This window comes from Anolis sagrei, chromosome 7, assembly GCF_037176765.1.
Source record: "Anolis sagrei isolate rAnoSag1 chromosome 7, rAnoSag1.mat, whole genome shotgun sequence".
NCBI classification, from domain to species: Eukaryota; Metazoa; Chordata; class Lepidosauria; order Squamata; family Dactyloidae; genus Anolis; species Anolis sagrei.
The window spans coordinates 1292918-1437096 of record NC_090027.1 but is presented as its reverse complement, the minus strand read 5'-3'; the positions used below and the strand labels follow the sequence as shown (position 1 = coordinate 1437096).

At 42.1% G+C, this 144179-nt stretch overlaps 3 protein-coding genes across 7 annotated transcripts in view; 2 read left to right on the top strand and 1 right to left on the bottom strand.

Moving 5' to 3' along the window:
- Positions 1-26403, top strand: part of POLR3D (RNA polymerase III subunit D) — a 48922-nt gene extending 22519 nt beyond the window's left edge. For 2 of the 3 annotated variants that reach the window (XM_067470625.1, XM_067470624.1), the window contains exons 6-9: positions 10988-11153; positions 19554-19822; positions 23259-23411; positions 25621-26403. In XM_067470625.1, the coding sequence (XP_067326726.1) occupies positions 10988-11153; positions 19554-19822; positions 23259-23411; positions 25621-25743 (711 nt within the window). In that variant the 3' untranslated portion in view covers positions 25744-26403. The remainder of the gene's footprint in view (positions 1-10987; positions 11154-19553; positions 19823-23258; positions 23412-25620) is intronic. The other variant, XM_067470623.1, reaches the window with a different exon arrangement.
- Positions 26404-34232: 7829 nt separating this feature from the next.
- Positions 34233-61492, bottom strand: LOC132782738 (outer mitochondrial transmembrane helix translocase-like). Of its 2 annotated transcripts, XM_060787638.2 has the most exons (10): positions 61197-61491; positions 58559-58768; positions 55772-55870; positions 55289-55409; positions 51495-51695; positions 46342-46448; positions 44823-44912; positions 41244-41294; positions 39249-39427; positions 34233-34380 (listed from the first exon to the last, which is right to left on the bottom strand). In XM_060787638.2, exons 1-10 carry the CDS (start codon positions 61455-61457, stop codon positions 34254-34256), a joined length of 1446 nt encoding a protein of 481 aa, XP_060643621.2. In that variant the 5' UTR covers positions 61458-61491; the 3' UTR covers positions 34233-34253. The 2 variants fall into 2 exon arrangements, with proteins under 2 accessions (XP_060643621.2, XP_067326723.1); XM_067470622.1 differs by lacking the exon at positions 58559-58768 and having other exon boundaries at positions 61197-61492.
- A 6436-nt stretch (positions 61493-67928) lies between these two features.
- On the top strand, positions 67929-128208 carry PIWIL2 (piwi like RNA-mediated gene silencing 2). 2 transcript variants are annotated; one of them, XM_067470621.1, is made up of 23 exons: positions 67929-68016; positions 69084-69255; positions 72529-72607; positions 72718-72853; positions 74801-74977; positions 76742-76852; positions 79115-79232; positions 82821-82945; positions 85034-85114; positions 87153-87266; positions 88710-88898; positions 91782-91866; positions 93214-93303; positions 98464-98604; positions 100724-100837; positions 103800-103988; positions 108129-108230; positions 110191-110310; positions 112300-112388; positions 113637-113742; positions 113893-114146; positions 118402-118509; positions 127806-128208. In XM_067470621.1, the coding sequence occupies exons 2-23, from the start codon at positions 69088-69090 to the stop codon at positions 127960-127962; spliced, it is 2853 nt and encodes a 950-aa protein (XP_067326722.1). In that variant the 5' UTR covers positions 67929-68016; positions 69084-69087; the 3' UTR covers positions 127963-128208. The 2 variants fall into 2 exon arrangements, with proteins under 2 accessions (XP_067326722.1, XP_060643492.2); XM_060787509.2 differs by having other exon boundaries at positions 69081-69255.
- The last annotated feature ends 15971 nt before the right edge of the window (positions 128209-144179 follow it).

The following is a 144179-nucleotide window of genomic DNA, read 5'->3' as shown; positions in this document are numbered from 1 at the left end:
AAGGTGGGAAATCCAGCCGCTCCTGGGGAATTCCAAAATAGAAATAGGGACCAATAAAATTATATTAATTGAGGCATCAGTAAATTAAATGTTTTTGATTATTTATGTAAAACTGTAATTGAAGATAAGACTGCCCAACTCTGATTAAAGCATTATTCTAACCTTCTTCAATGTAAATGTGCTTACGTGTCCTTCCAATAAGAATAAAGAGCGTAAAATAACAGATGTAATAATAATAATAATAGGGTAAAATAATGGAAATGTAATAATAAAAGTGATAATAGAGTAAAATAATAAATTTAATAATAATAATAATAGAGTAAAATAATTTAAATGTAATAATAATAGTAAATAGAGTAAAATAAGAATAAAATAACAAATGTAATAATTATAATAATAATAGAGTAAAATAATGGAAATGTAATAATAAAAGTAATAATAGAGTAAAATAATGGAAATGTAATAATAAAAGTGATAATAGAGTAAAATAATAAATGCAATAATAATAATAATAGAGTAAAATAATTTAAATGTAATAATAGTAAATAGAGTAAAATAAGAGTAAAATAACAAATGTAATAATAATAATAATAATAAAGTAAAATAATGGAAATGTAAGAATAAAAGTAATAATAGAGTAAAATAATAAATGTAATAATAATAATAAAGTAAAATAATGGAAATGTAAGAATAAAAGTGATAATAGAGTAAAATAATAAATGCAATAATAATAATAATAGAGTAAAATAATTTAAATGTAATAATAATAGTAAATAGAGTAAAATAAGAATAAAATAACAAATGTAATAATAATAATAATAATAAAGTAAAATAATGGAAATGTAATAATAAAAGTAATAATAGAGTAAAATAATAAATGTAATAATAATAATAAAGTAAAATAATGGAAATGTAAGAATAAAAGTGATAATAGAGTAAAATAATAAATGCAATAATAATAATAATAGAGTAAAATAATTTAAATGTAATAATAATAGTAAATAGAGTAAAATAAGAGTAAAATAACAAATGTAATAATTATAATAATAACAATAGAGTAAAATAATGGAATTGTAATAATAAAGGTAATAATAGAGTAAAATAATTAATGTAATAATAATAATAAAGTAAAATAATGGAAATGTAAGAATAAAAGTGATAATAGAGTAAAATAATAAATGTAATAATAATAATAGAGTAAAATAAATGTACTAATAATAAATAAAGGAAAAAATAATAAATGTAATATTAATATTAATAGAGTAAAACAATTTAAATGTAATAATAATAGTAAATAGAGTAAAATAAGAGTAAAATTACAAATGTAATAATAATAATAATAATAATAACAACAATAACAATAGAGTAAAATAATGGAAATGTAATAATAAAAGTGATAATAGAGTAAAATAATAAATGTAATAATAATAATAGAGTAAAATAAACCTAATAATAATAAATAAATAAAAATGATAAATGTAATAATAATTGCAATTAGAATAAAATAAGAGTAAAATAACAATGCGATAATAATAATAATAATAATAATAGAGTAAAATAATGGAAATGTAATAATAAAAGTAATAATAAACCGCATTGAGTCGCCTGTTAAGGGCTGAAAAATGCGGTATAGAAATAAAGCAAATAAATAATAGAGTAAAATAATAAATGTAATAATAATGAGTAAAATAATAAATGTAATAAAATAATAATAGTGTAAAATAATTTAAATGTAATAATAATAGTAAATAGAGTAAAATAACAAATGCAATGATGATGATGATGATGATGATAATAATTATTATTATTATAACAGAGTAAAATAATAAATAACTGACTCGAGTATAAACCGAGGGGCAGTTTTTCAGCCTTAAAAAAGGGATGAAAAACTCGGCTTATGTTCGCATATATACGGTATTCTCTTTTAATATGATAGTCTTTAGTGTGGGAATATCAACACTAGGTTACATTTTCAAAGATGATGTAAAACAGTACACTCCTGGAAAGATTGCGAAAGGCGGCATCGGATGAGAAGGGCCTTTCCCAATCCACCTGTCGGGTGACAGGCTTGTCATCTCCAATCCTCCTCCGTACATTATCGCATCTTCCATTTAGAAAACTGGTCTATCAAGGCGACAGCTATGCGCCAGCCATTCTAATGGAGGCATGCTCATTTTCTGTGGGGGGAAATATATCTTAATTTGCATGCGCTGCACTCCTGTCTGCGTCGGTAGAGCGGTGGCTTTCTGTCTGTGGGATTCCTTCTCCGTGGAATGCCACCAGACCTGTGCTGTCATAATGTCTTAGAAAGCTTGGGGAAACGGTGCTACTTTGGCAGGTATTTTGGCCTTCAGGTGTTGAAGCCGCAGGTGTGGCCAAGTCTAAAGCAATTTGTCTCCTCTGTGTCTCGAACACTCCTTGAGGGTTCCGTCTTTGGGCTTCTCAGATAGGATGCCTGCATTCTTTCAAAGCCGAGTGCTTCACTTCTCTGCAATCCGATCCCCTTCTGGCTCAGACCTTTTTTGAGTCCTGATCTTTGCTGAAACGGGAAGTTCTTGCATTCCCTCATCTCTCTTTGAAAACCCTGTACCAGTTACTGTATATACTCGAGTATAAGCCTAATTTTTCAGCCACCTTTTTAGACTGAAAAAGCTCCCCTCGGCTTATACTCGAGTCAAGGTTATTTATTCTTTTACTCTGTTATTAGTATTATTTTATTACATTTATTATTTGGCTCTATTATTATTCTATTTATTGTTTTATTTATTTATTGACTTTGCTTATATACCGCTGTATCTCAAGCCCGAAGGCGACTCACGGCGGTTCACAAACAGTAAAAACAGTAGAAACAGCAGTGGTTCCATACAACATATAACAATTGACTTAACACATTATCCATAAATTACCAATAAGCAATTACAATGCACAATTATTACCAAAAACAACCGTACCCAATCTTCTCCTCATCCAAGCGTAGTCCAGGTTCGTCGTCCATTGTTCCATTCCTATGTTCCATTACCAGATTGCACTAAATTACTCAAACGCCTGCACAAACATTACTCTATTATTATTATTATTATTATTATTACATATACAGTATTTTACCCTATTATTATATTACATTTATTATTTTAATCTATTTATTATTATTATTATTATTACATATACAGTATTTTACCCTATTATTATATTACATTTATTATTTTAATCTATTTTTTATTATTATTATTATTATTATTATTACATATACAGTATTTTACCCTATTATTATATTACATTTATTATTTTAATCTATTTATTATTATTATTATTATTATTACATATACAGTATTTTACCCTATTATTATATTACATTTATTATTTTAATCTATTTATTATTATTATTACTATTATTATTATTACATATACAGTATTTTACCCTATTATTATATTACATTTATTATTTTAATCTATTTATTATTATTATTATTATTATTACATATACAGTATTTTACCCTATTATTATATTACATTTATTATTTTAATCTATTTATTATTATTATTACTATTATTATTATTACATATACAGTATTTTACCCTATTATTATATTACATTTATTATTTTAATCTATTTATTATTATTATTATTATTATTATTATTACATATACAGTATTTTACCCTATTATTATATTACATTTATTATTTTAATCTATTTATTATTATTATTATTATTATTATTGTTATTATTATTACATATACAGTATTTTACCCTATTATTATATTACATTTATTATTTTAATCTATTTATTATTATTATTATTATTATTACATATACAGTATTTTACCCTATTATTATATTACATTTATTATTTTAATCTATTTATTATTATTATTACTATTATTATTATTACATATACAGTATTTTACCCTATTATTATATTACATTTATTATTTTAATCTATTTATTATTATTATTATTATTATTACATATACAGTATTTTACCCTATTATTATATTACATTTATTATTTTAATCTATTTATTATTATTATTACTATTATTATTATTACATATACAGTATTTTACCCTATTATTATATTACATTTATTATTTTAATCTATTTATTATTATTATTATTATTATTATTATTACATATACAGTATTTTACCCTATTATTATATTACATTTATTATTTTAATCTATTTATTATTATTATTATTATTATTATTACATATACAGTATTTTACCCTATTATTATATTACATTTATTATTTTAATCTATTTATTATTATTATTATTATTATTATTATTACATATACAGTATTTTACCCTATTATTATATTACATTTATTATTTTAATCTATTTATTATTATTATTACTATTATTATTATTACATATACAGTATTTTACCCTATTATTATATTACATTTATTATTTTAATCTATTTATTATTATTATTATTATTACATATACAGTATTTTACCCCATTATTATATTACATTTATTATTTTAATCTATTTATTATTATTATTATTATTATTATTATTATTACATTTACAGTATTTTACCCTATTATTATATTACATTTATTATTTTAATCTATTTATTATTATTATTATTACATTTACAGTATTTTACCCTATTATTATTACATTTATTATTTTAATCTTATTATTATTATTATTATTACATATACAGTATTTAACCCTATTATTACTACATTTATTATTTTACTCTATTATTACTGTTTTTATTGCATTTTCATTATTTTACTCTATTATTTTTATTATATTTTTTATTTTAATAATAAGTACATTTGCATTGAAGGAGGTTAGAATAATGCTTTAATAAGAGTTGGACAGTCTTATCTTAAATTACAGTTTTATGTAAATATTCAGAAACATTTAGCCTATTGATGCCTCAATTAATGTAATTTTATTGGTATCTGTTTTTTTTTTTTTAAATTGACCCATAGTGGCTGCATTTCCCACCCTCGGCTTCGACTCGAGTCAATACGTTTTCCCAGTTTTTTGTGATAAAATTAGGTGCCTCGGCTTATATTCGGGTCGGCTTATACTCGAGTATATACAGTATATCCTACCTTGTTCATGCCCAGCGTTTATTTTTTTAATTTTTAAACTTTTACATCTGGCCCAGCCATAGGTTTTAAAATCCTTGCATGTTAATGTTTATATGTGATTTATTTAATTGTATTGTTGTTATTTTGTGTTTATTGCTTTCTTGTTTATTGATGTGTTGTTGAGCTTGGCCTCATGTAAGCCGCTCCGAGTCCCTTGGGGAGATGGTGGCAGGGTATAAATAAAGTTATTATTATTATTATTATTATTATTATTATTATTAAGTTACTTAGGTGCACAGTAACTCACTGCCATCTGTTGATGTGATATATACAATCTGAGGCTTGAATGAACCTGTTTGTGTAGTATTTGTTGCACCCCAGGCCTGGAAACACCTATGAACACCGCACCAAATAAGAGTCCCAGAATATAAACAAACCGTTTGTTGTAAAAACCCTATAAAAATCAGGAATAAGAAATGAAGATATATAATTGAAAAAGGTTCAGCAACAGGTGATATACAAACAATAATCCAAATGTCTCATAGAGTTCCAGAGGTGGCAAAGTCCAGGAACAGTCAGGAATCACAGATACAGCATAAGTGTGGACTAAGCAAGAAGGTATAACTAGTAACATCCCAAATAGACTACTACTACACACTCATAGAATCATAGAATCAAAGAGTTGGAAGAGACCTCATGGGCCTTCATCCAGTCCAACCCCATTCTGCCAAGAAGCAGGAATATTGCATTCAAATCACCCCTGACAAATGGCCATCCAGCCTCTGCTTAAAAGCTTCCAAAGAAGGAGCCTCCACCACACTCCGGGGAAGGCAGAGAGTTCCACTGCTGAACGGCTCTCACAGTCAGGAAGTTCTTCCTCATGTTCCGATGGAATCTCCTCTCTTGTACATGGGGCTGCCTTTGAAGACTGCCCGGAAGCTTCAACTACTCCAACAATCGGCAGCCAGGTTGCTCACCGGAGCAACGTACAGGGAACATACAACTCCTTTGTTATGCCAACTCCACTGGCTACCGATCAGCTTCCGAGCACAATTCAAAGTGCTGGTTTTAACCTTTAAAGCCCTAAACGGTTCTGGCCCAGACTACCTGTCCGAACGTATCTCCTGCCACGAACCATCACGAAGTTTAAGATCAGGAGAGGCCCTGCTCTCGATCCCACCACTATCGCAAACGCGGTGGATGGGGACGAGAGACAGGGCCTTCTCAGCAGTGGCCCCCTGCCTATAGAACGCCCTCCCGAGAGACATCAGATTGGCCACCTCCCTCTTGTCTTTTAGAAGGAAAATCAAGACCTGGTGATGGGACCAAGCATTTGATCAGTGAGCATCAAGTGGAAGACGATCACACAACTTAGGGCAATGAATTGACCCAGACTGGTTTTTGGATTTTGATTTTAATGGATGTGTCTTAATTACTTGTTTTAATTTTTAATATTTGATTGTACTGTGGTTGTTTTTATGATGCTAGCATCGTATGGTGCTTTTGTTGGGCCGCCCTGAGTCCCTTTTGGGGGGAGAAGGGCGGGGTATAAATATAGCAAATAAATAAATAAATAACACTTGAAAATGAACAAGAACCCAAAAAACATCCAGGACGTATTAAATCCAAAACCAAAGCTTGACTTGAACCAGGAACAAGAGAATTCAGGCCTAACTTCTCACTCTCATGCAGTGTTGCCTGAACTGACCTAAGGTAAACAACTTGTTTAATAGACACCCATGAAATCATTTTCAGTTTCCTGTGAATTTCTTTCACAACTTCCCCATGTAATCTCTCTGAACAATGCAATCTATTTTTGGCTCTGATTTGTAAACAAAGACTTTTGTTGATTTCCGTAGCCCTCCGTAGCCCTTTTGTTGATTTCCAGAAACCCTCCTTATCACTCAGCTCTTCACTTGAATCCTTATCCGTTGTTGCTACTTCTGACTCCCCTGAATGCCCTTGAGGCCCTGCACTTTCCAAGCCGCTTTTCTCACAGAGAGAACCATCATTTCCCAGACTCGAGAGCCCATCACTTTATGCCACAGGGAAGCTCACAATGTTATCTAAATTATTAGTTAACCCATCAGCCTCTGGTGACTGATCTAGTGGCTCAGCAGGAGCTCAGCAGGAGCTGGAAGAGGATGATGGGTTTCAGATTCCTGAACATGTTCCTATTGTTGATACAGACGATGTTGAAGCTGATGCTGAAGACGACTTCCAGTTTCCCATGGGAAGGGATGTTGTTTTAGAAGATGTTTCTGATCTTAGTGAAACTTCACAGGTGCAAGTGGAGGAGGCGAGTCAGCCTGGCAGCAGCTCTTTGCCCGCCGATGCTGTTGATTCCCAGCTCCAGGATAATGAGTTATTTGACCTTGAAGCCTCTCCACAGTTAGATAGGGAGAATCGCTTGCAACTCAGGGTTTGTTGTAGTACTAGGCTTGCAAACAAGAGAGAGGTTAGAGGTCAGAGAATCATAGAATCATAGAAAGAGTTGGGAGAGACCTCCCGGGCCATCCAGTCCAACCCCATTCTGCCAAGAAGCAGGAATATTGCATTCAAATCACCCCTGACAGATGGCCATCCAGCCTCTGTTTCAAAGCTTCCAAAGAAGAAGCCTCCACCACACTCCGGGGCAGAGAGTTCCACTGCTGAACGGCTCTCACAATCAGGAAGTTCTTCCTCATGTTCAGATGGAATTTCCTCTCTTGTAGTTTGAAGCCATTGTTCCATTACGTTCTAGTCTCCAGGGAAGCAGAAAACAAGCTTGCTCCCTCCTCCTCCCTGTGGCTTCCTCTCACATATTTATACATGGCTCTCTCATGTCTCCTCTCAGCCTTCTCTTCTGCAGGCTAAACATGCCCAGCTCCTTAAGCCGCTCCTCATAGGGCTTGTTCTCCAGACCCTTGATCATTTTATTCGCCCTCCTCTGGACACATTCCAGCTTGTCAATATCTCTCTTGAATTGTGGTGCCCAGAATTGGACACAATATTCCAGATAACGTGGTCTAACCAAAGCGGAATAGAGCATGGGGAGCATGACTTCCCTAGATCTAGACACTAGGTTCCTATTGATGCAGGCCAAAATCCCATTGGCTTTTTTTGCCGCCACATCACATTCCTGGCTCATGTTTAACTTGTTGTCCACGAGGACTCCAAGATCTTTTTCACACGTCCTGCTCTCAAGGAATGCTTTCATGCTGGGAAAGGATATTTAGTGAGCTGATTGAAGGCAACCTTTTGTCAGTGCAACTTCAGCGAACAACCTGATAACTTCTTTGGGTTGCCTCGGCTTTTGGGCAATGCTTTTGGCTTCTTGGGACTTTGTTGTGGATCTTGGCTTCTTGGGACTCTGTCATGCTGCCATGGAATCTTGTCTGATCAATGCTTGTGGTTTATGCTTCATGTTATTTGCCTCTGGACTGATTCCAAACGCTGCCTTTGCATTTAAGACCCTGTTTGACTATTGAACTCTTGCAACTTTGCTTTTGTGTTTAAGACTTTGCCTTTTCTTTAAAAAAACTACAAAACCTACAGCCTTGGTGTGTGTGTGGTGCTCCAAGCAAGGTGAATCTACCCTGAGGTGCGACATCTACAACTGTATTCACATCAGTTTCTGTCCTTGCCTCTACACAGTTACATTACAGGCCTATCCATATTTCTTTTTTAATTGTAAACACACCCCTACATATAGAGATACTCTGAAATAAAGCGTAAAGGATAGCTTTTATTTATTTATTTTTACACATAGGGTGCATCTATTCCATAGAATTAATGAAGTTTTATTAAAAAATATTTTTATTAAGTATTTTATACAGTTACAGGGAAAAAGGGGGAATATTTGCGAGAAGATTTTATTTGTCGTGTCAGAACAACCAGTCAAATTATATTACATTTCTAAAAGAACAAAGCAAACAAGCAGATTACAAAATTTGTGAGTATGAGAGTTGATTAAATGTCCTTTGACCAGTCTCTGTCCCCTTGGAGTGCCTCCGGTGTTGCTGCAAGAAGGTCCTCCCTTGTGCATCATGTGGCAGGGCTCAGGTTGCATTGCAGCAGGTAGTCAGTGGTTTGCTCCTCTCCACACTCGCATGTCGAGGATTCCACCTTGTAGCCCCATTTCTGAAGGTTGGCTCTGCATCTCTTGGTGCCAGAGCGCAGTCTGTTCAGTGCCTTCCAGGTTGCCCAGTCCTCTGTGTACCCAGGAGGGAGTCTCTCATTTGGTATCAGCCATTGGTTGAGGTTCTGGGTTTGAGCCTGCCACTTTTGGACTCTCGCTTGCTGAGGTGTTCCAGTCAGTGTCTCTGTAGATCTTAGAAAACTATTTCTAGATTTAAGTCGTTGACGTGCTGGCTGATACCCAAACAGGGGGTGAGCTGGAGATGTCTCTGCCTTGGTCCTTTCACTATTGACTGTTACTTCCCGGCGGATGTCAGGTGGTGCAATACCGGCTAAGCAATGTCATTTCTCCAGTGATGTAGGGCGCAGGCACCCCGTGATAATGCGGCATGTCTCATTAAGAGCCACATCCACTGCTTTAGTGTGGTGAGATGTGTTCCACACTGGGCATGCATACTCAGCAGCAGAGTAGCATAGCGCAAGGGCAGATGTCTTCACTGTATCTGGTTGTGATCCCCAGGTTGTGCCAGTCAGCTTTTGTATGATGTTGTTTCTAGCACCCACTTTTTGCAAGAAGATAGGAAAGTAGGAAATAGTAAGGTGAAAACAAAGAGAGAGAAAAAAAGGTAAAAAAAGAAAAGTAATATATAAAGTTTTTATATATATATATTCAATATATATATATATATATATTGAATATATATATATATTCAAAAAAGTCTTTTAAAAAGTGAAGATCCTCTGGACTTCCTGGGTATCGTGATGGCGGTGTCTTCCTCTTCTCTTTCTTCTATTTTTCTTTCTTTGAACCTTTCTCTCCTTCTATCATATGAGGTTTTATTTCAGTTGTTTTAAATCAGTGTTTCTCAACCTGGGGGTCGGGACCCCTGGGGGGGTCGTGAGGGAGTGTCAGAGGGGTCACCAAAGACCATCAGAAAACACAGTATTTTCTGTTGGTCATGGGGGTTCTGTGTGGGAAGTTTGGCCCAATACTATTATTGGTGGGGTTCAGAACACTCCTTGATTGTAGGTGAACTATAAATCCCAGTATCTACAACTCCCAAATGTCAAAGTCTATTTTCCCCAAACCCCATCAGTCTTCACATTTGGGCATATTGAGTATCCGCGCCAAGTTTGGTCCAGGTCCATCATTGTTTGAGCCCACTGTGCTCTTTGGATGTAGGCGAACTACAACTCCCTAACTCAAGGTCAATGCCCACCAAACCCTTCCAGTATTTTCTGTTGATCATGGGAGTTCTCTGTGCCAACTTTGGTTCAATTCCATTCTTGGTGGGGTTCAGAATGCTCTTTGTTTACAGGTTAACTATAAATCCCAGCAACTACAACTCCCAAATGGCAAAATCAATCCCCCCGCCAACCCCACCAGTATTCAAATTTGGGCATACCGGGTATTTGTCCCAAATTTGCTCCAGTGAATGAAAGTACATCCTGCAGATCATTATTTACATGGTGATTCATAATGTTAGGGTTCTGGTTGGGGGTCACCACAACATGAGGAACTGTATTAAGGGGTCGCGGCATTAGGAAGGTTGAGAACCACTGTTTTAGATTATTAATTAATGAAGTTTTATGTCACTTTAATTGCAGTGGTTCGATGCTATGGAATTATGAGAGTCGTAGTTTTACAAGGTCTCTAGTCCTCTCTTCCAAAGAGTGCTGGTGCCTCACCAAATCAATTCCCGTGATTCCAAAGCATTGAGCCATGGCAGTTACAGTGGCGTCGAACTGTGTTAGTTCTACAGTGTAGATCCAGCCTTAGCCTTTCCTTTTTTGCTCCTTTCTTCCAGTTCCTGGATGACCCAGGCTTGAAAAATGACATCCGGAATAAGCCTGTCCAGCTGCCTCTGGCCCATTCGGGTTGGCTTTTCAAGGAGGACGACCAAGAAGATATCAAGCCTTTGCGCTCCGGCCCGAAGGAGGAGGAGATGGAGGTTGACGCCTCTTCAGTGAGAGGTAGGAGGGTGAATGGAAGATCCTTCTGGGATCCTTCCTCCTTGTATTAAAACTACAGCCTCCACAGATCTCCTAAGACAACTTCTTAGCAGCGTGGCCCAGCACCAGTAGCCCAAAGAGATAAAAAGAACAACGAATTATTTATTATTTATTTATTTACGACATTTATATGCCACCCTTCTCACCCCGAAGGGGACTCAGAGCGGCTTACAAGGTAATATATTATTTATTATTATTTATTTATTGACTTTGCTTCTATACGGCTGTATCTCAAGCCCGAAGGCGACTCACAGCGGTTCACAAACAGTAAAAACAGTAGAAACAGCAGTGGTTCCATACAACATAGAACAATTGACTTAACACATTATCCATAAATTACCAATAAGCAATTACAATGCACAATTATTACAAAAAACAACCGTACCCAATCTTCTCATCATCCAAGCGTAGTCCAGGTTCGTCGTCCATTGTTCCTATGTTCCATTACCAAATTGCACTAAATTACTCAAATGCCTGCACAAACATCCAGGTCTTCACCTTTTTGCGGAATACCATTAGAGATGGTGCTAGTCTAATGTCCGTAGGAAGGGCGTTCCACAGCCGAGGAGCCACCACCGAGAAGGCCCTATCTCTCGTCCCCGCCAGCCGAGCTTGAGAAGCAGGCGGGATCGAGAGCAGGGTCTCCCTGGAAGATCTCAAAGTCCTGGTGGGTTCATAGGCAGAGATGCGGTCAGATAGGTAGCTTGGGCCGGAACCGTTTAGGGCTTTAAAGGCCAACACCAGCACTTTGAATTCAGCCCGGTAGCAGATCGGTAGCCAGTGGAGTTGGCGCAACAGGGGGGTTGTATGCTTCCTGCGCTCCGCTCCTGTTAAAATCATGGCTGCCGAGCGTTGGACTAGTTGGAGCTTCCGAGCTGTCTTCAAAGGCAACCCCACGTAGAGAGCGTTGCAGTAGTCTAAACGGGATGTAACCAGAGCGTGGATTACCGTGGCCAAGTCAGACTTCCCAAGGTACGGGCGCAGTTGGCGCACAAGCTTTAGCTGTGCGAATGCTCCCCTGGTCACCGCCGATACCTGGGGTTCCAGGCTCAGCGATGAGTCCAGGGTCACACCCAAGCTGCGAACCTGCGTCTTCAGGGGGAGTGCAGCCCCATCCAACATAGGCTGTAACCCTATACCCTGTTCGGCCTTGCGACTGACCAGGAGTACCTCTGTCTTGTCTGGATTCAGTTTCAATTTGTTCGCCCCCATCCAGACCGTCACAGCGGCCAGGCACCGGTTCAGGACCTGGACAGCCTCCTTAGTAGCAGGTGGGAAGGAGTGACAGAGTTGGACATCATCTGCGTACAGATGACACCGTACCCCGAAACTCCGGATGATCTCCCCCAGCGGCTTCATGTAGATGTTAAACAACATGGGAGACAATATTGAGCCATACAAAATATAATATTATTAGCCGTCCCTTGCCACGCGGTGCTGTGGCCCACGTGGGGGTTCTGTGTGGGAGGTTTGGCCCAATTCCATCATTGGTGGGGTTCAGAATGCTCTGTGATTGTAGGTGAACTATAAATCCCAGCAACTATAACTCCCAAATGTCAAGTTTATATTTTCCCCAAACTCCACCAGTGTTCACATTTGGGCATATTGAGTATTTGTGTAGAGTTTGGTCCAGATCCCGTACCTTAGGCGATCCCTCGTTTTCCGAGGATGATTGTCTTCCAGTGTTCTTGTGGGTCCATGTGGAGCCCTATTCTTGCTCTGCATCTTCTTCTGCAGTGAGGGCATTGGTTTCCAGGTGGAAGGTGGTCTCAGTCGGGGTTGCCTTGATGAGGTCCAGATCCATCATTGTTTGAGTCCACAATGATCTCTGGATGTAGGTGAACTACAACTCCCAAAACCAAAGAACACTACCCACCAAACCCTTCCAGTATTTTCTGTTGGTCATGGGAGTTCTGTGTGCCTCGTTTGGTTCAATTCCATAATTGGTGGGGTTCAGAATGCTCTTTGAGTGTAGGTGAACTATAAATCCCAGAAACTACAACTCCCAAATGACAAAATCATTTTTTTTTTTTGAGTGAAGGACATACATTGGTGTCTTGTGTCCAAATTTGGTGCCAATTCGTCCAGTGGTTTTGGAGTTCTGTGAATACCACAAACAAACATTACATTTTTATTTATGTAGACTAGCTGTGCCCTGCCACGCGTTGCTGTGGCCTAAGTAAAACTTATCAAAGTTGAGGGAGATATCTGGACTATTATGAAAGAGAGGTCCCTACCTATTCCTTCCCCCTTTTCCTCCCCCTTTCTCTCCTTTCTTCCTTCTCTACCTCTTTCTTTCTTTCCTTCTTTCACTACTTGGTTTCATCCTTCTCTCTTTCCTTCATTCCCTCCCCCTTCCTTCCTTTGCCTTTCTTCCCTCCCTGTTTGCTTCCTTCTTTCTCTTTTTATTTCCTTTTATTTCACCACCATCATAACAATAACAATAACAATAATGCATAACAATAACCTTCACCCGCCACGCGTTGCTGTGGCCAACCTTCCCTCTTTCTCTCCTTCTTTCCCTCCTTCCTTCCTTCCTTCCCTCCCATCTTTCCTTCTCCTCTTCCTTCTCTATCTCTTTCCTTCCTTCCCCCTTTTTCTTTCTCTTCTAGTCTCTTTTCTTCCTTCTCTCTTTCCTTCTTTCCTTCCCTCCCTCTTCCTCTACATCTTCCCCCTTCCTTCACTCCCTCTTTCCTTCCTTCATTCCCTTTTTTCTTTCCTTCTCTCCTTCCTTCCTTCCCCCTTTTTTCTTTCCCTCCCTCTGTCTCTCATTTCTTCCTTCTCTACCTCTTTCCTTCCTTCCCCCTTTTTCTTTCTCTTCTGCGGCTGGGCGCCAATGCGCATGCTCAGTTGTTTTGCCATTTTGTGAGTGTGTTGTTGTGTTGTTTTTCATTTTGAGTAGATATGTTTGTACCTTGTGGGTTGTGTTATGGGCATGGGAATTTTGGTTAAGTTTCGTTGGGGTTTTTTAGAGTTTTGCTGTCCCGTTGAACCAACCTAACAGATTTATATATATAGATTAGCATAGTACAATATCAGCATTAAACATTGCTATATTGCACCATACCACTATATTGTAATATTATTAGTAATGTTACAAGTAATGTAAATATATAATTATAATATCATTATTATTATTATTATTATATTGCAGTATATATATATTATATATACAATATATTATATTATATTATTAGAATAGCACAGGAGACAAGGTGGAACTGTCCCCTGCCCCCCCCCCTTCACTCTGGCCCAGAGCGACAGTTGGTGCTGCGGGGAGGGGTCTCCAGCTGATGACATATCAGGAGACAAGACAAGACAAAAACATACAGACCAGTGTTATCTCCTCCATAGGAGGCTTTCTTTATAGCAAAATAATATGGTTGCACTATCTATATGTGGTATTTTTACAGTCTATGTTTTTATTTTAACTCCTGTATTGTTGTTATTATTTTATTTATTTATTTACTGCATTTGTTGACCGCCGTTCTCAGCCCTAGGGCGACTCACGGCGGTGTACAACATATAAAAACAGTTTACAATAAGGGAATATCACAACAATAATATCAACATAACTATCAGCAATACAATTACACTAAATCATCCGCGCCGTCTCATCGTAGAATCATAAACCAATCTCGTTATCCATATTCCGTTATTATGGCTTGTATTGTTGTGTTTGGGCTCGGCCTCATGTAAGCCGCACCGAGTCCCTTGGGGAGATGGTAGCGGGTACAAATAAAGTGTTTTTATTATTATTATTATTATTATTATTATTATGATCTATATAAATAAAAATGTAATGTTTGTTTGTGGGATCAACATAACTCAAAAACCACTGGACGAATTGATGCAAAATTTGGACACTATACCCCTAACAGACCAACAAGTGACCATCACTCATAAACTCCTCCAAAAAAAAAAAACCAGCAGAAAGGACTTTACAACCCAAAAAAATAAATGAAGATACAGCGCACGCGTGCAAATGGCAGCTCCCATCATCCCCTAGACCAGGGGTCCTCAAACCTTTTAAACAGAGGGCCAGGTCACAGTCCCTCAAACTGTTGGAGGGCCGGATTATAATTTGAAAAACAAAAAAAAATTCATTCAGAATTCCTATGCACAGTGCATATATCTTATTTGTAGTGCAAATAACACTTAAAAACAATACAATAATTGAAATGAAGAACAATTTTAGCCAATATAAACTTAATAGTATTTCAATGGGAAGTGTGGGCCTCCCTTTTGGCTGATGAGATAGGATTGTTGTTGTTGCTGTGTGCTTCCAGGTAATTCCAGACTTAGGTTCACCCTGAGCGAGGGCCGGATAAATGACCTTGGAGGGCCACATCCAGCCCTTGGGCCTTAGTTTGAGGACCCCTGCCCTAGACCATGCCCTTTAGGGGAGGAGGATGCTCCAAATGCACTGCCTTCCAAGCTGCAAGCTTTCTTCTCCTTGGATTTCTTTGAGAACATCCCAATCTGTACATATTTCCAATTTCCTATTCCTGGACTGCAACTCCTAGCAATCCTCCAGATAGATAAGATACGTACATTAGATAAAGATAGATAGTAGGTAGATAGATCAATCAGGAGGACTACGGACTGTTGCAGTCCAAGAATAGATAGAGAAGGAAGAAAGGAGAGAAAGAAAAAGGGAGGGGAAGGAAGGAAAGAGGTAGAGAAAGAAGGAAGGAAGGAGAGAAAGAGGAAGGGAAGACTGGCCACAGCAACACGTGGCGGGTACAACTAATTTACAATAACAAGGTTTCCACAACACAAAGTCCTTTATACTTCCTTCTTTGCTTCCACACTGGGCTTCTTCCTCATGCAGATAAACAGCTTTGCTCTCACAGAGCCTCCTCTCACAACAAACATACACTGGAGCTTCACCCAGTAGCTTTTTACACACAGCAGCCTTCACACTGGAGCTTCACACATGATGGCCTTCAACTTGGGGCTTCTCTCACCGGAGCTTCTCAAAGCAGGCCTTCTCACACTCAGTTTTCCCATAGACTAAGGCCTACCTCAAAGCCATGGTATTCCCTGTAGTAACCTACGGATGTGAGAGCTGGACCTTCGGGAAGGCTGAGCGAAGGAAGATCGATGCTTTTGAGCTGTGGTGTTGGAGGAAAGTTCTGAGAGTGCCTTGGACTGCGAGAAGATCCAACCAGTCCATCCTCCAGGAAAGAAAGCCCGACTAAAGCTCACTGGAGGGAAGGAGACTAGAGATCAAGCGGAAGTCCTTTGGCCACATCAGGAGGAGACAGCAAAGCCTAGAGAAGACAATTATGCTGGGGAAAGTGGAAGGGAAAAGGAAGAGGGGCCGACCAAGGGCAAGATGGATGGATGGCATCCTTGAAGTGACTGGACTGACCTTGAAGGAGCTGGGGGTGGTAACGGCCGACAGGGAGCTCTGGCGTGGGCTGGTCCATGAGGTCACGAAGAGTCGGAGACGACTGAACGAATGAACAACAACAAAGGCCTACCTCACAGAGAAGCCTCACACAGACTGAGGAATTCCCTCACTGAGGCAAACTAACACTAACAGGCCCACTCACTGTCCTCAGGATGAGATTAGCTTTGGCCCGCTGACACTTCGGTCTACTAACTAATTCACACTTTTGTAGTCAAAAATGCCCAGTTAATTTTTAATATTTCTGACATTCCCCTCACTTTCCGTCCCTTGAAAATTGGTTTTTGAATGGGAAGAGATATGGAAAGCAAGACAATTAAAAACATGTGTATTAGAATAAAATAAAATTATTATAAATTAATTCAGAAATGGTATTTAACACCAAGAAAGTTAAACCTTATAAATAAGAACAATATTTTTAATTATTATTACTATTATTATTAAAATAAAATAATAATAAATATATATATTTAAAATAAATAAGAACAATAAAAAAAATGTTGGTCGAGGGTGCCAAGAAATTGGAACCTACATGCATATGTGGTGGGATTGCACATATGTAAAAGATTTTTGGGAATTGGGTATAAGGGAAATAGAAAATATTATGGATATAAAAATTAGGAGGAATCCAGTAGAAATATTACTTTTAATTAAAAAAAAAGAGGATGGGAAAGATAAGAGGGAAAAAAATTAATAGACATGCTATTAACAGCCGCTAGATTATTAATTGCAAAATATCGGAAAGGGGAAATGAAAATACAGATTAATGAATGGTATAAAGAAGTCTGGAAAATGGCACTGAATGATAAGCTAACATCGAACTTAAAAGTAAAGCAGGGATTATGCAAAAAAAAAAAATGACTTTGAAAGTATTTGGAGAAAATTTCTAGAAAAAGTATGGGGAAAAGAAGATGGGAATTTACCTCCAAATGAAGAATTGAACTTTTGGTTTGACTTTAGAAGAAGCTGTGACTCAGGAGAAGGAAGGGGAGCACAGGGGTGAATGTAAATAAAAGAAGGAGAAATGTATAGTATAGGTCTATAGAACTGTAATTTTTTACTCAAATAAAAATTTCTTTTAAAAATTGTTTTTGAAAAATGTGGCTCGTTGTGGAAACAAGGATTGGTGAGAAAGCTTCAGTGGAGACACCACTTCCTTGGGATAATAACTCTTTCAGGAGTGAATTTCCCTTCTGAGGGGAAGATTTATCTCACTGCCTGTTGTCTCACCCTCCTGTTCTTAACCGTGTGTTGTTTGTAAGTCGAATGGCTGTAACTTGGGGACTACCTGTATAAGAAAGGAGATTCCATCTGAACATGAGGAAGAACTTCCTTACTGTGAGAGCCGTTCAGCAGTGGAACTCTCTGCCCCGGAGTGTGGTGGAGGCTCCTTCTTTGGAAGCTTTGAAACGGAGGCTGGATGGCCATCTGCCGTTTATTTTCCGAGCCCAATTTAAGGTGCAGGTGCTTACCTACAAAGCCCTGAACGGTTTGGGACCACCCTACCTGCGTGACCGTATCGTTGTCTACGAACCCACACGCTCACTCCGGTCATCTGGAGAGACCCTGCTCGTGATCCCGCCCGCGTCACAAGCGCGCTTGGTGGGGACACGAGACAGGGCCTTCTCTGTGGTGGCCCCCCGCCTCTGGAACGCCCTCCCGAAAGACCTCAGACAAGCCCCTACATTGGCAGTCTTCAGGAAGAATTTGAAAACCTGGCTATTCCAATGTGCCTTTTCAGACTAGGAACCCCAGCACCAAATCCCAGAAGCACTTTAGTTAGAACCAAGATTACCGCACACCGCACTTATACTTTAATCCCATATCCCTCCGACACACCAGCACTTTTAATCCTGTACCCCTACTCTGGCCGGCTCAGTTTTTTAATAATGTCTTGTTGTACTGCTTTTGTTATTTTTTGCTTAACTGTTTTTATTTGCTAGGTACTGTATTGTTGTATTGTTGTATTGTGTGGGCCTCAGCCCGTTGTAAGCCACATCGAATCCCTTGGGAGATGCTAGCGGGGTACAAATAAAGTTATAATAATTATAATATAATAATAATAATCTGTCAGGGGTGCTTTGAATGCAATATTCCTGGTTCTTGGCAGAATGGGGTTGGACTGGATGATGGCCCAGGAGGTCTCTTCCAACTCTAGGATTCTAGGATTCTATAAGTTCCTGACTGTGAGAGCCGTTCAGCAGTGGAACTCTCTGCCCCAGAGCGTAGTGGAGGCTCCTTCTTTGGAAGCTTTTAAACAGAGGCTGGGTGGCCCTCTGTCAGGGGTGATTTGAATGCAATATTCCTGCTTCTTGGCAGAATGGGGTTGGACTGGATGATGGCCCAGGAGGTCTCTTCCAACTCTAGGATTCTAGGATTCTATGACTGTGAGAGCCGTTCAGCAGTTGAACTCTCTGCCCCGGAGTGTGGTAGAGGCTCCTTCTTTGGAAGCTTTGAAACAGAGGCTGGATGGCCATCTGTCAGGGGTGCTTTGAATGCAATATTCCTGCTTTTTGGCAGAATGGGGTTGGACTGGATGATGGCCCAGGAGGTCTCTTCCAACTCTAGGATTCTAGGATTCTATAAGTTCCTGACTGTGAGAGCCGTTCAGCAGTGGAACTCTCTGCCCCAGGGGGAGTGTGGTGGAGGCTCCTTCTTTGGAAGCTTTTAAACAGAGGCTGGATGGTCCTTTGTCAGGGGTGCTTTGAATGCAATATTCCTGCTTCTTGGCAGAATGGGGTTGGACTGGATGATGGCCCAGGAGGTCTCTTCCAACTCCTTGATTCTAGGATTCTGTGATTCTATAAGACAATGGCTGCCGTCGGTTAGGAGTTGTGGGAGTTGAAGTCCAAAACAACTGGAGGGCCAAAGTTTGCCCACGCCTGTTACAGAGCATATAGTCCTTGCCAGCTGTATGATCCTGCCTCTCTTTGGTTTCCTTTTAGTGAAAGAGGAGCCCCAGGATGAAGAGGAGTCCCCGTCTGCGCTCAGGTCAACTCCTGCAAAGGCGCCTCCTCCTCCTCCGTTTCCGCAGGATGTGTCGGTGGCGGAGCTGCTGCACGGGCTGAGCCTCTGCAAGGAGGACGAGCTGCTCTTCCTGCAGCTGCCGGATACGCTCCCAGGGCAGCCGCCCACCCAGGACTCCAAGCCCATCAAGACAGAGGTGCCGAACGAGGACGGGCAGATGATGGTGATCAAGCAGGAAAAGAGCCAGGTACAGATGGGATGCTGGAGTAAGAAGTCATAGAGCCAGAGAGAGACCCCAAGGGCCAGCCAGTCCAGAGAAGGAGACTCTCCCAGACACCTGGGGAATGTCTCCCATTCTGATCAGCTCTTACCGCCAGGAAGGCATTCCTAACGTTCAAACAGGATGGATAGGATTTTAGTGGCATGCTTTCCCAATCTAAACACCACAAATAGAAAAACAGGAATGCAGCAGGAATGCAGAACTGCCTGCTGTAATTCTGCAAGACTTCCCTCTTGTATTTTACCTTTGAGTGTAAGCCGACCCAAATATAAGCCAAATATGAACCACTTTGAGTCCCCCAGGGGTGAGAAAAGTGGTATATAAATGCTGTAAATAAATAAATAAGCCGAGGCACCTAATTGGGAAAATGTCCTGACTCGAGTATATGCCAAGAGTGGGAAATGCAGCAGCTACTGATAAATTTCAAAATAAAAATAGATAGCAATAAAATTACATAAATTGAGGCATCGGTAGGTTAAATGTTTTCGAATCTATATAAATAAAAATGTAATGTTAGTTTGTGGGATTAACATAACTCAAAAACCACTGGACGAATTGACACCAATTTTCAACACAAGACACTTATCAGGCCAATGAGTGACCATTACTCAAGAAAACACGGAAAAACACAGCAAAAGGGATTTAAAAAGCAAAAAAAAAATACATTGTAATGCATGTGCAAAACTACATATAAATACCATATGCAAACATACATATATATATACACAAATATATATACACACATATACACACACAAAACACATATACACAGACTGGACCACAGCAACGCGTGGCAGGGGATAGCTAGTATTTATTATTTATTTATTTTTTATTTATTTACTTTGCTTCTATACCGCTGTATCTCAAGCCCGAAGGCGACTCACAGCGGTTCACAAACAGTAGAAACAGCAGTGGTTCCATACAACATATAACAATTGACTTAACACATTATCCATAAATTACCAATAAGCAATTACAATGCACAATTATTACAAAAAACAACCGTACCCAATCTTCTCATCATCCAAGCGTAGTCCAGGTTCGTCGTCCATTGTTCCATTCCTATGTTCCATTACCAGATTACACAAACATCCAGGTCTTCACCTTTTTGCGGAATACCATTAGAGATGGTGCTAGTCTAATGTCCGTAGGAAGGGCGTTCCACAGCCGAGGAGCCACCACCGAGAAGGCCCTATCTCTCGTCCCCGCCAGCCGAGCTTGAGAAGCAGGCGGGATCGAGAGCAGGGTCTCCCTGGAAGATCTCAAAGTCCTGGTGGGTTCATAGGCAGAGATGCGGTCAGATAGGTAGCTTGGGCCGGAACCGTTTAGGGCTTTAAAGGCCAACGCCAGCACTTTGAATTCAGCCCGGTAGCAGATCGGCAGCCAGTGGAGTTGGCGCAACAGGGGGGTTGTATGCTCCCTGCGCTCCGCTCCTGTTAAAATCATGGCTGCCGAGCGTTGGACTAGTTGGAGCTTCCGAGCTGTCTTCAAAGGCAACCCCACGTAGGGAGCGTTGCAGTAGTCTAAACGGGATGTAACCAGAGCGTGGACTACCGTGGCCAATTACATAAAACTGTAATTTAAGATAAGACTGTCCAATTCTGATTAAACCATTATCCTAACCGTCTTCAATGTAAATGTGTTTATGTTCCCTTCCAATAACAATAAAGAGAGTAAAATAATAGATGCAATAAAAATAATAATAGAGTAAAATAATGGAATGTAATAATAACAGTAATAATAGAGTAAAATAATAAATGTAATAATAATAATAATAATAATAAATAGAGTAAAATAATAAATGTTATAATAATACTGTAAGACTGTCCAAATCTGAGGCGCTACGATTAGGATAATGATTTTTTTTATCTGTATGTCTTGTATAATGTGTTTTAATTGCCTTTTGATATTGTTGTGATAACTTGTATTATGTAAACCGCTTTGAGTCGCCATTTCGGCTGAGAAAAGCGGTATAGAAGTAAAGCAAATAAATAAATAAATAAAACCATCATCCTAACCGTCTTCAATGTAAATATCATAGAATCCTAGAATCCTAGAGTTGGAAGAGACCTCCTGGGCCATCCTCCAGTCCATCCCCATTCTGCCAAGAAGCAGGAATATTGCATTCAAAGCACCCCTGACAGATGGCCATCCAGCCTCTGCTTAAAAGCCTCCAAAGAAGGAGCCTCCACCACACTCCCTCCGGGGCAGAGAGTTCCACTGCTGAACGGCTCTCACAGTCAGGAAGTTCGTCCTCATGTTCAGATGGAATCTCCTCTCTTGTAGTTTGAAGCCATTGTTCCCTTGCATCCTAGTCTCCAAGGAAGCAGAAAACAAGCTTGCTCCCTCCTCCTCCCTGTGGCTTCCTCTCACATATTTATACATGGCTATCATATCCCCTCTCAGCCTTCTGTTTATGTACCCTTCCAATAACAATAAAGAGAGTAAAATAATAGATGTAACAAAAATAATAATAGTGTAAAATAATGGAAATGTAATAATAACAGTAATAATAGAGTAAAATAATAAATTTAATAATAAGACTGTCCAAGATAAAACTGCCCAAGTCTGATTAAACCATTATCCTAACCGTCTTCAGTGTAAATGTGCTTACGTACCCTTCCAATAACAATAAAGAGAGTAAAATAATAGATGTAACAAAAATAATAATAGAGTAAAATAATGGAAATGTAATAGTGACAGTAATAATAGAATAAAATAATAAATATAATAATAATAGAGTCAAATAATAAATGAAATTATGGTAATAATAATAGAATAAAATAATTTAAATGTTTTCCTAATAGAGTAAAATAATTTAAATGTAATAATAAAAGAGTAAAATAATAAATATAATAATAATAATAATAATAATAACAGAGTAAAATAATAAATAACTTTGACTTGAGTATAAACCGAGGGAGGCTTTTTCAGCCTTAGAAAAGGGCTGAAAAACACGGCTTATACTCAAGTAAACACGGCAATTCTTAAAAGTCAGTAGTCCTTATTAGTGCAGAGCTACACTAGAGAGAATGCCGACCATGATTTGAGACCCAGAAGAAGCCAGGTTCAGTGCTGGCTTCTACTAGGTGATGCCTTATTCTGACGTATCAGAATAAAATATGCCGATGAATTCAAGGTTGCGGAATTTTTCTTACGCAGTAGCCTTTACGGGATCTTCTTGTCTGCTCCAGGGAAAATTTTGGTTTAACTCTACTTCTTGAAAGCAAATGAGCGCAAACGGCTTTGGCCATATGCTAGCAGAGACTCTAGGACAGGCAAATGCAAACTTTGGCCCTCCGGACATTTTGGACTTCCACTCCCACGCTTTCTAACAGCTAGTAAAATTGCAAAATTGGTTCCTGGAAATAGTCACCTTTCCCTGCTCTGGGTGTGCTTTCAGGAAGCCAAAGAAGCAGAGAACACCTGCACTTTGGGGGACCTGTCTGAAGGGCAAGTGGGGAAGCTGCTGATCCGCAAATCGGGGAAAGTGCAACTCGTTCTGGGCAGAGTCACTCTGGATGTGACCATGGGGACCCCCTGCTCCTTTCTCCAGGTATGGCTTGATTATATTTATTTATTTATTTGGAGTGCTTCTACCCTTCCCTTCTCAACCCCTGAGGGGGGACTCAGGGCAGCTTACAAGAGGCACAATTCGATGCCTAACAATTCACAAAATACGGGGGCACGGTTTTGTTGTGGCTCCGACCCTTCCTGGAGGGTCAATCCCAGATGGTGAAGCTGGGAGACGCCTGCTCGGACCCCTGGCCTTTGACCTGTCGGGTCCCGCAAGGCTCTATTCCGTCTCCCATGCTCTTTAACATCTACATGAAACCGCTGGGAGAGGTCATCCGGAGTTTTGGAGTTAGGTGCCACCTCTACACAGATGACACACAGCTCCACTACTCTTTTCCACCTAATTCCAAGGAGGCCTCTCGGGTGCTGGACGAGTGCCTGGCCGCTATGTCTATCTGGATGAGGACGAACAAGCTGAAGATCAATCCCGACAAGACAGAGGTCCTCCTGGTCAATCGCAAACCAGATTGGGGTATAGGGTGGCAACCTGTGCTGGAGGGGGTTACACTCCCCCTGAAGACACAGGTCCGCAGTCTGGGAGTCCTCTTGGATTCATCACTTACGCTTGAGGCTAAGGCGTCGGCGGTGGCCAGGAGGGCCTTTGCACAATTGAGACTCGTACGCCAACTGCGACCGTACCTCACAAAAGCTGATCTGGCCGGGGTGGTCCATGCCTTGGTCACCTCTAGGTTGGATTACTGTAATGCGCTCTATGTGGGGCTGCCCTTGAAAACAGCTCGGAAACTCCAACTGGTCCAACAGGCAGCAGCCAGGATGCTAACTGGGGCCCCTTACAGAGAGAGGTCAACCCTCCTGTTCAAGGAGCTCCACTGGCTGCCGTTTATTTTCCAAGCCCAATTTAAGGTGCAGGTGCTTACCTACAAACCCCTGAATGGTTTGGGACCAGCCTACCTGCATGACCACATCTCCGTCTACGAACCCACGCATTCACTACGTTCATCTGGAGAGGCCTTGCTCGTGATTCAGCCTGTATCGCAAGTGCGTCTGGTGGGGACACGAGACAGGGCCTTTTCTGTGGTGGCCCCCCGACTCTGGAACACCCTCCCCAAAGATCTTAGATAGGCCCTTACATTGGCAGGCTTTAGAAAGAACTTGAAGACCTGGCTGTTCCGATGTGCCTTTCCAGAATAGGAAACCCCCAATACCAAGTCCCAGAAGCACTTTATTAGAATTAAGACTGCCGCGCACTGCACTTGTCTATAATCCTTACATATCCTGATGGTGGCAGGGGTATAAATAAAGATTATTATTATTATTATTATATAGTAAATAATAATAATAATCACAAGCCTTATTTAAAGGAATTCTTTTCAGCTGCTCAGGACATTCTAGGATGGGAGATGGATAGCGTCCCCATTCTTTGTGGCCCTCAAAAACGCATTGCCTTAAGTGGCCTCTTCCCTTCTCCTGCTTTGGGACAATGGCTGCTGCAGGACAGTGTCTTTGGCCAGCCTGAAATGCTGCGTAGGCCCAGCTTTATTTATTTATTTATTTATTTACAGCTTTTATATTCCGCCCTTCTCACCCCGCAGGGGACTCAGGGCGGATTACAGTGTATACATATATGGCAAATACTCAATGCCAATTTTGACATACAACATATACAGACATACACAGAGGCTATTTAACTTTTTCTGGCCGTCAGGGAAGCTGTTGCTTTCATTGTCCATCTGCGACACTGAGGAAGTACTTCCAAATTCCCCACATGCTTCCCCGCTGGAGTCTTTTTTATGGCCTCATAAATTAGTTAATTTAGCCTCCCCACACTTTAAGGTGGTACCTAACTTTCCTACCTGACAGATGCAACTGTCTTTCAGGTTGCAAAGGTCGACAACAGGCTACACAATTGGTTGGAAACCCACTCCAACCCGGGCTGCCTTCGAACTCATGACCTTTTGGTCAGAGTGATCTTAATGCAGCTGACACTCAACCAAATGCGCCACAATCCCGGTGGGTTTCTCCCCAGTGTGAATTTGTTGGTGTTCATGTAGACTTCCACTATCAGTGAAGCTCTTTCCACACTCCAGGAATTCATAGGGTTTCTCACAAGTGTGAATCCTTTCATGTTGCTGCAGGTGATCCCTCCGTGTGAAACTCTTTCCACACGCCAGGCATTCATAGGGTTTCGGGGAATGGGTAGTAAATCTTTCTTTCCTTGTCTTTGGAAGGAACTGGTCTCCGTGGGCATCGGGGACAACAGGAGTGGCGAGATGATCATCCTGGGCCACGTCAAGCACAAGCTGGTCTGCGCGCCCGATTTTGAATCCCTGCTGGAACACAAACATCGGTAGAGGGCGAAGGCCTGTGCGGGATTTCCCGGTCCTCCTGGGGGTCCCTTACACACAACGGAAGTGCCTTGCTCCTTGGAAGAAAGAGCTCCAAGGAAGACTCTCCTAGACCGGATCGGCCACGTTGTAATGGAAGGAGTGTGCGTGACATTGCAGTGCTGGGCTTGCTCTGGTAGGATTTTGAGCGCTATCCTTCCCAGGTCCTGTCTAGGAGCAACTTTACTCATCAACACTGATTCTCCAGATGTTGTCCTGAGTACAACATAGAGGACCTGACCTGGATGTGGCTTGGAGTAGAGGTTTGTTATTCTGCATCCACTTCCTGCAGAAGAGCAGGACCATAGGTCTACTCCAAATCTCTCCGAAAACTGGAGATGAAGCCCTTTCTCCCTCTGTTTTTTCAGTCTTGAGTGTCTACAGCTATGTGTTGCAACAGCAGGAGCATAGGGAATGGAAATCTGGGTTGTAGTAGGATTTTCGGGCTGTATGGCCATGTTCTAGAAGCATTCTCTCCTGACGTTTCGCCTGCATCTGTGGCAGGCATTCCCAAAGGTTGTGACATATGTTGGAAACAAGGAAAATTGTGTTTATATATCTGTGGAAAGAACTCTTTTCAGGTGGAGGTAAGTGTGAATGTTGCAATTGGCCACCTTGATTAGCATTTGATGGCCTGACAGTTTTTAGGGGTGTCTTGTTACTTCATGGGGGAATCCATTGTTGACAGGTGATTTGGTGTTCCTGATTGTTTCTCGTCTGGAGTTCCCCTGAGTTTGAGTTTAGTTCTTGTCCTTCAGGAAAGAAGGAGACTGTAAATAAAGAATAACACTCAGAAAACAGAGGAATTCCAGACAAGAAACAATCATGAACACCTAATCACCTCTCAAAAAAAGATTCTCCCAGGCAGTAACAAGCCACACCTAAAAACCATCAGGCCATTAAATGCTAATCAAAGTGGCCAGTTGAAACATTCATACTTGCCTCCAAGAGACAAGAGTTCTTTCTCCCACTCTGGAGAGAAACCCCACTTGCCCAGTTTCCAACAGACTTCACAACTTCTGAGGATGCCTGCCACAGATGCAGGCAAAACGTCAGGAGGGAATGCTTCTAGAACATGGCCATATATAATGGACAGGGGATTATTTATTAGCAAATCCCACAAGATGTACACCAAATTATAATGGTTAGGGATTATTTTATGGACAAATCCCAACCACTTGTAATGGGAAGTCGCTTCTTTAATTAAAAATGAAAATCTGAATAACCTGGAATACCTTCTGGCCGAAAAACCTTTCAAAAGAACACTGGCTACCACCACACTTAAAAGAAATGTTAAGCCCTTGGCTTACTTGAGGTATCTTTAGGCTAGAATGTGCTGGATTCGCACTCAGGCTTGGTACTCTGAGGTAACACTAACGAGATTCCTGTTTAAAATACACGCAGTCACCATTAGACTTCGTCTATAAACGTCTTGGAAACTTCTCACACAGAGGCACACTTGAGGCAGTTGTTGTGAACAAATAGCTATGTTGTTTATTTGAGAGAACTTGAACAATATGCGCTTTAAGCTTAGCGGTTTCAATGTTGAATAAAGCGTATGCTTTCTTTAAACAGTTCAAAACTTGCAAATAACAGTCCTCTCTCCCTCCAGAAACTACTGACAGGATTCCTCTCTGCCTAGTATTTCTAAACTCCACACAGACAGTCCTTTATTACTTGGATCTGTCTCTCCACTCCACCAGCTATCCTTCCCAATAGCTACAAATCTTCTCACTAACTGCTGACTAACTGACCAACATCAGGCCTCACTAGCTCTTCTCTTCTTCACACATAACCCAAAACTCCTTCTTCTTTGACACACAGTCCTTAACTGAGCTGTCAGGTTTTAAAACGCCCCCTTAAAGTCAATTTTTCCCCTTTTCTCAAGATAAGCTCCGCCTACTCTCTCCCAGCCAATCACAAACTCTCCTCATTTCCCTCCAAGCTGCTCCTAAGCACGCCCCCTCGAGGAAATGAGATTCTAAGATGGATGCCCCCAGGCACCCTTCTGAAATGGCTGCTGAACTTCCTGGGCCTACTTTTCTGAGCTTTTCCTAGCCTAACAGGTAGGGAATTCATCACACCATACAGCCCGAAAAACCTACAACACCCCAGTGATTCCGGCCATGAAAGCCTTCAACGGTGGATGGGAGGGCATCTTCCCAGGGCTTGGCTCTCTCCATCAGTTGGCCTTCCCATTACGGAGGTCTCCTCCAGGAACCTTGAAACATCATCTGCATAGCTCCCCATTGTCTTTGAAGAGTGTGTGCATAGTTTTGGGATTTGACACACCTGTAGTATTGAACTCATGGCAAGATCACAGAAGCTGGTGTTCTTTTCACGCAACTTTGGAAGAAATTATAGTAAAAAATTATGCTGACAATGAGCTGGGTTTATTTCTCTCAGTGTCTAAATATCAGACTTCTCCACTGGCTGAGAAAATAATTACTAGCCATCCCCGGCCAGGCGTTGCCGTGGCCCAGTCTGGTGATCTGGAAAATAAAGTAATCAGAAAGTGTTGGTTCCTAATCTATGTCATTTCTTGATGCTTGTTGGGTCAACAGTATTTCTTGCAATTTCTTTGCCAGTGTTGATGTGGAGATTGTCTGGTTTGCCTACACTGGAACATGCAACATACAATTGTCCTTCAGTAGGGGTCCTTTTCAAATCTAGGATACTATATCTCTCTGGCTTGTTGTAGGTTTTTTCGGGCTATATGGCCACGGTCTAGAGGCATTCTATGGCCATATAGCCCAAAAAAATCTACAACAACCCAGTGATTCTGGTCATGAAAGCCTCCAACAATGCACTATATCTCTCTGTGTGAATGATATATATCTATCTATATCTATGGCTGGATGGCTCTCTGTCAGGAAGGCTTTGATTACATTTTCTTGCCCTGGTGAAGGAAGTTGGACTGGATGGCCTTGAATATTCTGTTGTTCATGGGGTTTCTGTGTGAGAAGTTTGCCCCAATTCTGTCGTCAATGGGGTTCAAAATGCTCTTTGATTGTAGGTGAACTATAAATCCCAGTAACTACAATTCCCAACTGTCAAGGTCTATTTCCCCCAAACTCCATCTGTGTTCACATTTGGGCATATTGAGTATTTGTGCCAAGTTAGGGCCAGATCCATCATTGTTTGAGTCCACAGTGCTCTCTGGATGTAGGTGAACTACAACTCCAAAACTCAAGGTCAATGCAAACCAAACCCTTCTGGTGTTTTCTATTGTTCATGGGAGTCCTGTGTGCCACGTTTGGTTCGATTCCATCGCTGGTGTGGTTCAGAATGCTCTTTGATTGTAGGTGTACTATAAATCCCAGCAACTACAACTCCCAAATGTCAAGGTCTATTTTCCCCAAACTCCACCAATGTTCATGTTTGGGCATATTGAGTCTTTGTGCCAAGTTTGGTCCAGATCCATCATTGCTGAGTCCATAGCGCTCTCTGGATATAGGTAAACTACAACTCCAAAAGTCAAGGTCAATGCCCATCAAACTCTTCCAGTATTTTCTGTTGGTCAAGAGAGTTTTTTGGGAAGTCTGGCCCAATTCTATTGTTGGTGGGATTGAGGCTGCTCTTTGATTGTAGGTGAACTATAAATCCCAGCAACTACAACTCCCAAATGTCAAGGTCAATTTTCCCCAAACTCCTATAGTGTTCACATTTGGGCATATTGCATATTCATGCCAAGTTTGGTCCAGATCCATCATTGTTTGAGTCCACAGTGCTCTCTGGATGTAGGTGAACTACAACTCCAAAAGTCAAGGTCAGTGCTCACCAAACCCTTCCAGTATTTTCTGTTGGTCATGGGAGTTCTGTGTGCTAAGACTGGTTCAATTCCATCGTTGGTGGAGTTCAGGATGCTCTTTTATTGTAGGTGAACTATAAATCCCAGCAACTACAACTCCCAAATGACAAAATCAATCCCCCCTCCCCATCCCACCAGTATCCAAATTTGGGTGTATCGGGTATTTATGTGAAACGTGGTCCAGTGAATGAAAATACAACAGGAGGAACTGTGTTAAGGGGTCGCGGCATTCGAAGGTGGAGAACCACTGCTCTAACTTAATTTCTGCGCAGTCAGCTGGTCCCGGTTGTGATTCCTGGAGAAAGCTGTGATCCCCATCTAGTGGCCAAAGGGCTGGCAATAAAAATGGAAAGAGGGGCTTCCTCGCTCCGACCTTTTGTACCCAAAAATTATTCAAGGGGCAGAGAAAACAGGTGGCTTTGGGTTAAACTGCTGAGCTGCTGAACTTGCTGACCGAAAGGTCGGCGGTTCGAATCCGGGGAGTGAGGTGAGCTCCCGCTGTTAGGCCCTGCTTCCGCCAACCTAGCAGTTCAAAAACATGGAAATGTGAGTAGAGCAATAGGTACTACTCCATCAGGGAAGGTAACGGCACTCCATGCAGTTGTGACCTTGGAGGTGTCTAAGGACAAGGCCGGCTCTTTGGCTTAGAAATTGAGATGAGCACCAACTCCCAGAGTCGGACACGACTGGACTGAATGCCAAGGGGAAAACCTTTACCTTTTACCAAATAATAACAGTAATAATAGAGTAAAATAATAAATGTAATAATAATAATAATAGAGTAAAATAATAAATGTAATATAAGTAGTAATAACAAAGTAGGAAATGTTACAAATGTAATAATAACAATAGATAATAAAATAAAATAATAAATGTAATAATATTATAAATAGAGTAAAATAATAAACAATCACAATAATAGTGTAAACTAAATGTAATAATAATAGAGTAAAATAATAAATGTAATATAAATAATAACAAAGTAGGAAATGTTACAAATGTAATAATAACAATAGATAATAAAATAAAATAATAAATTTAATAATATAAAAAGAGTAAAATAATAAACATAATAATAATAGTGTAAACTAAATAATAATAATAGAGTAAAATAATAAATGTAATATAAATAGTAATAACAAAGTAGGAAATGTTACAAATGTAATAATAACAATAGAGTAAAATAATAAATGTAATAATAAAATAATAAATTTAATAATATAAAAAAGAGTAAAATAATAAACATAATAATAATAATAGTGTAAACTAAATAATAATAATAATAATAGAGTAAAATAATAAATGTAATATAAACAGTAATAACAAAGTAGGAAATGTTACAAATGTAATAATAACAATAGAGTAAAGTAATAAATGTAATAATAACAATAATAATAAAATAATAAATTTAATAATATAAAAAGAGTAAAATAATAAACATAATAATAATAGTGTAAACTAAATAATAATAATAGAGTAAAATAATAAATGTAATATAAATAGTAATAACAAAGTAGGAAATGTTACAAATGTAATAATAACAATAGAGTAAAATAATAAATGTAATAATAATAAAATAATAAATTTAATAATATAAAAAAGAGTAAAATAATAAACATAATAATAATAATAGTGTAAACTAAATAATAATAATAATAATAGAGTAAAATAATAAATGTAATATAAACAGTAATAACAAAGTAGGAAATGTTACAAATGTAATAATAACAATAGAGTAAAGTAATAAATGTAATAATAACAATAATAATAAAATAATAAATTTAATAATATAAAAAAGAGTAAAATAATAAACATAATAATAATAGTGTAAACTAAATAATAATAATAATAATAGAGTAAAATAATAAATGTAATATAAATAGTGATAACAAAGTAGGAAATGTTACAAATGTAATAATAACAATAGAGTAAAATAATAAATGTAATAATAACAATAATAATAATAAATAATAAATGTAATAATATAAAAAGAGTAAAATAATAAACATAATAATAATAGTGTAAACTAAATAATAATAATAATAATAATAGAGTAAAATAATAAATGTAATATAAGTAGTTATAACAAAGTAGGAAATGTTACAAATGTAATAATAACAATAGATAATAAAATAAAATAATAAATGTAATAATATAATAAATAGAGGAAAATAATAAACAATCACAATAATAGTGTAAACTAAATGTAATAATAATAAAAAATAATAAATGTAATAATAACAATAATAATAAAATAATAAATGTAATAATATAAAAAAGAGTAAAATAATAATAAACATAATAATAATAATAGTGTAAACTAAATAATAATAATAATAATAGAGTAAAATAATAAATGTAATATAAATAATAACTAAGTAGAACAATGCAAATGTTACAAATGTAATAATAACAATAGAGTAAAATAATAAATGTAATAATAACAATAATAATAAAATAATAAATTTAATAATATAAAAAGAGTAAAATAATAAACATAATAATAATAGTGTAAACTAAATAATAATAATAATAATAATAATAATAGAGTAAAATAATAAATGTAATATAAGTAGTTTTAACAAAGTAGGAAATGTTACAAATGTAATAATAACAATAGATAATAAAATAAAATAATAAATGTAATAATATAATAAATAGAGTAAAATAATAAACAATCACAATAATAGTGTAAACTAAATGTAATAATAATAATAAAATAATAAATGTAATATAAATAATAACAAAGTAGAACAATGCAAATGTTACAAATGTAATAACAACAATAAAGTAAAATAATAAATGTAATAACAACAATAATAATAAAATAATAAATTTAATAATATAAAAAAGAGTAAAATAATAAACATAATAATAATAATAGTGTAAACTAAATAATAATAATAATAATAATAGAGTAAAATAATAAATGTAATATAAATAGTAATATAATATAATAATAATATAATAAACAGAGTAAAAGAATAAACATAACAATAATAGTGTAAACTAAACAATAATAAAATAGTAAAATAATAAATGTAATATAAATAATAATAACAAAATATAAAAAATGCAAATGTTACAAATGTAATAACAATAGAGTAGAATAATAAATGTAATAACAATAAAATAAAATAATACATTTAATAATCTAACAAATAGAGTGAAATAATAAACATAATAACAATAGTATAAACTAAATGTAATACTAATAATAGTAAAATAATAAATGTAATATAAAAAATAAAGTAGAAAAATGCAAATGTTACAAATGTAATAATAGAGTACAATAATAAAAGTAATAACAATAATAGTGTAAACTAAATGTAATAATAATAGAGTAAAATAATAAATGTAATATAAATAGTAATAACAAAGTAGAAAAATGCAAATGTTACAAATGTAATAACAATAGAGTAAAATAATAAATGTAATAATAACAATAATAATAAAATAAAATAATAAATTTAATAATATAATAAATGGAATAAAATAATAAACATAAGAATAGTAGTGTAAACTAAATGTAATAATAACAATAAAAGGTAAAGGTAAATGATAAAATAAAATAATAAATTTAATATAATTAATAGAGTAAAATAATAAACATAATAACAATAATACTGTAAACTAAATGTAATAATAATAATAATAATAGAGAAAAATAATAAATGTAATAATAGAGTAAAATAATAAATGTAGTAATAGAGTAAAATAATAAATATAATAATAGAGCAATATAATAAAAGTAATAATAAAAATAATAGTAATAGAGTAAAATAATAAATAACTCTCTGACTCAAGTATAAATCAAGAATTTGTGATTTACCTTGACGAATTGGCTTTATGTCATTCTTGATCTGTATTTTAATGTGTTTTAATGTATTAATGTACTATGGTGTTATTATGCTTTAGTTTATTTGTATATTGATTCTCTGTTGTTAGCTGGGCTGAGTCCCTCCTCGGTGGTCGAGAAGACCGGGTTAGAAAAACTCTAAATAATAATAATAATAATAATAATAATAATATAAACCGAGGGTGGGGGGTTCAATCTAAAAAGGGGGCTGAAAAGCTCGGCTTATACTCGAGTATATACGGTAGTAGGTTCTTGTGGGTTTTTTCGGGCTATAGAGCCATGTTCTAGAGGCATGGCTCTATAGCCCGAAAAAACCCACAAGAACCTAGTGATTCCAGCCATGAAAGCCTTCGACCATATATACGGTAGTCTTTGCTTAAATCTAATTTGCCTTAACAACCCCCAGTGTTATTATCTGGACCATGTTTGGAAGAGCCTGCTGTTTATTCGTGGAATAACCAATAACTCCAAAGTCTTGTCTTGCTGGTTTTATTGATGATTGTATTTGCTCACACGTAAGTACTACATCTTCTTCCGGAAGTCTTTGGGGAAACTGGGATGGTGGGGTTCCTCGCCTTCTCCACCCGACCATCCCAGTTGGGCCTCTTTTCCTGCTCAACCTCTTCCTTGGGCGTGAGTCTTCTCTGATATTTACAGGTGTCCTTCACCACCTCCCACGCCATGTGGATGTGCTCGGTCCAGGTTCCTCTCCCACTCCCACCGATGGATTATACGGATCCTCTCCCACCCTCTTAACAAACTTGGCAAGGAGTTGGTCATCTTCATAGGCTTACAGGGCAGGCCAACTCAATCCAACGCGGGTCCTTTCAAGGCTGGCATGGAGGCCGAAGCCATCTTGGACTCTTGCATCTTCTCCAAGGCAAGCAACAGGTCCACTTGAGTAATTGGCCGCAACTGCTCCTCTTCCAAATCACTAGGAGTGCAATAAAGGAGAATTTACTCTATTTATTATTCATAGAATCATAGAATCAAAGAGTTGGAAGAGACCTCATGGGCCATCCAATCCAACCCCCTGCCAAGAAGCAGGAATATTGCATTCAAATCACCACTGACAGATGGCCATCCAGCCTCTGCTTAAAAGCTTCCAAAGAAGGAGCCTCCACCACACTCCCTTCGGGGCAGAGAGTTCCACTGCTGAACAACTCTCACATAGAATCCTAGGGTTGGAAGAGACCTCCTGGGCAGAGAGTTCCACTGCTGAACGGCTCTCACAGTCAGGAAGTTCTTCCTAATGTTCAGATGGAATCTCCTCTCTTGTAGTTTGAAACCATTGCTCCCTTGTGTCCTAGTCTCCAAGGAAGCAGAAAGGAAGCTTGCTCCCTCCTCCTCCCTGTGGCTTCCTCTCACATATTGATACATGGCTCTCATCGTATCTCCTCTCAGCCTTCTCTTCTTCAGGCTAAACATGCCCAGTTCCCTAAGCCGCTCCTCATAGGGCTTGTTCTCCAGACCCTTGATCATTTGAGTCGCCCTCCTCTGGACACATTCCAGCTTGTCAATATCTCTCTTGAAATGTGGTGCCCAGAACTGGACACAATATTCCAGATGTGGTCTAACCAAAGCAGAATGATTTATAACTTTTATATCCCGATCTTCTCCACCTCCGTAGAGGGACTCCGACCGGCTCACAGCAAGGATTCAATGCTACAATACAGTCTAAAACAACATATATCAACAGAAAAATTAAAATACATCTATGTAAATAAAAATGTCATGTTCGTTTGTGGGATTAACAGAACTCAAAAACCACTGGACGAATAGACACCAAATTTGGACACAAGACACCTAACCAACCAATGTATGTCCTTCACTCAGAAAAATTGATTTTGTCATTTGGGAGTTGGAGTTGCTGGGATTTATAGTTCACCTACAATCAAAGAGGAGAGCAATGTCCAGTCTCGATAAAATAGTGAAGAGCAGAGACATCAGACTGACAACAAAGATCCGCCTAGTCAAAGCCATGGTCTTCCCTGTAGTCACCTACGGATGTGAGAGCTGGACCTTAGGGAAGGCTGAGCGAAGGAAGATAGATGCTTTTGAGCTGTGGTGTTGGAGGAAAGTGCTGAGAGTGCCTTGGACTGCGAGAAGATCCAACCAGTCCATCCTCCAGGAAAGAAAGCCCGACTGCTCACTGGAGGGAAAGATACTAGAGACAAAGTTGAAGTACTTTGGCCACATCATGAGGAGACAGGAAAGCCTAGAGAAGACAATTATGCTGGGGAAAGTGGAAGGCAAAAGGAAGAGGGGCCGACCAAGGGCAAGATGGATGGATGGCATCCTTGAAGTGACTGGACTGACCTTGAGGGAGCTGGGGGTGGTAACGGCCGACAGGGAGCTCTGGCGTGGGCTGGTCCATGAGGTCACGAAGAGTCGGAGACGACTGAACGAATGAACAACAACAACACAATCAAAGAGCATTCTGAACCCCACCAATGATGGAATTGAACCAAATATGGCACACAGAACTCCCGCGACGAACAGAAAATACTGGAAGGGTTTGGTGGGCATTGACCTTGAGTTTGGGAGTTGTAGCTCACCTACATCCAGAGAGCACTGTGGACTCAAACAATGATGGATCTGGACCAAACTTGGCATGGATACTCAATATGCCCAAATGTGAACACTGGTGGAGTTGGGGAAAAATAGAATCTTGATATTTGGGAGTTGTAGTTGCTGGGATTTATAGTTCACCTACAATCACAGAGCATTCTGAACCCCACCAACAATGGAATTGGGCCAAACCTCCCACCCAGAACCCCATGACCACAGAGTGGTCCACAGCAACACGTGGCAGGTGATGGCTAGTTGTCATATAAAATCCACATTATCTGCTTTGAACTGGGTTATATAGCAGTGTAGGTAAAGATAAAGGTCCTTCAGTTTTGGATTAGTAGTTTACCTACATCCAGAGAGCACTGTGGACTCAAACAATGATGGATCTGGACCAAACTCTACACAATTACTCAATATGCCCAAATGTGAACACTGGTAGAGTTTGGGGAAAATAGAATCTTGGCATTTGGGAGTTGTAGTTGCTGGGATTTATAGTTCACCTACAATCAAAGAGCATTCTGAACCCCACCAACAATGGAATTGAACCAAACTTGGCATACAGTTCTCCCAAGACCAACAGAAAATACTGGAAGGGTTTGGTGGGCATTGACCTTGAGTTTGGGAGTTGTAGTTCACCTACATCCAGAGAGCACTGTGGACTCAAGCAATGATGGATCTGGACCAAACTCTACACAATTACTCAATATGCCCAAATGTGAACACTGGTGGAGTTTTGGGGAAATAGAATCTTGGCATTTGGGAGTTGTAGTTGCTGGGATTTATAGTTGACCTACAATCACAGAGCATTCTGAACCCCACCAACGATAGAATTGGGCCAAACCTCCCACACAGAACCCCCATGTGGGCCATAGCAACACATGACAGGAGACGGCTAGTATAGAATAAAAGACATATAAGCCAATTCGCCAAGAGTAAAATCATGTCCAAACTCAGTCCACATGTGGTCAATAACTTTGTTCAATTGTTAGGCTTGGTCATTATTCTGTGAAGGCCTCGTTCCCTAACCAGGATTTCACTAGCTTCCTGAAGGTCAGGAGGGAGGAGGCGGATCTAATCTCATTTGGGGGAGAAGGGCCACCACAGAAAAGGCCCTGTCTCTCGTTCCCACCAGACGCAATTGCAAAAGTAGTGGGACTGAGAGCAGGGCCCCTCCAGAAGATCTTAACAGCCTTGATGGTTCATAGGGGAGAATACGTTCGGACAGGTAAACTGGGCCGGAACCGTATAGGGCAGTGCTTCCCAACCTGGGGGTCGAGACCCCTGGGGGGTCGTGAGAGGGTGTCAGAGGGGTCGCCAAAGATCATCAGAAAATACAGTATTATCTGTTGCTCATGCAAGTTCTGTGTGGGAAGTTTGCCCCAATTCTGTCATTTGTGGGGTTCTGAATGCTCTTTCATTGTAGGTAAACTATGAATCCCAGCAACGACAACTCCCAAATATCAAGGTCTATTTCCCCCAAACTCCACCAGTATTCACATTTGGGCATATTGAGTATTCGTGCCAAGTTTGGTTCAGCTCCATCATTGTTTAAGTCCACAGTGATCTCTGGATATAGGTGAACTACAACTCCCAAATTCAAGGTCAATGCCCACCAAACTCTTCCAGTATTTTCCATTGGTCAAGGGAGTTCTGTGTGCCAAGGTGGTTTAATTCCAGAGTGCTCCACCAGCAACTACAACTCCCAAAGTCAACCGCCCCGCCCCCAAACCCCACTAGTATTCAAATTTGGGTGTATTGAGTATTTGTGCCAAATTTGGTCCAGTGAATGAAAATACATCCTGCATATCAGATATTTATATTAAAATTCATAACAGACCTCACATCCTCTGAGGATGCTTGCCCTAGATGCAGGCAAAACGTCAGGAGAGAATGCTTCTAGAAAATGGACATATAGCCCGAAAAACCTACAACAACCCAGTTTATAACAGTAGCAAAATAACAGTAGCAAAAGCTCTAGGTGCTCTTACTGCCTACTACAGGGAAAACCAGCTGATCCCTAATCTATCTAAAAGACAGACATGTGCCTTTCATCTCAAGAACAGACAAGCATCCCGAGCTCTGAGGATTATTACCTGGGAAGGAAGGAATCCCACGGGAGCATTGCAGCGCACCCACATACCTGGGAGGAGTCACTCTGGACCGTGCCCTGACCTACAAGAAGCACCACCTGAACATCAAGCAAAAAGTGGGCGCTAGAAACTATATACAAAAGCTGACTGGCACAACCTGGGGATCACAACCAGACACAGTGAAGGCATCTGCCCTTGTGCTATCCTACTCTGCTGCTGAGTACGCATGCCCAGTGTGGAACACATCTCACCACGCTAAAACAGTGGATGTGGCTCTTAATGAGACATGCCGCATTATCACGGGGTGCCTGCGCCCTACACCACTGGAGAAATTACACTGCTTAGCCGGTATTGCACCACCTGACACACACCGGGAAGTAGCAGCCAATAGTGAAAGGACCAAGGCAGAGACATCTCCAGCTCATCCCCTGTTTGGGTATCAGCCAGCACATCAACGACTTAAATCCAGACATAGTTTTCTTAGATCTAGAGAGACACTCGCTGGAACACCTCAGCAAGCAAGAGTCCAAAAGTGGCAGGCTCAAACCCAGCACCTCAATCCGTGGGTGATACCAGATGAGAGACTCCCCCCTGGGCATACAGAGGACTGGGCGACTTGGAAGGCGCTGAACAGACTGCTGTGGCCCCACAAGATGCAGAGCCAACCTCAAGAAATGGGGCCACAAAGTGGAATCCTCGACATGCGAGTGCGGAGAAGAGCAAACCACTGACCACCTGCTGCAATGCACCCTGAGCCCTGCCACATGATGCACAAGGGAGGACCTTCTTGCAGCAACACCAGAGGCACTCCAAGGGGCCAGAGACTGGTCAAAGGACATTTAATCAACTACCAAACTCACAATTTTCGTATTTGTCTGTTTGTTTGCTTTGTTCTGTTAGAAATGTAATATAATGGACTGGTTGCTCTGACACGACAAATAAGTAGCAAAATGACAGTTGTGAAGTAGCAACGAGAATAATGTGATGGTTGGGGGTCACCACAGCATGAGGAACTGTATTAAGGGGGTTGCGGCATTAGGAACGTTGAGAAACACGGACTTAAGGGGACTCCATTGACCTTTTTTTGGTTTTATTACACAAGGAGCACATAGAGGTGATTTTGCCAGGAAATCCTCACCTTTCCGCCTCGCTGTCTCCGTCCTCGTGCAGCATGTGGGCTATCTGCCTCATTTGTCGCTTTCGGACATAATCGCACACCCGGTACATGGCGCCGTCCCGGCACAGTTCCCACAGGTCACTCCCAGAGTAGCCATGCGTTTTGGCAGCCAGTTCTTTCAAGCTCACGGCATTGCTCATCTGTTCCAACAACAAAATCGACCTCAGAGTTAAATATTTGGCTTTAGTAAAGCTCCTGACCTTGAAGGAGCTGGGGGTGGTGACGGCCGACAGGGAGCTCTGGCGTGGGCTGGTCCATGAGGTCACGAAGAGTCGGAGACGACTGAATGAATGAACAACAACAAAGCTCCTAGATGAGATCAATCTTGGAGAAGGGGGAGAACGCGACCATAGCTACCACATTACTAAAAGCAACCTTCCTTGCACCCAACTACCAGTCAATATCTGATATTCCTGTTCTGGGCATGATCCTTGGAGTATGTGCTCGCTTCTCAAGAAACAGCTTTGGTCACCTTGGTGGATGACCTATTCAGGGAAATAGATAGGGGGATCTGTCCCTGTTGGTTCTGCTGGACTTGGGTCCTGGTTTCCAGTACCATTTGCTCCTGGTTTCCAGTACCATTGCACATGGTATCTTCTGAGCTGCCTCCTGGACGTGAAACTGGGTTGGTTCCAGTTTTTCTTGGAAGGACAAACTCAGAAGGTGATGATTCAAGCTTGACCCCATAGCCATGGTCCCAAGACCTCAAATGGTCCATCTGGCCAAGTACTGTCAACGTTGACTAGTGATGGCTGTCTCTGTTTGTGGGCAGGATTCTTGGAAGGACAAACTCAGAAGGTGATGATTCAAGCTTGACCCCATAGCCATGGTAACAAGACCTCAAATGGTCCACCTGGACAAGTACTGTCAACGTTGACTAGTGATGGCTATCTCTGTTTGTGGGCAGGATTCTTAGAAGGACAAACTCAGAAGCTTGACCCCATAGCCATGGTCCCAAGACCTTAAATGGCACATCTGGCCACGTACTGTCAACATTGACTAATGATGACTATCTCTCATTGTGGGCAGGATTCCTGGAAGGACAAACTCAGAAGGTGATGATTCAAGCTTGACCCATAGCCATGGTCCCAAGACTTCAAATAGCCGATCTGGCCAAGTACTATCAACATTGACTAGTGATGGCTGTCAGGGTTTGTGGGCAGGATTCTTGGAAGGACAAACTCAGAAGGTGGTGATTCAAGTTTGACCCCCATAGCCATGGTCTCAAGACCTCAAATGGTCTATCTGGCCAAGTACTGTCAACGTTGACTAGTGATGGCTGTCTCTGTTTGTGGGCAGGATTCTTGGAAGGACAAACTCAGAAGGTGATAATTCAAGCTTGACCTCATAGCCATAGTCCCAAGATCTCAAAGGTCCACCTGGCCAAGTACTGTCAACATTGAATAATGATGGGTGTCTGGGTTTGTGGGCAGGATTCTTGGAAGGACAAACTCACAAGGTGATGATTCAAGCTTGACCCCATAGCCATGGTCCCAAGATCTCAAAGGTCCACCTGGCCAAGTACTGTCAACATTGACTAATGATGGCTGTCGGAGTTTGTGGGCAGATTCCTTCTCACCTCCATCCCATGTACAGGCAGCGTGCAACCAGTGGGCCACTTAACAATGCTGAAATTTGTTATTTTGGCCCAAAAGGCTCTGAATGCCACCTCTGCCAAAGTAAACAAGAGCAAATAATAGATTTCCCTGCTCTTTGAAGGCTCCAGAAGAAGCATTTTTCTCCTACAACCGAGTCATGCACCTCTGAAGGTGATGATATCCTCACATGGGGAGAAAACTAAACTATATGTGGACTTCCACCTGCGTTCCGAGGCCTACAGTGATTCCTCGGAGACAAGTTTTGCTCTTGGACTGTGTCTTTAGCCCTCATCTTTCCTAATCAGATGTCAGCTTGTGGGGCAAAGGACGGAGAAGGGAGTTGGAGAAAGAGACTCACCTTTTCACCAGCAAGAATGAGCTTCAGAATTTCCTGCCGCTGTCTTTGTGTCTATCAGAAGACAAGAGAGAATAGGATTCTGTGAATACTTACAACTGGAGGAAGCCAGAAGAACAGACCAAGGGTTGCGTTACGGGCACATGCAATAAAGCTAAATAGCTCTGATCAATCCCGATCTTTCACCAGAGAGAAGTTGGTATCCTAGATCCATGAGGATCTGGGAGAAATGGCATCCCACGGTGTTATTGTCTGGTTGCAATAATGCAGTCTGTGCGCATTCAGAAGACCTCCAAGCCACTCTAAACACCTTTTCAGAATCATACGAAAAGCTCGGCCTGTCATTAAACATTGAGAAAACCAAAGTGCTCTTCCAGCAGTCACCAGCCAATCCCAGAAATATAACTTAATGGTGTAACGTTAGAGAATGTTGACCCTTTCCGCTCCCTTGGCAGCCCCCTCTCCACAAAAGTCAACATTGACACTGAAATACATCACTGCCTGAGCTCTGCAAGTGCAGCATTTTTCCGAATGAAGCAGAGAGTATTTCAGGATCATACTGATGATGTATAGAAAGCCTACTTGGAAGGATCTAGCAATAATAACACTATGTTGACCCTTTCCGCTCCCTTGGCAGCCCTCTCTCCACAAAAGTCAACATTGACACCGAAATACAACACCGCCTGAGCTCTGTGAGTGCAGCATTTTTCCGAATGAAGCAGAGAGTATTTCAGGATCATACTGATGATGTATAGAAAGCCTACTTGGAAGGATCTAGCAATAATAACACTATGTTGACCCTTTCCGCTCCCTTGGCAGCCCTCTCTCCACAAAAGTCAACATTGACACCGAAATACAACACCGCCTGAGCTCTGTGAGTGCAGCATTTTTCCGAATGAAGCAGAGAGTATTTCAGGATCCTACTGATGATGTATAGAAAGCCTACTTGGAAGGATCTAGCAATAATAACACTATGTTGACCCTTTCCGCTCCCTTGGCAGCCCTCTCTCCACAAAAGTCAACATTGACACCGAAATACAACACTGCCTGAGCTCTGTGAGTGCAGCATTTTTCCGAATGAAGCAGAGAGTATTTCAGGATCCTACTGATGATGTATAGAAAGCCTACTTGGAAGGATCTAGCAATAATAACACTATGTTGACCCTTTCCGCTCCCTTGGCAGCCCCCTCTCCACAAAAGTCAACATTGACACCGAAATACAACACCGCCTGAGCTCTGCGAGTGCAGCATTTTCCCAAATGAAGCAGAGAGTGTTTGAGGATCATACTGATGATGTATAGAAAGACTACTTGGAAGGATCTAGCAATAATAACACTATGTTGACCCTTTCCGCTCCCTTGGCAGCCCCCTCTCCACAAAAGTCAACATTGACACCGAAATACAACACCGCCTGAGCTCTGCGAGTGCAGCATTTTCCCAAATGAAGCAGAGAGTGTTTGAGGATCATACTGATGATGTATAGAAAGACTACTTGGAAGGATCTAGCAATAATAACACTATGTTGACCCTTTCCGCTCCCTTGGCAGCCCCCTCTCCACAAAAGTCAACATTGACACCAAAATACAACATCGCCTGAGCTCTGCAAGTGCAGCATTTTCCAAATGAAGCAGAGAGTATTTGAGGATCATACTGATGATGTATAGAAAGACTACTTGGAAGAATCTAGCAATAATAACACTATGTTGACCCTTTCCTTTTCCTTAGCAGCCCCCTCTCCACAAAAGTCAACATTGACACTGAAATACATCACTGCCTGAGCTCTGTAAGTGCAGCATTTTCCAAATGAAGCAGAGAGTATTTGAGGATCATACTGATGATGTATAGAAAGACTACTTGGAAGGATCTAGCAATAATAACACTATGTTGACCCTTTCTGCTCCCTTAGCAGCCCTCTCTCCACAAAAGTCAACATTGACACTGAAATACAACACCGCCTGAGCTTTCTGAATGAAGCAGAGAGTGTTTGAGGAATGGGACATCCGTAGGGAGACCAAGGTGCTTGTTTATTAAGCCATTGTTCTCCCAACCCTGCTCTATGCCTGTGAGACGTGGACTGTCTATAGATGTCGCACTCAACTCTTGGAACGATTTTATCAGCATTGCCTCTGAAAAATCCTGCAAATCTCTTGGGAAGACAGGCGGACAAATGTCAGCGTGCTGGAAGAAGCAGCAAAGACCACCAGCACTGAAGCGATGCTCCTCCGCCATCAACTCCGCTGGACCAGCCACGTTGTCCGGAGCCTGACCACCATCTCCCAAAACAGTTGCTCTACTCCGAACTCACGAATGGAAAATGGAATGTTGGTGGATAGGAAAAGAGACTGAAAGATAGACTTAAAGCTAACCTTAAAAACTGTGGCATAGCCACCAAGAACTGGGAAGCCCTGGCCCTTGAGGGCTCTAGCTGGAGGTCAGCTACGACCAGCAGTGCTGTGGAATCTGAAGAGGCATGAATGGAGGGTGAAAGGGAGAAATGTGCCAAGAGGACGATGCGTCAAGTCAACCCTGACTAGGACAGCCTTCCCTCTGGAGACCAATGCCCCCACTGTGGAAGAACATGTGGGTCAAGAATAGGACTCTACGGTCACCTCCGTCCCCACCGCCAAGACACTCCACTTGGAAGGCCATCATCCTCAGACTACAAGGGATCGCCTAAGTGACTTACAGTGACAAAAGCCATTGCTACCACCTTCTTTCTCATGGTCACAAAGCTCCTAGGTCAGTGTTTCTCAACTGGGGGGTCGGGACCCCTGTGGGGGTCGCAAGGTGGTGTCAAAGGGGTCACCAAAGACCAACAGAGAAAACAGTGTTTTCTGTTGGTCTTGGGGGTTCTGTGTGTGAAGTTTGGCCCAATTCTATTGTTGGTAGGCTTCAGAATGCTCTTTGATTGTAGGTGAACTATAAATCCCAGTAACTACAACTCTCAAATGTCAAGGTCTAGTTTCCCCAAACTCCACCAGTGTTCGCATTTGGGTATGTTGAGTATTTGTGCCAAGTTTTGGGCCATTCCATCATTGTTAGAGTCCGCAGTGCTCTCTGGATGTAGGTGAACTACAACTCCAAAACTCAAGGTCAAAATTGCAGTTATGAATTAGCAATGAAAATAGTGTTATGGTTGGGGGTCACCAAAACATGAGGAAGTGTATTAAGGGGTCACAGCATTAGGAAGGTTGAGAAACACTGTCCGAGGTGGACGAACACAGATGCGTCTTTGAATGATCTATGTTTTATTAATTTTGCTATGTGTTTATGTTTACATTATATGTTTATGTTTTAAAATGTTTTAATGGTGTTGTGGGCATTGAATTGCCAACTCTGTAAACCGCCCTGAGTCGCCTGCGGGCTGAGAAGGACGGTATAGGAAATAAATATAGTAAATAAAGGACTTATCGTTTGTTATTCCGCCATATATTAGCATCAACTGGTGTTATGCTAATTTTTTATCTTTTTTTGGTGATGTACTTTGGCCACAATCGCTGGAGATTCTAATGAAAAAGGTGAGAGTTTGTGAGGAGCAGATGGGAGCAGGAATCGCAAAATAGGAAGGGAAGGGTTGCTTACGGGGAGACCAATCTGGAAGGTGGTTGGCATTCTCCTCCGGATGGCCGGATCCACGTCTTGGGGCCGATTGGTGGCTCCAAGCACCATGACCTGGAAAGCAACCAAAGGGGACAATTATCATTTTGAAGTATTTCCTTGAATGGTTTCAAACTATCGAACTATTAGATGAAGGGTTAGAAGGCATGATCATCAAGTTTGCAGACAACACCAAATTGGGAGGGAGAGCCAAGACTCCAGAGGACAGGAGCAGGACTCAAAGGGATCTCCACAGATTAGAGTGATGATGGGCCAAAACTAACAAAATGAAGTTCAACAAATGCAAGAGACTCCACTTAGGCAGGAAAAACGAAATGCAAAGAGACAGAATGGGGGACAACGAGGCCTGGCTTGAGAGCAGGACGTGTCATCCAGCCTCTGTTTCAAAGCTTCCAAAGAAGGAGCCTCCACCACACTCCCTCCAGTGCAGAGAGTTCCACTGCTGAACAACTCTCACATAGAATCCTAGGGTTGGAAGAGACTTCCTGGGCCATCATCCAGTCCAACCCCATTCTGCCAAAAAGCAGGAATATTGCATTCAAAGCACCCCTGGCAGATGGCCACCCAGCCTCTGTTTCAAAGCTTCCAAAGAAGGAGACTCCACCACACTCCCTCCGGGGCAGAGAGTTCCGCTGCTGAACAACTCTCACATAGAATCCTAGGGTTGGAAGAGACTTCCTGGGCCATCATCCAGTCCAACCCCATCCTGCCAAGAAGCAGGAATATTGCATTCAAAGCACCCCTGGCAGATGGCCATCCAGCCTCTGTTTAAAAGCCTCCAAAGAAGGAGCCTCCACCACACTCCGGGGCAGAGAGTTCCACTGCTGAACGGCTCTCACAGTCAGGAAGTTCTTCCTCATGTTCATCAATAGGAGCCTAGTGTCTAGATCTAGGGGAGTCCTGCTCCCCATGCTCTATTCCGCTTTGGTTAGACCACACCTGGAATATTGGGTCCAATTCTGGGCACCACAATTCAAGAGAGATATTGACTCCAAGCTGGAATGTGTCCAGAGGAGGGCGACTCAAAGGATCAAGGGTCTGGAGAACAAGCCCTATGAGGAGCGGCTTAAGGAGCTGGGCATGTATAGCCTGAAGAAGAGAAGGCTGAGAGGAGATATGATGAGTGCCATGTATAAATATGTGAGAGGAAGCCACAGGGAGGAGGGAGCAAGTTGAAACATTCCCACCTAGCTCCAGCAGACAAGAGTCCTTTGTCTCACCCTGGTCACTCCACAGATATATAAACCCTTTTCCCCAGTTCCAACACACCTCACAACCTCTGAGGATGCTTGCCATAGATGCAGGCGAAACGTCAGGAAAGAATGCCTCGAGACCATGGCCATATAGCCGGAAAAACCTACAACAACCCACTGTCATAATACAGCTCTCCCATGAACCATGTGGCAGAATCAAGCTCTTAACATGTGGCTGAAGGGGACAGTCTCTGTCTCTCCCTTTCCGGGGCTGCATTCACGGGTGATACCTGGCAGTCGGGCCCCGTCTCCAAACCATCCCAAAGACTCATGAACTCTGCTTTCATCATGGCGGTGGCTTCGTGGTCCATCTCGGAGCGGTTCCTCAAGAAGGCATCTGCCAGGAAGGATGACAAGAAGACTTCAGCCAGAGGCGTTCCTTATGGCGCCATTTGCAAAGTTTGCAATGGCTCCCTAAATGCACGTTTGCCTTTCCTTATGGGAAACATGCATTTAAGGAGCCATTGCAAACTTTGCAACACAGCCAAGCATTGTACCCATTCGAGTCCTTCTCTCGGACTTGTTTTTATTCCAATAATAATAATAATAATAATAATAATAATAATAATAATAAGTATAGGGTGGCAACCTGTGTTGGACGGGGTTACACTCCCCCTGAAGCCACAGGTCCGCAGTTTGGGTGTCCTCTTGGATTCTTCACTCACACTTGAGGCTCAGGTGTCGGCAGTATCCGGGAGGGCCTTTGCACAATTGAGACTTGTGCGCCAGCTGCGACCGTACCTCGTGAAGGCAGATCTGGCCGGGGTGGTCCACGCCTTGGTCACCTCTAGAGTGGATTACTGCAATGCGCTCTACGTGGGGCTGCCCTTGAAGACGGCTCGGAAGCTTCAATTGGTCCAGCGGGCAGCAGCCAGGATGCTAACCGGGGCTCATTATCAAGAGAGGTCTACCCCTCTGTTTAAGGAGCTCCACTGGCTGCCATTTATTTTCCGAGCCCAATTCAAGGTGCAGGTGCTCACCTACAAAGCCCTGAACGGTTTGGGACCACCCTACCTGCGTGACCGCATCACCATCTACGAACCCGCACGCTCACTCCGATCATCTGGGGAGGCCCTGCTCGTGATCCCACCCATGTCGCAAGCGCGCTTGGTGGGGACACGGGACAGGGCCTTCTCTGTGGCGGCCCCCCGACTTTGGAATGCCCTTCCAAAAGATCTCCGACAGGCCCCTACCTTAGCAGTTTTCAGAAGGAACCTAAAAACCTGGCTATTCCGACGTGCCTTCTCAGATTAGGAATTCCCCATCCCAAGTCCTAGAAGCACTTTAGTACAATCGTTGTTACTGCACACCATACCTCTAATCCTACGTTCCTCCTGCCATTTCAGCACTTTAACCCCTGTACCCCATTGCGCCGGCCGAACCAGTTTTAACAGTGTCTTGATGTAGTTATTGTTGTTATTTTGCTTAATTGTTTGATTTGCTTTGCTTATTACTGTATTATGTTTTATTGTATTGTGTTTTGAGGCTTCGGCCTGTGTAAGCCGCATCGAGTCCTGCGGGAGATGCTAGCGGGGTACAAATAAAGTTAATAATAATAATAATAATAATAATAATCTTTAATTTGGACCCCGCTACCATCTCGCCAAGGGACTCGGTGCGGCTTACATGAGGCCAAGCCCACAATACAACAATAGAAGCAATACAAGCAATAACAAATACAATACAAAGGAATTAAAATAAATCTCATACACAAAAAGCATAAACATTAAACAGAATACAGTGCACATTTAAAATCTGTGGCTGGGCCAAATGTAATTAAAGTTTTAAAAAATAATGCTTGGCATGAACAAGATAGAGGAGGCGGGGTGTTGATAGAGCAGTGTTTCTCAACCTGGGGGTCGGGACCCCTGGGGGGGTCGCGAAGGGGTGTCAGAGGGGTCGCCAAAGACAATTAGAAAACACAGTATTTTCTGTCGGTCATGGGGGTTCCGTGTGGGAAGTTTGGACCAATTCTATCCTTGGTAGTGTTCAGAATGCTCTTTGATTATAGGTGAACTATAAATCCTAGCAACTACAACTCCCAAATGTCATAGTCTATCTTCCCCAAACTCCACTAGTGTCCACATTTGGGCATATTGAGTATTCGTACCAAGTTTTGTCGGGATGCATCAGTGCTCTCTGGATGTAGGTGAACTACAACTCAAAAACCCAAGGTCAATGCCCACCAAACCCTTCTGGTATTTTCTGTTGGTCATGGGAGCTCTGTGTCCCAAGTTTGGTTCAATTCCATTATTAGTGGAATTCAGAATGCCCTTTGATACTGTAGGTGAACTATAAATCCCAGCAACTACAACTCCCAAATGACAAAATTAATCCTCCCCTCAACCCCATCAGTATTCAAATTCGGGCGTATCGGGTATTTGTGCCAAATGAATGAAAATACACCCTGCATATCGGGTATTTACAAGATGATTCATCACAGTAGCAAAATTACAGTTGTGAAGTAGCAATGAAAATAATGTTATGGTTGGGGGTCACCACAACATAAGGAACTGTATTAAGGGGTCACGGCATTAGGAAGGTTGGGAACCACTGTGATAGAGACATACAAGCAGTCCTAAATCAATATGAAGTGCTTTTGGGGGGGGGGGGGCATAGTGCTAAGGGTTCGTTATTCTGGAAAGGCACACTGGAACAATCACGTTTTCAAGCTCCTCCTGGAGACTGACAGAGATGGGGCATGCCTGGTGTCCTTGGGGAGCAAGTTCCAGAGTCGAGGGGCCACCACCGAGAAGGCCCTCTCCCTCATCCCCACCAAATGCGCTTGCGATGGTGGTGGGAGCATGAGCAGGGCCTCTCCAGATGATCGAAGAGATTGTGTGGGTTCGTATACAGAGATGCGGTCACGCAGGTAGGCAGGTCCCAAACTGTTCAAGGCTTTGTAGGTGAGCACCTGCACCTTGAATTGGGCCCGGAAGATGAACGGCAGCCAGTGGAGCTCCTTAAACAGGAGGGTTGACCTCTCCCTGTAAGGAGCTCCAGTTAACAACCTGGCCGCCGACCGTTGGACCAATTGGAATTTCCGGGCCATGTTCAAGGGCAGCCCCATGTAGAGTGCATTACAGTAGTCCAATCTGAAGGTGACTAAGGCATGGACCACCCTGGCCAGATCCGCCTTCACGAGGTACGGTCGCAGTTGGCGCACGAGTCTTAATTGTGCAAAGGCCCTCCCAGCCACTGCTGACGCCTGAGCTTCAAGCGTCAGTGATGAGTCCAGGAGGACGCCCAGACTGCGGACCTGTGATTTCAAGGGGAGTGCAACCCCATCCAAAACAGGTTGCCACCCTATACCCCGATCAGGTTTGCGATTGACCAGGAGGATCTCTGTCTTGTCAGGATTGATCTTCAGCTTGTTCCTCCTCATCCAGACAGACACAGCAGTCAGGCACTCGTCCAGCACTCAAGGGGCTTCCTTGGAGTTAGGTGGAAAGGAGTAGTAGAGTTGGGCGTCATCTGCGTAGAGATGGCACCCAACTCCAAAACTCTGGATGACCTCTCCCAGCGGTTTCATGTAGATGTTAAAGAGCATGGGAGACAGAATGGAGCCTTGCGGGACCCCACAAGTCAAAGCAGCCAATATACATCTTTCTAAATAGGTGTGAAAGTGATAAAGACTGGTGTGAACCAGATAAATTAATAGCAGTTTATTCGCTTGACTTGAAGGAAGGCACATAACAACAAACCTTCACCAATATCTGCTCCAGGTAGAAATCAAGACTGGTGAAATGGGTTTGTAAGTAGGCATTAATACAACTGCTTGCACTTTTGTTTGCTCCAGAGATAGACATGATAAGTCCTTGTCCTTCATATTTGCCATCTTCCTACTACAACAGTGTTTCTCAATCTGGGGGTTGGGACCCCCTGAGGGGGTTTCAGAGGGGTTGCCAAAGAGCATCAGAACACATATATTTCTGATGGTCTGAGGAACCCCTTGGGCAGAGAAGGCTGTAAATCCCAGCAACTACAGCTCAAAATGTCAAGGTCTATTTCCCCCAAACTCCACCAGTGTTCACATTTGGGCATATTAAGGATTTGTGCCAAGTTTGGTCCAGATCCTTCATTGTTTGAGTCCACAGTGCTCTCTGGATATAGGTGAACTACAACTCCCAAACTCAAGGTCAATGCCCACCAAACCCTTCCAATATTTTTTGTTGGCCATGGGGGTTCTGTGTGGGAAATTTGGCCCAATTTTATCATTGGTGAGGTTCATAATTTGTAGGTGAACTATAAATCCCAGCAACTACAACTCCCAAATGTCAAGGTGTATTTCCACCATTTGGGAATATTGAGTATCCGTGCCAAGTTTGGTCCAGATCTATCATTGTTTGAGTCCACAGTGCTCTCTGGAGGTAGGTGAACTACAACTCCCAAACTCAAGGTCAATGCCCACCAAACCCTTCCAGTATTTTCTGTTGGTCATGGGAGTTCTGTATTCCAAGTTTGGTTGAATTCTATCATTGGTGGAGTTCAGAATGCTCTTTGATTGTAGGTGAACTATAAATCCCAGCAACTACAACTCCTAAATATTAAGGTCTATTTTCCTCCTATTTTCCTACATCCAGAGAGCACTGTGGACTCAAACAATAATAGATCTGGACCAGACTTGGCACGAATACTCAATATGCCCAAATGTAAACACTATTGGAGTTAAATAGTGTTTACATTTGGGCATATTGAGTATTCATGCCAAGTCTGGTCCAGATCCATCATTGTTTGAGTCCACAGTGCTCTCTGGATGTAGGTGAACTACAACTCCAAAACTCAAGGGAAATGCCCACCAAACCCTCCCAGTACTTTCCTTTCATCATGGGAGTTCTGTGTGCCAAGTTTGGTTCAATTCCAATGTGGAGTTCAGAATGCTCTTTGATTGTAGGTCAACTATAAATCCCAGGAACTACAACTCACAAATGACAAAATCAACCCCCCACCCCAACCCCACCAGTATTCAAATGTGGGCGTATCAGGTATTTGTGCCAAATTTGCATTACGATTCATAACAGTAGCAAAATTAAAGTGATGAAGTCGCAATGAAAATAATGTTCTAGTTGGGGGTCACCACAACAGGAGGAACCGTATTAAGGGGTCGCGGCATTAGGAAGGTTGAGAAACAATGTACTAGAACAGGGGTCAGGAACCTTCGGCCCTCCAGGTGTGGTGGACTTCAACTCCCACAATTCCTTGAGGCTAGGCATTCGCCCCAAAGGCTTACCTTGGCCTCAAGGAATTGTGGGAGTTGAAGTCCACCACACCTGGAGGGCCGAAGGTTCCCCATGCCTGTACTAGAACATTACAAGTCAGAGCAAATGTTCAAACACCATAGAGGCTGACCATAGGATACAGACGAGAGAGCTACAGAAGTCACCTATTTCGTCGATGAAGATGATGCAGGGTTGGATCTTGGTTGCCAGAGAGAAAACGGCGGCCGCGAGCTTCTGCGACTCCCCGTACCATTTGTCCGTCAAGGTAGACGCCTGTAGGTTGATGAACCTGCATCCCGATGCCTGGGCAATGGCTTTGGCAAGGAGGGTTTTGCCGCAGCCCGGAGGACCATAAAGTAAGACACCTGGTGAGAAGGTAAAAGCATAATCTCAGCTTCACGGTGGCTTCCTCCCTCAATCTCCATTTCCTTTGCGCCATCAAATATGTGGTTTTAGCAACGCAAAAGTAGAGTTGCTGAAGACTTGCATTGCTTATCCGCACGCAGGTAGGAGTACATTTGACCTCTCCACCACTGTACTAAGGCTAAAGAAGAAAAGAGGTTGTTTATCAGGTTGTGAGTTTTCCGGGCTGTCTGGCCATATTCCAGAAGCATTCTCTCCTGATGTTTCACTGCATCTGTGGCAGGCATCCTCAGACGTTGTGAGGTCTGTTGGAAACTACGAAAAGTAAGTTTGTATATCAATGGAAGGTATCCCCCTCCATGACCCAACTTGGGCCCTCTGATCTTCTGGAGAGGCCCTCATTTTGCTGGAGCTTTTTGTTGAGTTCCATGGCCAGAGAAGCAGAGGGCGGAATCAGAAGAACGGCCTGCCTCAGGGGAGCGTGCTTGCTCCATCCATGTTCAACATCTACACAAATGACCAGCCACTGCCAGAAGGGACAGAGAGCTTCATCTATGCTGATGATCGTGCCCTCACCGCTCAAGCAGGGAGCTTTGAGATGGTTGAACAGAAGCTCTCCAAAGCCCTAGGTGCTCTTACTGCCTATTACAGAGAAAACCAACTGATCCCTAATCCATCTAAAACACAGACATGCGCCTTTCACCTTAAGAAGAGACAAGCATCCCGAACTCTGAGGATCATTACCTGGGAAGGAATCTCACTGGAGCATTACAGCGCACCCAAATACCTGGGAGGAGTCACTCTGGACCGTGCTCTGACCTACAAGAAGCACTGCCTGAACATCAAGCAAAAAGTGGGTGCCAGAAACAATATCATACGAAAGCTGACTGGCACAACCTGGGGATCACAACCAGACACAGTGAAGACATCTGCCCTTGCGCTATGCTACTCTGCTGCTGAGTACGCATGCCCAGTGTGGAACACATCTCACCACACTAAAACAGTGGATGTGGCTCTTAATGAAACATGTCGCATTATCACGGGGTGTCTGCGCCCTACACCACTGGAGAAATTACACTGCTTAGCCGGTATTGCACCACCTGACATCCGCCGGGAAGTAGCAGCCAATAGTGAAAGGACCAAGGCAGAGACATCTCCGGCCCATCCCCTGTTTGGGTATCAGCCAGCACGTCAACGACTTAAATCAAGAAATAGTTTTCTAAGATCTACAGAGACACTCGCTGGAACGCCTCAGCAAGCAAGAGTCCAAAAGTGGCAGGCTCAAACCCAGAACTGATACCAAATGAGAGACTCCCCCCTGGGCACACAGAGGACTGGGCAACTTGGAAGGCGCTGAACAGACTGCGCTCTGGCACCACGAGATGCAGAGCCAATCTTAAGAAATGGGGCCACAAAGTGGAATCCACAACATGCGAGTGTGGAGAAGAGCCAACCACTGACCACCTGCTGCAATGCATCCTGAGCCCTGCCACGTGCACGATGGAGGACCTTCTTGTGGCAACACCGGAGGCACTCCAAGGGGACAGAGACTGCTCAAAGGACATTTAATCAGCTACCAAGTTTGCAAAATTTGTGGGTTTTTTTATCTGTTTGTTTGTTTTGTTCTGTTAGAAATGTAATACAATGTTCTGGTTGCGGATGACACGATAAATAAATAACACAATCACAGGCTGAACTCCAACAAATAATACGCTGGAGACAAATGATTTCTTTCTTTCTTTCCTCAGTCCCTGAAAGACAGTTCTAATGTTTCCTGCTCAAACACCCTGTAATATAGCATCCCAACTCCCATCAACTCTCTAGTGGCCAAACATTGTGCCTACACTCTGTTAACTGCAATTTCTATTTTAATCACAAAACAGATTTATTTTGTCATGTCAGGAGCCAGTCCAAGGATGATAGGGTGATCTCGACTGTGTGTGTGTGATGACTTTGACTAATTTATTTATTTATTTGGGGTGCTTCTACCCCGCCGGGGGGGGGGGGGGGTGGACGACTCAGGGCGGCTTACAAAAAGACACAATTCGATGCCTAACAAGTCACAAAATACAATACAATATACAATACGCAATACACAAATTTACCATATAATGTCAACAATTATAACTAATTAAAACAGTCAAACAATATACTAGCAGCAATAAAATCATCTTGTGGTCAATGTTCACCAATTCATAGTCCGTAATCCATCCAGCATCGTCATTATCCTTTCCTACTCTGGCCATCATTGGTTGTCTTTGTCCATCTGCCAGCTTACCCAAAGGCCTGGTCCCACATCCGGGTTTTTAGCTTCCTTCTGAAAGCAAGGAGGGATGTTGCTGTCCTAATCTCCCCTGGGAGTGCATTCTACAGGCAAGGGGCCACCACCGAGAAGGCCCTGTCCCTCGTCCCCACCAGTCTCACTTGTGATAGATCTTAAACTCCGAGGTAAGACATAGAAGGAGATAAGTTCGGACAGGTACGCTGCGCCAGAGCCGTATAGGGTTTTGTAGGTCAAAACCAGCACTTTGAATTGTGCTCGGAGTCGGAACTGGATCGGCAGCCAGTGGAGCTGACACAGCAGAGGGGTGGTCTGCTCCCTGTATGACGCTCCCGTGAGTAATCTGGCCACTGCCCGCTGGACTAATTGAAGTTTCCGAACAGTCTTCAAAGGCAGCCCCACATAGAGCGCGTTGCAGTAATCTATTCGGGATGTAACAAGAGCGTGGACCACCGTGGCCAGATCCGACTTCCCAAGGTACGGCCGCAGCTGGTGCACAAGTTTTAATTGTGCAAAGGCCCTCCCGGCCACCGCCAAGACCTGGGGTTCCAGGCTCTGTGGATGACCACAGTGTCAAGCCTTCGCAATTATACACACAGATCAGAAATAGGAAGGCATGAACAATCCTGGTTTTAGTATTCAATGACACTCCAGTGTGCAGGGATTTGGAAAGATGATAAACATCCTATTGTCGAAGGCTTTCATGGCCGGAATCACTGAGTTGTTGTGACTTTTCTTCGTCACCTCCAGATTGGACTACTGTAATGCACTCACGAAAGTAGGCGGGTCCCAAACCATTTAGGGCTTTATGGGTGATGACCTGCACCTTGAATTGGGCTCGGAAAATCAACGGCAGGCAGTGGAGCTCCTTAAACGGGGGTAGACCGCTCCCTATAACTAGCCCCAGCTATGAATCTGGTTGCCAAACGTTGGACAAGTTGTAGTTTCTGGACCGCCTTCAAGGGTAGCCCCACATAGAGTGCATTGTAGTAGTCTAGTCTAGAGGTGACGAAGACATGGACCACCATGGTCAAGTCAGACTTCACGAGGTATGGTGACAGTTGGCGCACGCGTCAGCGCTGAGTCCAGGAAGACCCCCAAACTGCAGACCTGTGATTTCAAGGGGAGTGCAACCCCATCCAGCACAGGTTGCCACCCAATACCCCGGTTGGACGGACGACTGACCTGGAGGACCTCTGTCTTGTCAGGATAGATCCTCAGCTTGTTCTTCCTCATCCAGGTCATCACAGCAGCCAGGCACAGGTCTAGTTTACATGGAGGAAAGGTATGTTTTGGAATTGTTGCAAGGCCTACCTCTTGGCGGCTGGCAGAGAGCGGAGTGCCGAAACAAATGCCTCTTCTGGAATGGCAGGATGACCGAGTCCTGGAGCTCACGGACCGTCTCCTCAAGGCCTGCAACATCTCTCCAAGAGACCTGTGGATGGACAAGCCATGAGGATGGCACAAAGACTCTGCGGTGCATCTATACTGTAGAATTAACACAGTTTGATACCACTTTAAGCACCAAGGCTCAATGCTATGGAATCGTAGAACTTGTAGGTTGATGAGGCATCAGCACTCTTTGGCAGAGGAAACCGAAAACCACAACACAGCTACTCCCACGAAACAAGGCTTTCAAAGCGGTGTCGAACTGTATTCATTCTCCAGTGTAGATGCACCCTTGGTTTGGTTTTTGATTTTTTCCAAATGCTGCAATGCTGAATGAGAAGCCCAATGGGATTCTGAAATTAATAGGTCTTTCTTAAGTTGGAGAGATGGAGTTGCCTTCCATCTTACCTTCATGTCTCTCGGAACGACCAAATGGGAGGCGATGGCCATCTCGTGTTCGGTCAGCTTCAGCCTCTCCACTCCAATCTGTTTCATCAAGCCTTCTGCCTGTTGCCAGGGAAAGAAAGGGTTGGACCACCTTCACCTCTGCATCCCTCTCTCCAGGTGAATATACAGCAAGCATAGGCAAACATCAGCCCTCCAGGTGATTTGGACCCCCATCTCCCACAATTCCTAACAGCCTACTGGGAGTTGGGGTCTAAAACACCTGGAGGGGTGAAGTTTGCTCATGCCTGCTACATATGGACCTTTTAATTATACCATGTGTTTGTTCTCCTCCAAAAACATTATTATTATTATTATTATTATTATTATTATTATTATTATTATTATTTAGAGTTAATAATAATAAACTTGTGCACCATCTGCGCCCATACCTTGGGAAGTCGGATCTGGCCACGGTGGTCCACGCTCTTGTTACATCCCAAATAGATTACTGCAACGCGCTCTACGTGGGGTTGCCTTTGAAGACTGTTCGGAAACTTCAATTAGTTCAGCGGGCGGCAGCCAGATTGCTCACCGGAGCGTCATACAGGGAGCAGACCACCCCTCTGTTATGTCAGCTCCACTGGCTGCCGATCCAGTTCCGAGCACAATTCAAAGTGCTGGTTTTGACCTACAAAACCCTATATGGTTCCGGCCCAGCGTACCTGTCCGAACGTATCTCCTTCTACGTCCCACCTCGGAGTTTAAGATCTGCTGAGGGGGCCCTGCTCTCGGCCCCACCTTTATCACAAGCGAGACTGGTGGGGACGAGGGACAGGGCCTTCTCGGTGGTGGCCCCTCGCCTGTGGAATGCACTCCCCGGGGAAATTAGGACATCAACATCCCTCCTTGCTTTCAGAAGGAAGCTAAAAACCTGGATGTGGGACCAGGCCTTTGGGTAAGCTGGCAGATGGACAAAGACAACCAATAATGACCAGAGTAGGAAAGGACAACGACAATGCTAAATGGTTTACGGACTTGGATTTGGTGAACACTGACCACAAGATGTTTTTATTGCTGCTAGTTTATTGTCTGATTGATTTAATCAGTTATAACTGTGATATTATGTGGTAAATTTGTGTATTGTATATTGCATTGTATGTTGTAATTGTTAGGCATCGAATTGTGCCTTTTGTAAGCCGCCCTGAGTCCCCCCGAGGGGGTTGAGAAGGCCCAGGGTAGAAGTACCCCAAATAAATAAATAAATAAATAAATAAATAAATAAATAATAATTATTATCATTATTTATACCCCGCTAACATCTCCCAAAGGACTCGGTGCGGTTTACAAAATGCCAAGGCCCTCAATAAAACAACAGCATAACAAATACAACAATAAAACTCATCAAGCAAAACAATAAACATTAAAACAATAACACCATGACGCATTTAAAACTAAAGGCTGGGCCAAATGTAATGAATGAAATTTCAAAGTGCTGGACATGACAGGTGGAATGTATAGGTTTTTAGAGGTAGGTGCCGTGTGCAGACAATCTTAAATCTCTAGTAAAGTGCGTTTGGGACATGATGCTGGGAGTTTCCTATTCTGGGAAGGCACACTGGAACAGCCACGTCTTCAAGCTCTTCCTAAAGACTGCCAACGTTGGGGCTTCTCTGATGTCCTTGGGGAGAGAGTTCCAGAGTCAGGGGCCACCACAGAGAAGGCCCTGTCCCTCGTCCCCACCAAACGCGCTTGCAACGCAGATGGGATCGTGAGCAGGGCCTCTCCAGATGATCAGAGGGATCGTGTGGGTTCATATATGGAGATGCGGTCATGCAGGTAGGCGGGTCCCAAACCGTTTAGGGCTTTGTAGGTGAGCACCTGCACCTTGAATTGGGACCGGAAAATGAACGGCAGCCAATAGAGCTCCTTAAACAGGAGGGTTGACCTCTCTCTGGAAGGAGCATCAGTTAACAACCTGGCCGCCAACCGTTGGACCAGTTGGAATTTCCGAGCCGTTTTCAAGGGCAGCCCCATGTAGAGCGCATTACAGTAGTCCAATCTGGAGGTGACCAAGGCATGGACCACCCTGGCCAGATCAGCCTTTACAAGGTACGGTCACAGCTGGCGCACAAGTCTTAGTTGTGCAAAAGACTCCCGGCCACTGCCGACGCCTGAGCCTCAAGCGTAAGCGATGAATCCAAGAGGACTCCCAAACTGGGGACCTGTGGCTTCAGGGGGAGTGCGACCCCGTCCAACACAGGTTGCCACCCTATACCCCGATCCGGTTTACAATCGACCAGGAGGACCTCTGTTTTGTCGGGACTGATCTTCAGCTTGTTCCTCCTCATCCAGACAGCCACAACTCATCCAGCACACGAGGGGCTTCCTTGGAATTAGGTGGAAAAGAGTAGTAGAGTTGTGTGTCATCTGCGTAGAGAAGGCACCCAACTCCAAAACTCCAGAAGACCTCTCCCAGCGGTTTCATGTAGATGTTGAAAAGCATGGGAGACAGAATGGAACCTTGCGGGACCCCACAGGTCAAAGATCAAGGGTCCGAGCAGGCATCTCCCAGCTGCACCATCTGGGAGAGACCCTCCAGGAAGGACCGGAGCCACGACAGAACCATGCCCCCAAGGCCCATCCCAGAGAGACGACCCAGAAGGATACCATGATCGATGGTATCGAAAGCTGCTGAGACATAGAAAAAATAGCCACCAATAGTATCATCGCTCCACCTGTGTGATAGCAAAAACCGCAGGTGAGAAAGGTATGAACGAGGTGGCACTTGGATGATTGAGCTCCACTTACCTTTTTCTTGAGATGGATCCTCTGCTTCCGGCTCGGGTCCAAAGCATCCGAGACCCACTTGATGCTGAAATAGGTGGTGGCCCCAAAAATAGTCAGGCGGAGGAGGGTGCCCAAGACCTCGTTCCGGGTCAGTGGCCGGGTCAAGACTTCCTTGGAGAGTTCCCCAAGAAGCATGTTTTTTTTCCAGATCAGAAGCTGACCTAGGATTTCCTTAAACAGGAGACACATTGAAATATTAAAGAGATTGCTCCAAATGTAAGGCGCAACCACCTAACCTAGTTGCAATTGTCAAATAAATTGTGTTAAAGAGCCTTTTCAGTAGTAGTTCCATGCCAACTATACAAACCCCATGAATCCCTTGTGGCGCATCTACACTGTAGAATTAATGCAGTTTGATACCATGGCTCAATGCTATGGAATCCCAGGAATTGTAGTTTTGCAAGGTCTCTGGTTTTCTCTAGCAATTTATCTGCCATGGCTAAATGCTATGGAATCCTGTGACTTGTAGTTTTACAAGGTCTCTAATTTTCTCTGGCAATTTATCTACCATGGCTAAATGCTATGGAATCCTGTGATTTGTAGTTTTACAAGGTCTCTAATTTTCTCTAGCAATTTATCTACCATGGTTCAATGCTATGGATTTCTGAGAGCTGTAGTTTTACAAGATCTCTAATTTTCTCTGGCAATTTATCTACCATGGCTCAATACTGTGGAATCCTGGGATTTGTAGTTTTACAAGGTGTCTAATTTTCTCTGTTGGTTTATCTGCCATGGCTCACTACTATGGAACTCTGGGATTTGACATTTTACAAGGTGTCTCATTTTCTCTGCCAATTTATCTGCCATGGCTAAATCCTATGGAATCCTGGGAGTTGTAGTTTTACAAGGTCTCTAATTTTCCCTGGCGATTTATCTGCCGTGGTTCAATGCTTTAGAGTCCTGGGATTTGCAGTTTCACAAGGAATCTAATTTTTCTCTGCACAAAAGTGTGGGTGCCTCACCAAACTACAAATCCCAGGATTAAAGAGCAGTCGAACTGCATACATTCTATAGTGAAAAATGGATCCTTAGTCTAGGGACACCCAAGAGGGTGCTTCTACATTGTAGAATTGTTGCACTTTAACACCACTTTGCCATAGCTATTGAGCCATGGGAGGTGTAGTTTTGCAAGGTCTTTAGCTTCCTGTACCAAAGAATGCTGGTGCTTTATCAAACTCCAACTCCCAAGGCAGTTAAAGTGGAATCAAACTGGATTAATTCTACAATTTAGATGTGCTCTAGGAGACAATGTTGCCAGTTGCACCCTCCAAAAAAGAACCAATGATATTTGGCACGCCTTGGCAGTTTACATAGTGCAAAAAGTGTATTAATTCTATAGTACAGAGATGATTTTGCTAGCTTCCTGCTCTGAAGTAGAATTGGTATCCCATCCAAGCACAAACCAAGGACTAGCTCGAGAGCAGGACGTGTGGAAAAGATCTTGGAGTCCTCGTGGGGAGGAAGGGGAACATGAGCCAGGAATGTGATGTGGCGGCAAAAAAGCCAATGGGATGTTGGCCTGCATCAAGAGAAGCCTAGTGTCTAGATAGAGGGAGATCATGCTCCTCATGCTCTATTCCGCTTTGGTTAGACCACACCTGGAATATTGTGTCCAATTCTGGGCACCACAACTCAAGAGAGATATTGACTCTAAGCTGGAATGTGTCCAGAGGAGGGCGACTCAAATGATAAAGGGTCTGGAGAACAAGCCCTATGAGGAGCGGCTTAAGGAGCTGGGCATGTTCAGCCTGAAGAAGAGAAGGCTGAGAGGAGACATGATGAAGGCCATGTATAAATACGTGAGAGGAAGCCACAGGGAGGAGGAGGGAGCAAGCTTCCTTTCTGCTTCCCTGGAGACTAGGACGCGGAACAATGGCTTCAAACTACAAGAGAGGAGATTCCATCTGAACATGAGGAAGAACTTCCTGACTGTGAGAGCCGTTCAGCAGTGGAACTCTCTGCCCCGGAGGGAGTGTGGTGGAGGCTCCTTTTTTGGAAGCTTTGAAACAGAGGCTGGATGGCCATCTGTCAGGGGTGATTTGAATGCAATCTTCCTGCTTCTTGGCAGAATGGGGTTGGACTGGATGATGGCCCACCAGGTCTCTTCCCACTCTAGGATTCTAGGATTCTATGATTCTGGCTTTGTATATATCTTTGCATTTAATAGAAGCCAAGCAGGCGGGAAACAAAGGACAGGAATGAAAGAATGAGTGTATTGTCGAAGGCTTTCATGGCTGGAATCACTAGGTTCTTGTGGGTTTTTTCGGGCTATATGGCCATGTTCTAGAGGCATTTTCTTCTGACATTTTGCTTGCATCTATGGCAAGCATCCTCATTGTCATACCTCACTACCTCTGAGGAGGCTTGCCATAGATGCAGGCCAAACGTCAGGAGAAAATGCCTCTAGAACATGGCCATATAGCCCAAAAACACCCCACAAGAACCTAAAGAATGAGTGAATGGCAGGAGGAGGAGGAGAGAAGGAGGAGGAATCCCAGATTACCAACAGAAATTGATTAAATTAGGTCGCCAATATTAAATGAGGGTGCAGCCCCCCTACCCAAGAAATCCCCCTTTTTTCAACCCATTCAAAGCTAACCTGCTTTGCAAGGACAGAGTCTGGCTCTTGGGTGCTGACCGTGGTGCTGAATGATGGAAGGCAGGAAGAGGAGGAAGGAGGCAGCCCTTGGCATGAAAGAGAAGAGGGAATGCATACCAGGAAGGAAGGCTGGCTCTGGTTGGCTGCCGAGGCTCCAGTCGGCAAGGCTCTCCGCTTAGGAACAAGAGCCGCAGCAAAAACATTCCTACCTCCAAGGTTGCTGTGAGTTTTCCGGCCTGTCTGGCCATGTTCCAGAAGCATTCTCTCCTGATGTTCCCCCCACAACTATGGCAGGCATCCTCAGAGGGTGTGAGGTCTGTTGCTAACTAGGCAAGCTGTATATATATATATATACACACACACATATATATACATATATATACACACATATATATACATATATATACATATACATATATATACATACGGAGCCCCCGGTGGCACAGTGGATTAAAACACTGAGCTGTTGAGCTTGTTGATCAAAAGGTCGCAGGTTCGATTCCGGGGAGCGGTGTGAGCTTCTGCTGTCAGCCCTAGCTTCTGCCAACCTAGCAGTTCGAAAACATGCAAATGTGAGTAGATCAATAGGTACCGCTCAGGTGGGAAGGTAACGGCGCTCCATGCAGTCATGCCGGCCACATGACCTTGGAGGTGTCTATGGACAATGCTGGCTCTTTGGCTTAGAAATGGAGATGAGTACCAGAGTCTCAGAGTCAGACATGACTGGACTTAATGTCAGGGGACTACCTTTACCTTTACTATATATACATACACACATATATATATACACTAGCTATCCCCTGCCGCGTGTTGCTGTGGCCCAGTCTGTGGCCTAGTCTGTGTATACCTGTTTTGTGTGTATATATTTCTGTATATGTGTTTGCATATATCTATCTATATAAAAATGTTCTGTGCATAATGAGTACCTTAAAAACAAAAGAACCAATGAACGAAATCACACCAAATTTGGCAACAAAACGTCTCACAACACAAGGAGTGGCCGTCACTCAAAAAATTATGATTTTGTCATTTAGGAGTTGTAGTTGCTGGGATTTATAGTTCACCTACAACCAAAGAGCATTCTGAACTCCACCAACAATGGTATTGAACCAAACTTGGCTCACAGGACTCCCATGACCTACAGAAAAGACTGGAAGAGTTTGGTGAGCACTGACCTTGAGTTTGGGACGGAAGTTTGAGCAGTCTTTCGCATGTATGTACAATATATTATATTATATTATATTATTAGTATGGCACAGGAGAGAATTCCCCTGCTTTCTGAGTGTTGCTCTTTATTTACTGTCCTAATTCTAGAGTTTTTTTAAATACTGGTAGCCAGATTTTGTTCGTTTTCATGGTTTCCCCCGTTCTGATGAAATTGTCCACATGCTTCTTATGGATTTCATTGGCTTCTCTGTGTAGTCTGACATGATGACTGAGGCATCTGCTTCTCCGGTTTTGTGGGATTCCTTCCGGCTTGTTCATCCTGAGGACGTGGAGGGGATCCTTGGGGCTGTGAGGGCAACCACATCAGCTCTGGACCCTTGCCCCTCTTGGCTAATTAAATTGGCCAGAGGTGGATTGATTGATTGGTTTGTTAATCATTAATGCATCGTTGGAGCAAGGGAATTTTCCATCTGGGCTGAAGCAGGCTGTGGTTAGACCACTCCTGAAAAAGACCTCCCTTGACTCCACGGTCATGACCAATCTCCAACCTCCCGTTTTTGGGCAAGGTGCTGGAGCGGGTGGTCGCCTCTCAGCTCCAGGGTTTCCTTGATGACATCAACTATCTGGACCAATCACAGTCTGGCTTTAGGCCTGGTCACGGCACCGAGATGGCTTTGGTCGCCTTGGGGGATGACCTCCGCAGGGAGCTGGACAGAGGGAGTGTGACCCTGATGGTTCTCTTGGACATCTCAGCGGCTTTTGATACCATCAATCATGGTATCCATCTGGGACGACCTCCGGGATGGGCCTTGGGGGTATGGCTTTGTCGTGGCCCCAGTCCTTCCTGGAGGGTTGATCCCAGGTGGTGAAGCTGGGAGACACCTGCTCAGACCCCTGGCCTTTGACCTGTGGGGTCCTGCAAGGTTCCATTCTGTCTCCCATGCTTTTCAACGTCTACATGAAAACACTGGGAGAGGTCATACGGAGTTTTGGAGTTGGGTACCACCTCTATGCAGATGACACTCAACTCTACTACTCTTTTCTACCTAACTCCAAGCCATTCTGTCTCCCATGCTTTTCAACATCTACATGAAACTGCTGGGAGAAGTCATTCGGAGTTTTGGAGTTGGGTGCCACCTCTATGCAGATGACACGGAACTCTACTACTCTTTTCCACCAAACTCCAAGGAAGCCCCTCGGGTGCTGGACGAGTGCCTGGCCACTGTGTCTATCTGGATGAGGAGGAACAAGCTGAAGATCAATCCCGACAAGACAGAGGTCCTCCTGGTCGATCGTAAACCGGATTGGGGTATAGGGTGGCAACCTGTGTTGGACGGGGTTGCACTCCCCCTGAAGTCACAGGTCCACAGCCTGGGGGTCCTCCTGGACTCATCACTTACGCTTGAGACTCAGGTGTCGGCGTCGCACAATTAAGACTCGTGTGCCAACTGCGACCGCACCTTGTGGATGGGATCCTCGAAGGGACTGGCTTGACCTTGAAGGAGCTCTGACATGGGAAGAGTCAGAAGCGACTGAACAAATAAACAACAATCTATATAAATAAAAATGCAATGTTCATTTGTGGGATTAACAGAACTCAAAAACCACTGGACGGATTGACATCAAATTTGGACACAAGACACCTCTCAGGCCAACGAGTGATCGTCACTCATAAAAACACTGAAAACACAGCGGAAGAGATTTAAAAAGCCAAAAAACCAAAAAATACATTATAACACATACACAAAACCACACACACACCACACACATATACTTAAAAAGCCAAAAATAAAAATACTAAGATACTTAAAAAGCCAAAAATAAAAATACATTACAATGCATGTGCAAAACCACATATATAAACATATACACAAATATACACACACACATATATATACCCACACAAAACACATATACACAGACTGGGCCACAGCAATTTGTGGCAGGGGACAGCTAGTATAACATAATAATATGAATTATATTCATATTATTATATGGACTATTGGCTATCCCTCCCAATTTGGTGTCGTCTGCAGACTTGATGAAGGCATGATCATCAAGTTTGCAGACGACACCAAATTGGGAGGGATAGCCAAGACTCCAGAGGACAGGAGCAGGATTCAAAACGATCTTGACAGATTAGAGAGATGATGGGCCAAAGCTAACAAAATGGAGTTCAACAGGGACAAATGCAAGATACTCCACTTTGGCAGGAAAAACGAAATGCAAAGAGACAGAATGGGGGATGATGATGCCTGGCTCGAGAGCAGTACGTGTGAAAAAGATCTCGGAGTCCACGTGGACAGCAAGTTAAACATGAGCCAGGAATGTGATGTGGCGGCAAAAAAAGCCAATGGGATTTTGTCCTGCATCAAGAGGAGCAATGTGTCTAGATCCAGGGAAGTCCTGCTCCCCATGCTCTATTCCGCTTTGGTTAGACCACTTTACCTGGAATATTGAGTCAAATTCTGGGCACCACAATTCAAGAGAGATATTGACAAGCTGGAATGTGTCCAGAGGAGAGCGGCTAAAATGATCAAGGGTCTGGAGAACAAGCCCTATGAGGAGTGGCTTAAGGAGCTGGGCATGTTTAGCCTGAAGAAGAGAAGGATGAGAGGAGATATGATGAGGGCCATGGATAAATATGTGAGAGGAAGCCACAGGGAGGAGGGAGAAGATCAAGGGTCTGAAGAACAAGCCCCTCTACGTGGGGTTGCCTTTGAAGACAGCCCGGAAGCTCCAATTAGTCCAACGTTCGGCAGCCATGATACTAACAGGAGCGGAGCGCAGGGAGCACACAACTCCTCTGCTGCACCAGCTCCACTAGCTGCCGATATGCTACCGGGCTCAATTCAAGGTGCTGGCGTTGGCCTTTAAAGCCCTAAACGGTTCTGGCCCAACTTATCTATCCGAACGTATCTCAGCCTATCAGCCTACCAGGACCCTAAGATCTTCTGGAGAGTCCCTGCTCTCTATCCCGCCGGCTTCACAAGTGCGGCTGGCGGGAACGAGAGACAGGGCCTTTTCTGTGGTGGCCCCTCGGCTTTGGAACACCCTCCCTATAGAGGTAAGATCAGCCTCCTCACTGATGGTGTTTCGGAAGAGATTGAAGACATGGATGTTTAAACAAGCATTCGGTTAATCCGTTGCTCGAACTTTGATGACTAAGTACTGGTAATCATGGACGACGAATTTTGGATTGTGATTTTTAGTTACGAGATGCTTGGGATTATTATTGGTGGCCCAATAATTTGTATTGTTTATGTGTTTTATGTTTTAAATTGAATACTGTTTTTTAATTGTTGTAAACCGCAATGAGTCGCCGACTTAGGCTGAGATATTAGCGGTATACAAGCATATAAAATAAATAAATAAATAAATAAATAAATAAAATATGAGGAGCGGCTTAAGGAGCTGGGCATGTTTAGCCTGAAGAAGAGAAGGCTGAGAGGAGATATGATAGCCATGTATAATAAATATGTGAGAGGAAGCCACAGGGAGGAGGAGGGAGCAAGTTTGCTTTCTGCTTCCCTGGAGACTAGGACGCAATAGGACAATGGCTTCAAACGACAAGAGAGGAGATTCCATCTGAACATGAGGAAGAACTTCCTGACTGTGAGAGCTGTTCAGCAGTGGAACTCTCTGCCCCAGAGTGTGGTGGAGGCTCCTTCTTTGGAAGCTCTTAAACAGAGGCTGGATGGCCATCTGTCAGGGGAGATTTGAATGCAACATTCCTGCTTCTTGGCAGAATGAGGTTGGACTGGATGATGGCCCAGGAGGTCTCTTCCAACTCTAGGATTCTATGATTGTATGTTCAGCAGTGGAACTCTCTGCCCCGGAGTGTGGTGGAGCCTCCTTCTTTGGAAGCTTTGAAACAGAGGCTGGATGTCCATCTGTCAGGGGTGATTTGAATGCAATATTCCTGCTTCTTGGCAGAATGGGGTTGGACTGGATGATGGCCCAGGAGGTCTCTTCCAACTCTAGGATTCTATGATTCTATGTTCAGCAGTGGAACTCTCTGCCCCGGAGTGTGGTGGAGCCTCCTTCTTTGGAAGCTTTTAAACAGAGGCTGGATGGCCATCTGTCAGGGGTGATTTGAATGCAATATTCCTGCTTCTTGGCAGAATGGGGTTGGACTGGATGATGGCCCAGGAGGTCTCTTCCAACTCTAGGATTCTATGATTCTATGTTCAGCAGTGGAACTCTCTGCCCCGGAGTGTGGTGGAGCCTCCTTCTTTGGAAGCTCTTAAACAGAGGCTGGATGGCCATCTGTCAGGGGAGATTTGAATGCAACATTCCTGCTTCTTGGCAGAATGAGGTTGGACTGGATGATGGCCCAGGAGGTCTCTTCCAACTCTAGGATTCTATGATTGTATGTTCAGCAGTGGAACTCTCTGCCCCGGAGTGTGGTGGAGGCTCCTTCTTTGGAAGCTCTTAAACAGAGGCTGGATGGCCATCTGTCAGGGGTGATTTGAATGCAATATTCCTGTTTCTTGGCAGAATGGGGTTGGACTGGATGATGGCCCAGAAGGTCTCTTCCAACTCTAGGATTCTATGATTCTATGTTCAGCAGTGGAACTCTCTGCCCCGGAGGGAGTGTGGTGGAGGCTCCTTCTTTGGAAGCTTTGAAACAGAGGCTGGATGTCCATCTGTCAGGGGTGATTTGAATGCAACATTCCTGCTTCTTGGCAGAATGGGGTTGGACTGGATGATGGCCCAGGAGGTCTCTCCCAACTCTAGGATTCTATGATTCTATGTTCAGCAGTGGAACTCTCTGCCCCTGTGGCTTCCTCTCACATATTTATACATGGCCCTCATCATATATTATATGATATATTTACATTTTATAACATAATATAAAATATGGAATGGAATGTAAAATATATTTTATATTAAAAAATAAAAAATATTACATCGTATTGAACATTACGTTTAATATTATATTAAATTAGAATATAATACAAAATATTAGTTTGTTATTGTTTTCCCCTCTGTATGGAAACTTTGGGAACTTCCTGCATGAGTTAGGCCTATTTCTGATAGATTTACAGGCGGGTGGGCTTTGTTGAGTTTTTGACCAATAGGAGACGGCCATGCGTTAAGTGATTGGAGCAAAGACCAATCTTTTCTGGGCTGAACCATTACATTAGCGGGCAATGAAATATTAGCTCAAAGAAGACAGAGGACACAACTCATGTCAGCGTCGACGCCATCCAACTCATTGAGTTTCCTTGTCAGGGAAAAATACTGATATCCTGTCTGTTTAGAAGCCGCTTCAGTGAGGAAATAGGATATTTCCCCTGTTTGCCCCCCTTCCCTACGAATTGGACTGCTCCTATGCCAAGTGGGCTGGTTTTGTCATACTTCGGACCAATAGAAGATGGCTATTTCTTAAGTGACAGGAGGAAAACCCAATCGGAGGAGACCCAGGCTCGCGTGCAAGGTGTGAAGGCGCAGCCGGAGGTGGGCGGGATTTGAGGCGCCATTCACCAATAGCAAGTCACGCCGACGTTGAGTGATTGGCGGAACGGCCAATCCCAGGCGCCTTAGGCTGCTGGAGAGGCGTGAGGGTGTGGAAGGGCGTCGTGAGGCGAGGCGACGCGCGTGTTCTTCAGAAGCGCTCGGCAGGGCTTTGGCCGCGTCAGAAAGACAGGTAAAGTCACCCCAACTACTCACAACGACAATATTTAGAAATATAATCCTATTAATAGAATTCCTGACTATTTAAAGAATCTGCCTCGTTTGCCTCAGGCTTCGAGGGCTGACTAGGCCCAAGCCACGCCCCTCCGCGGTGAAAGGGGCGGGGCTTGAAGGGTTTACCTCAAGAGAGAAGAAAAGGGGGGAAGAAGGAGGAAGGAGAAGAAAGTGGAGAAGAATAGAGGAGGAGAGGGAAAAGAAGGAGCGAAATAGAGGAAGAAGAGGGGAAAGGGGGGAAGGAAAGAAGAGAAGAGGAAGAAGGAGAGGAAGTAGAGGGGAGAAGAAGGAGAAGAAGAGGGAAAAGAAGAGAAGGAAAACGAAAGACTACAGGAGGAGGAGGAGGAAGAAGGTAAAGGAAAGAATAGAAGAGGAGGAAGAGGGGAAGAAGAGGGAAAAGAGGAGAAGGAAAAGAAAGACTTCAAGAGGAGGAAGAAGAGGCAAAAGAAGAAGGTACAGGAAAGAAGAGAGGAGGGGGAAAGGAAAAAGGGAAAGGAGGGAAAGGAAAGAATAGAAGAGGAGGAAGAAGAGGAAGAAAATAAGAGGAGAGAAAAAGAAGAGGGAAAACAGAAGGAAAACGAAAGGCTATAGGAAGAGGAAGAAGAGCGAAAAAAGAAGGTAAAGGGAAGAATAGAGGAGGGGAAGAAATAGAGGAAGAAGACGGAAAGGGGGAGAAGGAAAAGGAAAAGGAAGAACAGGTGGAGGAGGAAGAAGAAGGAGAGGAAGGAAAAGGAGAAGAATGGAGTAGTCTTTTAATTGGGTGTCTGGTTTTATTTTTAATTATGTAGTTGTGTTTTTAAATGATTTTATATTGTTTTAATATAGTAATATAATTCTCCTAACTCTTATCATTAAGGTGTGTGTGTGTGTGTGTGTGTGTATGTATATATATGTGTGTGTGTGTGTTTAAATTCCTGATGTGAGCTGCCCTGTGCCTCACACAAAAAGAAAGCCAGGCTGCAAATTAAGTAAATAAACTGACTTAGTTGTATGTGCCTATGAAAACTCCTGTTTTCCTTCTAGCAGTATCATGCATCCCACAAAAACGCCGCTCCCAGGCCGTGCTTCTAGCCATGGTTCTTCTCGTGACCATGCGCCTGGGGAGCCTGTATATTCCAGAGGACGGGCCTTCTTCTCAAGGGTCAGGGCGCAAGGGGAATCGGAGATGGTGCAACCAATCCCAGGACGTGAGCGGCAGGTAAATGTGAAATTTTTGCAATCATCATTTATGGTACAAATGTTTCATCTAGGACGGCTGTTATTTTGGTAGAGGCTGCTTCATTGGATATTTGATCACCATAATCAAATAGGGAAATACAGGCAATCACCAAGTTACGGTCATCGAACTGTAACGAGGAGTCCCCGGTGGCGCAGTGGGTCAAACCCCTGTGCCGGCAGGACTGAAGACTGACACGTCACAGGTTCGAATCCGGGGAGAGGCAGATGAGCTCCCTCTGTCAGCTCCAGCTCCTCGTGCGGGGACATGAGAGAAGCCTCCCACAGGGATGATAAAAACATCAATTCATCCGGGCAATGTCCCCTGGGCAACGTCCTTGCAGATGACTAATTCTCTCATACCAGAAGCGACTTGCAGTTTCTCAAGTCACTCCTGACACGACCAAAAAGTCATCCAACTTACACACGACTCACAATTAAGAACAGGGGTGAGACAATAGGAAGTGAAAGAAATCTACCCCTCAGAAGGGAAATCTATTTCTTGAAGAGTTATTATCATAGGGAAAAGGAGTCTCTAATGAAGTTTTATCTCCAATCTTTGTCTCCACAACAAGCCAAGTTTCCCAGAATCCAATTCTCACAGAAAGTGAGGCAAAATCTTCTGAATAGGGGCACAGACATCAAAGGGAACACCACAGAGGTGTTAACCTTTCCATGCGCTATCCAAAACACACACACTCACACACATACATATATAGAGAGACAGAAGTTACACTTACAGAATACTAGCTGTACTGGGCCACACATTGTTATGGCCCTTTCTGGTGAAATGGAAAGGAAAGAAAGAGCTTGTTTTTAATATATGTGATTTCAAAGGCTTGTGGGTATACAATATTTTTGTGTTCCATTGTCTGGCTTTCCACAGGGTTAAACTGATGCAACGACATCATTTAGAATTGCTGTTCCAGGGGGGTGGGGGGGAGGGTGGGGGTGATGGGTGATACATAACTAAGGAATGTATAAAATGTCATTTACGAAATAATTACTTTTGGAATAATGTATACTGAAATAAGTCCTGTATGGCAAAAGTTTGTTAAGTGTTGGGATGTATCAAATAAAAATTATTATTTTTGAATAATAATAATAATAATAATAATAACAATAATCCACTACATGGCTACCAGCCTCCTCCCAGTAGACTCAAATCAAGGAAAAGCTTTATGAGAACTACCACTCCTCTTGGCGTCCCTCCAGCAACAGCAAGGGTCTCCCTCTGGGCAGCTGAACCAGGACATCCCAGCTGTATGGCCCCCCACGAGGGTCTTCCTCCCGGGGCAAAGCAAGAATGGGCAACCTGGAAGTCCCTGAATAGGCTCAGAAGCGGAGTGGGCAGATCAAAAGACGACCTGGCAAAATGGCACGACCTAAAAGAACCCCATACCTTGTGTGACCATGTAGCAGAACAGACAACTCTGCGTCTGTATGCTTGTCCATTGTGCCCTGCCTCATGTACAGAAGAGGAATTGGTGGAGGCTACAGACAATGCCATTGCTGTTGCCCGTTTTTGGTCAAAAGATATTTAGCTGCCTGCACACCTTCTATTTTTTATCAGTTTTATACTAATTTATGCAATGCTTTTGATATGAAATAATCATAATCATAGGAACATGAAACACGAGAAGCATGAATCAGGGAAAGCCGGGCAAAGTGAAACAAAAAAGGGAAAGTATAAGCATTGTAATACCAGAGAAAACTGAGTAAAGTGGTCAGGAATTGGTACATTTTGAGTCAAACAATTACACAATGTTTTACCCAAGAAATGTAAGAAGAAATTAATTATTTTTTAAATGTTAGTAATTGTTAGTACTACTGTGAATAGTTACTAGGCAATTTTTAACATCTTTGCCTGATCCAGAATCCAGTAAAGCTCTGAAAGTTTGCTTGATTTATTCTGTGTATTTTAGTTGTCCAAATAAAGCTATCGCTATATTGTCGAAGGCTTTCATGGCTGGAATCAATGGGTTGTAGTAGGTTTTTTTGGGTTATATGGCCATGTTCTAGAGGCATTCTCTCCTGACGTTTTGCCTGTATCTTTGGCAAGCATCCTCAGAGGTTGTGAGGTCATTACCTCACAACCTCTGAGGATGCCTGTCACAGATGCAGGCGAAACGTCAGGAGAGAATGCCTCTAGAACATGGCCATATGGCCTGAAAAAAGCTACAACAACCCAAAGCTATCACTGTTTTGTGGATTTTTTAAAAAACTAATTTTCCAGCCAAAATATTATAGGGGATCTTAACAAACTTTTTGCCAAAATAAAGATAAATGTTTTTCACAACATTCCCTGCATCTACTAAACTAGTGATCTAATAAAACAAAAATATATCTTTAAAAATTGTGTTCCATTGTCTGTGCAGATATAGCGATTGGTTTGCCAACTAGAACACACAACATATAATTGTCCATGTGAGAAGCAATCCGTGTCTAGATGTAAACTGCACAATTCTAAAGATAGCCCCTGAGTGTAAATTATGTAGTATAGCATGCGTTGCTTTGATGTCCATTCACAGACGGACATTTACATTTTTATTTATATAAATTCCTGTTGCAAATTACAAACAAATTCAACTTAGGAACAAATTACAGAAATGCCTTTTTTTTCTACAAGCAAAAGCTAATGAAAATAACAGAAGATTGTTGAAGTTGCTCCCATGCTTCCTTTTTATTTGACCTAGCTACTCTTTTCTCATTTACATCTTATAGAAGTATCTGGATAAATTGTCCTTCACTTAATTTTTTTCTGGTTCTTTTTTTCAGACCAGATTTGTAGTTTTTATGCTTATCAAATGTGTTTGCAGCATTTTTCTGATTTTTTTTTTAAATGACTAAATGTCACATAAAAAGAAGGAAATTGAGAACATGGATAATTAAACTTTAGCTTTTAGAATACTTGGTGTTTGAATTCATTGGTTGTATTTTCTTCACAAATTAAGATTACTTAATCTAAATGCATACAGAAACCAATTGGATGAACTCTGGTAGAACACTTTTGCGTGAAAATTAGAAGTTACTTACGGAAGAAAACCTTTTTTTGGCAGAGAATATATTTTATGCTGCTATTTACTCTAAATGGAAAAGTACTTGTCAAAGTTCGAGGGATGGAAAACACTGCCTTTAAATTTTCTTCATTTACAAAATCCCAGTTCAGTTTTCTAGAGTGTACCTAAACTGGTTTTTAGCTTAACCAAGGCTCTGTGGCTTACTGGGCAATAGTTTGCTCTCTATTTTACTTCAGGAGTCTTCTGTGACTGCTACAACTCTATCCTCCATGTTCCAGGAACTTGGTTTTGAGATTCCTCCTACACCTGTTTTTGGTAAGTTAGTCCTGTGGCATTTAAACTTCTTTCTTATGTTTCTGTAATATTTCTCTTTGAATCTATATGAAGCACATTCTCTGCTTTTAAAAAAAACCCTCTTTGTTTAGGTCGAGGATTTTTAGGCCGAGGCATAGCAAGTGTGGACACCAAAGTGGTTGCAAAAGCGCAGGATGCACAGACACAGTTGAGAGCTGGTCCAGCTGGAGACAGCAAAGTGGAGGTGGCAGTTTGGGGCCGTGGCACGTGAGTAACGTGATTTTGTGGTGAATTTAAGATCTTCTGGGGAGGCCCTGTTCTCGGCCCTGCCATCTTCACAGGTTCGATGGTGGGGACAAGGGATAGGGCCTTCTCAGCGGTGGCCCCTCATTTGTGGAATGCCCTCCCCAGGGACATTAGATCAGCCCCACCCTCTTAACATTTCGCAAAAAATTAAAACCTGGCTATATGAGCAGGTCTTCCCAAACCTAGTGTAGCTATGAAACCCTGATCTCGGAATGGTTGGACAACGTGACTGGATAATGACTGGTAATGAAATGTGGAGGACTTATGGTTTTTATTGTGTTATTGATGTTAATTGTAATGAATTTTTTTACCTGTGTTAAATGTTTTTAATGTTTAAATTATATTTGTACTGTTGTGGGCATCGAATTGTGCCATTTTTTAAACCGCCATAAATCGCCCTTGGGCAGAGAATGGCGGTATAGAAGCGTAGTAAATAAATAGATAAATAGTGAAAGGCATGTGGTCATGATGACACATGACTAATTACATCTCTAACATGCCCCGTGTGAGGCTGCCTTTGAGACGTGTTTACCATATATACTCTCTGGGAACCTCTAGGTCCCCCAGTATCTAGGTCCTTTAGTTAATTCCTGCTGGAAATTGTCTATAGAAACCATAGAGACTCCTAGAGAGAACATATTAATCAAATGCACAAAAGTAAAATCCACAAATGTGGGAGGCGGGCTGTACTACTTCTACTACTAATAATATTTTCGGTTTGTGTTAATTTTTAGAAATAAACATGATTGGGATATGGGCTTCCCATCTAAGAACGCAGAGGGCTATTGTCTTTCAATTATGCTCAAATAAGTCATGAATGATTATATGTTTCACTGCTTGATCCAAGTTCGTTGACCATCTACAACAGGGGTCCTCAAACTTTTTAAACAGAGGGCCAGGTCAAAGTCCTTCAAACTGTTGGAGGGCTGGATTATAATTTGAAAAAAAGAAGAAGAATGAATTCCTATGCACGTTGCACACCTTATTTGTAGTGTAAAATACACTTAAAACAATACAATAATTAAAATGAAGAACAATTTTAACAAATATAAATTTATTAGTATTTCAGTGGGAAGTGTGGGTCTGCTTTTGGCTAATAAGATAGGATTATTGTTGTTGTGAGCTTTCAAGTCGTTTCAGACATAGGCTGACCCTGATCAAGGGCCGGGTAAATGACTTTGGAGGGCTGTATCTGGCCCCTGAGCCTTAGTTTGAGGACCCCTGATCTACAAGGAACATTCAGAGCCTGTGCATTTGCTGAAAGCATTCTGAGCATGCTCCGTAGCCCAATAAGTAGAAAAATGGAAAGAGAGCCAGCTATCAGCTAGTCCTTTTCTGCCTGTTCCATCTATAGTGTTGTCCTCATAATGCACTCCCCCCCCCCCCCGTCCTTAATGAAGGCTTAACTCCACTGTTTGTCCCTTATGAGCTCCTCCCTCACAAATACACTTTTCTACTATCGCATCCAGAGTTTTAGCATTTTCATCTTGAGCATTTGGTCCGCCCATTGTGTTCTATTTTTTTTATTATTTTGCAACTGTTTATTTTATTTTATTACTTTATGTATCTTATTGTGATGTAATTTTTCGTTGCTTTGTACTTTATTTTGTTGTGTTTTATTTTGTTGTGTTTCTCTTTGAATCTATATGAAGCACATTCTCTGCCTTGTGTTGTATTTTTGGGCTTGGCCTCATGTTAGCCACCCCGAGTCCCCTTTGGGGAGATGGTGGCGGGGTATAAATACAGATTATTATTATTATTATTATTATTATTATTATTATTATTGCATAGAAAAAGGGTGCAGTCATGAATTACTCAGACTCTTAAGCTTTGCTGTGTAGACATTGTTATGGAAAATAGATTTTTTTTGTCCTGATTGGTTCACTTGACATCTTAAATCATATTCAGAATTCCTTGTGATGGAGGAGGTGACATGGCGTCAGTGGGATATAGGAAGGCATCTGTGGGACCTGGCAGAACCTGTGTGATTCCTCCTGCTCCTAGCACAGTTCTGCAGCCAGCAGTATTGGAACAGCCCAGTCCAGAGGCTCCTACAGCCGTTTTCGATGAACACACAGAGAAAAGGTAAATGACACCTGATGGTATTTAGTTTGGGAATAATACTGGACTCATCACTGAGCCTGGAACCCCAGGTCTCGGTGGTGGCCAGGAGAGCTTTTGCATAACTAAACTTGTGTGCGAGCTGCGCCCGTTCCTTGGGAAGTCTGACTTGGCCACAGTGGTCCATGCTCTGGTTACATCCCATATAGACTACTGCAACTCTCTCTATGTGGGGTTGCCTTTGAAGACTGTTCGGAAGCTCCAAATGGTCCAACGAACGGCAGCCAGGTTGCTAACAGGAGCGGCGCCCAGGGAGCATACAATTCCTCTGTTGCGCCAGCTCCACTGGCTGCCAGTTTGCTACTGAGCACAATTGAAAGTGCTGGCTTTAGCCTATAAAGCCCTAAACGGTTCTGGCCCTGCTTACCTCTCCAAACGTATCTCTCCTTACGAACCCTCTAGGAATTTAAGATCTTCTGGGGAGGCCCTGCTCTCGGCCCTGCCATCTTCACAGGCTCGATTGGCGGGGCCTTCTCAGCGGTGGCCCCTCGGTTGTGGAATGCCCTCCCCAGGGACATTAGATCAGCTCCCACCCACTTAACGTTTTGCAAAAGAGTTAAAACCTGGCTATATGAACAGACCTTTCCAAATGCAGTGTAGCTATTAAACTCTGATCTCGGAACGGTTGGACAACGTGACTGGATAATGACTGGTAATGAAATGCGGAGGACTTATGGTTTTTATTGTGTTACTGATGTTAATTGTAATGAATTTTTACCTGTGTTAAATGTTTTTAACGTTTACATTATTTTTGTACTGTTGTGGGCATTGAATGGTGCTGTTTTGTAAACCGCCTTGAGTCGCCTTCAGGCTGAGAATGGCGGTATAGAAGCATAGTAAATAAATAAATAAATTTAAGGACAAATGACTCATTTCATTTTGTATTTGAAATAATAATAATAATAATAATAATAATACATCACACAGTCCTAAACGCTTGGGAAGTATTCGACTTGTGATTTTGTGATACTAAATCCAGGATATATATCTCATTTGCTGTGACATACTGTGTTTTTGTGTCAGTAAAATAATAATAATACTTTATTTATACCCCGCCCCATCTCCCAAAAAGAGACTCGGAGTGGCTGACAGTCATAAAATAAAACATGATTGATGATATAAACCAGGTAGATAACATATCAAAACAAAACAAAAAATAACACAAAACAACCGAAACATCAGTAAACAATTATATACAAAAATCAGGACATTTATAGTGAAAACGTCTTATGCATTTTGTATATTCAAGTGTTTTAGAAGCTGTGCCCTCCATACAAGAAAGAAAACTGGTAGAAACTATGGTTGTTTAGCATATAAGCCATTTGTAGGTTGCTCAGAGAAGTCTTTCAGGCACATTTCTGTTTGGAAGGCATTCAGAAGGTAGCGCCAGTGAGTTGTTTATTGATGTTTACTGATGGTTATTGATGTTAATTGCTTATTGTATTATTGTGTTAATTGTCTTTTAAATGGCTGTACGATGTTTGCATTGAATTTTTTGCCGCTACTTGTTGTTAACCTCTCTGAGTCGCCTAATTGGCTGAGAAGAGCGGTATACAAATAAAGTAAATAAAGTAAGTAAATAAATAATAAGCTGTTGTTCAGAAGATGACACTTAGGTCTAAATAAATATTGATTGGACTGGGCTGCATGATTGATTTGCCATACTGTGTCTTTCTCTTGAATTGAGGTCTTGGTAAACTCTTTCATGAATGTTGTCATCCATTTCAGAGAACCGTTAATGAAACAAGGCACAAAAGGAATAACAGCTCCATTGGCACTGAACGTAGTTAAAATCCACTGTCAGAATGATGCTGTGTATCAATATCACGTGACATTCAGGTAATAGTGCTTGAATTTTACATTCTTTGTGGCTTTTGATGGTTACGTTTTAAAAACAATAGTTTTGATCTGTAGCAATGGGTTTAATAGCTGGAGTTAGGCATAAACAATCAATGTCTCCTTTAAAAATCATACTAAGTTATTGATCTAATGAGGTGATCAATCTCAGTTATTTCTTCTGTATATTCCCATAAATATCAGTGGTTTATTCACTGATAAATGTTTATTCACTGATAAATGTTAAGTTTATCAGCCAAGGCCATTGTTTGTTTACTTGCAGTGGGATAGCAGTCCCTGTAACCTGTATATATTCATTTTACCACAGGCAGGCAATAAATAGATGGTTGATGTGTTGTCAAAGCCTTTCATGACCAGAATCACTGTGTTGCTGTGAGTTTTTCGGGCCATATGACCATGTTCCAGAAACCATGCTCCTGACTTTTCGCCCACATCTATGGCAGGCATCCTTAGAGGTTGAGGGCTCTGTTGGAAACTAGGCAAGTGGGGTTGATATATCTGTGGAATGATGTCCAGGGTGAGAGAAAGAACTCTTGTCTGTTGGAGGCAAGTGTGAATGTTTAAATTGGCCACCTTGATTAGCATTGATTGATTGATTGATTATCTAAGATCATCCGGGGAGGCCCTGCTCTTGCTTCCATCAACAGCACAGATGCGCCTGGCAGAGACGAGAGACAGGGCCTTCTCGGCTGTGGCTCCCCACCTATGGAACACACTCCCAAATGAGTTAAGATCTGCTCCCTCCTTCCTGGTTTTTAGAAAAAAAAAATCATGGTTTTGGGACCAGGCCTTTGGGCAGTAGAAGTAAATGTATGCAGCATTTCAGAAAGACAATGACTGGAATGGCGATTTGACGAACGAGACTGTTTTATTGTTTTAATGATTGTTTTATTGCTTGTGGATGCACTGTTTTTAACTTGATTTATGTCTAATTGCAGTGTATAATTGGAATTGTTTGTACAGGCATTGAATTTTGCCATTACTTATGTGTAAACCCGCTTTGAGTCCCCCTCAGGGTGAGAAAAGCGGTATACAAATACTGTAAACAAACAAACAAATAAATAAATAAATACATTTGATGGCTGGCCTCGGCTCCAACCTTCGGCCTCGGCTCCAACCTTCCTTGTCAGTGAAGACAGCAGATACCTTGCCTCTCCTATGGCATATTTAACATACTTAGAGGTTCCTATTCATCGGAGGGCTTTCACCCTGGCCCGATGCCACGCTCTCCCATCAGCTGTACTCGAGGGCCACTACCGGAAGATCCCTTTCCCAGAGAGACTCTGCCCCTGTGACTCGGGTCATGTGGAAACAATAGAACATGTGCTCCTTCAGTGTCCGTTCTACAGGGATACCCGTGCCAGGCTTATCTTACCCCTGATAGACAAGCACCCAGGCCATTCAGGACAATTTAATACCTCCCTGCTACTTGCGGATACTAATTCAGCTACAACCTACAATGTCGCAAAGTTCTGCGCAGCAGCAAAGTCAACTGTGTGTCCAGTAATCTTCCCTGAATCTACAATTTGGTGATGGATCTGGGCATTGTATGTTTTTACCCTGTTTCCCCTTCTGCTCCCTCACCCATATTGTGTTTTTAGTAGTTGTATTTATATTTTTAATGTACCAAACATGCCAGGTTTGTATGGAAATGTGACACTATTTCCTGTGCTGGTCAATGACCGAAATAAATGTTTTGATTTGATTTGACATTTGATGGCCTGACAGTTTTTAGGTGTGGCTTATTAGTGCCTGGGGGAATCCTTTGTTGAGAGGTGATTAGGTGTCCCTGATTGTTTCTTGTCTGGAGTTCCCCTGTGTTTGAGGGGTCTGTTGGAAACAAGGCTACCTCCAGCAGATAAGAGTTCTTTCTCCTACCCTGGAAATTCCACAGATACATAAACCTCACTTGCTTAGTTTCAACAGATCCCTGGACCTCTGAGAATGCCTGCCATAAATGTGGGTGAAACATCAGGAGGGAATGCTTCTGGAACGTGAAATTGATGGTTATTAATATGAGCAGTAGTAGGTTTCTAAAAACACTTGATATCATCAAATACTTGATACCATATATCCTGTAATTCTTCAAAGTAGATTTATCATTTTGTAACTTGTACTTATCTGTAGAATCCTTGTAAGGTGAATGGAAATGAAAACACATTTTCTAAGAAAAAGCATTTTTTGCTGGTAGTTTATGGCTCATAATTTGTTTTTGTGATTCTATGTATATATATATTCATTCAGGCCTGAGGTGGAATGCAAGACTATGCGGCTTGGAATGTTGAAGGAACATAAGTCTGTGACAGGAGACGTTACTGCATTTGATGGTTATATTCTCTACTTACCTCTCAGATTGCCTCCAGTAAGCCTTATAAAACTGCTCAAGTTTTCTAAAACCTTTCTAATTGTATATTTTATGCCACTCTCACCTGTCTAAGTTTACATATATAGGTTTTTCTGTGTTAGAGTTACAGTACACAAGAAAACTTCCTCATGTAATATCTTTGCAGTGCAGAAATGAAAAAAGATTTACCGTATATACTCGGGTATAAGCCTACCCGAATATAAGTCGAGGCACCTAATTTTAATCACAAAAAACTGGAAAAGCGTATTGACTCGAGTATAAGCCAAAGGTGGGAAATGTATCCACTATGGGTCAATTTCAAAATAAAAAGAGATACCAATAAAATTACATTAATTGAGGCTAAATGCTTCTGAATATTTACATAAAACTGTAATTTAAGGTAAGACTGCCCAACTCTTATTAAACCATTATTCTAACCTCCTTCAATGTAAATGTACTTATTATTAAAATAATAAATATAATAAAAATAATAGAATAAAATAATGAAAATGCAATAAAAACAGTAATAATAGAGTAAAACAATAAATGTAGTAAGAGTAGGGTAAAATATTGTAAATTTAATAATAATAATAATAATAATAATAATAATAATAAAATACATTAAAACAATAAATGTAATAATAATAATAGGGTAAAATACTGTAAATGTAATAATAATAATAATAATAAATAGATTAAAATAATAAATGTAATAATAATAATAATAGAGTAAAATACTGTAAACGTAATAATAATAATAGAGCAAAATAATAAATAGAATAATAGTTCAAAATAATGTAAATATAATAATAATAGAGTAAAATACTAAATGTAATAAAATAATACTAATAACAGAATAAAATAATGAAAATGCAATAAAAACAGTAATAATAGAGTAAAACAATAAATGTAGTAAGAATAGGGTAAAATATTGTAAATTTAATAATAATAATAATAATAATAATAATAAATACATTGAAACAATAAATGTAATAATAATAATAGGGTAAAATACTGTAAATGTAATAATAATACTACTACTACTAATAATAATAAATAGATTAAAATAATAAATGTAATAATAATAGGGTAAAATACTGTAAATGTAATAATAATAATAATAATAATAATAAATAGATTAAAATAATAAATGTAATAATAATAGGGTAAAATACTGTAAATGTAATAATAATAATAATAATAATAATAAATAGATTAAAATAATAAATGTAATAATAATAATAGAGTAAAATACTGTAAACGTAATAATAATAATAGAGCAAAATAATAAATAGAATAATAATAGTTCAAAGTAATGTAAATATAATAATAATAGAGCAAAATACTAAATGTAATAAAATAATACTAATAACAGAGTAAAAAGAATAAATAACCTTGATTCGAGTATAAGCTGAGGGGAACTTTTTCAGCCTAAAAAAGGGGCTGAAAAACTAGGCTTATACTCAAGTATATACAGTAAGTGTTGCTTATTCTGGAGTGTCATGGTGCTTATAACCAGTGTGTTAGACTTTTTAAATGTCGAAAAGAATGTTAACATGTAGATCCAAAAGTTTTAGGATGAAAACATACGGAGAAAAAATAGAACTTCCGTGTCTTCCAGTCGTTCATGAGTTTAGTAGCAAATATCAAGGTTTTTGTTTATTTTTGTATAACACTTTAATTAAAAAACATGATATGAAACAGATACACTGTAACAGTTCTAATAGCGGACTATATAATTTGATTTCCAAACAACGAAATAGTTATTATTAATATCTAATACATAGATATTATTAATGTAAGCCATCCTGGTTCAGATACTTACTGAATATATCCCTGAATGTAGAAAAAGTTGTCAAATTTGATTGGGGGCCACACATTTGATCGTTTGCCCGCCACTCGCACTGCAAATGGATCCCCCGCATTTGGGACACAGAAATGCTCCTTTGTAAAGCTGCCAGGCCAGAGCCGCTCGTCAGGCTCCCTGTGCTATGCAGCAGTTTATTTTAATCCCTATTGTTGGTATTGAACAGGGAAGCCAGTGGAAGATCTTTTGCTCATTCTTCAGCAAACCATGGGAATATAGTGATAGTGTAGACTCTCCGTTAACTGGAACTCTCAAGCAACCGGCAAAAAAATAGAAACATTGATATTTAATTTAAAAGTTGGGGTTTTTTAAAATATTAACCTAATTAGAGACTACATTTATCAGGCATCTACCAATCCCCATGGGTTCCAGTAAACCTGAGAGCCCGCTGTAGTTGGGTTAAGGCTGAGGAAGCAATATTTGCATGCTATGGAGATCTGTCAAAATGTTTCGTTAGAACTTCAAATGATATGTATACACAACATGTTTATGCCTGCGTCTCTTTGTATACAATCAGGAGAACAAGCCCTATGAGGAGCGGCTTAGGGAACTGGGCATGTTTAGCCTGAAGAAGAGAAGGCTGAGAGGAGATATGATAGCCATGTATAAATATGTGAGAGGAAGCCACAGGGAGGAGGAGGGAGCAAGCTTGTTTTCTGCTTCCTTGGAGGCTAGGACGCAATGGGAAAATGGCTTCAAACTACAAGAGAGGAGATTCCATCTGAACATTAGGAAAAACTTCCTGACTGTGAGAGCCGTTCAGCACTGGAACTCTCTGCCCCGGAGGGAGTGTGGTGGAGGCTCCTTCTTTGGAGGCTTTTAAACAGAGGCTGGATGGCCATTTGTCAGGGGTGATTTGAATGCAATATTCCTGCTTCTTGGCAGAATGGGGTTGGACTGGATGGCCCATGAGGTCTCTTCCAACTCTAGGATTCTATGAATCTATGATGTAAGCCAACACATGTTGATTATGCCTTCTCTGGAATTCTTGGGGCCAAAGGTGTTTTGGATTTTAATAGCTGATTTTAATGTAATGTATTAATGCCTCCCCTGGTGGCGCAATGGGTTAAACCCTTGTGCTGGTAGTTCAAATCCGGGAGAGCAGGTTGAGCTCCCTCTGTCAGCTCCAGCTCCCCATGCGGGGGCATGAGAGAAGCCTGCCACAAGGATGGTAAGACATCAAACATCCAGGTGTCCCCTGGGCAACATCCTTGCAGACGGCCAATTCTCTCACACCAGAAGCAACTTGCAGTTTCTCAAGTTGCTCCTGACACAAAAAAATGTATTAATGCCACGATTTTTTTTAGCTTTTAATGATTTTAATATTTGTGGTTATTGTAGCTGTTTGTTGTTTGTATGGCACTGAATATTGCCAAATTGGAAGTTGCTCTGAGTCCCTTTCGGGGTGAGAGAAGTGGGGTAAACATATAATAAATAAATCAATTTCTCCTGCATTAAAGAGTGCTGATGGTGTTCTCTGCAGGGTTTCTGCAACCATTACCAATGAATTATATTTAAGAAGACAAGCTAATCAATGTTAAAGAATAAACATTGTAATAAACATTAAATAAACATTGTATTGTCAATAAACATTGTATTGTGAAATCAAAGTGCTCCAGGGATAAATTTTGGCTTGTATTTGTTTTGCTGCAATATGGAAGCACATCCTTAAAGAAAGAGAACAAAAATAAATTGTAAGGTTCAGGTTGGAACGTACAATTCATTTTCTCTTGGTTTAGAATGAAGGCCTGAAGTGTCAAAGGAGAACTGATGGGTCAGAAGTAACGATAAATATTCAAATGACCAAAATCCTGGAGCCGAGCTCAGACTTGTGCATCCCATTCTACAATGTTGTTTTCAGAAGGTAAGTGACAGACAGTGTTTTCATCTGTTGAAAATAATTTAGTTTGTGATTTATAGCTCTTAAGATCACACGTTAAAACTGAATTCATGCCAAATAGATTGAATTGAGCTCTGCTTTTCTGTGTAAAAACAAAAGGGGCAGAAATGTGACTGTTAATGTTGAATATCATAAATGAGCTACAGTGGGTATCATTATTTTCATGATATTATTTGGACTTTTAGGAGGATAGAATCATAGAGTTGACAGAGATTGTATGTTTTTACCCTGTTTCCCCTTCCTTTCCGCTCCCTCACCCATATTGTGCTTCAGTAGTTATATTTATATTTTAATGTACCAAACATACCAAGTTTGTATGAAAATGTGACTCTATTTCCTGTGCTGGTCAATGACCGAAATAAATGATTTGATTTGATTTGACAGAGACCACATGGGCCATTTAGTCCAACTCACTGCTGTATTTAAGCTGTATTTCTGGCATTGCAGAGAGATTGGCTGGTGGCATTGCAGATGGTAATACTAACATTATACTTCTGATTAGTATCTGTGCCTTGTTCACCCCACCAACTCAATAGACATCTTGAGCCGTGATCAATCTATTTGCAAAATTGATGCTGATGCTTTATGTTTTGTCTTATGTCTGATATAACAGGTTGCATTTTTATTTAATTTTAGCTGTTAAGGCATAATTTGTTTGTATATGTTGAGTTGTCAATTTTCGTTATGATGGGTGTATTGTTGTTGTGTTTGGGCATTGAGTGTTTGCCTTTTATGTTTGGAATTCATCTTGAGTCCATCTGGAGACATAGGGAGTAATATAAAGAAAGTTTTATTGCATTACTATTATGGTGCCTGCTGGAAGAGCACTTTGGTTTTCTCAATGTTCAGCGAGAAGCAAAACTTCTCGTATACAGATATGCGGTAAATTAAGTTCTCAGTTCTCTGTCCAGACAAACAATCTCTACCAATACAACCATCAGGGCTGCTCATCAAGTGATACGTTTTATTAAAGACTAGCTGGACCCGCCACACATTGCTGTGGCCATCCATCCCTCCCTCTTTTTCTCCTTCCCTCCCTCCCTCCCTCCCTCCCTCTTCTTCTTTCCCTTCTTTCTTCCCTTCCTTTTCTCTTTGGTTCTCTCCTCCCTCCCTCCCTCCCTCCCTCCCTCCCTCTTTCCTTCCCTCCCTCCCTCCCTCCCTCTTCTTTCCTTTCTTTCTTCCTTCTCTACCTGTTTCTTTCTTTCCTTCCTTTGCTCTTTGGTTCTCTCCTCCCTCCCTCCCTCTTCTTTCCTTTCTTCCTTCTCTACCTTTTTCTTTCCTCACTTCCTTTGCTCTTTGGTTCCATCTTTCCTTCTCTCTTTCCTTCCTTCCCACCCTCTTTCTCTCTTTCGTTCCTTTTCTTCTTCCTTCTCTCTTTCCTTTCCTCGTTCACTTTTTTATTTCCTTCTCTCCGTCCTTCCTTTTCTACCTTTCTTTCTTTCCTTCATTCTCTTCTTCCCTCCTTCTTTCCCTCTTTCTCTCCTTCCTTCCTTCCTTCCTTCCTTCCCCCTTTCTGTGTATATGTGTTTTGTGTGTGTATATATCCATTTATGTGTGTATATATTTGTGTATATATGTGTGTTTGTGGTTATATGTGGTTTTGTGCATGAGCTGTCATGCATTTTTTGTTTTGTTTTTTGGCTTTTAAAGTCCCTTCTGCTGTGTTTTTCAGTGTTTTTATGAGTGATGGTCACTTGTTGTCCTGAGAGGTGTCTTGTGTCCACACTTGGTGTTAATTTGTCCAGTGGTTTTGAGTTGTGTTAATCCCACAAATGAACATTACATTTTTATTTATATTGGTAGGATGCAGTTTTACAAGTATGTTTGAATCAGAAGCCGGTTTGGGGACACCTTTTCTGGTTACATAGAGAAGCATAATTTGTGATTCAAAGTATTGCTGCTTAGAAAGTGTAATGAAGATTTCTTTTTGTGGGAATTATATTTACATACATGGTATCTACTGTCAGGAATTGTTCATGCATAACACAGATTTTAAAGCAAACTGCATTTCCTATTGATTTAGTTTCTAATTACTTTGACTTTTGGTTGTAGGGTTATGAGAATTTTAGATATGAAGCTGATTGGGAGGAATTTCTTTGACCCGACAAGCACCTCTGTATTACAGCAGTATAGGTTGGTATTTCCCTTTGTTCCTTTCATATTTTAACCAAACATTTCAATTTGCGTTTCACTGCCCATCACAGTGTCTGGATTGTCCTCTGCTGATGGACATGTTCTTGTATATTTCAGTAAAATCCAGAGAAAAAATATTTGTTGTTTTGCAGTGCTTTATCAGTTAGCCGATACGCATCGGTAATATGGAAAAGATATAGTATAATTAAAGCAGAGGAAAACCGAATGCCATAATTAAAACTTGGGCCATTGTATAATGACGTGTTCTTAGTAAATCTGTTCTGCTTTTGAAGAGGGACAAGTTACCATATATGCTCGAGTATAAGCCAAGTTTTTCAGCCCTTTTGGGGGGGCTGAAAAGGCTCCCCTCGGCTTATACTCAAGTCAGAGTTATTTATTATTTTACTCTATTATTATTATTATTATTACATTTATTAATTTACTCTATTTATTATTACATTTATTATTTTACTCTATATTTATTATTTTACTATATTAATATTACATTTATTATTTTACTCTATTATTACATTTATTATTTTATTTATTTTTGTTATTATGTTTATTATTTTACTCTTGTTATTATTACATTTATTATTTTACTCTGTTGTTATTGTTACATGTATTATTTTACTCTATTGTTATTATTACATTTGTTTCTTTATTATTACTGTTATTACATTTCCATTATTTTTCTCTATTATTTTATTTTTATTACATTTATTATTTTGCTCTCTTTATTATTACTGGAAGGATATGTAAGCACATTTTCATTGAAGAAGATTAGAATAATGGTTTAATCAGAGTTGAACAGTTATCTTAAATTACAATTTTATGTAAACATTCAAAAACATTTCACCTACCGATGCATCAATTAATGTAATTTTATTGGTATTTATTTATTTATTTACTTTGCTTCTATACGGCTGTATCTCAAGCCCGAAGGCGACTCACAGCGGTTCACAAACAGTAGAAACAGTAGAAACAGCAGTGGTTCCATACAACATATAACAATTGACTTAACACATTATCCATAAATTACCAATAAGCAATTACAATGCACAATTATTACAAAAAACAACCATACCCCATCTTCTCATCATCCAAGCGTAGTCCAGGTTCGTCGTCCATTGTTCCATTCCTGTGTTCCATTACCAGATTGCACTAAATTACTCAAACGCCTGCACAAACATCCAGGTCTTCACCTTTTTGCGGAATACCATTAGAGATGGTGCTAGTCTAATGTCCGTAGGAAGGGCGTTCCACAGCCGAGGAGCCACCACCGAGAAGGCCCTATCTCTCGTCCCCGCCAGCCGAGCTTGAGAAGCAGGCGGGATCGAGAGCAGGGTCTCCCCGGAAGATCTCAAAGTCCTGGTGGGTTCATAGGCAGAGATGCGGTCAGATAGGTAACTTGGACCGGAACCGTTTAGGGCTTTAAAGGCCAACGCCAGCACTTTGAATTCAGCCCGGTAGCAGATCGGTAGCCAGTGGAGTTGGCGCAACAGGGGGGTTGTATGCTCCCTGCGCTCCGCTCCTGTTAAAATCATGGCTGCCGAGTGTTGGACTAGTTGGAGCTTCCGAGCTGTCTTCAAAGGCAACCCCACGTAGAGAGCGTTGCAGTAGTCTAAACGGGATGTAACCAGAGCGTGGACTACCGTGGCCAAGTCAGACTTCCCAAGGTATTTGTTTTTATTTTGAAATTTACCAGTAGCTGCTGCATTTCCCTAAGGTTAGACACAAGTCAATACGTTTCCCCAGTTTTTTGTGGTAAAATTAGGTGCCTCGGCTTATATTCGGGTCGGCTTATACTTGAGTATATATAGTATTTGTAATAACAGGAAAATTATTAGTTATTCATCCATTTCAAATGAATGCAATCAATAGGTGAACACTGGCTTCTCTAAACACTGTAAATGGCATTTCCCCCTTCTGTATGTCGGCTGCATTTTGTAATAATACAAGAGTTGGTAGCATCATCTTCAAAGAACCTGAAAAATGCATTTGCTGCTTGTATGACATATTATTTTCTTCCACAAAGGTTGCAAATATGGCCTGGCTATGCAGCTAGTATCCGGAGGACAGACGGGGGGCTCTTTCTTTTGGCAGATGTTGTTCACAAGGTGGTTAGGAATGATTCCGTTCTGGATTTCATGTGAGTAAGAAAAGTAATTAAGATATTATGGAAAAGAAGCAACTGAGAACTGGTCTTTTTACAGTAACACAAAACCAGTTCCATTGTCATTCCATTCTTGTTCCCTTTAGATTTCTCTTCACAGAACCAGGTTTCTCGAGAGGTTGCTATATAGGCTGTTAGGATTTCTGGGAGTGGAAGGCCAAAACATCTGGGAACCCACAGGTTGAGAACCACTGTGCTAAAGGAAGACATTTACTAATTTAGATCGATGTGGTGGAGAGACTGCTGAATGACCCTTGGGAAAAGGGTCATTATTTATTTATTTATTTATTTATTTAGAACTTTTATAACCCGGTCTTCTCAACCTCCGAGGAGGGACTCAGGCTGGCTCACAACAGAAAATTCTTACACCAAATAAACTAATAACATAATAACACCATAATACATTAAAATACAGATCAAATAAATACATAAAGCCAAATTGTCAAGATAAAATCACAATTCATCACCATCCGCTGGTGTGGTCAGCAGTTATTGACTCTCTCATTCTGAGAATGCTATGTCCCAGGGCCAGGATTTTACTAGCTTTCTAAAAGTCAAGAGGGAAGGGGTAGATCTGATCTCCATCGGGAGAGAGTTCCACAGCCGAGGGGCCACCACCGAGAAGGCCCTGTCCCTCGTCCCCACCAGACGCAATTGCGAAGGTGGTGGGACCGAGAGCAGGGCTCCTCCAGAAGATCTTAACAATCTTGATGGTTCGTAGGGGAGAATCCGCTTGGACAGGTAAACTGGGCCATAATATTACTTACTTACTTACTTACTTACTTACTTAGGCAATCCCTCGTAGTCCGAGGACGATGGTCCTCCAAGGTCGGTGTCCTGGTGGTGGGTCCATAAGTGACTATGGAGCCCAATTCTTGATCTGCATCTTCTCCCACAGTGTGGGCATCGGTTTCCAGGTGGAAGGCGGCCCCGGTTTGGGTTGGCTTGACATGCCTTCCTCTTTTGCCCTCCATTCTTGCCTTTTCAAACTCCACAGCACTGCTAGTCACATCTGACCTCCAGCTGGAGCGCTCAAGGGCCAGGGCTTCCCAGTTCTCAGTGTCTATGCCAGAGTTTTGAAGGTTGGCTTTGAGCCCATCTTTCAATCTCTTTTCCTGTCCACCAACATTCTGTTTTCTGTTCTCAAGTTCGGAGTAGAGCAACTGCTTTACCATAATACCATAATATATATTATGTATATGTATATGCTCTATGTATATGTACATACTCTACCATAATATACATAGGTGCACACAGCATGTCTACCCTTAAAGCTAGTTGTAAATGAAGCTGAGAAACAGTAGTGTGCATGAAGCTATCTGGTGAGAGGTTGAATGTATCATAGAAGTGCTTCTAATTCTCTACCCACAAAAGGTAAGTTCGTAATGTATGAGATCGAAATGTTTTTGTTTTCCAAAGGCATTCAGTTTACCAGCAGAGTCAAGGCAAGTTCCAAGATGAGTGTACAAAGCAGCTGATTGGCGACATTGTATTAACCCGCTACAACAACAAGACTTACCGTATTGACGATATTGACTGGAACAAGACACCAAAGGACAGCTTTACCATGTCGGATGGAAAAGAGACCACTTTCATAGACTATTACAGGTGAGATGCAGCACTTAAACACTTGTTGAAGTATTCTGGGAGTGGAGGAAAGCTGGCACTTTCCTTAGGGCACTCATCTTGTTTCGGCACTTTCCCCCGTCATCCTAGAAATTGACAGCTTGGTTTGCCACTAAAATGCAGAGAAGTTAGGGTAAAAATAATTTTGTTTGTGAACAACAACATTAATCTTCTCAAATACTAATTCACCTAATAGTTTTGAATATCTTTAGTATTATTTTTATTTATTTATTTACAACATTTATATGCTGCCCTTCTCACCGCGAAGGGGACTCAGAGCGGCTTACAAGATACATACACATACAATACCTTGCGCTATGCTACTCTGCTGCTGAGTATGCATGCCCAGTGTGGAACACATCTCACCACACTAAAACAGTGGATGTGGCTCTTATTTATTTATTTATTTATTTATTTATTTATTTATTTTGTCGTGTCAGGAGCAACCGCTCCTGTTGTCTTAATGAGACATGCGCATTATCATGGGGTGTCTGCGCCCTACACCACTGGAGAAATTACACTGCTTAGCCGGTATTGCACCACCTGACATCCTCCGGGAAGTGGCAGCCAATAGTGAAAGGACCAAGGCAGAGACATCTCCAACTCATCCCCTGTTTGGGTATCAGCCAGCACGTCAACGACTTAAATCAAGAAATAGTTTTTTTTAGATCTACAGAGACACTCGCTGGAACATCTCAGCAAGCGAGAATCCAAAAGTGGCAGGCTCAAACCCAGAACCTCAACCAATGCCTGAGACCCAATGAGAGACTCCCCCCTGGGCACAAAGAAGACAGAGTGACTTGGAAGGCGCTGAACAGACTGCGCTCTGGCACCACAAGATGCAGAGCCAACCTCAAGAAATGAGGCCACAAAGTGGAATCCACGACATGCGAGTGTGGAGAAGAGCAAACCACTGACCACCTGCTGCAATGCACCCTGAGCCCTGCCACATGATGCACAAGGGAGGACCTTCTTGCGGCAACACCAGAAGCACTCCAAGGGGACAGAGACTGGTCAAAGGACATCTAATCAACTACCAAACTGACAAATTTTGTATTTTGCCTGTTTGTTTGCTTTGTTCTGTTAGAAATGTAATATAATTCACTGGTTGCCCTGACACGACAAATAAATAAGCATAGTACAATATCAGTATTAATTATTACTATATTGTATTATTAATATTACATGCAATATAAATATATAATTATAATATATTATTAATATTATATTGCATGACATTATAATATAAATATATGTATATACTATATACTATATATATATGTATATGTATATATATATGCATATGCAATATATTATATAATAGTTACCTAGTGGGGATTTTATTAGTTATTTTATTAGTAACTATCTTGGGTACCAGGCATTGCCCAGGTGATTTGAAAAATTCAGTTTTAATCATACAAAATGCATACAGTTGTGGGTGAACTACAGCTCACATCATGCCGGGTTAACCATGGAAAAACTCAATCAGTACTTAAAGTTTATTATGTTTGCTCTAGATCAGTGATTCTCAACCTGTGGGTCCCCAGATGTTTTGGTCTTCAACTTGCAGAGATCCTAAGAGTTGGTAAACTGGCTGGGATTTCTGGGAGTTGTAGGCCAAAGCACCTTGGAATCCACAGGTTGAGAACCATTGCTTGAGATGCATCATTCAGTGTGCTCTCTGGCTGCAGGGTAAACTACAACACCTATTATGGTGAGTGAGTCCCCTCCGGTAGGTTGAGTTAGTCATAGGAGCTCTGTGTGCCAAGTGTGGTCTGGGTCCACCAACTACAACTCCCAGAAAGGAAGGTCAGTCACCCCCACCCCCCAATCCCTTCAGTAATCAAATTTCAGGATATCGGGTATGTGTGCCAACTTTGGTACAGATCCATCAGTGTTGGAATTCACAGTTCTCTCTAGATGTAGGTGAACTACAACTCTCCAAAATCAAGATGAATTTCCCACAAAGACCTGCAGTATTTTTTGCTCGTCCTTGGGCTCCGTGTGCCAAGTTTGGTCCAGTTCCATCTCTGTTGGAGTTCAGAGTGCTCACTGATTGCAGGTGAACTATACATCCCAGTACCTACAACTACCTACAACTCCAAAATCCCAGTACCTACAACTCCAAAATGTCCAGGCCATTTCCCCTCAAAACCCCAGGATTGTGGTGCAGCTGGCTGAGTGTCAGCTGCATTAAGATCACTCTGACCAAAAGGTCATGAGTTTGAAGCCAGCCCGGGTTGGAGTGGGTTTCCAACCAATTGTGTGTAGCCTGTTGTCGATCTTTGCAACCCGGAAGACAGTTGCATTTGTCAAGTAGGAAAATTAGGTACCACCTTAAAAAGTGTGGGGAGGCTAAATTAACTGATTTATGAGGCCATAAAGAAGACTCCAGCAAAGCATTCCAGCGGGGAAGCATGCGGGGAATGTGGAAGTGCTTCATTAACGTCGCAGATGGACAATGAAAGCGACAGCTCCCCTGGCAGCCAGAAAAAGTTAAATAGCCTCTGTGTATGTCTGTATATGTTTGTACGTCAAAAATTGGTATTGAATGTTTGCCATATATGTGTACACTGTAATCCGCCCTGAGTCCCCTGCGGGGTGAGGAGAAGGGCGGAATATAAAAGCTGTAAATAAACAATATAAATAAATAAATTAAATAGTCCACTTACCTTCACCATTTCCCCTTAGGACATATTCCAGCCTTAGGTACTTGCTTAACTTGGAAAAAAAGCCCTTGGATTCATGGATATTGCCCATTCTGTTGCTTTGTTGTGGCTTAATAATGTTTTTTATGAGTTGTTTATCCTTCCTATTTCAAAGGAATTTGTTGCCCTAAAATCCGTATTTACTTCTTTTTCCTAGTAAAAACTATGGGATCACAATCAAGGACCTTGACCAGCCACTGCTCATTCACAGACCCAAAGAAAGAAAGAATCCCCCGGGGAAGGTAAGAAGGTCGGCATTGCATTCAGAACTGGAGAGCCATAATCACCAGAATTCAAGCACTAATGGAAAGCGGATGGCCTTAAGTAAAAAGATAAAGGTTTCCCCTGATATTTAGTCTGATTCTGGGACTCTGGTGCTCATCTCCATTTCTAAGCCAAAGAGCCGGCGTTGTCCATAGACACCTCCAAGGTCATGTGGCCACTGGCATGACTGCACGGAGCACCGTTACCTTTCAGCTGGAGCGATATCTATTGATCTACTCACATTTGCATGTTTTTGAACTGCTAGGTCGGCAGAAGCTGGGGCTAACAGCAGGAGCTCACCCCATTCCCTGGATTCGAACCACCAACCTTTCAGTCAGCAAATTCAGGAGCTCAGTGATTTAACCCACTGTGTCACCAAGGGGCCCTGGCTTTAAGTAGCAAAGCTTTGCATTTGTTTTGTCTGGAGGAATCTTATGCCTCCTTGAATTAGCCAGAGTAAGGCAGTCTGCAGTGTAGACCAGAGCTGGGCAAACTTTGGCTCTCCAGGTATTTTGGACTTCCAACTCCCACAATTCCTAAGAGCTAGTTGGCTGTTAGAAATTGTGGGGATTGAAGTCCAAAACACCTAGAGGGCTCAAGTTTACCCAGGCCTGTCCTAGCTCCCATCTTAGTAGTTTTCTCTTCCAGTTGTGCTATAGCATGGACAGGTGAGTGAGTGCCCCCTGGTAGCACAGTGGGTTAAACTGCTGAGCTGCTGAACTTGCTGACTGAAAGGTTGGCAGTTCGAATCTGGGAGCGGGGTGAGCTCCTCCTATTAGGCCCAGCTTCTGCCAACCTAGCAGTTCGAAAACATGCAAATGTGAGTAGATAATGGATGAAGAGACTGGATTCTGATTTTACTGTTGAGGCTCTAATGATTGTTATACGGATGTTTAATGATTTATGTTACAATTGTTTTAATTGCCCTATACTTGTCTCGTGATGTTTTGTATTGATGTTGTTCACCGCTTTGAGTCGCCTGAGGGCTGAGAAAAGTGGTATATAAATAAAGTAAATAAATCAAATAAATAGATCAATGGGAACCGCTCCGGCAGGAAGGTAATGGCGCTCCTTGCAGTCATACTGGCCACGTGACCTTGGAGGTGTCTATGGATAACGCTGGCTCTTTGGCTTAGAAATGGAGATGAGCACCAACCCCCAGAGTCAGACATGTCTGGACTTAAGGTCAGGGGAAACCTTTACCTTTGCCTGTGGACAGGTGGGATGTATCTCAGCTCCAAATATTGGAAGTGAAAGCTTTTCTTTTTGTCTACTGTTCCTACTTACATATGCATCTTCATGCTATTTGGTTCATTTACCTACAGTTGCAAAGGGGTGAAATCCTCCTGGTGCCAGAACTCTCGTTCCTGACTGGAATCCCTGAGAGGATGAAGAAAGATTTCAGAATCATGAAGGTGCCTTGAGCTCATTCGCTTACTTGATTTGGTTCTTCCATTCTCTGTGCCCGTATTATTAGTTAGAAAAGAAATGAAATGCTTGCTGAATTGCTGCTTTTTCTCTCTCTTGGTGATGAAACTTTATTGGAAATTGAGGAGTTAATGGTTTCTATTATTACTGTACAAAACCAGCTTTTTTTCTCCATATTTGTAAAAATAAAACCACATTTAGGACACATGTAGATTGCATGGAATAGATTCTTTGAGCCTGCATCTTACAGATACGCAAGGAATGAAAAATTTATCCTTTGTTTAAAATAAGAATATTTTCTACTATAAGTGCTCTGCGTTTATAGGCAATAGACAGAGTAATAACTACCGTATATACTCGAGTATAAGCTGACCCGAATATAAGCCGAGACTCCTAATTTTACCACAAAAACTGGGGAAATGTATTGATGCGAGTATAAGCCGAGGGTGAGAAATGCAGCAGGTACTGGTCAATTTCAAAATAGAAATAGATACCAATAAAATTACATTAATTGAGGCATCAGTAGAGTAAATATTCAAAAATATTTACATAACATTGTAATTTAAGACAAAGCTGTCCAACTCTGATTAAAACATTATTCTAACCTTCTTCAATGTAAATGTGCTTACATATCCTTCCAATAATAAAGGGAGTAAAATAATAAATGTAATAATAATAATAATAATAGAGTAAGATAATGGAAATGTCATAACAGTAATAAGAGAGTAAAATAATAAATGTAATAATAACAATAAGAGTAAAATAATAATTGTTGTAATAACAGTAAAGAGTAAAATAATAAATGTAATAAAATAATAATAAACTAATGGACTTTACTTACTTACTTAGGCGATCCCTCGCTTTCCGAGGATGATTGTCTTCCAATATTCTTGTGGGTCCGTATGTGGCTGTGGAGCCCTATTCTTGCTCTGCGTCTTCTCCCGCAGTGAGGGCATTGGTTTCCAGGTGGAAGGCGGTCTCGGTCGGGGTTGGCTTGATGCGCCTTCCTCTTGGCACGTTTCTCTTTTTCACCCTCCACTCGTGCCTCCTCAAATTCTGCAACACTGCTGGTCACAGCTGACCTCCAGCTGGAGCGGTCAAAGGCTGTCATAACAGTAATAAGAGAGTAAAATAATAAATGTAATAATAACAATAATAGAGTAAAATAATAAATGTTATAATAACAATAAAGAGTAAAATAATAAATGTGCTAATAATAATAAATAGAGTAAAATAATAAATGCAATAAAAATAATACTAATAACAGAGTAAAATAGTAAATAACCTTGACTCGAATATAAGCCATGGGGAGATTTTTCAGCCTAAAAGAGGGGCTGAAAAACTAGGCTTATACTCGAGTATATACAATATTCCAAAAAGGCTTGAAATACAGAAATAAGACTGCCCTTTTCTTTGTTCTCAATTCTGCTGTGACTTTATTATAGTAAATATACATCCCCATAAAGAGAGAAAAAGAAAATTAGAAATAAACTTCTTGAAAAGTGTAACTTGCAAAAACGTATTCAAAAATAGATCCCTTATTTTCTCAATTGCGCGCTTATCCAGTATGGCAGTGCCTTGATGTGGCCAATGTTTTCTGATATTAATCATGTTGTTCACATTTCAAAAGCTTCTTTCTTCGCTCCTTGATCTGGTCATTGAATTGAATTGCTGTTTTTTATGGTGTAGAAATTTGTTCCTATTCTTTCAATGTTATTTGGCCTCTAGTTTTAAAAAATCTGTCAAAGAAATACAGCCTATCCTCTCCTTCTTTAAAACCCTCCTAATAGATATATCCTACCTTGTTTATGCCCAGCGTTTATTTTTTTAATTTTTAACTATTACATCTGGCCCGGCCATAGGTTTTTAAATCCTTGCATGTTAATGTTTATATGTGATTTATTTAATTGTATTGTTGTTGTTTTTTGTTTATTGCTTTCTTGTTTATTGATGTGTTGTTGGGCTTGGCCTCATGTAAGCCGCTCCGAGTCCCTTGGGGAGATTTTTTTTTGTCGTGTCAGGAGCAACTTGAGAAACTGCAAGTCGCTCCTGTTGTGAGAGAATTGGCCGTCTGCAAGGACGTTGCCCAGGGGACACCCGGATGTTTTGATGTTTTTATCATCCTTGTGGGAGGCTTCTCTCATGTCCCCGTATGAGGAGCTGGAGCTGATAGAGGGAGCTCATCTGCCTCTCCCCGGATTCGAACCTGCGACCTGTCGGTCTTCAGTCCTGCCAGCACAGGGGTTTAATTGTAATTGTCTTTTATGTGTACTGTACACCGCCATGAGTCGCCCTTATGGGCTGAGAATGGCGGTTAATAAGTGCATCAAATAAATAAATAAATAAATAAATAAATAAATAAATAATTCGCTGCGCCACCGGGGGCTCCTTGGGGAGATGGAGGCGGGGTATAAATAAAGTTATTGTTAGGTAAAGGTAAAGGTTGTCCCCTGACATTAAGTCCAGTCATGTCTTTATTTAGGACCCCATTCCTTTAGGAGTTTGGTTGTAATGGGGTCAAGGCCAGGTGGGAAGCCTGGAAGCCATTGCTTGCAATATATGATATATTTCTCTCTCCTCTTCCCCTCCCTTGACTGTGTTTTCTTTACCAGTCAAAAGGGAGGGAAGGAGGGAAATGACATATATTTCATGTCCTCCTTGTTTAAATGGCTCTCTTTCAAACCCACCCAATTTTCTGGCTTGTGTGTGTGTGTATCTAAATGTATTAACTTTATATGTGCATTTTTATTCCCTTGGAAGTGTTCACTGGCCTTTGCAGGTCCCATAGATCTATAAATATGTTTCTACATATGCATGTTTCTCCCAGAGTCTTTGCAAACCTTATAAATCCATTAACCTTATAAAAGCGTTCTCCCCTGAAAAATTGTTAATCTCTCCTACAGATATATAGGCATTTCCCCCAGCAAGGCTTTGCAATCCTCATTTATTTTATTTATTATTTATTTATTATTTAGAACTTTTCTATCCCGGTCTTCTCACCTCCAACGAGGGGCTCAGGCTGGTTTACAACAGGGAAATTCATACACAATAGTTTAAAACATCACATCCAATAATACACTACTATAAAACACATTAAAATAAAATCATATAATTCCATAAGGCCAAGTCGTCCGAATAAAATCACTATTCATCCCCATCCGTCCGTGTGGTCAAGAGTTATTGACTCACTCATCAAATGCCAGGTTCCAGAGCCAGGTTTTCACCAACTTTCTAAAGGTCAGGAGGGAAGGGGCAGTTCTAATCTCCAATGAGAGAGAGTTCCAGAGCCGAGGGGCCACCACCGAGAAAGCCCTGTCCCTCGTCCCCACCAGACGCGATTGCGAGGATGGTGGGACCGAGAGCAGGGCCCCTCCAGAAGATCTTAACAACCTTGATGGTTCATAGGGGAGAATCCGTTCGGACAGGTAAATTGGGCCGGAGTCGTTTAGGGATTTATAGGTCAACACCAGCACTTTGAATTGTGCTCGGAAACTAATTGGCAGCCAGTGGAGCTGGTGCAACAGAGGAATAGTATGCTCCCTGTACCCCGCTCCTGTTAGTAATCTGGCTGCCGCTCATTGGACTAATTGCAGCTTCCGGGCAGTCTTCAGAGGCAACCCCACGTAGAGAGCGTTGCATATCAGGGGATGGATATCTGTATCTATCTATATACGTTAATTTTGTATATGAATTTTCCCCTGATATGTTTGCAGGTGTTTGCAAATCCTATATGCATATAGATATCTAGAGATTTCCATGTACCTTTGTATCTATATCTATATGTATACATTATTTTTATATATTAAATCTACATAAATAAAAATGTATTGTTCATTTGTGGGATTAACATAACTCAAAAACCACTGGACGAATTGACACGAAATTTGGACACAATACACCGTACAGTCCAACGAGTGTCCATCACCCCTAAAACACACACACACACACACACAAACCCCCAGCGGAACAGACTTAACAACCCAAAAAATACACCATATATACATATGCACATACACTCATATATACACATGCACACATTCATACACACACACACACATATGCAGAAACACACACAAATATACACATACATACACACATATATACATATACACATGCACACACAAATACACATATACATATATATATATACATATAAACATGCACACACATATACACATAAATATGTATATAGGCAAGCACACATATATACACAATATGCATGTACACACATATACACACACATATATACACCCATTTATATTCACACACACACTCACAAATACACATATATACACAAAAATATACACACACAAAACAAATATACACAGACTGGGCCACAGCAACACGTGACAGGGGACGGCTAGTTAGTATATATATCATTATAGATCTATAGCTCTGCATTGTTTATATAGGGATTGAATTTTCGCTTTTTACTATGTTGGAAGCCGGCCTAAGTCCCCATGGGGAGATAGAGCAGGATATAAATGAAGTATTATTATTATTATTATTATTATTATTGTAACTGAATATAGGAATACGGAATAATGGATGATGAGATTGGATTCTGATTTTACTGATGAGACGCTAATGATTGTTATATTGATGTTTAATTGTTGATGATGCTACTGTTTTTAACTGTCCCATATTTGTTTTGTGATATTTTTGCCTTGAATTTTGCTGTTGTTAACGGCTTTGAGTCGCCTGAGGGCTGAGAAAAGCGGTATATAAATGAATTAAATAAATAAATAATAAATACCATATTGTTTTTGTTGACCCTACTTTTCCACTTACAGAGCTAGTTTACTGTTTTTCTTTGAGAATCAGAAAATATTCAAAAATATTAAACCTACCAATGCCTCGATTAATGTAATTGTATCGGTATCTATTTTTATTTTGAAATTTATGCATAGCTGTTGCATTTCCCACCCTCTGCTTATACTCGACTCGATAAGTTTTCCCAGTTTTTTGTGGTAAAATTAGGTGCCTCGGCTTATATTTGGGTTTCCTTATACTCCAGTATATATGGTGTGTGAAATTATGAGAAAAATAAGGTCATAGAAGGATAGAAAATAATTATTGTGTAGATAGTCAATTTATTTCTATCTCGAAGTGTTTATATGGTCTTATCTCTCTTGCCTGGTCATTAGGAGCTTTCTCATCAAATCAACCTGAGTCCTAAACAACACCATATGTCTTTGAGGCAGCTTCTGGACAGAATTAAGAAGAACAAGGACGCTCACAATGAGTTGTCACGGTGGGGACTTCACTTGGACAATGACATTTGTAAGGTAATTGAATAATCAGATTTACCTCATCTAATTTTGAATTCTTATTGAATTAATATTTTCATAGGCACTCTGTCTCATTTATTCTTATTTATTTATTTTATTTATTTACACCATTAGTGGTCCCCAAGAACTATTTATTTATTTATTTATTTTTATTTACAGTATTTATATTTTGCCCTTCTCACCCCGCAGCGGACTCAGGGCAGATTACAATGTACATATACGTGGCAAACATTCAGTACCATAGACACACAATATACATAGACAGAAACATGGAGGCTATTTAAAATTCCAGCTTTTCCATGAGGGTATTCTGGCCACCAGGGGAGCTGTCGCTTCACCATCCATTAGTGACAATGATGGAGTACTTCCTCATTCTTTTTGCATGCTTGCTGGAGATTTTTATTTATTTATTTAAAGTTTTCTATACCAGCCTTCTCACCTCTCTTGAGGGACTCAGGTCGGTTTCCAACCATAATATTACAGACAATCAATAAAACATCATAATACATATTACAGTAAAACATTAAAACAGCAATTACAATCAATAACTACAATGGTCAGTCGTCACACTAAAATCGTTGCTCCTCATCCTCCATCCATATCTCAGGGTGTTGGCTCACTCGTCGAATGCCTGTCTCCATAACCAAGTCTTCACCTGTTTCCTGAATGTCAGGATAGACGGGGCAGTTCTGATCTCCAGTGGGAGAGAGTTCCAGAGCCGAGGGGCCACCACCAAGAAGGCCCTGTCCCTCGTCCCCACCAGACGCGCTTGCGAGGCCGGTGGGACCGAGAGCAGGGCCTCTCCAGACGATCTTAATAATCTTGATGGTTCATAGGGGAGAATACGTTCGGAGAGGTAAACAGGGCCGGAGTCGTTTAGGGCTTTATAGGTTAACACCAGCACTTTGAATTGTGCTCGGAAGCTAATTGGCAGCCAGTGGAGCTGGTGTAACAGCGGAGTGGTGTGCTCCCTGTACCCAGCACCCGTTAGTAGTCTGGCTGCCGAGCGTTGGACTAGCTGCAGCTTCCGGGCAGTCTTCAGATGCAACCCCACGTAGAGAGCGTTGCAGTAGTCTAAACGGGATGTAACCAAAGCATGGACCACTGTGGCCAAGTCAGACTTCCCAAGGTATGGGCACAGCTGGTGCACAAGTTTTAATTGTGCAAAAGTTCCCCTGACCCTGGCGTTGTATATTAGTTAAATTAGCCTCCCCGTATAAACGGTACCTAAATTTCCTACTTGACAGATGCAACTGTCTTTCGGGCTGCCAAGGTCAACAGCAAGCTACACAATGGTCGGAAGCTCACTCCAACCCAGACTGGCTTCGAACTCATGACCTTTTGGTCAGTAATGATCTTAATGCAGCTGCGCTACAGTCCCAGTTATCCCAAACTCAGTTCCATTGTGTTACAAAAAGTAATTGATCCAGTTTATCCTTTCACGCCATTGGAAATGATCAACTAAAGTAGCTGATAATTGGATAAAAAGGAATTAACCTATTTATACATTAAATGGCTGTTTTGATGTCTTTTTTAAGAGCTCCAGGAAATTAAAAATTATGATGTCAGTTTTTATTTGGACTAATTACTGAGCCAGTTGTTTCTTTTCCAGTCAAATATTCCGTTATTATTGCCTTTCTTCCACATTATCCCTGCACGTGGCAAGGAGTAATAACATTTTCTACTTGATGGGGGTTAAGTGGGTTACAGCAACATCTTTTTGAAACTGGAGCCGTTGAAGTAGTGCTGCCTTCACAAAGACTGAGAAGATCTTACATTGATGTTTTCATTGTACTCTGAAAGAACAATTTATGGGTGTATTGTCGAAGGCTTTCATGGCTGGAATCACTAAGTTCTTGTGGGGTTTTTTTGGGCTATATGGCCATGTTCTAGAGGCATTTCTCCTGATTTCATCCTCAGAGGTGAGGATGCTTGCCATAGATGCAGGCGAAACGTCAGGAAAAATGCCTCTAGAACATGGCCATATAGCCCGGAAAAAACCCACAAGAACTTAATTTATGGGTGCCCCTTTTAGACCTCAAGTGCGTCAATGAGTTTGTGAAGAAAACTCCAGTTAAGCCCTTGGTTTGTGCATTTTGCTGTTTCTTTCAATCAGGCAAATGGCCGTATTCTCCCCATGGAAAGAATCAACCTAAAGAAGACCACTTTCAATACTTCGGAGGACCTAAACTGGTCCAAAGAGGTCGCAAGGGAAGCCTGCATCTCGGCAGTAAGATTTATTTATTTTTTAATTTTAGACTAGGTTGGGTATGTGGCATTGCCCAGGTTACACTGTTCTACAAATTTTCAGTTTTTCTCAGTTGCGGAAACAAAATGTGTCGTTTCTTAATAAATTTAACATGCTGAATTCAAATATAATAATTAAATGTGTTAATTGGCTCTGGTTTTTATGGAACAGCTATTTCAATTTTCTCCACAATAGGTAATTCGTTAATGTTATGATAATGTGCCTAACCTTGCTGCATGTATATAAACCGTGAATATTTACTAAATTTTAGTCAAATTATATTGCCAATAGTTTATACATGAGAAATATTTATTTAATTAGTCTATTGTTTATGTTTGTGCAGCAAGAAACTATATTCGTAGGCCTAATGCAGTTGAAAAGTCTGAAAGCTGAAATGTCGCTTTAATCGTGACTTTAGTTTCTATCCTGTTTGCTTCTCTTGACTTTTCTTTTGTATTCAAGGAAAGGATGGTCTCTTCCAATGCTCCAGCAGGAGTCTGACAGCATGGACGGAGTCCATTTACCTTGATCTCTTTTTTCCATAGTGCTTTATTTACACACGTGCGAGGAGGCATAACGACAGTCAAAAGAACAATGTAAAACGATGTTTAACGAGACTGTCTCAGTCTTCAACTGACTGACCCTCACAGTTCAAAAGTCTGGCCTTATATAGGGCTTTCTGGCTTTTGCACACGGCACTAATACTGCGTCATCAAACTTTCTAGAGTATTCTAGAATCTTCCGTAGTGTAAGTCGCAACGCATTTTTTCAACCATACGTGATCACGTGATTGCTTATATCGTAAAAACTAGAGCCAGTATACATTTTTAAATGTCATTTTCGTTTTCAGCACCCCAAAATCATAAAAGAACAACTATTTTCAGGCCCACAACTTTTTCTCCGTTGAACAGTGTTATTTGAAAAAAAGTCAATTTTTTTAATTGTACAAAATGCATAAGGTCGTGGGTGAACTGCAACTCGCATCATGCCAGGTGAACCCCGAGAAACTCCATCAGTACTTAAAGTTTGTTACATTGGGCAAGTTTGCTCTAGATGCATCCTCGGAGGGGTTCAGTGTGCTCTCTGACTGTACCGTAAACTGCACCTCCCACTATGGTGAGTCAGTCCCCTCAAACTCCTCCAGTGGGTTGAGTTAGTCGTGGGGGTTCTGTGTGTCAAGTTTGGTCGAGGCAAGGCAGGTGGAACTCACAGGTGGAACTCACCATTTTTAACTTTTTAACATTTTACCTCATACATTTGGACCGCCCTCTGTATCTGATTTTTTTTAAACTTTTTATTTATTGTAGCTTTAACATATTCAGTGTTTATTTATTGAGTCATCAGCAACCAGTCATTTATATCACATTTCTAACAGAACAAAGCAAACAAACAGACAAAATACAGAATACAAAATTTATGAGTTTGGTAGTTGATTAGATGTCCTTTGACCAGTATCTGGCCACTTGGAGTGCCTCTGGTGTTGCCGCAAGAAGGTCCTCCCTTGTGCATCATGTGGCAGGGCTCAGGGTGCATTGCAACAGGTGGTCAGTGGTTTGCTCTTCTCCGCACTCACATGTCGAGGATTCCACTTTGTGGCCCCATTTCTGAAGGTTGGCTCTGCATCTCGTGGTGCCAGAGCGCAGTCTGTTCAGCGCCTTCCAAGTCGGCCAGTCTTCTGAGTGCCCAGAGGGGAGTCTCTCATCTGGTATCAGCCATTGGTTGAGGTTCTGGGTTTGAGCCTGCCACTTTTGGACTCTCGCTTGCTGAGGTGTTCCAGCGAGTGTCTCTGTAGATCTTAGAAAACTATTTCTAGATTTAAGTCGTTGACGTGCTGGCTGATACCCAAACAGGGGATGAGCTGGAGATGTCTCTGCCTTGGTCCTTTCACTATTGGCTGCTACTTCCCGGCGGATGTCAGGTGGTGCAATACTGACTAAACAGTGTAATTTCTCCAGTGGTGTAGGGCACAGACACCCTGTGATAATGCGGCATGTCTCATTTAGAGCCACATCCACTGTTTTAGCGTGGTGAGATGTGTTCCACACTGGGCATGCATACTCAGCAGCAGAGTAGCACAGCTCAAGGGCAGATGTCTTCACTGTATCTGGTTGTGATCCCCAGGTTGTGCCAGTCAGCTTTCGTGTGATATTGTTTCTAGCACCCACTTTTTGGTTGATGTTCAGGCAGTGCTTCTTGTAGGTCAGAGCACGGTCCAAAGTGACTCCTCCCAGGTATTTGGGTGCGCTGCAATGCTCCCGTGGGATCCCTTCCCAGGTAATCATCCTCAGAGCTTGGGATGCTTCTCTGTTCCTGATATGAAAGGCAAATATCTGTGTTTTAGATGGGTTGAGGATCAGCTGGTTTTCCCTGTAATAGGCAGTAAGAGCACCTAGAGCTTCGGAAAACTTCTGTTCTACCATCCCAAAGCTCCCTGCTTGAGCAGTAATGGCATGATCATCAGCATAGATGAAACTCTCTGTCCCTTCTGGCAGTGGCTGTTCATTTGTGTAGATGTTGAACATGGATGGAGCGAGCACACTCCCCTGACGCAGGCCATTCTTCTGTTTCCGCCATCTGCGTCTCTGGCCCTGGAACTCAACAAAAAAGCTCCTGTTTGTTAGCAGGTTTCCTATTCAGTGTTTAAACATTCTTATCTTATCACTTCCCATTAACAAATTGTACAGAACATGTATGTCTTGATACCTATAATATTTCATCCTCCTGCTTCATTACATATTGTCCAATCACCCAGTGCTGACCTTTCACCCCAGACCAGCCAATTACAATACTTATTTCCAAAAATCAGTTGTTTCTATTACAGGTTTGGTCCCCTTAGCTTCTATATATACATATTCTATCAATGTCCGGGTTTTGAAAATTGAGATTAGATGATGCATGAGATGGGGGTAAATGTGAGTATGTTGCTCTCTGTTCAATTTCCCAGGTTTCACTCCGTTACTGGGCGCTGTTTTATCCAAAGCGGACGAGGGAGCAAGCTTCTGAACTGGTGACAACGCTGCAGAAGATCTCAGGCCCTCTTGACATTGTGTTAAACCCACCTGTTTGGTCAGAACTCAAGGATGACAGGATGGAGACCTATGTCAGGGCCATCAAATCATTACTCACTAGTGAGGTATGTGGTTTGAAGAGTGCATTCTGGTTTTCCTCTGCAGTTATCAGAGACAATATTTGATAGAGCTATTAGTCTGAACTCTGTATTTTTACGGTAAACCTTACTGTGCTATTTCAGTGTACATTATGTTTTCTTATGTGATAGAGTGCCACCACTAACATTAATTGATTGGGAATGTAAGCCAGTGACTAAACAATGGTGTCTTGCAAGAAAGTGCTGGCTTTAGCCAGTGGTTCTCAACCTGTGGGTCCCCAGATGTTTGGGCCTTCGACTCCCAGAAATCCTAACAGTGGTTAAACTGGCTGGGATTTCTGAGAGTTGTAGGCCAAAACACCTGGGGGGCCACAGGTTGAGGACCACTGCTATAAAGCCCTAAACGATTCTGGTCTGGCTTACCTATCTGAACGTATCTCTCCTTATGAACCATCTAGGACAGTGGTTCTCAACCTGGGGTCCCCTGATGTTTTTGGCCTTCAACTCCCAGAAATCCTAACAGCTGGTAAACTGGCTGGGATTTCTGAGAGTTGTAGGCCAAAACACCTGGGGGCTCACAGGTTGAGGACCACTGCTATAAAGCCCTAAACGGTTCTGGTCTGGCTTACCTATCTGAACGTATCTCTCCTTATGAACCATCTAGGACAGTGGTTCTCAACCTGGGGTCCCCTGATGTTTTTGGCCTTCAACTCCCAGAAATCCTAACAGCTGGTAAACTGGCTGGGATTTCTGAGAGTTGTAGGCCAAAACACCTGGGGGCTCACAGGTTGAGGACCACTGCTATAAAGCCCTAAACGGTTCTGGTCTGGCTTACCTATCTGAACGTATCTCTCCTTATGAACCATCTAGGACAGTGGTTCTCAACCTGGGGTCCCCTGATGTTTTTGGCCTTCAACTCCCAGAAATCCTAACAGCTGGTAAACTGGCTGGGATTTCTGGGAGTTGTAGGCCAAAACCATCTGGGGACCCCAGGTTGAGAAGCACTGATCTAGGACTTTAAGATCATCTGGGGAGGTCCTGCTGTTGATCCCACCTTCCTCGCAAATGCGTTTGGCGGGGACAAGAGACACGGCCTTCTCAGTGTTGACCCCTTGGCTATGGGCCACACTCCCCAGGGATATACGTTCAGCTCCCTCCCTTCTAACATTCCAAAAGATGGTTAAGACCTGGCTTTTCAAGCAGACTTTTACTATTGGAGCATAATTTGGATTTTGCGACATGGATTCTCCCGGGTCAGCTTGGTTTCACTGGCACGTTAATCTATTAATGTGCTGTAAAATTTTACTGATGATGTTGTACAATGTTTTAAAATGATTTTATTGTGAATTGTAATTTTTGTGGTATTTACGCTGTTAGCATCCTCTGATGCTCATGGGAGGCTGCGCTGAGTACCCCTTGTGGGGGGAAGGGCGGGACAGAAATATATGAAATAAATAGACAAAATGAATCATGGAATGTCTGACGATGCAATTGGATCACGATTTCAGTAAGGAGACGTTGAGGATTTGTTTTTATAGATATTATTGTTTTTTTATATTTTTAATGTTGAACTGTTTTTATAACTGTTCTTATAATAGTTTTTAACTATACCCTGATATTTGTTATGGAATCGAATCCCTGCCGACTGTCAACCGCCTTGAGTCACCTCTATCTGAGAAAGGCAGTATACAAATGTAGTAATAAATAAATAAATAAAAATGTATTGTCGAAGGCTTTTGTGGCTGGAATCACTGGGTTGTTGTAGGTTTTTTCAGGCTATATGGCCATGTTCTAGAGGCATTCTCTCCTGATGTTTCGTCTGTATTTATGGCAGGCATCCTCAGAGGTAGTGAGGTCTGTTGGGACTAGGAAAAAGGGTTTATATATCTGTGGAATTACCAGGGTGGGCAAAGGACTCTTGTCTGCTGGAGCTAGGTGTGAATGTTTCAACTGACCACCTTGATTAGCATTTGATGGCCTGGCAGTGCCTGGGGCAATCTTTTGTTGAGAGGTGATAAGATGTCCCTGATTAGGTTCTTGTGGGTTTTTTCGGTCTATGGAGCCATGTTCTAGAGGCATTTCTCCTGACGTTTTGCCTGCATCTATGGCAAGCATCCTCAGAGGTAGTGAGGCATCCTCACTACCTCTGAGGATGCTTGCCATAGATGCAGGCGAAACGTCAGGAGAAATGCCTCCAGAACATGGCTCCATAGCCCGAAAAAACCCACAAGAACCTAGTGATTCCAGCCATGAAAGCCTTCGACAATACAATGTCCCTGATTGTTTCCCCTCTGTTGTTTTGCTGTTGTAATTTTAGAGTTTTTTAATACTGGTAGCCAGATTTTGTTCATTTTCGTGCTTTCCTCCTTTCTGTTGACATTGTCCACATGCTTCTTGTGGATTTCAGTGGCTTCTCTGTGTAGTCTGATATGGTGGTTGTTTGTGTGGTCCAGCATTTCTGTCTTCTCAAATGATATGCTGTGTCCAGGTTGATTCCTCAGGTGCTCTGCTATGGCTGACTTCTCTGGTTGAAGGAGTCTGCACTGCCTTTCATGTTCCTTGATTCGTGTTTAGGCAATTCTACGTTTGGTGGTCCCTCTGGAGACTTCTTGTCCACAGCTGCATGGTACACGGTAGACTCCTGCAGAGGTGAGAGGGTCCCTCTTGTCCTTTGCTGAATGGAGCAAATAAATAAACAAACAAACAAACAAATAAATAAAACCCTTCCGAGCCCATACAGCTGATCAAGAACTAGAATCTCTGGGTGACAACAAGGACTTGTTGGGAGAGTCAGTGAATAGAGATTGATAAGCTAAGCAACCTTTTCTTCTGTAAATACTCCATTATCCTGGACATTTATTTATTTATTTGTCATTTCAGGGCAACCAGTCAATTATATTACATTTCTAACAAAACAAAGCAAACAAACAGACAAAATACAAGATTTGTGAGTTTGGTAGTGGATTAAATGTCCTTTGACCAGTCTCTGGTCCCTTGGAGTGCCTCTGGTGTTGCCGCAAGAAGGTCCTCCCTTGTGCATCATGTGGCAGGGCTCATGTTGCATTGCAGCAGGTGGTCAGTGGTTTGCTCTTCTCCACACTTGCATATGTCGTGGATTCCACTTTGTAGCCCCATTTCTGAAGGTTGGCTCTGCATCTCGTGGTGCCAGAGCGCAGTCTGTTCAGTGCCTTCCAAGTCACCCCGTGCCCAGGGGGGAGTCTCTCATTTGGTATCAGCCATTGGTTGAGGTTCTGGGTTTGAGCCTGCCACTTTTGGACTCTCACTTGCTGAGGTGTTCCTGTGAGTGTCTCTGTAGATCTGAGAAAATTATTTCTTGATTTAAGTCGCTGACGTGCTGGCTGATACCCAAACAAGGGATGAGCTGGAGATGTCTCTGCCTTGGTCTTTTCACTATTGCCTGTTACTTCCCGGCGGATGTTAGGTGGTGCAATAACGGCTAAATAGTGTAATTTCTCCAGTGGTGTGGGGCACAAACACCCCGTGATAATGCGGCATGTCTCATTCAGAGCCACATCCACTGTTTTAGCATGGTGAGATGTGTTCCACACTGGGCATGTGTACTCAGCAGCAGATTAGCCTAGCGCAAGGGCAGATGTCTTCACTGTATCTGGTTGTGATCCCCAGGTTGTGCCAGTCAGCTTTCGTATGATATTATTTCTAGCGCCCACTTTTTGCTTGATGTTCAGGCAGTGCTTGTTGTAGGTCAGAGCACGGTCCAGAGTGACTCCCAGGTATTTGGGTGTGCTGCAATGCTCCAGTGGGATTCCTTCCCAGGTAATCATCCTCAGAGCTCGGGATGCTTGTCTGTTCTTAAGGTGAAAGGCACATGTCTGTCCTGGACATTACTTTATATAACTCAAGTTCCATATAGCCAGGCTAGACTGAAGTCCACACAGTGTTCTCTGATTTAATATTCTATGGCATAAATTTCTATAAACAGAGTTTGCTCTTACAGACCGATTGCGACTCTGCAGCTTTATTCCATAATAGCACTTACTGAGCTTCAGTCACAACTTCTGTATGATTTCAGCTCTGTCTCAGTTACTGGCAATATGTAATGTTCTTATGTTTGGTTTGTGGTGGTAGTGTTTTTTTTAAAATCAGCCACTATCTACTCCCACACTTCATGTTCATGTGTTTTTCTAGAGCACCATTCAGCTGGTAGTCTGCATTATCACTGGGACCAGAGATGACTTATATGGAGCTATTAAAAAACTGTGCTGTGTACAGACTCCAGTCCCTTCTCAGGTGAGTCAAATGGTTTGCTGTATGGTTTCTGATCTGAGAATGTTACCAGTGTTTCTCAACGTTCCTAATGCTGCGACCTCTTAATGCAGTTCCTCATGTTGTCGGGACCCCCAATCAGCAAATTATTTTTGTTGCTACTTCATAACTGTCGTTTTGCTTTTGTTACGAATTGTAATACAAAGACTAATAATGGTAAATAATAAACTTTATTTATACCCCGCCACCATCTCCCCGATGGGGACTCGGGGCCGCTTACATGAGGCCAAACCCAAACAACAAATTACAGCAAAATAAAACCGAAAACAAAAACAATAAACAACATCATGATTACATAAAACATATGAATGCATAACAATATAAAATTACAGTAAACACAATCACAGTGACAATGGGGCAGGCTACATGTAATGATTAAAAGAAAAACTAATTAAAAACTGATTAAAAACTCAGGTGGGATAAAGGGGAAGCAGGTTATTTGTGGAGGTGGGCTCATTAAAATGGGAGTTGTGGAATCAAACTTTCCCACAAGGGGAGGGGGATGACGACGCAGACTCCAATGACAAAACGTTGAGGCTAAGCAATAGTGTGAGGTTGTATACCTACTGACAAAAGGTGCAGTTGAAGAGTCGGGTTTTAAGGTTCTTTTTAAAGGTTTCTAGAGTAGGGGCTTCCCTAATCTCTCCAGGTAATTATGTATTTTCATTCATGGGAGCAAATTTGGCACAAATACCCAATACGCCCAAGTTTGAATACTTGTGGGATTGGGGGAGATTGATTTTGTCATTTGGGAGTTGTAGTTGCTGGGATTTTTAATTATCCTATGATCAGAGACCATCCTGAACTTCACCAACAATTGAATTGAACCAAACTTGGTGCATAGAACTCCCATGACCAACAAAAAATTCTGGAAGGGTTTGGTGGGCACTGACCTTGAGTTTGGGAGTTGTAGTTCGTCTACACCCAGAGAGCACTGTGGACTCAAACAATGATAGATGTGGACCAAACTTGGCACAAATACTCAATATGTCCAAATGTGAACACTGGTGGAGTTTGGGGAAAATAGACATTGACATTTGGGAGTTGTAGTTACTGGGATTTATAGTTCAGCCACAATCAAAGAGCATTCTGAACCCCCACCAAGGATAGAATTGGACCAAATTTCCCACACAGAACCCCCTAGCTGGTGCGAGCCTCCCTCCAGCCCTGCACGCTCCCCCTTGACCACGCATTCACACCACGCTGCCAAGCACTGAGCACGCCTGCTCTCCCCTCTGCACTTGGAGTCTCATAAACAGCCCTCCCCTTGGCTGAGAGGCTGGCCAATCACAGCAGAGGAGGGCTTTTGGTGGGTTGATTTGCCGTCTGTTTCCAAAAAGGAAGAGAAGGACAGGTGGAGAGATCTTCAGCCTTTCTCTGCCAAAGGGGTTCCTAAGACCATCAGAAATATATGAAACCCCCTTGTGACCCCCCCCTCCCCCAGGGGTCTCGACACCTAGGTTGAAAAATGCTGCTTTAACTCTTCTATTCATGACAGTTTGTATTTATTGATAACTTGCACTGGGTGCTGCATAATTTATGGTTGGCGTCTGCTATGCAGAATCAATAGTATTGCCTTGCCTCTAAAAGGATGAGACTGGTTGTTCCCTGAATCCTCTTCAAAAGGAGACACTCCCAGCTCACTCCATTTACTTTGACCGGTCATAAACTAAGGCCTTGTGTTGGTTTAGTGATGAGTACTAAGTTTTGTGGTGGTATTTTTATTCATACCATGGTTTTTGGAAATGTACTACATTAAGTATCTTTGTTGAAGTAAAATTACAAATCGTCCTGTAAATGCAAGCCGAAAATCTTTAATCTTCTTCTTGTCAATATTTCGTAAATGTGCTAAAATAATGTATTATGTGGAGCGTAAAAAGGTGTGACAGTTCATACCGTTGCTGAAATCGACTTCTTGCCGCAGGTTATTAATGCACGAACCATTACCACTCAACCCCACAAACTAAGAAGCATCGCACAAAAAATTCTGCTGCAGATTAACTGCAAGTTAGGCGGAGAACTTTGGAGCGTTGATATTCCTCTGGTAAGCCCTATAAAACCATTTCTGCTTAAAAAGAGTAAGTAAGCACTCAATTTATATGTTTTGTAGTGCATATCTTTGGTGCCTCCCTCTTTCCTTCATCCCTCACCAATAACAGTGCAAGCCATGTAATCGATATCAATAAAAATGTCATGTTTGTTTGTGGGATTAACAGAACTCAAAAATCACTGGACGAATTGACACCACATTTGGACACAAGACACCTCTCAGGCCAACGAGTGACCATCACTCATAAAAACACTGGAGGGATTTAAAAATCAGAAGGGACTTAAAAAGTCCCCAAAAGCTAAATGACGGAAAGCTACATGACAATACAAAAAAAAGGGAAGAAAGAGGGAAGGAAGGGGAGAAAAAAAAGAAAGAAAAAAAGAGGGAGGGAGGGAAAGAAAGAAAGAAGAAGGAAGCATGGGAGCAAAGAGAGAAGGAAGGAAGGAAGGAAGGAGGTAGAGAAGGAAGAAAGGAGAGAAAGAGGGAGGGAAAGAAAAAGAGAGATGGAAGGAAAGTTAGAGAAAAAAAGGGGGGGAAGGAAGGAAAGAAGGAGCGAAGGAAGGGGGAAGATGTAGAGAAAGAGGGAGGGAAGGAAAGAAGGAAAGAGAGAAGGAAGAAAAGAGAGACAGCAGAAGAGAAAGAGAAAGGGGGAAGGAAGGAAGGAAGGAAGGAAAGAGGGAGTGAAGGAAGGAAAGAGGGAAAGAAGGAGAGAAAGGGAAGGGTGGCCACAGCAACGCGTGGCGGGTACAGCAAGTATATTTATATAATGCTTATGAACTTATATGGAGCCCTCAGTGGCACAGTGGGTTAAACCGCTGAGCTGCTGAACTTGCTGACCGAAAGATTGACGGTTCAAATGGGGGAGTGGCATGTGTTCCCACTGTTAGCCCCAGCTTCTGCCAACCAAGCAGTTCGAAAACATGCAAGTGTGAGTAAATCAATAGGTACCGCTCTGGCGGGAAGGTAACTATGCTCCATGCAGTCATGGTGGCCACATGGCTTTGGAGGTGTCTACGGACAACGGCGGCTCTTTGGCTTAGAAATGGAGATGAGTACCAACCCCCAGAGCCTGACATGACCGGACTTAATGTCAGGGGATAACCATTATCTATGAACTTATATAGGGCCCATGCCTTTATTGGTGAAGTCCTTTTATGCTTGATCTTAATGCCCCTGATATTTTAAAAGCCATGATATTTATTTATTAGCCAACCATAATAAATATAATAATAATAATAATAATAATAATAATCTACTTTATTTAATACCCCGCCACCATCTCCCCAATGGGGACTTGGGGCGGATTACACGAGGCGAAGCCCAACAGTCTATGACAATAAAGTAAAACCAAAACACATAACAACACAGTAAAATACATACAACATGAATGCAAAGACAATAATGCAAAATCATAGTAAAATAAAATAACATAACATAACAATGAGCGGGCCGCATGTGCAAGAGAAAAACTAAGATATTAAAAATACTAAAATCAGGATGAGATTTTAGGGATGGAGCAGATTGTTTCTGGGGGAGAAACTCGTAAAGGAACGGGGTCCTAAATAGAGACCTTCATACAGGTGGGGAATAGACTCTGGGGACAGAGTATATCAACCATATTTGTATACCGCCTTTCTCAGCCCAATGGCAACTCAAGTCGGTTTGCAGTTGGCAAAAATTCAGTACCCAATAGCAGTTGATGCCTACCTTCATATTTAGGGAATTGGCGGAGTGTCCCTGATCCAAAATGCTGGGACCAGAATTGTTTTGGGTATTGTATCCCCCCCCCCCCCATATTTTGAAATATCTACAGTATATTTGCATATGTGTGCATGAGATAGCTTGGAGATGGCCCTGAAGTCTTCTCACCAAATTAATTGACATTCCATATAGACCTTGTTCAGCCAGCCTTCAGTGCGATTTTCAATAATGCTTGTGAAGGAGAGCCATTGAATTGCAACCAGCGTCTTTTCTGCTTTCCAGAAACAGTTGATGATGATTGGGATGGATGTGTATCATGACCCTGGCAGAGGAAGGCGGTCAGTTGTTGGTTTCGTTTCAAGCACCAACCAGTAAGTACCGACATATTTTGGAAAGACTGACACATTTGCCTTCTAAGTATTGTTACTGTTGTTATTGTTACTGTCTCTTGTTTACTTTTGTTTATGAGTTTTCTTTTAACTGTTGTATTGATTGCAGATGTTACAAATGTAAAAATATTAGAGTAAAATAATAAATGTAATAATAACAAAGTAGAACAATGCAAATGTTACAAATGTAATAACAACAGAGTAAAATAAAAATATAATAATAATACAATAAAATAATAAATGTAATAATAATAAAGTAAAATAATAAATGTAATAATAATAACAAAGTAGAACAATGCAGATGTTACAAATGTAAACTCTAATAAAAATATTAGAGTAAAATAATAAATGTAATAATAATAATACAAAGTAGAACAATGCAAATGTTACAAATGTAATAACAATAGAGTAAAATAATAAATGTAATAATAATAATAATAACAAAGTAGAACGAGGCAGATGTTACAAATGTAATAGAGTAAAATAAAAATATAATAACAATAATAAAATAAAATAATAAAATTAATAATAATAATAAATAGAGTAAAATAATAAACATAATAACAATAATAGAGTAAACTAAATGTAATAATAATAATAGAGTAAAATAATAAATGTAATATTAATAGAGTAAAATAATAACTATAATAATAGAGTAATATAATCTGTCAGCTGCAGAAGGCCACCTTACTGGGATCCGTTATTCGCCGATACGTCACACAGTCCTAGACACTTGGGAAGTGTCTGACGTGTGATCCAATTCAACAGCCAGCAGAATGTCTGCTGTGGACTCAGCTTGTTGGGTTTCAAATAATAATAATGCAAATAGTAAAGCATTATGTCCTGAATTGGGGAGCCCTAGTGGTGCAGTGGATTAAACTGCTGAGCTGCTGAACTTGCTGACCGAAAGGTTGGTGGTTTAAATCCGGGGAGCGAGTTGAGCTCCCGTTGTTATCCCCAGCTTCTGCCAACCTAGCAGTTTGAAAACATGCAAATGTGAACAGATCAATAAGTACCGCTCCGGCAGGAAGGTAATGCTGCTCCATGCAGTCATGCTGGCCCCATGACCTTGGAGGTGTCTATGAACAACGCAGGCTCTTTGGCTTAGAAGTGGAGATGAGCACCACCCCCCAGAGTCGAACACGACTAGACTTAATGTCAGGGGAAACCTTTACCTTTACTTCTGTCTTGAATTAACAAAGCTTGTCATTTCTTCCTGTCTTTCGACAGCACTTTTACCCAATGGTACTCCAAGGTTGTATTCCAGATGCCTCATCAAGAAATTATCGATAGCCTGAAAGTCTGCTTGGTGGGTGCCTTGCAGAAGTTCTACGAGGTAGGAGAGCAGCATTTCTGTCACCTCCCACCCCACACACACCTTTGGGCCAGAATAAAGGGAAATGCTGGCATTGTTTAGATCAGAGACCATGTTGATCTGAAATACCCAGCTTCCAGTTTCATTCCTCATGTTTCGATTCTCTTGAAGGTCAACCACTTCCTCCCTGAGAAGATCGTGTTTTACAGAGACGGAGTGTCGGATAGCCAAATAAAAATGGTAGAGAGCTATGAGGTCCCACAGCTGCAGAAGTGCTTTGAAGCTTTTCACAATTACAGTCCTAAAATGGTCGTGTTTGTAGTCCAGAAGAAAATCAGCGTCAACATCTATTCGGCAGCCACAGATAACTTCACAACGCCTTGTCCTGGCACCGTGATAGACCATACGGTCACCAGCCGGGACTGGTAAGTGAGAAGTAGCTCCCTATGCCTTTACTTTTGCACACCCGCACTTTTCTGTAATAGGATCGTCTCGTTAACAAATAAGGGACTTAAATGTGTGCGTTGCCTCTTCTCTTGTCTCTGCCTCCAAAATAAAAATGCTGTCCCATGAACTCATTTAATCTAGGTTAGCCTTATTTTTTTTTCTTTTGGGTTAGAGCAACAGTTCGGTGATGGTGTTATTATTATTATTATTATTATTATTATTATTATTATGTATTCATATTATCATGCACAGTTGCTCCCCCTCAACAGTTTTTGTCCCCAGAGTCTATTTCCCCACCTGTATGAAGGTCTCTATTTATGACCCTGTTCCTTACTAGTTTCTCCCCCACAAACAATCTGCTCCATCCCTGTCTCATCCTGATTTTAGTATTTTTAGTATCTTAGTTTTATCTTGCGCATGCTCATTGTTATGTTATGTTATTTTACTGTGTATGATTTTGCTTTATCGTTTTTGTACTCATATGTTATATGTATTTTACTATGTTGTTATTGTGTTTTGGTTTTACTTTATTGTAATGTGCTGTTGGGCTTGGACTCATGTAAGCCGCCTGAGTCCCCATTGGGGAGATGGTGGTGGGGTATTAAATAAAGATGATGATGATGATGATGATGATTATTATTATTAGAAACACAACAAGATGAGTCCACAGCAGACAAGATCACTCTGCTGGCTTTTGGATTTAATCACACATCGGACACTTCCCAAGTGTCTAGGGCTATGTGATGTATCGGCAAATAATGCGTGCAGATTCAAGTAGGGTGGCCTTTTGCAGCTGACAGATGGTAACTTTGTCAGCGCCGAAATGCAGGCCAAGGTCTTTAGGCACTGTCCCCAGTCTGCTGATCACCAATGGGACCACCTTAACTGACTTGTGCCAGAGATGATGATGATGATGATGATGATGATGATGATGATAATAATAGAATTGAAAAGTCGATGACAGATCCCAACTTTAGACTCTGCAAGGAAGCAGATGAAACAATAGATTCCATCTTCAACTGCTGCAAGAAGATCGCACAGACAGATTACAAGCAGAGGCACAACACTGTTGCTCAGATGATTCATTGGAACTTATACCACAAATAGCATCTGCCTGCGACAAAGGACTGGTGGGATCACAAGCCAGAAAAAGTTACAGAGAATGAACACGTCAAGATACTCTGGGACTTCCGGATTCAGACAAACAGAGTTTTGGAGCACAAAAAACAAAGTATGGATTGTCGATGTTGCAATCCCAGGTGACAGCAAGATTAACGAGAAACAACTGGAAAAGTTGACACGATACGAGGATTTAAAGATCGAACTGCAAAGACTGGCACAAACCAATATAGGTGGTCCCAGTGGTGATTGGCACATGGGGTGCAGTGCCTAAAGACCTTTGCCTGCACTTAAACACAATCGGCGCTGACAAGATTACTATATGCCAGCTGCAAAAGGCCACGCATTATTCGCCGATACATCACACAGTCCTAGACAATTGGGAAGTGTCTGACGTGTAATCCAGTACAAGAGTCAGCAGAGTGATGTTGTTTGCTGTGGACTCATCTTGTTCTGTATCTAATAATAATAATAATAATAATAATAATAATAATAATAATAATAATTGCAAAGACTCTGGCACAAACCAGTCAAGGTGGCCCCAGCGGTGATCGCCACACTGGGTGCAGTGCCTAAAGACATTAGCCTGCACTTAAACACAATTGGCGCTGACAAGATTACCATCTGCGAGCTGCAAAAGGCCACCTTACTGGGATCTGCACACATTATTTGCCGATACATCACACAGTCCTAGACACTTGGGAAGGGTCCAATGTGTGATCCAATAAAACAGCCATCAGAGTGTCTGCTGTGGACTCATTTTGTTGTGTTTCAAATAATAATAATTGTAATAATAATCATTATTATTACAACAAAGCATTGCATGGGCAGCTCCTTGACAAAATTGAAGGAAAAGTTGACTAGGAGAAGATCTGGTGATGGTTCATGAATGGAACCCTGAAGAAGGAGACAGAAGAAGGCCTGATTCTTGCAGCCCAGGATTAAGGCAGCAGAACCAATGTCATTAAGGCCAGGGTCAAAAAGTCAGCTGATGATCCAAAATGCAGACTGTGCAAGGAAGTGGATGAAACCATGGACCATCTCCTCAGTTGCTGCAAGAAAATCACACAGACGAACTACAAACAGAGGCACAACTCTGTGGCCCAAATGATTCATTGGAATTTATGTCACAAGGACCACCTACTGGCAAAGGGATCATAAACCTGCAAAAGTAGTGAAAAATGAACACGCGAAAATACCGTGGGACTTTTGAATCCAGACTGACAAAGTTTTAGAACACAATACACCAGATATCACAATTATGGAAAGGAAAAAAGTCTGGATTATTGATGTTGTCATTCCAGGTGACATCAAGACCTCAAAATTGAACTGCAAAGGCTCTGATGGCATCAACCAGTCCAGGTGGTCCCAGTGCTCCTAATGGGCACACTGGGTGCCATGCCAAAAGATCTCAGGCGGTAACAATACGATCTGTCAACTGCAAAAGGCCACCTGACTTGGATCTGCACACATCATTCAAAAATATATCACACAGTCCTAGACACTTGGGAAGGGTTCGACTTAAGATTTTGTGATGTGAAATCTAGCATATATATCTTGTTTGCTGTGTCGTACTGTTGTATTATATTGATGTATATAATATATATGTATGTGTGTATATATATATGTGTGTGTGTGTATGTATACACACTATTATTAATACACTCATATAATGTAGTTCAGTGTTGTATTTTTATTGTATATTAACTGTGTTGAAAAAGGTAAGGTTTCCTCTGTTGGTAAATCAAGATAAATCACCTTCCTTATCTCAGCTGCTTCAACCTTTCAAGCTTCTGCTTGAAGACACAAAGTGGTAAAAAACATTGGACTCTCCTTCATTTCAGCTTTTACGAGAAAGCTGCACTTATCTTTTATTATGTACACAATTTACAAGACAACCATCAATCATGTTGGCCCACATCTCCGGCTCACTGCAAGAAGCCCATTCCTTTCTCATCGGACTTTCTTTTCTGACCTGTACAGGAACCTCCAAAAGTGATGTTCTACCAATATGAAACATCTCTATGTATTAACTCCTGCATTACAGAAACCACAAAGTTTGAACTATAAGCAATTTTCGTTCTATGTAACATTGCTAGCCGTCCCCTGCCATGTGTTGCTGTGTATATGTGTGTATATATTTGTGTATATGTGTATATATGTGGTTTTGTGCATGCGCTGTAATGTACTTTTTTGTTGTTTTTGGCTTCTTAAGTCTCTTCTGCTGTTTTTTTCAGTGTTTTTTGAGTGATGGTCACTTGTTGGCCTGAGAGGTGTCTTGTGTCCAAATTTGGTGTCAATTCGCCCAGTGGTTTTTGAGTTATGTTAATCCCACAAACGAACATTACATTTTTATTCATACAGGCTAGCGATCCCCAGCCACGCATTGCTGTGGCCCAGTCTGTGTACATATGTTTTGTGTATGTATCTATGTGTGTGTATATATTTGTGTATATGTGTATATATGTGTATTTGCATATATATATATATATATGGTTTTGTAATGTATTTTTTTAAAATTTGGATTTTTAAGTCTCTTCCGCTGTGTTTTTATGAGTGATGGTGTCAATTCACCCAGTGGTTTTTGAGTAATGTTAATCTTACAAACGAACATTACATTTATTTGTATAGATATACTAGCATCCCCTGACATTAAGTCTAGTTGTGTCCGACTCTGGGGGATGGTGCTTATCTCTATTTCTAGGTCGAAGAGCCAGTGTTGTCCATAGACACCTCCAAGGTCATGTGGCCGGCATGACTGCATGGAGCGCCGTTACCTTCCGGCAGAAGCGGTACCTATTGATCTATTCACATTTGCATGTTTTCGAACTGCTAGGTTGGCAGAAGCTGGGCCTAGCGGCAGTAGTGCACCTTGCTCCCTGGATTCGAACTGCCAACCTTTCGGTCAGCAAGGTCAACGCCCCCAGGGGCTTAGACTGTGTTACTTGAGTTTAAATTGACCGTGTAATGCATTTTCACACTGTGTTGTACAGCAGTGTAGACAAGGCCACTGTGGACAGTTGCTGTCTTTGCTTTCTTAGACTATTGCACCAGTTTTTCCATAAGTCAAAAAATGGCATTGATGGCAGTTTCTACTCTGCCTTTTCTTTTTAGGGTGGATTTTTACTTGATGGCTCATGCGCCACGACAAGGCTGTGGCATCCCTACTCGCTACATCTGCGTACTAAATACAGCTAACCTTAGTCCCGATCACTTGCAGAGGTGAGTGTGTTTTATGTGTAATACTGAGGCAAATCCTACTGCAGTGGAACCATGGAAGCCAATCTGATTCAAGCAGTTTCCTGCCTTGGAAGAGGATGAACCCTCCTCCATCATTGGATATCCTTCAACACAAATTCGCTGACAGAAGGCTGACAAGTCCTTTTCATTTTGAGGATCTTAGAAGGGGTGACTTAGAGATTTCATTCATTGCAGTGAGTCTATTCTACTTGAGATAAGCCCTTTGCATTTTTGATATAATAGTTTATAATTTTAATCCTCCCATGCAGAGTGCATGGAACGTGAGTCCTTTGTGGGGATTTGGAGTTTAAGTTACTGGCTCACTTTCAAGCAGTATCTTAGGTGTGATATGTTAATGGGATCTCTTCTTTTGTCTTCTTCAAAACCCTTCGTGTCCGCTGGAGATTGGTTCCAATATCTATGGATGCTTAAGTCCCATTATATATAATAGTGTAGTAAAATAGTGTCCCAAATGGCAAAACCAAGGCATGCTTTTGGGATTTCTTTTTTTAAATCAAGTTATGGATTACCGTATATACTCAAGTATAAACTGAGTTTTTCAGCCCTTTTTTAGGCCGAAAAGGACCCCCTCGACTTATATTCGAGTCAGGGTTTTTTATTATTTTACTCTGTTATTTTTATTATTTTTGCTACATTTATTATTTCACTTTATTATTATTGCTATTATTGTTGCATTTACATTAATTTACTCTATTATTTTATTACATTTATTATTTTACTCTATTCATTGTTATTACATTTATTATTTTCTCTATTATTGTGGCTATTACATTTAATTTTTTACTTTATTATTATTACATTTACATGGTTTTATTCTATTATTTTTAACGTTTATTTTACTCTATTTTTTTTACATTTATTATTTTACTCTAGTATTTTTATTACATTTATATTGTCAAAGGCTTTCATGGCCGGAATCACTGGGTTGTTGTAGGTTTTTTTCAGGCTATATTGCCATGCTCTAGAGGCATTTTCTCCTGATGTTTCGCCTGCATACCTCTGAGGATGCTTGCCATAGATGCAGGTGAAACGTCAGGAGAAAATGCCTTTATTGCATTTATTATTTTACTCTATTATTTTTATTACATGTATTATTTTACTTTATTATTATATTTATCAATTTACTTTATTATTTCTATATTTATTATTTTATTCTATTACTACAATTTTATTACATTTATTATTTTACTCTCTTTATTATTATTGGGAGGATACATAAGGATATTTACATCGAAGAAGGTTAGAATAATGGTTTAATCAGAGTTGGACAGTCTTATTATAAATTACAGTTTTAGGTAAATATTCAAAAACATTTAACCTACTGATGCCTCAATTAATGTAAGTGATTTTAATGTTGGTATATATTTATGGTTTTATGTCCCGGCATTGAATGTTTGCTATATATATGCTGTGCTCCGCCCTGAGTCCCCTGCAGGGTGAGAAGGGCGGAATATAAATGTCTTAAATAAATAAATAAATGTAATTTTATTGGTATCTATTTTTATTTTGAAATTGACCAGTATCTACAGCATTTCCCACCCTCGGCTTAGACCCGAGTCAATCCTTTTTCTGATTTTTTGTGGTAAAATTAGGTGCCTCATCTTATATTTGGGTCGGCTTATACTCGAGTGTATATGGTATTAGATCTGTGAATACAGACTCTATCGATACATAAGGCCAAATATTTTGATTGTGGTTTATGATAATGATAATAATAATAATAATAATAATAATAATAATGAAGAAGAAGAAGAACAGGTTTATTTATGTTTCACCCGCCTCTTCTTTTGGCTTGAGACGGTGCACAACATAATCACTAAAAACACATAGTTAAAATACAACCATAAAGACATATATTAAAACACTAGCCATCCCCTGCCAGGCGTTGCTGTGGCCCAGTCTGTTGATCTGGAAAATAAAGTAATGAGAAAGTGTTGGTTTCTAATTTATTCTTCGTGTCGTCCGTGAAATGCGCACCTATGGGTTCTTCCTTGCGCATGCGCAGAAACTCGGAACATTTCTAAGTTTAAAGAATTAAAAATGATTATTTGAGCCACCTAGGCCCCGCCCATTCCCCCGCCCCCCCGGATATAAGTGCCGAGCGGCGCCGCCATTATCTAGTTTCCTTTTCCGCGCTAAACGTGCAGCATCTCGGAACAGCTCTCCTCGATTCTCCATACGGACTTGATCTTTTGGACTGACTTTCGCTACCCTGACTCTCTCCAACCCTCGACTCGGACCGGCTGACTACTCTTCTCCTCACCCTCAGGCTAGAATGTCTTCCCTCTATTTCAAAAACTGCTCAGCTTGCGGGGCCACCCTCCCCGAAGCTGACAGGCACTCCAAATGCCTCCTTTGCCTGGGAGAATCCCACAACCACCAATCCTGTGAAATTTGCCTTAATTTTACCTCAAGGGCTCGCAAAACGAGGGACGCCCGTTTAAAAGCTCTGCTTTATGAGCGTGCTCTGGCTCCACAATCCCTTCCCACCCCCTCCCTATCCCCAATATTGGAGCCTTCTCAGCCTCCCTCCCCACGCGCTGGGGAAAGGCGTGAACTGGATCAGGCAAACGCTCCCGTTATGGAGCCGCCTGCAAAGAAACAAAAAGCTTCCAAACAGGCCACGAGGCCTGAGAAATCGAAAGAGAAAACAAATAAACAAAAGAAGGGACGGCAACTCACTGACTCACAGTCCTTGAGCCCTCCCAGATTGGAGCCAATGATCCATCCCTCCGGTTCCGCAATCCACCTCCAGGAACCGCTCCCAACCATGCTCCACTTGGATGACCCCTCCCACCTTCCTCCACTCGAGCTCCTTGCCCCTCCCTCGGAGCTGGAAACACAAACAGCCGCAGGCCAATCAACCTCCCCGCCGCCGCTTCCCCTCTCCCAAGCCTCCCCCCTCCCATCTCCTAGCCTTCCACAAGCCTCGGGCCCGAGGCAAACTCCTTCCCCGGTTCCACCTGCGCCTATTGCGCAATCCTCACGCCGCCGACGCCGTTCCCCCTCTCCTGAGGCGGAACCGATGGCGCCCTCCTCCCCTCCTTCCAAGAGACTCCGACCTCGCTCCTCCGAGCATCCTCACCCTTATGGGTATCCAGACTACCCATACCACCTTTACCCCCCTCCTCCTCCCTTTCCATACCCCTTCTACTATCCTCCCCACCCTGATCACTATGGGGGCTTTGATGCCCCTCATCCTGAAGATCCTAGATACCCCCAGCCCCCCCGTGCACCTCCCACGGCTACACTCTCTCAGCCCCAGGAACACCAAACTATAACTCTGACTCATCCAACACAACAAGATCCCAACAACCCACCCTTGCCAGACTCAGAAACCATTGACATTGAATCTAATGATGATACACCTGCCATTCTAGATAACCAACTTGAGCCTGATCCTTCCCCCAAAAATTTGGAGGAATTCAAAAAATTCTCAGCCCTTTTTATAAGGCTGGCTAGAACCTTAAACTTAGCTACTCCGGAGCCTACCGATACGGTAGCTGATCCATGCTTTACTTCTACTGAACAACAACAACCCTCATCCACTGTGTTGCCCACTCTACCTTACTTATTAAAAATTCTCAAAAATAATGGAGTTGCCCCGGCTTCAGTCCCGGCAACTCCTAAAAGGCCTGAAAATTTATACCGTATTGACCTTTCCTCAGCTTCATGGCTTGCTAAAATGCCTAAAGCAAACTCTGTTGTGACTGATGCTCAGCCTAAACCAACTCAAATTAACCAAACCTCTCCTTCTGATAAGGAAGGAAGAAAGTTGGATGCTATGGCCAAAAAGTTCTACTCCTCAGCATGCCTCTTTGCGCGCATGGCTCACTATGGAGTATACATGAGTGTATACCAGACTGCCTTGTGGAACAAAATTGCTCCCTATTTAGACCTGTTACCACCAACTGAACAACCTCTAGCCACAGCTTTTAAACAAGAAGCTCTCCTTTTGGCCTCCTTCCAAAAAGACCTCTCCAAAAATATTGCTGACACCGCAGGCAAACTTATTGCAGGATCAGTGGCTCTTCGTCGCCACGCCTGGCTAAGAGCAGCTATCCTTTCTCAATCACAACGCACCCTGATTGAAAACCTCCCCATGGATGAGGCAGGCCTTTTCAATCCTGAAACAGACTCTCAGTTAAAGCACTCCCATGAAATGAAACAAACAGTATACAAGTATGACCATCAACCATACTCCTACCAACGCCAACGATGGGGCTCCTATTATTACCGTCCTCAATACTACAATAGGCCCTACAACACCTCATTCTACAGGGGACGACAGAGACCTTACAACCCCTCCACATCATCAAGACGACCGCCCCTGCCTTCCAGAGGTCAGTACCGTGGTACCAGGCCCCCCAATACCAACAAACGCCGTTTTTAGCACACCTACACTTACCGACACTCCCTCACCACCCCACACCCAACCACTTACATACCTTGACAGACTACATACCTTCCTTCCGACATGGCAGTCCATAACCACGGACACCTGGGTCTTGGACATCGTTGAAAGGGGTTATGCCATAGAATTTGACAATTATCCCCCAGTGGGTAATGTACTGCTAACACCACCTTCCCAAATCATTTGGGAAGAGATTCACTCTCTCCTTCAAAAGGGCGCCATCTCGCCTACTCCCTCACAAGATTCAGACATCTGCTTTTTCTCCCGTTATTTCCTGGTGGACAAGAAAGATGGTGGCCTACGCCCCATCCTTGATCTACGTAAACTCAACACTTTCATTACACCACGTAAATTTCGTATGGTGACACTCCCCAAAATCCTTCCCTTCATTCCCAAGGACTCATGGTTAGCCACGGTTGACCTTCGAGATGCCTACTTCCATATTTCAATTAGACACTCCCACCGCAGGTTCCTTACCTTTGCGGTCCAAAACAAATTATTCTCTTTTAATTCTCTCCCGTTCGGACTTTCCACATCTCCAAGGGTATTCACCAAATGCATGTCTGTTATAGCCGCACACCTCCGCCAGCAAGGCATCACAGTTTTTCCTTACCTGGATGACTGGATGTTCTGCTCATCCTCTCGTTCACAACTGTGCAAGGATACTGATTATACTTTATCTCTTTTACAGGATCTGGGTCTGGTTGTGAATCACGAAAAATCTCACCTGACCCCAACACAACGTATCCAATTTATAGGAGCCATAATAGACTCCACACTTCAGAAGGCCTTCCTCCCAGAAGATCGCTTTCTAAATCTGTGTCAGGCTATCCTAACCCTACAACAATCCCGCCAAACATCAGCTTGGGCTATCCAATCTATCCTTGGCCATATGGCTTCTACCACAAGTGTAACACCCTTTGCCCGTCTAAGAATGAGACCCCTCCAAAGTTGGTTTCTCAAAGCGTTCGACCCCCTCCACGAACCCCAGTCACGGGTCCTAAAACCACCACCCCCTGTCCTCCAGTCACTCTCATGGTGGACAAAGCAACACAATGTTCTCTCGGGGATGCCATTCAACCATCCCCGCCCCTCCATGTCCCTCACAACCGACGCCTCCAACTCAGGTTGGGGAGCACACCTCAAGGGATTCCAGATCAGTGGCCACTGGTCCCCACAAGAGCAGAAGCTCCACATCAATGCCTTAGAAATGATGGCAGTGGAGAAGGCTCTTCGGGCCTTCACACGCATTGTGTCCAATCATGTCATACAAATAATAACAGACAACACCTCTGTCAAATACTACATCAACAAACAGGGAGGAACACGCTCACGCACACTCCTCCACATCTCACAACAAATTTGGGAGTGGTGCATTCTGAAGAATGTCCTCCTCACAGCCATCCACTTACCAGGCCAGGACAACATCCTGGCGGACTCTCTAAGCAGATCCTCAAAAAACAACCACGAGTGGCATCTCCACCCCAGGCAGTTCAAAGCCCTCACACGCAAGTGGGGCGAACCCAGAATAGACCTATTTGCATCTCCAGTAAACAACCACTGTCCACTCTACTGCGCACGGCTCCACCCTCACGCATCCCAAGGTTGTCTCGGGGACGCCTTCCTATTCCAATGGTCGCCCGGCCTCCTCTACCTCTTCCCACCGCTCCCCCTCCTATCCCCAGTCATAGCCAAAATAATTCAAGACAACACGGACTGCATTCTAATCACACCCTGGTGGCCACGACAACATTGGTTTGCCCCCCTTCTTCAAATTTCCAACAGACAATACCTCCACCTCAGCCAAACCCCGGACCTTCTCACAGTAGAGAACGGCCTGGTCCTACACCCCGACCTGCAATCTCTACGCCTAACGGCGTGGAGAATCAAACCACACTAGGCCTTTCTGATGAAGTCTCCCGTATACTTTTGGCGGCCCATAAGCCTGCCACCAAGAAATCATATGACTATAAATGGTCCTCTTTCAAATCCTTTGCTCAATCACTGGGACACAACCCTATCTCTGCTCCAGTTCCCTTTGTCTTAGACTTCCTTGTCCACCTCTCCGCCAAGGGTTTCTCCCTTTCTTCGGTGAAATGCTACCTGTCAGCCATTTCATTTTTCCGAAGAAAGTCCGGGTTGCCGTCCCTTTTTCAGGACCATCTGGTACAATTGTTTCTTAAAGGCTACAAAAATATCCACCCTCCTGTCTCCCCCCCTCCCCCCCAGTGGAGCCTGGAGCTAGTGCTATCCCAGTTATCCAAACCACCTTTTGAACCTATGGCCTCTAATGATATCTCCCACCTATCGTGGAAGACGGCCTTTCTTGTGGCCATTACTTCAGCTAGGAGAGCCAGCGAACTCACGGCCCTCCGTTCAGACCCTCCTTATGTAAGATTCCACCCTGACAAGGTTGTCCTCCGCACCGATGTCACGTTCCTTCCTAAGGTGGTCTCTCATTTTCATATGTCACAAGACATTGTTCTACCAAATTTTTTCCCCAACCCATCCTCCCAGTTGGAGGTAGTTCTGCACTCCCTTGATGTTAAAAGAGCACTTTCCTTTTATTTACATAGAACTTCCGCTTACAGGAAGTCTCCCAGATTGTTTTTGAAATACAGGAAAGACGTACTTGGCCAGCCTGTGTCCTCTCAAGGACTGGCCTCCTGGATTGTTGCAACCATCCGTCTAGCCTACCAACTCGCAGGGAAAGACCCTCCGTCCCACCTCGTGGGACATTCGACCCGTTCTGTGTCTACATCTCAAGCATTCCTCAAGGGAATTCCCTTGGACCAGATTTGCAAAGCAGCTACGTGGTCTACACCGTCCACGTTTGCCTCTCACTACAAGCTTGACATTCAGGCAAAGCAAGATGCTAGCTTCGGCAGAGCAGTTCTTTTCTCCTGTGTGGCATGACCCACCTCCAGGTCAGTAGCTTGTTATTCACCCATAGGTGCGCATTTCACGGACGACACGAAGAATAAATAAAGGTTGCTTACCTGTAACCGTATTTCTTCGAGTGTCAGTCCGTGAAATCCGCACGACCCGCCCGTCCTCCCCTCTGTCATGCCATTCTCCTGGCTGCTGTTTAGCGCCGGAAACTAGATAATGGCGGCGCCGCTCGGCACTTATATCCGGGGGGGCGGGGGAATGGGCGGGGCCTAGGTGGCTCAAATAATCATTTTTAATTCTTTAAACTTAGAAATGTTCCGAGTTTCTGCGCATGCGCAAGGAAGAACCCATAGGTGCGGATTTCACGGACTGACACTCGAAGAAATACGGTTACAGGTAAGCAACCTTTATATATGTCATGTCTTGATGCTTGTGGGTAAACAGTATTTCTTGTTGTTTATTTGTCAGTGTTGATGTGGAGAGTGTCTGGTTTGCCTTTCTCTGGAATATGCAACATATCATTGTCTTTCTTTAGGGGTCCCTTTCAAATCTAGGATACCATATCTGTGTGTGAATCATATCTATCTATATCTATGGCTGGATGTCTCTTTGTCAGGAGGGCTTTGATTATGTTTTCTTGCCCTGATGAAGGGAGTTGGATTGGATGGCCTTAAGTATTTTCTGTTACTTAACCCGTGGGGGTTCAGTGTGGGAAGTTTGCCCCGATTCTGTCGGTTCAGAATGCTCTTTGATTGTAGGTGAACTGTGAATCCCAGTGACTACAACTCTCAAATGTCAAGGTCTATTTCCCTCAAACTCCATCTGTGTTCATATTTGGACGTATTGAGTGCTTGTGCCAAGTTTGGTCCAGATCCCTCATTGTTTGAGTCCACAGTGCTCTCTAGATGTAGGTGAACTACAACTCCCAAACTCAAGGTCAATGCCCACCAAACCCTTCCAGTATTTTTTGTTGGTCATGGGAGTTCTGTGTGCCAAGTTTGGTTCAATTCCATCATTGGTGGAGTTCAGAATGCTCTTTGATTGTAGGTGAACTATACATCCCAGCAACTACAACTCCCAAATGACAAAATCATAATGTATTGTCGAAGGCTTTCATGGCTGGAATCACTAGGTTCTTGTGGGTTTTTTCGGGCTATGGAGCCATGTTCTAGAGGCATTTCTCCTGACGTTTCGCCTGCATCTATGGCAAGCATCCTCAGAGGTTGAGAAGGTCTGTTGGAAGTGTGGGTTTATATATCTGTGGAATGGCTGGGGTGGGGCAAGGAGCTCTTCCCTGCTGCAGTTAGGTGTGAATGTTTAGCTGATCACCTTCATTAGCATTTGAAGGCCTGCCTGAGTCTGGGAAAATCTGTTGCTGGGAGGTGTTAATCTGTGCCTGGTTTTTTCCTCTCTGTTGTTTAGCTGTTATAATTTTAGAGTTTTTTAATACTGGTAGCCAGTATTAAAAAATCATAATGTTTTGAGTGATGGTCACTCCTTGTGTTGTGAGATGTTTTGTTGCCAAATTTGGTGTGATTTTGTTCATGGGTTCTTTTGTTTTTAAGGTACTCATTATGCACAGAGCATTTTGATATAGATAGATAGATACACATATTAAAATATATGAAGCAAAAGATAAAACACAACAAATATGTGATTTTAAGAGTCATAGTTAAAATGGACTGTTTCCTTCTGTCCTTGCAATGCGCCTTTTCTCTTATCTTTTCGTTTGGTTTTCTCCATCATGCTCCAGTCTTCTTTCAGTTTTGGCATTTATTGTAAACTTGGAAAGTAGGGCCTGATGGGTTTTACTAGGTGAACAATTATTACTTCATATTTTTGTCAAAGGGTTTAAGGTCAAGTCACAACACAGCTATAGCATATCAAGGGTTTGTGGAAATTCTAATCTGGATGTTTTGTTTGCTCCTCTTCTCCCTCCTGGTTTTTATAGGTTGACTTTCAAGCTTTGCCACGTGTACTGGAACTGGCCAGGGACTATCCGAGTGCCAGCCCCTTGCAAATACGCTCACAAGTTGGCCTTTCTCTCAGGACAAGTTCTACACCACGAACCAGCCATCGAGCTCTGCGAAAAGCTCTTCTTCTTATAGTTTTGGCAGCTGACACAACTTTGAGGCAGCCGTGAATGCAGAGGTAACTCTTTGGTGGAGAACACAAGCCAGCCTCAAATCAATACCACAAACATGAACAGCCAAGCTATTTCACTACTGAACATTCTTTGGTAAATAGCAAGCTTAGCAGTGAATTACTGGCATTTTTTTTTGGTTTTTGTGAAATATGAAAATTTCAGAGAGCAATACTTTGGACTATTGTGTGTGTTTCTCTCTCTCTCTCTCTCTCTCTCTCTCTCTCTCTCTCTCTCTTTCCAAATTCAGAATTACACCATAGCAGAATTTTCAATTTGAATTGATGATTAGAAACTCTCTGTCTACAATCCCATCAATATTTTATTTAATTGAGATTACAAAGGAATCCCCAAATTCGTTCTTGTAGGACTGAGCCACACCAAATGCGGAGCTAGTTTCCAAAAGGTACCAAATCCATCTGAACACATTTTAAAGGGACCAGAAAGAAAAGTGCTGAGGATATGCATTCTTTTGCGGTGAAACGCAGTTTTCCAAACCCTGTACATAAGTGACATTAGACATTGGGATAGTTTTGATCTGTGTATAATATTCTGTAGCTTGCAAACTATGTGTTGCCACCTCTAACTCATTTGGTTCCTTTTGGAAACAAACTTCACAAAGATTTAAAAAGCTTATTTCTCCATCGTGGTCCCGGTGAAATCGCACCTATGGTCTATCTTTAATTCTAAGGTGCACTCCCCCCTTCACGTAAACATTTCTAAAAAGGGCTGCCTCTTAGAATTGCATGTGCTTCTCTTATATATAAATAATGCTCCCCCCCCCCCCCCCCCGCCCGTTGATAGTACTGAAATTGGAGAGCATCTTAAGTGATACATCTTGGAATTGAAGAAATACCACCCGGTGTAGTTAAATATAAAGATGTAACCATATTGGGTTGTAGGTTTTTTGGGCTATATGGCCATGGCCTAGAGGCATTTTCTCCTGACGTTTCGCCTGCATCTATGGCAAGCATCCTCAGAGGTAGTGAGGCCTGCTGGAAGTAGGAAAAATGGGTTTATATATCTGTGGAATGACCAGGGTGGGGCAAAGAGCTCTTCTCTGCTGGAGCTAGGTGTGAATGTTTCAACTGACCACCTTGATTAGCATATAATGGCCTGACAGTGCCTAGAGCAAACTTTGGTTGAGAGGTGATTAGATGTCCCTGATTGTTTCCTCTCTGTTGTTGCACTGTTGCAATTTTAGAGTTTTTTAATACTGGGAGCCAGATTGTGTTCATTTTCATGGTTTCCTCCTTTCTGTTGAAATTGTCCACCTGCTTCTTGTGGATTTCAATGGCTTCTCTGTATAGTCTGACATGGTGGTTGTGAGAGTGGTCCACCATTTCTGTGTTCTCAAATAATATGCTGTGTCCAGGTTGGTTCATCGGATGCTCTGCTATGGCTGACTTCTCTGGTTGAAGTCACCTGCAGTGCCTACTTGCTGGACCACTCCCACAACCACCATGTCAGACTACACAGAGAAGCCATTGAAATCCACAAGCATATGGACAATTTCAACAGAAAGGAGGAAACCATGAACATGAACAAAATCTGGCTATCAGTATTAAAAAAACGCTAAAATTGCAACAGCACAACAACAGAGAGGAAACAATCAGGGACATCTAATCACCTATCAACAAAGGTTTGCTCCAGGCACAGTCAGGCCATTGTATGCTAATCAAGGTGGTCAGTTGAAACATCCCACCTAGCTCCAACAGACAAGAGTCCTTTGCCCCACCCTGGTCATTCCACAGATATATAAACCCTTTTTCCTAGTTGCAACAGACCTCACTACCTCTGAGGATGCTTGCCATAGATGCGGGTGAAACGTCAGGAGAGAATGTCTCTAGGCCATGGCCGTATAGCCTGAAAAAACCTACAACAACCCAGTGATTCCGGCCATGAAAGGCTTCGACAATACAATGTAACCATATTGCCTGTTTTGCATTTTTGGCAACTAATGTGTTCAGTTGTTCAAGTAGATGGCAGTGCAGTGCAAGAAATGAAAAAGGATTCCCAAAGTGTTGCAAGACAGACCCGTTAAAGCACCAGAACAATATTAATTAAAGTACAGTTTATTAGTTAACAATCAATCTTGCTTACGAGTAGTCTTTTTTCCCCTCCTAATACTCTCAGTAGTATCACTACTCAAAGACTCCATCACAACACAAGGGTGTACGATAATTAGATGTGTCTCCTTTAGGTAAAGGTGTTTCTTGCTGCTAGGTAGAAGTCTTGAGACTAAACTGAACTGGATGGTTTTCAGTGAAGGAGGAGAAATGAAAGATACAGTGCTGGTCCTAAACCTAGAAGGAAAAGGGAAGGTGCTGGGCCTTACCAACCTGCCACCTAATACAATGTGACCGAAGGATCGGTGTTAGCACTCCATCTTGGGCAGGTCCTGCCCTTGTGCACAGAGAGCAATAGCATTCATTCCATTGTCGAAGACTTTCATGGCCGGAATCACTGGGTTGTTGTAGGTTTTTCCGGGCTATATGGCCATGTTCTAGAGGCATTCTCTCCTGACGTTTTGCCTGCATCTATGGCAAGCACCCTCAGAGGTCGTGAGGTCTGTTGGAACTAGGAAAAAAGGTTTCATCAAATGCTAATCAAGGTGGTCAGTTGAAACATTCACACCTAGGTCCAACAGACAAGAGTCCTTTGTCCCACCCTGGTCATTCCGGAGATATATAAACCCAAATTTCCTAGTTCCAACAGACCTCACAACCTCTGAAGATGCTTGCCATAGATGCAGGCGAAATGTCAGGAGAGAATGCCTCTAGAACAGTGGTTCTCAACCTGGGGTCCCCAGATGTTTTTGGCCTACAACTCCCAGAAATCCCAGTTAGTTTACCAACTGTTAGGATTTCTGGAAGTTGTAGGCCAAAAACATCTGGGGACCCCAGGTTGAGAACCACTGCTCTAGAACATGGCCATATAGCCCAAAAAATCCTACAACAACCAAGCATTCATTCCCCTGTGCCAGGTTTCTTTGTGTTGTTATGTTTGCATGAGAAGGATGGGGCCAAAACACTGGGAAGGAGGGATGATTACCTTTGCCGTTGCCCAGTGATCTCACTGAAAATCACAAGGATGGGAATGACATTAGGGAGAGTGTACAAGGCAGTGTAGACTCATATAATCCAGTTCAAATCAGATAATCTGAGTGGCGGTTTAGATCTAGCTGGAGTAGCTAAAAGCAGTTTTTCAAAGGACGGTTGTTGCCCAGTTTGGTTGGGACGTAGAAGTATTAGAGGAGCACAGACACCTTCAACCCTTTCCCTTTCCAAACCTTGCACTGGAAAGCAGGCAGAGTCAATCTAAACACAAAAGTTCACCCAACTGTTAACTTTCATGTATGGCTTAATAATTGACTTTCTCTGTATCTCTTAATATGCTACTGATAGTACGTTATCCGGTTTTTATTTCCCAGTCCTGCCACAACTGGACTGGACTTTGACTCAGTTTATCAAAATATAGGAAACAGGCCAGTCTTGGGGCATTTGGGAGGATGGAGCTATGGGATTGGCAGAAAATGACCGGGGAGGGAGAGAGCAGACACACACACCAAGAAGGAAGAGGAGTTGACCTTTCTTTGGAAGGATTGGCAGAGAGCTCTGGGTTCGCCTAAGGCACATTGGGGTATAGGCTTCTCTGCAGGCGGGATCTGGAATACAAGTCGAAATGCTGCCTTGGAGATGTGCTTTTTATCCACCTCTGTGTGGTTGCATTTACGTATTTGTGAATGAAACAGATACTGTAAAGTTGACAAGCATCCAATGTAATCTCCTCTAAAAAAAACCCACTAATAGTTGTTCTAGTTGTGGCCACTAGCCCTGTATATGGTTGCATTATGTTTATTTAAGTTCAATTGTGTATTATTTTTATTTAGTTTTATAAATTTGTTTTGAGATTGCTTTACTCGCTGTTTGGATTTGATTTATCGTTGTCTGTTTTTCGCATTGAATGTTTGCCACTTTGTTACTTTTGTTGGAAACTGCCCCGAGTCCCCTCGAGGAGATAGGGCAGGGTACAAATACATCATCATCATCATCATCATCATTATTGGTGGGGCCCCTGGTGGTGCAATGGGTTAAACCCTTGTGCTGGCAAGACTGAAGACCCGACAGGTCGGAGGGTCAAATCCGGGGAGAGTGCGGATGAGCTCCTTCTGTCAGCTCCAGCTCCCCATGTGGGGACATGAGAGAAGCCTCCCACAAGGATGATAAAAACATCAAAAATCATCCGGGCATCCCCTGGGCAACGTCCTTGCAGACGGCCAATTCTCTCACACCAGAAGCGACTTGCAGTTTCTCAGGTTGCTCCTGACATGATGATGATGATGATCATCATCATCATTATTGGTGGGACCCCTGATGGTGCAATGGGTTAAACCCTTGGGCTGGGAAGACTGAAGCCCTGACAGGTCGGAGGGTCAAATCCAAGGAGAGCGCGGATGAGCTCCCTCTGTCAGCTCCCGCTCCCCATGTGGGGACACGAGAGAAGCCTCCCAGAAGGATGGCAAAACATCAGAAACCTCTGGGCATCCCCCAGGCAACATGCTTGCAGACAGCCAATTCTCTCACACCAGAAGTGACTTGCAGTTTGTCAAGTCACTCCTGACACAAATCCCCCCCCCCCCTTATGAATACCACATTCTGTGGATGCTTGAAGTCCTATTATAAACGCATCGGCATAGTAAAAGGATATCCCTTACATACATTGGGATTTAAAAAAATAATTTCCAAACTGGATTTTTTTAAAAAATCTGTGGATGGAGATATGAAGGGCCAACTCTAGCAGATTTATTTATTTATTTATTTATTTATTTATTTATTTATTTATTTGTGGCATTTCTATGCCGCCCTTCTCACCCCAAAGGGGATTCAGAGCGGCTTACAAGATATATTTTCATACAATATATTATATTATTAGCATAGTACAATATCAGTATTATATATTACTATATTGCACTATACCATTATATTGTACTAATGTAATAATATTAAAAAACCAAGGAACTTCATACCTCTAAATCAGAATTTCTCAGGCTGTGCTCCTCCAAATGTTTTGGACTTCAACTCCCTCAATTCCTAACAGCTGGTCAGGTGGCTGGGATTTCTGGGAGCTGAAGTCCAAAACACCTGGAGGAGCACAGTTTGGGAAACACTGCTCTAAACAGTAAATGTACTGCCATTCGGTTGTTTCTCTTGTTGAGAAAGCTTCATTCCCGCTTGCAGGGAATGCTGGACCTGAAGGGAAACCCTTCAGCAAGGTTGACTTCTCTGGCTAGCTCTCAAGCGAATGCTGATTAAGTTGCGTTTTCTTTGAGCAAATGCCTGTTAATGGAAAATGGCAAGCACAGCACGTGCTGCGCCAACATTGGGGTGTGAGAAAGGGACACCTGGGTTGGCATTACCATCCGACCATTACTTTTTATCTTTCTGTGCCAAAATGCATTAGTGTCCCTTTTGGCCTCAGATGATCCTTAGAACCAAGAACACCTTCAGCAGGGAGTTTTCCGGGCCGTATGGCCATGTCCCAGAAGCATTCTCTCCTGATGTTTCACCCACATCTATGGCATCCTCAGAGGTTGTGAGGTCTGTTGGAAACTAGGAAAATGGGGTTTATATATCTGTGGAATGATGTCCAGGGTGGGAGAAAGAACTCTTATCTGGTTGAAAGCCTGGCTGATTGCTGCCTCGGGAAAACATTTGGAGGTGTTAGCTGGTCCTGATTGTTTCTTGTCTGGAATTCCCCTGTTTTTGAGTGTTCTTCTTTATTTACTGTTTTGAGTATTTTAATACTGGTAGCCAGATTGTGTTCATTTTCATGGTCTCCTCCTTTCTGTTGAAATTGTCCACATGCTTCTTGTGGATTTCAATGGCTTCTCTGTGTAGCCTGACATGGTGGTTGTGAGAGTGGTCCAGCATTTCTGTGTTCTCAAATAATATGCTGTGTCCAGGTTGGTTCATCAGATGCGCTGCTATGGCTGACTTCTCAGGTTGAATTAGTCTGCAGTGCCTTTCATGTTCATGCTGGACCAAGAATCAATCAGGGCCAGCTAATCACCTCCAAACAAAGGATTCCCCCAGGCAGGAAGCGGCCAGGCTTTGAAGCTGCAAGGCCGTTAAATGCTGTGAGTCGCCCCTGGGCTGAGAACAGCGGTATATAAGCAAAGTAAATAAATAAATAAATAAATAAATAATCAAGGTGGCCAATTGCAACATTCACACTTGCCTCAAGCAGACAAGAGTTCTTTCTCCCACCCTGGACATCATTCCACAGATATATAATTTTGCACCTTGTTACTTTACACTGTTTTATTTTGCCCTTACGTTTTACTTATTTCATTGTGATGTTATTTTTTGTCGTTCTGTATTTATTTAGCTGTAATGTATTACCGGGCTTGGCCTCACGTAAGCTGCCCCGAGTTCCCTTTGGGAAGATGGTGGCGGGGTATAAATAAAGTTTATTATTGTATTATATACTAGCCGTCCCCTGCCACGCGTTGCTGTGGCCCACTCTGGTGGTCATGGGGGTTCTGTGTGGGAGATTTGGCCCAATTCTATCATTGGTTGGGTTCAGAATGCTCTGGGATTGTAGGTGAACTATAAATCCCAGCAGCTACAACTCCCAAATGTCAAAATTCTATTTTCCCCAACTCCACCTCTGTTCACATTTGACCATGTTGAGTATTTGTGTAGAATTTGGTCCAGATTCATCCTTGTTTGAGTCCACAGTGCTCTCTGGATGTAGGTGAACTACAACTCCGAAACCAAAGGACACTGCCCACCAAACTCTTTCAGTATTTTCTGTTCGTCATGGGAGAACTGTGTGCCAAGTTTGGTCCAATTCCATCGTTGGTGGGGTTCAGAATGCTCTTTGAGTGTAGGTGAACTATAAATTCCAGCAACTACAACTCCCAAATGAGAAAATCAATTTTTCTGAGTGAAGGACATACATTGGGTTGTTAGGTGTCTTGTGTCCAAATTTGGTGTCAATTCCCCCAGTGGTTTTTGAGTTCTCTTAATACCACAAACGAACATTACATTTTTATTTATATAGATAAACCCCACTTGCCTAGTTTCCAACAGGCCTCACAAGCTCTGAGGATGCCTGCCATAGATGTGGGTGAAACGTCAGGATAAAATGCTTTTGGAGCATGGCAAAACAGCCTGGAAAATTCACAGCAGACTTCTCAACTTCTCAGGATGCCTGCCATAGATGTGGGCAAAACTTCAGGAGAGAATGCTTCTGGAACATGGCCAGACAGCCTGGAAAACTGACAGCAACACATAATTCAGGCCATCAAAGCCTTCGACCACACAGTATTTGACCCATAGTTACTTCTGTGTTTTATATCCTAAATGTACCAGATCCTACCTAATACTGGAAGCTAAGATGGGTCAGTCCTGGTTATTTCTTGGAGGGAGGAACCCCCGGAGGCACAGTGGGTTAAACCCTATGCCGGCAGGACTGAAGACCAACAGATCTCAGGTTCGAATCTGGGGAGAGGTGGATGAGCTCCCTCTGTCAGCTCCAGCTCCTCGTGTGGGGACATGAGAGAAGCCTCCCACAAGGATGGTAAAAACATCCAATCATCCGGGCAATGTCCCCTGGGCAACGTCCTTGCAGACGGCCAATTCTCTCACACCAGAAGCGACTTGCAGTTTCTCAAGTCGCTCCTGACACGACCAAAAAAAATTACTTGGAAGGGAAACTGTCCATGAATACTAGGTCCTGTAGGCTCTGTTTAAGAGGCAGGGACTAGCAAAACCACCTCTTGAGTATGTCACTCCTCTTCTGAGAAAACTACAACATTCATGTGGTTGTCGTGGGTGACTTAAAGACATAACACACACACACACACGGATACACTCTCTGACCCTTTCCTCCGCTATCGCATTCTGTCTGCAAACAACGAGACACTTTAATCAGCATGTTTGCTTCCTTCTGCCACTTCTAAAACGATAACGTTCTGCACTAAAATCAATTATTACACTTGGAATGCTTCACACTCTCCCCAAGGCCATGAATTCACGCAGACTTATTTGCCCCTTTTATCAGTAGTTTTCCATTCTCTTTCTTTTATTCTTTTTTACTGATACGTTTCTGCATGGCTTTGTAAAATCTGTTTTGATTCTTTGGATCCAGACTTCCTCATCAGAAATGCGGGCCTTTCTCTGCTTCCCACACTCCTCCTTAATCACAGGTTGCTTTGCACTCCAAACCCCAAACCAGAGTTTCCCAAACATCCTCCAGAAGTCCCAGACATCCACCATTAAAGCCTTGACAGACCGTGCAAAAAGAATCTGTGAAGCCCACCTCCTCCAAGATGAACTGAACCACCTCAACTGGGCTCTCCAGGCCAAGGGAGACTCCACCTCAGACATCAGAAGAGCTGCAAGACCACCGAGAAGAAGCCATGAGAGTCAAGATGAAGATCCACCCAGAGGGAAAGGGTTCCTGTCATACATCAAGGGAACCACTGACCACAGAGGGAAGCTGATGAGGAAACACAACAGGCAAACTATCTACAGCAGTGGTTCTCAACCTGTGGGTCCCCAGGTGTTTTGGCCTACAACTCCCAGAAATCCCAGCCAGTTTACCAGCTGTTAGGACTTCTGGGAGTTGAAGGCCAAAAACATCTGGGGACCCCAGGTTGAGAACCACTGATCTACAGACCCACCAAGAACATCCAACAAATGCTCCGTTCAGCAAAGGACAAGAGGGATCCTCTCACCTCTGCAGGAGTCATAGAATCAAAGAGTTGGAAGAGACCTCATGGGCCATCCAGTCCAACCCCCTGCCAAGAAGCAGGAATATTGCATTCAAATCACCCCTGACGGATGGCCATCCAGCCTCTGCTTAAAAGCTTCCTAAGAAGGAGCCTCCACCACACTCCAGGGCAGAGAGTTCCACTGCTGAACGGCTCTCACAGTCAGGAAGTTCTTCCTCATGTTCAGATGGAATCTCCTTTCCTGTAGAATCCTAGAATCCAAGAGTTGGAAGAGACCTCCTGGGCCATCATCCAGTCCAACCCCATTCTGCCAAGAAGCAGGAATATTGCATTCAAATCACCCCTGACGGATGGCCATCCAGCCTCTGCTTAAAAGCTTCCTAAGAAGGAGCCTCCACTACACTCCGGGGCAGAGAGTTCCACTGCTGAACGGCTCTCACAGTCAGAAGTTCTTCCTAATGTTCAGTCTACCGTGTTCCATCCAGCTGTGGACAAGAAGTCTACACAAGGACCACCAAACGCAGCAGCATTGCCCAAACATGCATCAAGGAACATGGAAGGCACTGCAGACTGCTTCAACCAGAGAAGTCAGCCATAGCAGAGCACCCGAGGAACCAGCATGGACACAGCATTTTATTTGAGAAGACAAAAATGCTGGACCACACCTACAACCACCATGCCAGGCTACACAGAGAAGCCATTGAAATCCACAAGAAGCATGTGGACAATTTCAACAGAAAGGAGGAGACCATGAAAATGAACACAATCTGGCTACCAGGATTAAAAAACTCTAAAATTACAACAGCAAAACAACAGACGGGAAACTATTTATTTATTTATTTCATTTGTATACCGCTCTTCTCAGCCCTTAGGCAACTCAAGAGCGGTTAACAACAACAGTTTCAATATACACAGTACAAAATAATTGGACATTTAAAAGCATAACGATTAAACATCAAACATCAATACATCAATATAACAAATCCATCATGTCTCATCAATAGAATCAGAATCCAGTCTCGATATCCATTATTCCATGTTCCAATCTGGGACACCTAATCACCTCTCAACAGAAGATTGCTCCAGGCACTGCCAAGCCATCAAATGCTAATCAAGGTGGTCAGTTGAAACATTCACACCTAGCTCCAGCAGACAAGAGTCCTTTGTCCCACCCTGGACATTATTCCACAGATATATAAACCTATTTTCCTAGTTCCAACACACTTCACTACCTCTGAGGATGCTTGCCATAGATGCAGGCAAAATGTCAGGAGGGAATGCCTCTAGAACATGGCCACATAGCCCGAAAATACCTACAACAACCCAGTGATTCCGGCCATGAAAGCCTTCGACAATACATCCTCCAGAAGTATTCTCAAAGGCGTTCATGACCAGAATCACTGAGCTGTTGTGAGTTTTCTGGGCTGTGTGGCCATGTTCCAGAAGCATTCTCTCCTGACGTTTTGCCTGCATCTATGGCAGGCATCCTCAGAGGTTGTGTGGTCTGTTAGAAACTAGGAAAATGGGGTTTATATATCTGTGGAATGATGTCCAGGGTGAGAGAAAAAACTGGTCTGTTGGAGGCAAATGTGAATGTTTATTATTTGAGAACACAGAAATGCTGGACCACTTGAACAACCACCGTGTCAGACTACACAGAGAAGCCATTGAAATCCACAAGAAGCAGGTGGACAATTTCAACAGAAAGCAGGAAACCAGAACACTGATGTTTGTCCGCCTGCCTTCCCAAGAGATTTGCAGGATTTTTCAAAGGCAACATTGATGGAATTATTCCAGGAGTTGAGTGTGACATCTGTAGACAGTCCACATTTTGCAGGCATATAATTAGAAAATGTTGACCATTTCCGCTCCCTTGGCAGCCCCCTCTCCACCAAAGTTAACATCGACACCGAAATACAACACTGCCTGAGCTCTGCGAGTGCAGCATTTTTCTGAATGAAGCAGAGTGTTTGAGGACCGGGACATCCGTAGGGAGACGAAGGTGCCATTCCCCTCCCAGCCCTGCGAAACGTGGACTGTCTACAGACATCACATGCAACTCCTGGAACGATTCCATCAGCGCTGCCTCTGGAAAATCATGCAAATCTCTTGGAAAGACAGGCGGACAAATGTCAGCATGCTGGAAGAAGCAAAGACCACCAGCACTGAAGCTATGGTTCTCCGCCATCAACTCCGCTGGACTGGCCACGTTGTCCGAATGCCTGACCACCGTTTCCCAAAGCAGTTGCTCTACTCCAAACTCAAGGATGGAAACGGAACGTTGGTGGACAGGAAAAGAGATTGAAAGATGGGCTCAAAGCCAACCTTAAAAACTCTGGCATAGACACTGAGAACTGGGAAGCCCTGGCCCTTGACCGCTCCAGCTGGAGGACAGCTGTGACCAGCAGTGCTGCAGAATTTGAAGAGGCATGAATGGAGGGCGAATGAAAGAAACGTGCCAAGAGAAAGGAAGCTCAAGCCAACCCCGACCAGGACTGCCTTCCACCTGGAAACCAATGCCCTCACTGCGGGAGAAGATACAGGTCAAGAAGAGGGCTCCACAGTCACCTAGGGACCCACCCTGGAGAATTATCCTACTCAGACAACGAGGGATCACCTAAGTAAATAAGTAAACAAGCCCCTTGGTCTCCCTGTGGATGTCCCGATCCTCAAACGCTCTCTGCTTCATTTGGAAAGATGCTGCACTCGCAGAGCTCAGACAGTGTTGTGTTTCAGTATCAATGCTGACTTTTGTGGAGAGGTGGCTACTAAGGGAGCAGAAAGGGTCAACATAGTGTTATTATTGCTCGATCCTTCCAAGCAATCTTTCTATACATCATCAATATGATCCTCAAACACTCTCTGCTTCATTTGGAAAATGCTGCACTTGCAGAGCTCAGACAGTGTTGTGTTTCAGTATCAATGCTGACTTTTGTGGAGAGGTGGCTGCCAAGGGAGCGGAAAGGGTCAACATAGTGTTATTATTGCTCGATCCTTCCAAGCAATCTTTCTATACATCATCAATATGATCCTCAAACACTCTCTACTTCATTTGGAAAATGCTGCACTCGCAGAGCTCAGACAGTGTTGTGTTTCAGTATCAATGCTGACTTTTGTGGAGAGGTGGCCGCTAAGGGAGCGGAAAGGGTCAACATAGTGTTATTATTGCTCGATCCTTCCAAGCAATCTTTCTATACATCATCAATATGATCCTCAAACACTCTCTGCTTCATTTGGAAAATGCTGCACTCGCAGAGCTCAGACAGTGTTGTGTTTCAGTATCAATGCTGACTTTTGTGGAGAGGTGGCTGCCAAGGGAGCGGAAAGGGTCAACATAGTGTTATTATTGCTAGATCCTTCCAAGCAATCTTTCTATACATCATCAATATGATCCTCAAACACTCTCTGCTTCATTTGGAAAATGCTGCACTCGCAGAGCTCAGACAGTGTTGTGTTTCAGTATCAATGCTGACTTTTGTGGAGAGGTGGCCGCTAAGGGAGCGGAAAGGGTCAACATAGTGTTATTATTGCTCGATCCTTCCAAGCAATCTTTCTATACATCATCAATATGATCCTCAAACACTCTCTACTTCATTTGGAAAATGCTGCACTCGCAGAGCTCAGACAGTGTTGTGTTTCAGTATCAATGCTGACTTTTGTGGAGAGGTGGCCGCTAAGGGAGCGGAAAGGGTCAACATAGTGTTATTATTGCTCGATCCTTCCAAGCAATCTTTCTATACATCATCAATATGATCCTCAAACACTCTCTGCTTCATTTGGAAAATGCTGCACTCGCAGAGCTCAGACAGTGTTGTGTTTCAGTATCAATGCTGACTTTTGTGGAGAGGTGGCCGCTAAGGGAGCGGAAAGGGTCAACATAGTGTTATTATTGCTCGATCCTTCCAAGCAATCTTTCTATACATCATCAATATGATCCTCAAACACTCTCTGCTTCATTTGGAAAATGCTGCACTCGCAGAGCTCAGACAGTGTTGTGTTTCAGTATCAATGCTGACTTTTGTGGAGAGGTGGCCGCTAAGGGAGCGGAAAGGGTCAACATAGTGTTATTATTGCTCGATCCTTCCAAGCAATCTTTCTATACATCATCAATATGATCCTCAAACACTCTATACATCATCAGCATGAATGAAGAAGGGAGATTATTGGAAGTATAGATTACTTTTTATCCCTTTTCCCTTCTATGGCAAAAGCATGAAGTCTTCCATGTCGGAGATGTTGACCCGTCAACAATCAATATTGTAGCAGAGATAAAGGTGCCACTCAATGCAGCATAGGAAGGGATAGCAACGCCAGTGTGTTCGGCATCTTAAAAGGCGAAGTCCCCTCAATATCAAAGGAGTCCAAGTCCAAGGCGACAAGAGATGCCTTTGTCTTTCTGGTGTAATTTCGGGGCCAGCCAAAAGTGGTTGTTGGTGGAAATTGGTGAAGATTGGAGGGAAGCCACAAGGAAATGACAGGTTTCGAAAACTGATTCCAGACAGACGGCTCCTCTTTTGTGCCAATTATTCCGACTTTCTTCCCATGTGAACAGATCTGAAAAATGTATTGTCGAAGGCTTTCATGGCCGAAATCCATGGGTTGTTGTAGGTTTCACCAGGCTATATGGCCACGTTCTGGAGGCAATTTTTCTCCTGACGTTTCGCCTGCATCTATGGCAATCATCCTCAGAGGTAATGACCCCACTACCTCTGAGGATGCTTGCCATAGATGCAGGCGAAACGTCAGGAGAAAAATTGCCTCCAGAACATGGCCATATAGCCCGGAGAAACCTACAACAACCCATGGATCTGAAAAAGATGGGGGGAAACAGAGGAAAAAGGCAAATATTACAAACACAGCTGTAGCACAACCTCTGAGGATGCCTGCCATAGATGCAGGCAAAATGTCAGGAGAGAATGCTTCTAGAACATGGCCATATAGCCCGAAAAAGAACCTACAACAACCTGTAGCATAGGTTGTTATTGGCTGTTAGGAATGGTGGGAGTTGAAGTCCAAAACACCTGGAGGGCCCAAGTTTGCCCATGCCTGGTGTAGATGCACTCTTGGTTGTTACTTAGGCGATCCCTCGTTTTCCGAGGATGATTGTCTTCCAGTGTTCTTGTGGGTCCGTAGGTGGCTGTGGAGCCCTATTCTTGCTTTGCATCTTTCGCCGTGAGGCAGTGGTTCTCAACCTGGGGTCCCCACATGTTTTTGGCCTACAACTCCCAGAAATTCCAGCCAGTTTACCAGCTGTTAGGATTTCTGGGAGTTGAAGGCCAAAAACATCTGGGGACCCCAGGTTGAGAACCACTGCAGTGAGGGCATTGGTTTCCAGGTGGAAGGCGGTCTCGGTCGGGGTTGGCTTGACGCGCCTTCCTCTTAGCACGCTTCTCTCTTTCGCCCTCGATTCATGCCTCTTCAAATTCTGCAGCACTGCTGGTCGCAGCCGACCTCCACCTGGAGCGCTCAAGGGCCAGGGCTTCCCAGTTCTCAGTGTCTATGCCAGAGTTTTTAAGGTTGGCTTTGAGCCCATCTTTAAATCTCTTTTCCTGCCCACCAACATTCCGTTTTCCGTTCGTGAGTTCGGAGTAGAGCAACTGCTTTGGGAGACGGTGGTCGGGCATCTGGACACTCTTGGTTGATTGGCTAAGCAGTTCCTGGAAAGCTCCTTTGCTGGGAATTTGCCCAGCTTGGAGACAGGCAGGTTCCCTATCTCAAATGTCTGTATTTGAGTATGGCTGCGAGTTGCCTACGCGGATGGCGCCAAGGGCGAAAGGGTCAATTGTGTCATTTATTATTGATGCCTATGAAGCTTTCCTCCGCGCTGCTCAAGGCCTCCCTTCTGATGTTTCCTTGAGGAAGACGAGGCTCGTTTCCTTCGTCTGCAGAGCTATGAGCCCTGTCACATGCCTAAGGCTTTGTATAGGTGCTTCTCCATTCATCTGTAATGCACATTCGTGATTCCAAATGTTTTCAGCCAAAAGTGTTTTGGAATTTGGAGTGCAGTCTGCCCTTCATCTTCACTAAGGTTAGGACTTCTCTCAGAGTGGAAAAAATAAATGCAGAAATTGTCAAAGGTTTTCATGGCTGGAATCACTGGGTTGCTCAAGTTTTCCGGGCTGTCTGGCCATGTTCCAGAAGCATTGTCTCCTGACGTTTCACCCACATCTATGGCAGGCATCCTCAGAGGTTGTGAAGTCTGTTGGAAACTAAACAAGTGGGGTATATATATTTGTGGAATGATATCCAGGGTGGGAGAAAGAACTCATCTGTTGGAGGCAAGTGTGAATGTTGCAGTTGGTCACCTTAATTAGTACTGAACGGCCTTGCAGCTTGAAAGCCTGGATGCTTCCTGTCTGGCGGAATCCTTTGTTGGGAGGTGGTAGCTGGCCCTAATTGATTCATGTCTGGAAACAGATGTGGCCAAAACATCAGGAGAGAATGCTTCTGGTACATAGCCAGACAGACCAGAAAACTCATAACAACCCAGTGATTTCGGTCATGAAAGCCTTCAACAAGACATCTATGTATATAATCTAATCTATCTAGCTAATCATTCTCTCTGTCTCTCTAATTAATCTATCTATCCCTATCTATCTTTCTATCAATCTGTCCCTATCTATCCGAATTATTTATCTAATCAATCTCTCTGTATCTCTATCTATCTATCTATCTATCCATCCCTATCTATCTATCTATCTATCTATCTATCTATCTATCTATCTATCTTATCTATCTATCCATCCCTATCTATCTATCCAATCTAATCTATCTAATCCCTATTTCTCTATCCAACCCTATCTATCTCTATCTATCTATCTATCTATCTATCTATCTATCTATCTATCCCTATCTAATTATTCCGTCTATCCCTATCTATCCAATCTAATCTAATGTATCTCTATCTATCTATCTATCTATCTATCTATCTATCTATCTATCTATCTATCTATCTATCTAATCAATCTCTCTGTATCTCTATCCGTCCATCCATCCATCCCTATCTAATTAATCTGCCTATCTATCCAATCTAATCTAATGTATCTATCTATCTTTCTATCCATCCCTATCTATCCAAATTATCTAATCAATCTCTCTGTATCTCCATCCATCCATCCCTATCTATCTGTCTATCCCTATCTATCAAATCTAAACTAATCCCTATTTCTCCATCCAACCCTATCTATCTATCTATCTATCTATCTATCTATCTATCTATCTATCTATCTATGTATCCCTATCTAATTTATCTGTCTATCCCTATCTATCAAACCATCTCTCTCTCTCTCTCTCTCTCTATCTATCTATCTATCTATCAAAATTATTTATCTAATCAACCTCTCTGTATCTCTGTCTGTCTATCTATCTATCCCTATCTTATTTATTTATTTGTTTGTTTACTGTATTTGTATACCGCCTTTCTCAGCCCATAGGTGACT

Bases quoted from the DNA above. Each gene is read 5' to 3' on its own strand.
- LOC132782738 (XM_060787638.2), bottom strand. From the start codon at position 61,457: ATGCTTCTGGAACATGGCCAGACAGGCCGGAAAACTCACAGCAACCTT. The intron at 44,913-46,341 runs GTATCACCCGTG...GTTGCTTTCCAG, and splicing joins AGACGGGGCCCGACTGCCAG to GTCATGGTGCTTGGAGCCAC. The intron at 41,295-44,822 runs GTAAGCAACCCT...GTCTTCTGATAG, and splicing joins CCTTCCAGATTGGTCTCCCC to ACACAAAGACAGCGGCAGGA.
- PIWIL2 (XM_067470621.1), top strand. From the start codon at position 69,088: ATGCATCCCACAAAAACGCCGCTCCCAGGCCGTGCTTCTAGCCATGGT. The intron at 100,838-103,799 runs GTAAGATTTATT...TCAATTTCCCAG, and splicing joins GGGAAGCCTGCATCTCGGCA to GTTTCACTCCGTTACTGGGC. The intron at 108,231-110,190 runs GTGAGTCAAATG...TTCTTGCCGCAG, and splicing joins AGACTCCAGTCCCTTCTCAG to GTTATTAATGCACGAACCAT.